General features: G+C 40.3%; 1 protein-coding gene across 1 annotated transcript; it reads left to right on the forward strand.

Moving 5' to 3' along the window:
• Positions 1-3,874: 3,874 nt before the first annotated feature.
• Positions 3,875-75,852, forward strand: LOC128657002 (gastrula zinc finger protein XlCGF57.1-like). The gene is made up of 6 exons (XM_053711217.1): positions 3,875-3,925; positions 17,334-17,483; positions 48,518-48,625; positions 50,051-50,155; positions 50,861-50,974; positions 74,456-75,852. The coding sequence occupies exons 2-6, from the start codon at positions 17,438-17,440 to the stop codon at positions 75,586-75,588; spliced, it is 1,506 nt and encodes a 501-aa protein (XP_053567192.1). The 5' UTR covers positions 3,875-3,925; positions 17,334-17,437; the 3' UTR covers positions 75,589-75,852.
• The last annotated feature ends 68,327 nt before the right edge of the window (positions 75,853-144,179 follow it).

Here is a 144,179-nt window from a genome sequence, read left to right on the forward strand (position 1 = left end):
TAGCGTGCATTTTTTTTCCTCTTATGAATAAACATACAACATATACACTAGACCGAAGTGGAGTGACAAAGTTCAATTTTAATTTGCCTGACGCTGCATCTCCCACTGTACATAGGATTCAGCACTAACAGCAATACAAGACAATAATCAGCATGTATGGGACCAAAGTGTTGCAGGACCTACAAAGCAGGATAGTATTTACAATGGGAGCTGCAGAGCCAGGCAATATTATTACTTTTTTTCCAGCTTTTTAAATGAAACAAAGAGAGTGCTTCACTGAAACACTGCACAGGTGCCACACAACAGTATATGAAGGCTCAGTTTGTAAAAGCATATTACCTGCAGCTCCCAGTGTACAGACGATCCTGCACTGTCAACTCTTTTAACATAGGGAGTCCAAGCCTTAGCAAGAAGCAATCTGGAAAAAAGGCAAAAATGTTATGAGGGACTGTAGCTGTGAACAAGCTTTTATTCAGCTCCTCACAGAGTTCACACTGACAATGACGTCATCATGGATTCCAGACATGTGCAGTGCATTCACAAACACAGAAGGCGACACAGGAGCGAGCAGATATGAGAAGGGAACGATCCTGCTATGTAGACGAACTGCATCTTTATTATATAAAAAAAAATATTTACAAGCTTGTACAAAGGGCAGATATTTTAAGTCAAACAAAACATAGCACAATAAGACAGATAGCTTTCAGGAAAACCGATTGTACAATGTCACTTTAAATAACATTTATAAATGACAGAAAAGAGTTTCCCCCCTTTTCCACACACGCACAGACCCCACTCTAGTACAATAGATACAGATATATATTATAGACAGTTTCCCTCTGTCCCACACACATCCGCTCCCCAGTATGTTATATACAGGTATATAACATTTTAAATAGCTTCACTAAGTATTAAAAAATAAAAAAACGCCCACATTAAGTATTAAAAAAAAAAAAAATAAGCGCCCGCAAAAACTATTTAACAAAATAAAATAACCGCCTGTACTAAGTATTAAGAAGAAATGAACTAACTGCCCACACAAAGTATTAAGAAAAAAAAAAAGAAAAAATAGCCACCTCGCACGAAGTATTAAGAAAAAAAAACCAACTAGTTAATAAAATTATTAACCCCCAAATCTGCAAACGCCAACATTGCAAACTACCTAATACATCTATTAACCCCTAATCTGCCAACCCCCCACAGCACATTAAACCTAATTTACCTATCAACTCGTACACCGTCAAACCCCAAAGCGCAGAAAACTAATTTAATTTAATGACTAAGCCTCCAAACCTAACACCCCATAAATTAACCCCTTAATTACAATAAAAAATTACTACATTACAATAGAAAATAAAAATATAATTACAGAAAATAAAAAACACTAACATTACAAAAAATAATAAACACTATCCAAAATAAAAAAGCCCCCTCAAAATAAACAAAAACCCTAATCTAATGTTAAACTACCAATAGCCCTTAAAAGGGCTTTTTATAGGGCATTGCCCTAAAGATATCAGCTCTTTTACATTAAAAATAAACCAAGTCCCCCCTAACAGTAAAACCCCCCACCCACCAAAATAAAATAAAAAAACTAACACTAATAAACCTAAACTACCCATTGCCCTCAAAGGGGCATTTGTATGGGAATTGCCCTTAAAAGGACATTTAGCTCTTTTGCAATTTGCCCAAAATAAACCCTAATCTAAAAAAACAAAACCCACAAAAATTAAAAAAAAACTAACACTAAAGCCCCAAATAGGTACTCACGGTTTCAGAAGTCCGGTGGAGAAGGTCTTCTTCCAGGCAGGTCCATCATCTTCATTCACAGCGAAGGAGGCGCGGAGTGGAGGTCCGGAGCGGTCTTCTCAGAAGTGGTGATCCTCTGCAAAGGCGTGGAGATTTCTCTTCATGCAATCGTCTGCCGCACACTGAAGATTAAATTCAAGGTACCCCATATTTATGGGGTACCTTGAATTCCTATTGGCTGAAAAAATTTAAAATCAGCCAATAGGATGAGAGCTACTGAAATCTTATTGGCTGATTTTAAAAGCCAATAGGATTTCAGTAAGTCTAATCCTATTGACTGTTTTGAAAAATTCAGCAGCCAATAGGATGAGAGCTACTGAAATCTTATTGGTTGATTTGAACAGCCAATAGGATTTTAGTAGCTCTAATCCTATTGGCTGTTTTGAAAAACTCAGCCAATAGGAATGCAAGGTACCCCAAATTGATTGCGGTACCTTGCATTCAATATTTAGTATACCACGGACATCGGATGAAGAGGAGCCTCCATGCCGCCGAGGACCGCCGATGCCGCAATAGATGAGGAAGACCACTCTGAACCTCTGCTCCGCCTTCGCTGTGGATGAAGATGATAGACCCTCCTGAAAGAAGACCTCTCTGCCGAACTGCTGAAACCGTGAGTACCTATTTGGGGCTTTAGTGTTAATTTGTTTTTGTTTTATTTTGGGGGGGGTTGCTTTTTTAGATTAGGGTTTTTTCTGGGCAAATTGCAAAAGAGCTGAATGCCCTTTTAAGGGCAATGAAAAAAAAACTGAATGCCCTTTTAAGGGCAATGCCCATACAAATGCCCCTTTAGGGGCAATGGGTAGTTTAGGATTATTAGTGTTAGGTTTTTTTGTTGGGGGGGTTTAGTGGATTTAGTGGAAAGTTTAGTTTATTTTTAATGTAAAAGAACTGATTTCTTTAGGGCAATGCCCTATAATAAGCCCTTTTAAGGGCTATTTGTAGTTTAGTATTAGATTAGTTTAGGTTTAATTTTATTATTTTGGATAGCTTTGTTTATTTTTTCTGTATTTTTGACTTTTTAATAGCTTGGGGGGTTTCATTTTTCACACACAGACTGCCCTCTAGTATATATATTTACATCATACATATATCATATTATAGAAAGGTTACATATGCCTCACAAACACATCCCCCACACCAGTACGCTATACAGCTATATACGATTATAGAGGTTACCTCTGTCCCAAACACATACCCCTCCCCAGTATGTTATATACAGATATAGAACATTATAAATAGGTTCCCTGTGCCTCATATGCACCGACCCCTCCCAGTACCCATATATGCAACTATAGATAAAATCTGAGTTTTTGTAGCCCTCATTTAAACCCCCATATCAATTTATTTAGTAATATAATGCTGTACGGCCAAATTTTTTTATTAAGAACGCTAAACTCACATTTTAACACAGATACATAATATTATAGATATAGAGGTTACCTATACCTTACAAACACATCTGCCACCCCAGCACCTTATATACAGATATATGTTATAGAGAGGTTCCTTCTACATACCTCAAACACACACAACACCTCCCAAGTACCGTATATACAGGTATATAATATTAGAGCGGTTCCAATCCTCTGCCTCTCGCACACTGCCTCTCGCACACATGCAGCACCCTCCCCAGTACATTATATACAGATATATATTATAGACAGGTTGCTTCTGCTTCACACACAGCTCCCTTAGTAACTTAGATACAGATATATAATATTATAGGCTGGTTCCCTCTGCCTCACACACATCTCTCTTCCCATTACGTTACATAGAGATAGTTAATATTAATGAGAGGTTAGATGTGAAACATACATCTCCCCAGTGCTTTATACACAGACACTCCACTAACTAGAAATCTACTTACATGAAACCACCGTATTTTGAAAGCTGATATGGCAGCAGCTTGTTCCGTAAAACAGCAACTACATGACTGCAGCGATCAAATAGCACAAACAGCTACAGTAATCAGTGCTGCATTATAGTTTTTCCCGCCCAGCTACTTCCTGTAGTTCTAGTTACCTTGTGGGTCACAACAGCAATGTGACTTGTGATGTCACATGTCTTTTTGCTGGAAGGGAACTAGCTGCTACAAAATGACAAATTCATAAAGGTAAACATGAGCGTTATTTACCCGCATATGATTTACTAAAGAAAGTGTGTGAGTGTGTCTATGAGGCATCATCTACCGGGAAGAGAGATGTGTATATGTGAGGTAGAGGGAGCCTCTTTGCGGTATTATATATCTTTGTATAAGGTACAGGGGCTGTGTGTAAGGCAGAGTTGACCCTCTCTGTGATATTTTTATATATATATATATATATATATATATATATATATATATATATATATATATATATATATATAGGTACTGGGAGGGAGCTGGTTGTGCGTGTGTGAGAGAGAGGGGGAGGAAATCTCTCTATAATGTTATATATCTATCTCTATATGGTACTGTGAGGGAGCTGAACTGATTGTGTGTGTGTGAGGCAGAGGGACCCCTCTATAATATATATCTGTATATAAGGAAGTGGGAGGGAGCTGGTTGTGTGTGTGACGTCAGAGAGATACTGAATGAATCTTTATAGTTTGTTTATATCATTCTCTATATAAGGTACTGACAGGGAGCTAATTGTATGCGAGAGAGAATCTCTATAATATTATATACATACAGTAGCTCTATATAAGGTACTGGTAGGGAGTTGATTGTGTGGGTGAGAAAGAGAGGGAATCTCTCTATAATATTATATATATATCTCTATATAAGGTACTGGATGGGCACTGATTGTGTGGGTGAGAAAGAGAGGGAATCTCTCTATATTATCATATATCTGTATATATAATTTACTGGGAGGGAGCTAATTGTGAGAGAGAATCTCTATAATATTATATACAATATCTCTATATAAGGTACTGGAAGGGAGCTGATTGTGTGGGTGAGAAAAAGGGAATCTCTCTATAATATATCTCTATATAAGGTACTGGGAGGGAGCTGATTGTGTGGATGAGAAAGAAAGGGAATCTATCTATATTATCATATATCTGTATATAAGGTACTGGGAGGGAGCTAATTGTATGTGAGAGAGAATATCTTTATAATATTATATACAGTATCTCTATATAAGATACTGTAAGGGAGCTGCTTGTGTGGTTGAGAAATAAAGGGAATCTCTCTATAATATTATATATCTGTATATAAGGTACTGGTAGGTAGCTGATTGTGTGTGTGAGGTAGAGGGAACCCCTCTATGATATATTTCTGTGTATAAGGTCAATGTTCACCACAGAAAATGTTGCCATCTTGGTGGCATTATGAAGTAGCTGGGTGGGAGCAGTACAATATTATCTAATATTATATAATTTTCAGCAACCCAAAGCACAAATTAATTGCATAATTTAACATAAATATATTTAATCATAATTTGTGTAATAACATTTTTTTAATTTTAATATTAGCTAATTTTAGCTTAATATTGGCTAAAATGTTAGCTGGGTGGTCAGTAAAATCAGCTGGGGGTTTACCTAGTAAAAAGATCCTGGGGAGAACACTGAAGGTACTAGGGTGTGTGATGTACAGGGAATCTATATTATATATCTGTATATAGGGTACTGGGAGGGGGCTGATTGTGTTTGAGTGAGGTAGAGGGAGCCTCTCTATAGTGTTGTACATCTTTGTAAAAGGTATTGGGTAGCTTACTGTGTGTGCTATTTATCTGTGTATAAGGTATTGGGAAGGGAGCTGTGTGTTTAAGGCAGATGGAACCTTTCTATAATATTATTTACTATATTTAAGGTACTGGGGAGGGAGATGTGTGTGTGAGGCTGAGAGAACCTCAATATAATATTGTATATCTGTTTTTAAGGTACTGTGGTGGGAGCTGGGTGAGAGCTTCTCTTTAATAATTTAGATTTGTATATAAGGTGCTGGGGATGGTAATGTGTGTTTCAGAGGTATCCTCACAATAATATTATATATCTGTTTAAGGTACTAGGGAGGAAGCTGGGTGAGTGCTTCTCTTTAAAAATATAAATCTGTATATAAGGTACTGAGGAGGGGTCTGTGTCACAGGTAGCCTCACTATAATATTATTTATCTGTATAAGGTACTGGGGAGAGAGCTGAGTAAGTGCTTCTCTTTAATAATATAAATCTGTATATAAGGTACTGAGGAGGGGTCTGTGTCACAGGTAGCCTCACTATAATATTATTTGTCTGTATAAGGTACTGGGGAGGGAGCTGGATGAGAGCTTTTCTTTAATAATATATATCTGTATATAAGGTACTGGGGAGGGAGCTGGATGAGAGCTTCTCTTTAATAATATAAATCTGTATATAAGGTACTGGGGAGGGAGCTGGATGAGAGCTTCTGTTTAATAATATAGATCTGTATATAAGGTACTGAGGAGAGAGCTGGGTGAGTGCTTTTCTTTAATAATATAGATCTGTATATAAGGTGCTGGGGAGGGGTCTGTGTGCATGTGTCAGAGGTAGCCTCACTATAATATACAAAATCCTTGTATGTATGCTAACAGACTCAATTATTGTTACAAAGAAAAAATATATATATATAAACCAATATAAATGTCATAATGGATGTCAGAGTACAAATCCATAGTAATAATATACTTATTTAAAGCTACCTAGAATGATTATGTATCTATTAAGTTCCATTTTAAATACATAGCATTGTGTATCTGCATATTTTAAATATTTATTAATAATATATATATAAATAACTATATGTGTATTAGACAAAAAGCTGGATTTGAACATTAATATTTAATTAAAAAAAAAAAAAATTTGGAAAAGGCTAATATGTGAAAAATAGGAAGTGATTGCATTAATCTATGAAATATGATATATCCCATTCTAAATTGATACCTTTTGGATGTCTGGTATCAAGTTTTAGAATCCAAAAGAGTTCCCTTTTGGTGAGAAGCTTATGTCTATCACCACTTCTGGTGGATTTATGAACCACTTCAATGATCTGCACTCCAAAACTGGGAACACCAGTAAGGTGCAGACCATTGAAGTGTTTGGCAACAGCTGAATCCTTGTTGAAATTTTCAACATCCCTTAGATGCTCTCTCACCCTGTCTCGAAATTCTCGAAGTTTGACCAACATACTGCTGTTGGCAATGATTGCAGTTGAGTAAATACACTACCCATTTGGTTCTGCAGGTAGCATAGAAATTAATTTAAAATGTTCTATGCGTAACGCTGGAATAAAAATTTCTTCCAACAGTAATTGATTTGCAAGCTTTGAAATTAAAGTTGTTGCATTTGAAATATACTCTACGGTTGCTGTGCAGCCATGTTATGGTGTTGGATTGTGTAGTTTGTATCATACTGGGGGCTAGTTTAGAACCCAAAGTGTCTGGTTTCCTCAACACAAATTTACAATTAATTAGTGACGATGATAATAAGGGGTCATTTTTAAGGAGTGGGATGTGTTTTTTTAAAATATTAACTACATCATTATACTGATTGGAATAGGGGGTGCTAAACACCCCTGATCCTTCTGAGAATTGTTTATGAGATATCTTTGGTTTAACTGTAAGGCCAGTCTTGGCTTCATACTGCGCTGTCTCCAAAAGACTGGAGTCATAACCTCTGGCAAGCAATCTATTTTTAAAGTCATCAGACTATCATAGACACAGTCACTGTTGGTGTTTCTTTTGAGTCCTAGAAATTGACTTTTACGAATAGACCTTAGAAGGTGTGGTGGATGCGCTGACTTGGTGTGTAAAATGGTGTTACCCGCAGTAGGTTTTCAGTATGTGCTGGAAATAATAGTACCATGTTCCACCACACCCTCCAGTGTGAGATCCAAAAAGTCAACTACTGTAGAATTAAATTCTCCTGTAAATTTCAGCTTGCTGCTATTGGTGTTAAGATATTCAAGGAAGTCAGAAATGGAGAAACCTTCACGATCTGTTTAATCCACAATGAATATCATATCGTTGATAAACCTGTTATAAAAAACAACTTTATCTATGTATACATTAAGATCAGAATAGATATGTTGGAGTTCCCACCAACCCAGATACAAATTGGCATAGGAGGGGGCAAATTTTGCCCCAATTGCCGTGCCACAAAGTTGGAGATAATACTCCTTATCAAAAACAAAATAGTTGTGGGTTAGTAGGAACTCCAAACAGTCACATAAGAATATCTTCTCTTCCTGATTATATGTAGTATCTCTATCCAAGAACCATTTAACGGCTCTAATTCCCAAATCATGGGGGATACACGAATACAGAGATTCAATATCTATAATGACCGAGCTGAACGTATTCTTCCATGAGATTTTCTTGAGATTTTCAAGTAGATGACTTGAGTCTCTAAGATAGCTATACAGGCTGACTACAAGAGGTTGAAGAATGGAGTCCAGCCATTTAGACATAGGCTCCAAAAGGGAGCCTATGCCGGAAACAATCGGCCTACCGGGTGGTGAGTGTAAGTTCTTAGGGATCTTGGGGACGTGGTGGAAGATGGGTATGACTGGGGACTTGGGTATCAAAAGTTCAATATCTTTTCTTTGTAAGATGCCCAGAGCCAAGCCATCCTCCAACAAGCCTGCAAGATCTTTCTTAAAAATATTAGTGGGATCTGAGGGCAGTTTGCGATAAGTAGATATATTTGCAAGCTGTCTATTTACCTCTGATAGATAAGTACTTTTATCCATGATGACTATTGCTCCTCCCTTGTCTGCATTTCTTATTACAAAATTCTTGTTAAGTTGCAGTTTTTTTAGGGCAATAGATTCTCTATGAGATAAGTTGTAGTGAGTGTGGTGGTGTTGATTCTTATCCTCTACCTTGCTAGCTAACTTTATCAGGTCCCTTTCGAAACTATGTTGAAAGTCATTGATGTATGGCCCTCTAACTTGTATGGGATAAAAATCCCTATTTTTTGTTATAGGAGGATTTATGGAATGCGTTACGGGACCATGGAATTGATCCCCACTGCAAGACAAATCTCTCATAACCTCCAGAGCACAACAATCTTTAAAGTCGTTTAATTCTTCTTGATGACTTGATTTTGTATGAATGATGGTATTTGTGCCTTCTCGTGTGTCCTGTTCTGGGGTGTCTTGTAGTAAGAATTTTTTAAGTGTCAACTTTCGGACAAACTTATTGACATCCAAGATGGTCTCAAAGACAGAAAATCTGTTAGTTGGGGCAAAGCCCAATCCTCTTGACAAGAGAGATTTTTCTTCATCAGTCAATATGTAGTCAGAAAGACTGACTATATTCATGCTGTTATCCATTATTTCTTGCTCTTGCGAGTGGATTTTTTAATAGTTCTGCCTTTTTGACCTTCTTGTCCTACGCCTAAAGGGACACTTTACTTTGGAGTGATAGATGCTGTGTTTGTCACCATTTCTTCTTCTGAGTCTTCTAATGAGGAGGCTGAAGTAGACCCACTGTTTGGTGCCGAGGAGCCTATTGAATTTGGTTCAGGGTCTGATGACTCTAAATCAGTTGAAGAAAAAGACACTTTCTTGTCTTTAGTTTTTTGTTTATTCTTCAATATAGATTTTGGAGTTTCTTTTTCTTTAGCTTCCTTTTTTGGTCCTGAATGCCGTCTATATCTTTTATTGCCATATTGAGGCCAAAAATAGACTTGGTTGTTTTCATAATCTTTGCGGTCCCGATCAAATTTATTTCTTTTAAACTCAGCCAGTTCAGCATCAAGTTTTTGAATATGCTCCTTCATTTGGACCTTTAGGGTGGTATATGCTTCATTGTCTTTATGACTTTTAAGCGCAATTTTGTCTGTTAGAATGGTGTCTTTAAGTTTGTCTCTTCTTCTCTGCTTATCTTTTATCAGGATTTTAATGAGAGAATTGGAGCAATGAGTTAAAGTATCATTCCACTCTTCTATGAGATCCTGATCTTCTAGCTGATAAGTAGGGAATTTGCTCAAGCGCAGACCTCTGGGAACTCTATTGGATTCAAGATAATGAACAAAAGTTACAATATCCCACATTAATCTCAAATCTGTGGATAACAATTTTTCGTGGGTGGTAAACTTTGATTTGATGTCTGGATGCAATTCAGTTCCATTATCTTGATTGTTGAAAACAGTATTGAAATACGCTCTTCTGTTTTCCAAATAAAAAAATTAGCCTGTTGAGCAAGATGGTTTGTCGTGCATATTTAGATAGGTGTAAAGATATGTAAAACACCTAAAAAAGTTATTTTTAGTAAATGTATCTTTAATGAATCCAAAAGCTGAATGTATGTAAGAATAAGAAATGCACCCTCCTAAAAAATAGACACTGCTGGTAATGTGAGTCTGAAATTAGTAAATTAATTTTCTTAGAAGCATATAATGAAATGCAGTTCTTAATAAACTCTCAGCCACTGTTAGCTGCTAACAAGAAAGTCAGTATTGAGTGTCCTCCTAACAAAATAATTAATAATATTTAACTAGTGTTTGAGAGGCGGGAGTGCGGCGGTTTAGGGGTTAATATGTTTATTATAGTGGCGGAGATGTCCGGAGCGGCAGATTAGGGGTTAAAAATGTTATTATAGTGTTTGTGATACGGGGGGCCCCGATTTAGGGGTTAATAGGTAGTTTATGGGTGTTAGTGTACTTTTTAGCACTTTAGTTATGAGTTTTATGCTACGGCATTGTAGTGTAAAACTCATAACTACTGACTTTAAAATGCGTTAGGAATCTTGACAGTAGAGGGTGTACCGCTCACTTTTTGGCCTCCCAGGACAGACTCATAATACCGGCGCTATGGAATTCCCATAGTAAAAGGCTTTACGAACTTTGCGTAAGTCGGTTTGCAGTAAGGCCAAAAAAGTGTGCGGTACACCTATACCTATTTACTAACTACCTAGTTAAAGGGACACTGAACCCAATTTTTTTATTCAGATAGAGCATGCAATTTTAAGCCACTTTCTAATTTATTCCTATTATCACTTTTTCTTCGTTCTCTTGCTATCTTTATTTTAAAAAGACGACATCTAAGCTTTTTTTTTTATTCAGAACTCTGGACAGCACTTTTTTATTGGTGGATGAGTTTATCCACCAATCAGCAAGAACAACCCAGGTTGATCACCAAAAATGGGCCTGCATCTAAACTTACTTTCTTGCATTTCAAATAAAGATACCAAGAGAATGAAGAAAATTTTATAACAGTTTTATGCTACGGCATTGTAGTGTAAAACTCATAACTACTGACTTTAAAATGCGTTAGGAATCTTGACAGTAGAGGGTGTACCGCTCACTTTTTGGCCTCCCAGGACAGACTCATAATACCGGCGCTATGGAATTCCCATAGTAAAAGGCTTTACGAACTTTGCGTAAGTCGGTTTGCAGTAAGGCCAAAAAAGTGTGCGGTACACCTATACCTATTTACTAACTACCTAGTTAAAGGGACACTGAACCCAATGAAAGTTGCTTAAAATGTCATGCTCTATCTGAATCACGAAAGAAAACATTTGGGTACAGTGTCCCTTTAAAATAAATACAAAGTTACCTGGAAAATAAAACCTAACCTGCCTTACAATAAAACCTAACATTACAATTAAATAAAATAAATTAAATTAATAAAATACAATCATGTAAATTACAAAAAAATAAACACTAAATTACACAAAATAAAAAATACAATTATCAAAAATAACTTACTCCTAATCTAATAGCCCTATCAAAATAAAAAAGACCCCCCCCCCCCCAAAATAAAAAAACCCTAACCTACACTAAACTACCAATGGACCTTAAAAGGGCCTTTTGCAGGGCATTGCCCCAAATAAATCAGTTCTTTTACCTGTAAAAACAAAATACAAACAACCCCCAACAGTAAAACCCACTACCCACACAACCAAACCCCCCAAATAAAAATAAAAAAATAAAATAAAAGGGCATTTGGATGGACATTGCCCTTAAAAGGGCATTTAGTTCTTTTACATTGCCCAAACCCTAAGCTAAAAATAAAACCCACCCAATAAACCCTTAAAAAAACCTAACACTAAACCCTAACGATCCACTTACAGTTTTCGAAGACCGGACTTCCATCCTCATCCAAGCGGGCAGAAGTCTTCATCCAAGTGGCAGAAGTCCTCATCGAAGCCGGCAGAAGTCCTCATCCAAGCCGGCAGAAGTCCTCATCGAAGCCGGCAGAAGTCTTCATCCAAGCGGGCAGAAGTCTTCATCCAAGCGGACAGAAGTCTTCTATCTTCATCCATCCGGTGCGGAGGGGGTCCATCTTCAAGACATCCGGCGCGGAGCATCCTCTTCTTCTGATGGTCGCTGAAGAATGAAGTTTCCCTTTAACTGACGTCATCCAAGATGGCGTCCCTTACATTCCGATTGGCTGATAGAATTCTATCAGCCAATAGGAATTAAATGGGAAAAATTATATTGGCTGTTGCAATCAGCCAATAGGATTGAGCTTTCATCCTATTGGCTGATCCAGTCAGCCAATAGGATTGAGCTCGCTTTCTATTGGCTATTCCAATCAGCCAATAGAATGCAAGCTCAATCCTATTGGCTAATTGCAACTTTTTCCCCTTTAATTCCTATTGGCTGATAGAATTCTATCAGCCAATCGGAATGTAAGGGACGCCATCTTGGAAGACGTCACTTAAAGTGAAACTTTATTCTTCAATGACCATCAGAAGAAGAAGATGTTCTGCGTCGGATGTCTTGAAGATGGACCCACTCCGCGCCGGATGGATGAAGATAGAAGATGCCGTCTGGATGAAGATTTCTGCCGCCTGGATGAGGATGGATGCCTAAACTTACTTTCTTGCATTTCAAATAAAGATACCAAGAGAATGAAGAAAATTTTATAACAGTTTTATGCTACGGCATTGTAGTGTAAAACTCATAACTACTGACTTTAAAATGCGTTAGGAATCTTGACAGTAGAGGGTGTACCGCTCACTTTTTGGCCTCCCAGGACAGACTCATAATACCGGCGCTATGGAATTCCCATAGTAAAAGGCTTTACGAACTTTGCGTAAGTCGGTTTGCAGTAAGGCCAAAAAAGTGTGCGGTACACCTATACCTATTTACTAACTACCTAGTTAAAGGGACACTGAACCCAATGAAAGTTGCTTAAAATGTCATGCTCTATCTGAATCACGAAAGAAAACATTTGGGTACAGTGTCCCTTTAAAATAAATACAAAGTTACCTGGAAAATAAAACCTAACCTGCCTTACAATAAAACCTAACATTACAATTAAATAAAATAAATTAAATTAATAAAATACAATCATGTAAATTACAAAAAAATAAACACTAAATTACACAAAATAAAAAATACAATTATCAAAAATAACTTACTCCTAATCTAATAGCCCTATCAAAATAAAAAAGACCCCCCCCCCCCAAAATAAAAAAACCCTAACCTACACTAAACTACCAATGGACCTTAAAAGGGCCTTTTGCAGGGCATTGCCCCAAATAAATCAGTTCTTTTACCTGTAAAAACAAAATACAAACAACCCCCAACAGTAAAACCCACTACCCACACAACCAAACCCCCCAAATAAAAATAAAAAAATAAAATAAAAGGGCATTTGGATGGACATTGCCCTTAAAAGGGCATTTAGTTCTTTTACATTGCCCAAACCCTAAGCTAAAAATAAAACCCACCCAATAAACCCTTAAAAAAACCTAACACTAAACCCTAACGATCCACTTACAGTTTTCGAAGACCGGACTTCCATCCTCATCCAAGCGGGCAGAAGTCTTCATCCAAGTGGCAGAAGTCCTCATCGAAGCCGGCAGAAGTCCTCATCCAAGCCGGCAGAAGTCCTCATCGAAGCCGGCAGAAGTCTTCATCCAAGCGGGCAGAAGTCTTCATCCAAGCGGACAGAAGTCTTCTATCTTCATCCATCCGGTGCGGAGGGGGTCCATCTTCAAGACATCCGGCGCGGAGCATCCTCTTCTTCTGATGGTCGCTGAAGAATGAAGTTTCCCTTTAACTGACGTCATCCAAGATGGCGTCCCTTACATTCCGATTGGCTGATAGAATTCTATCAGCCAATAGGAATTAAATGGGAAAAATTATATTGGCTGTTGCAATCAGCCAATAGGATTGAGCTTTCATCCTATTGGCTGATCCAGTCAGCCAATAGGATTGAGCTCGCTTTCTATTGGCTATTCCAATCAGCCAATAGAATGCAAGCTCAATCCTATTGGCTAATTGCAACTTTTTCCCCTTTAATTCCTATTGGCTGATAGAATTCTATCAGCCAATCGGAATGTAAGGGACGCCATCTTGGAAGACGTCACTTAAAGTGAAACTTTATTCTTCAATGACCATCAGAAGAAGAAGATGTTCTGCGTCGGATGTCTTGAAGATGGACCCGCTCCGCGCCGGATGGATGAAGATAGAAGATGCCGTCTGGATGAAGACTTCTGCCCGTCTGGATGAAGATTTCTGCCGCCTGGATGAGGATGGATGCCCGGTCTTCGAAAACTGTAAGTGGATCGTCTGGGGTTAGGGTTAGGTTTTTTAAGGGTTTATTGGGTGGGTTTCATTTTTAGCTTAGGGTTTGGGCAATGTAAAAGAGCTAAATGCCCTTTTAAGGGCAATGCCCATCCAAATGGTTAGCTTAGGTTTATTTAGATAGAATTTTATTTGGGGGGTTTGGTTGTGTGGGTGGTGGGTTTTACTGTTGGGGGGTTGTTTGTATATTTTTTTACAGGTAAAAGAGCTGATTTCTTTGGGGCAATGTCCCGCAAAAGGCCCTTTTAAGGACCATTGGTAGTTTAGTGTAGGCTAGGGGCTTTTTTATTTTGATAGGGCTATTAGATTAGGAGTAATTGGTTTTTATTTTTCATAATTTTGTATTTTATTTTGTGTAATTTAGTGTTTGTTTTTTTTGTAATGTAGATTATTGTATTTTATTAATTTATTTTATTTTATTGTAATGTTAGGTTTTAGTGTAAGGCAGGTTAGGTTTTATTTTACAGGTAACTTTGTATTTATTTTAGCTAGGTAGTTAGAAAATCGTTAATAACGATTTACTAACTAGCCTACCTAGTTAAAATAAATACAAACTTACCTGTGAAATAAAAATAAAACCTAAGCTAGCTACAATGTAACTATTAGATATTTTGTAGCTAGCTTAGGTTTTATTTTATTGGTAAGTATGTATTTAGTTTTACATAGGTTATTTAGGTAATAATTTTAAGTTTAATTTATATTTATTTTAATTATATTTAAGTTAGAGGGTGTTAGGGTTAGACTTAGGCTTAGGGTTACGTTAGGTTTAGGGGTTAATATATTTATGTAGTGATGTGGGAGGCCAGAGGTTTAGGGGCTAATAGTTTATTTTATTATGTTTCGTTGTGGGGGGCTTATTATTATTATTATCGGTTAGTTATAGAGCGCCAACAGATTCCGCAGCGTTATAAACAAATGCGGAGTACAACAAAACAATTATAGGTATCAAATGGGTAGAGGGCCCTGCCAAGAGTTGCACTGTTGTAGTCAGCAGTTTAGTGGTTAATAGGTTTATTATTGCGTCGGTGTGGGTGGACAGCAGATAAGGGGTTAATAATCTTTAAATAGTGTTTGCGATGCGGGAGGGCAGCATTTTAGGGGTTAATAGGTTTATTATAGTGGCGACAATGTCGGGGAGCGGCGGAATAGGGGTTAATACATTTTTGAAGTTGCGGCGATGTCCGGAAGCGGCAGATTAGGGGTTAATAAATTTATTATAGTGTTTGCGATGCGGGAGGGTCTCTGTTTAGGGGTTAATAGGTAGTTTATGTGTGTTAGTGTACTTTTTAACAGTTTAGTTATGAGTTTTATGCTACAGCTTTGTAGCGTAAAACTCATAACTGCTGACTTTAGATGGCGGTACAGATCTTGTAATTTTAGGCTGTACCGCTCACTTTTTGGCCTCACAGCAAAACTCGTAATACCGGCGCTGTGGGAGTCCCATTGAAAAAGGACTTTTTTAAAAGTGCGGTACTGACGTTGCATGGCGGCCAAAAAGGTGTGCGGTACACCTGTTCTGACAAGACTTGTAATAGCGGCGTTAGGGAAAAAGCAACGTTATGAAGCGTAACGATGCTTTTTCACTCATAACGCAAAACTCGTAATCTAGCTGTTTATTATTATGTACCTCTCTAAAATTTGTGTACAAATGAGTATCTAAGTTGCCCCTATCTATGCATGAGAGATGCTCTCTGATTCTCTCTCTCAGTGTCTTAGTAGTTTTTCCAATGTAGAATTTTTTACACGAACATTCATTTATGTATATATTACATATCTATCTTTGCATCTTATAGTTTCTTTGATATTTAATTTGAATTGATTTGTAGGTGACATAATGCTTTTAATCTTAATGCTATGTTTACATGATCTACATCCTATTCATGGAAAGAATCCTTTAAGGGGATTGCCAGTTAGATTACTTTCATTTCACTGGGAGCTAGCAGACTTTTTATATTTTTCGCTTTTTTATAAATTACATTATTATTCAAAGATTTGTTCTCCCCTATTATTGGATCAGTTTGAATAAGATGCCAATGTTTTTTGAGTATTTTAGTAACAATCACATTGTCTGTATTAAAGTATGTAACAGAGGGAATATTAAAAGTCTTTGTTTTTTATAGAATTTTCCTTTTTATCTTTATATATTAAAAGATTTTTTCTCTCTATTTTATCTACCTCTTTTTTTGCTTGTGACATGATTTCTGAACCATATCCGCTTTCTGTGAATCTTTTTTCTAAAATATCAATTTGTTTCTCATAGTCTCCAATTTTAGAACAATTTCTTTTTATTCTTATAAACTGGCCTTTTGGTATATTGTCCTTCCAACGGCCCAGGTGGCAACTGTCATAATGTAAGAAATTTTTATATACACATTATAACATATAAATTTATATGTATATAAGCATATACATATATATTTATAGAGAACAGCCCATAATGTAAAGGCACTTTTCACTGCCATTTTTTTTTCTAACACTCCACACCCGCCACTTTTAACCCTTAAAAACTGCTTTGTGCAGTTAAAAAATAAAATAAAAATGCTGATTTTTTTTTTATTTTACTAAACTACACCACATTTAGGGGCCGATTTACTAATGTCTGCCCGACATGATACGTTGCAGCGTATCATGTCTGACAGACATTACTGAATGCGGACAGCATATGGTGTCTGCATTCAGCATTGCACAAGCAGTTCTAGTGAACTGCTTGTGCAATGCCGCCCCCTGCAGATTCTCGTCTTAAGACCGCTTCTTCTTAACTGCTGTTTCCGATGAGCCCGCGGAAACAAGGGGAACAGGGGCCATTCGGCCCTTGTTAAATCGACCCCTTAATGTAGAGGCCAATTGGGGCACATTTTCTGAGCGCTAATTGCTACCGCAAGCTCGCTGTAGCAATAATCAGTCACTTGTAATAGCTGGTTATTTATCGCTCACCCGTAAACGGACAGGTGTTGGTCACACATAATTCACAGCTTTTCCCCTTATGACAATGTACTGTATGACTGTACATAGACTCATCTCTTTCTCTCTGTGTTTAGGCTCCTATTACAGTGAAGATCACGTACAATACACAACACTGTATTTGTCAGTAAAGGAGAAACATTATAAGAATATCTGACAAGTTCAGTTGCTGAACAAGACAATGTCGGACAAGAACCAAACCTCAGACCTTCCGGATGCACACCGAGGTAAGCAGGACGTCACGTGCATGTCACCTGGTTTTGTCATCACAATGGGATAATATTTACAGTAACAAACCAGAAACATCAGTGATTGCCTTAAAGTGATAGTAAATTTGCACAACATAGTAAAGCCGTGCTAGCTAAACAGCACTCAAAAAACAAACAAAACACTTCAGAGCTTGTTGAGTGCCGTATAGCGAGCACGGCTATTAGATACAAGGTGGAAACGTCACCTCTTGAAAAAAATAACTTTTGTGTTGTTCGGCAAGAGAAAGGTAATGTAATAAACAATGAAAATAATAAAATTAGGTTACAGTGCATATTCAATTAAAAATAATAAATGATTTGTTTAATTTAATGCATTGATTCTGTATAGCTTTACCAGATCGTGCAAATTTACTATCACTTCAAAGGGACATAAAGTCAGTAGTATGTTTGTGATATGCAGAAGTTTATATTAAGCCGCATTTAAATACCTTTTTCCTTGATAATAAAAGGATCAACATTCATGGTTCATAAAGAGCATGTGATTTGTTCTCTTGGTATCCTTTGATGAAAAGTATATGTACATACCCTAAGCAGCAGCAGTGCACTAATAGAAGCTAGCTTGTGATTGGTGGGTACACGCCTTAGGCTCTTGTCATTGACTCATGAGATGTGCTCAGCTAGCGCCCAGTAGTGCATTGCTGCTCTGAAGCTGACTTTAACTATGTGTTTAATATCTTTGTAGGAGTTAAAACATAGTTTTATGTAACCAACCATGCAATAATAAAATGCTGTAACATATAGAGCGTTTTCTTGTACTTTTATGTCCCTTTAAATGGGGTGGTGCTGATGTAATATTAAACATGGCTAATACATTGTATATTTTACAATGTCTTGCACTAGTGTGCTTTGTCTGTATAACACCAGCATATTACTGACGTATATATATCCCTTTAATTAACTCAGTATTTATTGGCACAGAGCTGTGTAGTTACTATAATGTGTATGTGATGTTGTTGGTCACATACAGTGAGGACTAACTCAGGGGTTTAATAAGGGTTATAGGCACAGAGATGTGTAGTTATTATAATGTGTATGTGATGTTGTTGGTCACATACAGAGAGCACTTAATCAGGGGTTTAATAAGGTTTATAGGCACAGAGCTGTGCAGTTACTATAATGTGTATGTGGTGTTGTTGGTCACATACAGGGAGCACTAAATCAGGGGTTTAATAAGGTTTATAGACACAGCGCTGTGCAGTTACTATAATATGTATGTGGTGCTGTTGGTCACATACAGGGAGCACTTAATCAGGGGTTTAATAAGGTTTATAGGCACAGAGCTGTGTAGTTACTATAATGTGTATGTGATGTTGTTGGTCACATACAGGGAGCACTTAATCAGGGGTTTAATAAGGTTTATAGGCACAGAGCTGTGTAGTTACTATAATGTGTATGTGGTGTTGTTAGTCACACACAGGGAGCACTAAATCAGGGGTTTAATAAGGTTTATAGGCACAGAGCTGTGTAGTTACTATATTGTGTATGTGGTGTTGTTGGTCACATACAGGGAGCACTAAATCAGGGGTTTAATAAGGTTTATAGGCACAGAGCTGTGTAGTTACTATAATGTGTATGTGGTGTTGTTGGTCACACACAGGGAGCACTAAATCAGGGGTTTAATAAGGTTTATAGGCACAGAGCTGTGTAGTTACTATAATATGTATGTGGTGTTGTTGGTCACATACAGGGAGCAGTAAATCAGGAGTTTAATAAGGTTTATAGGCACAGAGCTGTGTAGGTACTATAATGTGTATGTTGTGTTTTTTGTTTACATACAAGGAGTGCTAAATCAGGGGATTAATAAAGTTTATAGACACAGAGCTGAGTAGTTACTTTAATGTGTATGTGACGCTGTTGGTCACATACATGGAGCACTAAACCAGGGTTTTTACTTGGGTTCCGGGGGCGGTACTACCATTGGTGCGGCAGGTGCAGGGGCACCAGGGCCCAAGAGCTGGAGGGGGCCCATAACAGCATGCCTGTACATAGGTATATTCAGAATGTGTACAATTCTAATTCAAGGAAGCCTTGTATTAGGGCAAGTAGCAGGTCCATCTGTCTATCCTCAAAATCACTATATAGAGCAGAATGTATTTTATTTAAAAAAAAAAAAAATGTTGCACCAGTGCCTTCTGTTGAGTAGGTCCGCTACTGTTGGGTTCTAATGAAGTTTCCTACTGTGATGGTCCCACTGTGGTTTTATATTGTCATAGACATAGATCATTACAGATTTACTTCATATGAGACAATAAATGACCATCACTATTTAGCTTTAAAGGGACATTATACCGCTGAGTACAACTACAACACTTCGGTCACTACTCACCATATTTACTCATATTTCACCCTTTTTACAGGTGCTGAATGCTGTAGCTTTGCTTTTTAATACAGGGCAAAGCCATATTGGAGTTTTCTCACAGCAGTAAAGTGCGCTTCAGGTTATCACATAATACAGTGTGTGAGGCTTTATATTTTTGCAGCTTTTATACATATGGGCCAATTTATCAAATTCCATATAGAGCTTTTTCTTGTACTTTTATGTCCCTTTAAATGGGGTGGTGCTGATGTAATATTAAACATGGCTAATGAATTGTGTATTCTACAATGTCTTGCACTAGTGTGCTTTGTCTGTATAACACCATCATATTACTGACATATATATATCCCTTTAATTAACTCAGTATTTATTGGCACAGAGCTGTGTAGTTACTATCATGTGTATGTGATGTTGTTGGTCACATACAGTGAGGACTAACTCAGGGGTATAATAAGGATTATAGGCACAGAGCTGTGTAGTTACTATAATGTGTATGTGGTGTTGTTGGTCACATACAGGGAGCACTAAATCAGGGGTTTAATAAGGTTTATAGGCACAGAGCTGTGCAGTTACTATAATATGTATGTGGTGCTGTTGACCACATACAGGGAACACTTAATCAGGGGTTTAATAAGGTTTATAGGCACAGAGCTGTGTAGTACTATAATGTGTATGTGGTGTTGTTAGTCACATACAGGGAGCACTAAATCAGGGGTTTAATAAGGTTTGTAGACACAGAGCTGTGTAGTTACTATAATGTGTATGTGGTGTTGTTGGTCACATACAGGGAGCTGTAAATCAGGGGTTTAATACGTATTATAGGCACAGAACTGTGTAGTTACTATAATGTGTATGTGATGTTGTTGGTCACATACAGGGAGCACTTAATCAGGGGTTTAATAAGGTTTATAGGCAAAGAGCTGTGTAGTTACTATAATGTGTATGTGGTGTTGTTAGTCACATACAGGGAGCACTAAATCAGGGGTTTAATAAGGTTTATAGGCACAGAGCTGTGTAGTTACTATAATGTGTATGCGGTGTTGTTGGTCACATACAGGGAGCAGTAAATCAGGGGTTTAATAAGGTTTATAGGCACAGAGCTGTGTAGTTACTATAATGTGTATGTAGTGTTGTTGGTCACATACAGGGAGCACTAAATCAGGGGTTTAATAAGGTTCATAGACACAGAGCTGTGTAGTTACTTTAATGTGTATGTGAGGCTGTTGGTCACATACAGGGAGCACTAAACCAGGGTTTTTACTTGGGTTCCAGGGGCGGTACTACCATTGGTGCAGCAGGTGCAGGGGCACCAGGGCCCATAACAGCATGCCTGTACATAGGCATATATAGAATGTGAACAATTCTAATTCAAGGAAGCCTTGTATTAGGGCAAGTAGCAGGTCCATCTGTCTATCCTCAAAATCACTATAAAAAAATGTTGCACCAGTGCCTTCTGTTGAGTAAGTCCGCTACTGTTGGGTTCTAATGAAGTTTCCTACTGTGATGGTCCCACTGTGGTTTTATACTGTCATAGACATAGATCATTACAGATTTACTTCATATGAGACAATAAATAACCATCACTATTTAGCTTTAAAGGGACATTATACCGCTGAGTACAACTACAACACTTCGGTCTCTACTCACCATATTTACTCATATTTCACCCTTTTTACAGGTGCTGAATGCTGTAGCTTTGCTTTTTAATACAGGGAAAAGCCATATTGGAGTTTTCTCACAGCAGTTAAGTGCGCTTCAGGTTATCACATAATACAGTTTGTGAGGCTTTATATTTTTGCAGCTTTTATACACATGGGCCCATTGATCAAGTTCCGTATGGAGCTTGAAGGACCGTGTTTCTGGCGAGCCTTCAGACTCGCCAGAAACACCAGTAATGAAGCAGCGGTCTAAAGACCGCTGCTTCATAACCTGTCCGCCTGCTCTGAGGCAGCGGACAGACATCGCGTGAACTCAACCCGATTGAATACGATTGGGTTAATTGACACCCCCTGCTAGTGGCTGATTGGCCGCGAATCTGCAGGGGGGTGGCGTTCACAAGAGCTGCTGGTGCAATGCTGAATGCAGAGAGTGTATAGGCCCCACAGTGTAAAAGTTAAAGGGACAGTCTACAATAGAATTTTTATTATTTTTTTTATTACCAATTCCCCAGTTTTGCAGTTTATTAGCTATTTACTTGCATTTAGTACTGTGTTGTGCTAAATCTTAAAGGGACATTATACCCGAACATTTTCTTTCATGGTTCAGAAAGAGCATGCAATTTTAAACAACTTTCTAATTTACTTCTATTATCTAACTTGCTTCATTCTCTTGATCGTCTTTGCTGAAAAGCATATCGAGATAGGCTCAGTAGCTGCTGATTGGTCGCTGCACAAAGATGCCTTGTGTGATTGGCTCATGTGCATTTCTAGTTATTCAACAAAGGATATCTAAAGAATTAAGCAAATTAGATAATAGAAGTAAATGTGAATGTTGTTTAAAATTGTATTCTCTATCTGAATAAATAAAGAAAATGTTTGGGCTTAATATCCCTTTAAATAACTCCCTGGGCACGAACACAATGTTATCTATATTGCCCACATGAACTAGCAGTCTCCTGTTGTGAAAAGCTAATACCAAGGCATGTGATAAGAGGCTGTATTTAGTGGCTTAGTAACAGACAGAAATTTAGATGTTTAATGGGACAGTCAACACCAGAATTTTTGTTGTTTAAAAAGAAAGATAATCCCTTTATTACTCATTCCCCAGTTTTACATAACCAACACTGTGATAGAAATACACTTTTTACCTCTGTGATTACCTTGTATCTAAGCCTCTGCAAACTGCCCCCTTATTTCAGTTCTTTTGACAGACATCCATTTTAGCCAATCAGTGCTCACTCCTGGGTAATTTCACCTGCATGAGCTCAATGTTATCTATATGAAACTCATGAACTAATGCCCTCTAGTGGTCAAAATGCATTCAGATTAGAGGTAGTCTTCAAGGTCTAAGGAATTAGCATATGAACCTCCTAGTTTTAGCTTTCAACTAAGAATACCAAGATAACAAAGCAAAATTGGTGATAAAAGTAAATTGGAAAGTTGTTTAAAATTACATTCTCTATTTAAATCATGAAAGTTTTTTTTGGACTTGACTGTCCCTTTAAATGCTATAAAGCAGTGGTTCCCAAACTTTTTCGGTTCAAGGCGCATTTAATGTTTCAAGATTTTTCCAAGACATCCCAAGTCAAACCATAGTTAATTTTCAGATCTAGCTTGCTTATTTAATAAAACCTTGTCCATTTTTTAGGAAGATAAATAATATGCACTTGCAGTACAGTAATATAATTAACGTGATAACTGTAATAGTAACTTCTTCAAATACCAAAGATGGAAAGGAGTCTCTTTTTTTTCAAGAAACACTATTGTATCTGTAGGTAAGTAAGTAAATGGTCTGGGCTCACTTACAATTAAAATGTGGGATTGTAGGTAAACATGGGTAAGTACCAGACTGTCTCAAAAACTGCCAGTGATAGGTTCAATAATGCAGGATCCGGATGAGACCGAATATGCAGCTAAACAAACATAGTGGTTACAGTTCAATAACGCACAAAAACTGCCACAGCCACACAATATCAGGGCTAAACGGCTGCACTGCCACACAATATTAGGGCTAAACCGCATGTGTGTGTGTGTGTGTGTGTGTGTGTGTGTGTGTGTGTGTGTATATATATATATATATATATATATATATATATATATATATATATATATATATATATATATATATTCGTCCTGAACTGACATTACCTCTTGCGTAGTCGCATCTGGGTGAGTTCATTCTCTGGCGCCCAGTGGCGCTGCGCGGTGCATCATTCATGAACTAATGGGTGTGACCAATATATTTTGTGGTGCTCAGTTCGGGAACCACTGCTATAAAGTATATTCATATAACCATGTTGATTGTACAAAGCTGGGGAATGGGAAGTAAAGGCATTATCTTTCTAAACAATAACAATTTTAGTGTAGACTGTCCCTTTAAATAACATATATTTAGGGGGGCGGAGCCTGGAGCTCAAGAGAGATGGTGGGGAAATAGAGGAGCTCCGCTAACCACTGCTTATATAACTAATTGCAGAGGGCAAATATCTGAAAGCATCTATACCAAAAGCTTCATGGAGTGATTTTGACACTAGCGGTGATAGCCAAGAGGGTATTTGAGAGGAGGGGAGGACTGATAACCCGCTAAAGCAAAGTTGAAAAGACGGAGCTAGCCGCCATCTTGACCATGCGGTTTATGATCTGACGGAGCCGACAGTTCACAGCACACTGGCATGTCTCTGCAGCGAAAACAAAACTTGACAGCGCAATAGGGAACCGGATCCCAGAGAGACATACAAACAAGTAAGCAATCTTATGCAGGGGGAATAACGGTGGGAACAAGAGGTGAAGGGAGGAATCCCCATCTCCCCCAAACAAAGATTAAAAGCGAGAGAAGTGCATACAGAGTAGGCTCCGAGTCAAGGCTGCACAATTAGGAGAGCACTGAGATAGTCAGACGGTTTAGCAAAACAAACTAAAACAGCCTAAAAGTATGGGAATACGTAGCAACTAAAAAGTGATGTCTGCAGGCCCAATGCTCATTTGACCATACAGAGTAACATAAATGCACAATCAGAAAGACACCGGGTAACCTACTAGATGAAACTATACTCAATGCTCACTATTTAGCTGGACATGACGAAGGGCTGAGCTGTCTACAACACATATACACATAGCAAGCTGTGAAGCAGACGACTAGCGACGCCATACCTAAATAGCACAAAGAGGCTTCCCTATTGGGGGGACAAGAAGCATAATAACACAGTAATGAATGCAATGTGAGCCTTATTGCCGATAAGCTGGATACCTCAAGATCCAAATACATATCACTGTTGAGCATCACTGGCTGCTGAAATGTCCACATGAATATGTAAATATTAACAGAAAGAGAAAATAAAAGTCTATGCATGAGATGAAAAATTGAGAATTTGAATATCTTTATCTGCAACAGGGTCTAACACAAGCAACTGATTTCTGACTGACAATGTTTAACTTTTGTTTTGCTAAAGCCTGAAAGGAAAATAATTAAACCCTTAGGAACTGAGGGGACTGTGTTGGGCGAGAGGGAACATTACAGCTCTCTCTTTCTGTTAAGACAGCTTCTAATCCCTTAAGGCTGACTTTATATCGATACCATGGCAGCCAGAAAACAAAATAAACCCTCTCAAGGCATCAAAACCCCTACAGCTACTCTGTTTTTTAAACCCATAAAAGAGAAAACGCTGGATTTAGCAAATAATGATGCAGAGGAAGATGTAGATTCTGAAACAGACTCTCAAATCAACGAAGACGACTCTATCCCTGCAACAAGAGCAGATTTAAAAACCTTGGTATCTAAACAAGATATCAATAAAAACTTAGAAAAGTTGTGGGACAAGTTCGATGCATTCCAAAACACAGTGACTAACAGCCTTACGGAGATTAAACAAGATGTTGCAGACCTTGGCTCTAGAGTGGCGGCTTTGGAAGAAGCCGACACCACAGTATCGGAAGACCTCACCAATGTTACCCACCAACTAACTACACAGCAACAAGAGATCAACGATTTACAGGAAAAATTGGAAGATCTCGAAAATAGAAGTCGTAGATGCAATTTACGTTTAAAGGGAATCCCCGAATCTATTGCAACAGAGGAACTGCATATCTATCTATATCAGCTCTTTCAGGCCATCACAGGGGAAACGGAGGAAGGCAAATATCAACTGGAAAGGGCACACAGAGCACTCAGGGCCAAACCAAAGGGGGAGGCTCCACCAAGAGATGTGGTTGTGAAATTCTCCAGATTCCCAGAGAAAGAAGAGGTTTTGGCAGCAGCAAGGAAGAACCCCACGTTCAAATTTCAAGGATCAGTGATCCAATTTTATCAAGACCTCTGTGTCAAGACACTACAACGAAGAAGCCATCTAAGACCCCTCACTTCAATGTTGAGGAAACATCAGATCAGATACAGATGGGGGTTCCCTTTCTACCTACATATCTCACACAATGGAAGATCTCTGAGCCTCAGAGAACCGGCAGAAATTCCAATGATCTGCAGTAAGTTGAATTTGGAAACGCCGGAATTACCACAGCAGGACAAAGAGGTAAATATACCACAATCATCTACCGGTTCATCCCTTCCACAAAGACAAAAATGGACAAGGGTTGCTAAAAAAAAAACCAAGACATGAAGGCCTGATTCTACACAAAGGTATGAAATATGTTACATCTATTTTACACCAAGAATAAACATGAGGAAAAGTCACTAGACATAGAACTTTTATTCTTCCTCATTAACAAAGTCCTTCAGACTGAAATGCCATAGGACATAAGCCAATCTGGTTATCGGGACATTAAATGTATATAGGACATGACCTGATATATAGGCTTTGTACAAACTTCACTTAAAAATTTTTTGTGTGATATAGATAGTCTAAGATAACCGTGCAAACATGTTATGCCCAATGACTCTCTACTAGCAGTGGAAACACACTGTACTTACATTATAGTTACTGCAAAGGGGATGGGTGGAGTGGGAGGGGGAGTTATTGTTCTTTTCTGGGTTTTTCTTCTGCAGACAGTTAGGATCTGCAAAGGAAATTGTTTTTTTACTGTTTTTTCTGTCTTCATTCACTGGTGGGGAAATGTTGTTTTGAAATTAACCTGTAACTGGCAAAAGTATATGCTTGTTTCTGACTGTATATATCATTTGTTTGAGATATCTGTTGCCTCCAAGGGAAGGGAGGCTTGTATAACAAGACCATGGGAATATCATAGAGTCTGGAATAAAGGCGGGTCCAGAGGAGAGAGTCCCACACCTCACACCACAAACTGTAAGTAATGACTGGAGACATACATTTAATATCACATAATGTGAGAGGCCTTAATACAGACCTTAAACGTAGGACAGCAATGACCCAATATATGAGACTTAAAGCCAACATAATATTTCTTCAAGAGACTCACTTTACAAAGGATGTCATACCAAAGTACTGGACGAAAAGCTTCACACAGCATTACCATTCAGCAACAGACAAAAAGAAGAGAGGGGTTTCAATTCTGATTCATAGATCCTTGGGGTTTGTGGTAGAGGAGACGGTTAGTGATCCAGAAGGGAGGTTCTTAATAGTGCGGGGGAGATTAAGAGATAAGCAAATCACCCTATGTAACATATACGCGCCAAATGAGACACAAATCTCATTCTTTTCCCACATCTCATTTTTGCTGACTCAATGGTCACAATATAGGATTTTACTGGGTGGAGACTTCAATGTGGAGATGTATGCATACCAACCCACAATTAAAACTAAGTTGACTTCAAAACAACAAAGACATAATTCCATGATTAAAAAAATTAAAGAAGTTTTTCTAACACACAATATTATAGACTCGTGGGATACCTTGTATGGAAGGACTTTAGACTATACTTATTATTCACATGTACATAAAAGATATTCAAAACTAGATTATGTCTACATAAGTCAGGTGTGGATCCCAGATCTGCTTTCTACTATTATACATGCATGCGCATGGTCCGACCACTCTATAGTCCAAGTTAATATTAAGGATACATTTCATACAAGCTCAACACGCTCATGGAACTATGACCCGAATGTACTACAGAAACCAGGCACACTAAATTCTATCACACAAACTATGCAAGAATATTGGAGGTTAAATACGGGCTCCACAACTAATACAACTTACACGTGGGCGGCACACAAGCCATACCTAAGGGGATTACTCATTAAAGAAAAAGCGATCCTTTCCAAAGCAAATAGAAGCCAGATAGACTTATTACAGACCCAGATAGACACCCTCACCAGATTACACCAACAACAATTATCAAATACAATATTTCAGGAACTACAATCCAAGAGACTAGAACTATCCACGATTTTGAATAAAGCGTCTCTTAGAGCGGCCCATAGGTTGAGGTCACACTACTTTCTTTATTCCAACAAACCTGATAAATATTTAGCACACAAACTCAGAGAACAAACCAGATCCTTTTCAATCCCACTGCTACAAAGGGAGGATGGGGTGTGTACTTCAAATCCACAAGAGATAGCTAACGAATTTGCTAACTACTATGCCCATCTTTACGACGGGGAAAAAACACATCGAACCGAACAAAATAGACAGCTGCTGCATAGATTTCTAGAGGATGCCAACCTCACACCAATAGATGACCACATTAACGATGCACTAAACGCAGAGGTGTCGGCTCGGGAGGTCTTAACAGCCCTCAAGGAGCTTAAGCCGGGAAAGGCGGCAGGTCCGGATGGATTCCCAGGGGAATATTACAAACTTTTTAAGTCAACTCTTACCCCCCATATTATCAAATTCTGTAATGATATTTTACAAGGAAGGGATATCCCAAAGGAAATTTTGCAGGCTAAGATAGTCGTGATACCCAAACCTGGACGAAATCCAAAACTATGTAAAAATTATAGACCGATATCCCTGATTAATCAGGATATTAAAATCTTCACTAAAATCTTAGCAAATAGACTCAAAATACACTTACCCACCTTAATCCATCCGGACCAGGTAGGATTTATCTTAGATAGAGAAGCTCCAGACAACACCAGACGGGTGATCTCCCTGGTCGACTACCTAAACAAAACACGAACGCCTTCTCTGATCCTCTCTCTGGATGCGGAGAAGGCGTTCGACAGGATAGACTGGGGATTTATGCTGGAGGTCATGACCAAGATGGGATTCGAGGGACCGTTTGTCCAGGCAATAAAAAATATATACTCATATCCCACAGCACACATAAGAGCAGCGGGCTACCAATCCAAAGAGATAGATATCAGGAACGGTACAAGGCAGGGTTGCCCTTTGTCACCGCTTCTATTCGCTATCTGCATAGAACCTCTAGCGGCTAGGATTCGTCTTGCCCGTGAGGTTCATGGGGTCTCGGTGGGAGGGGCGGAATTTAAGATATCTCTGTTTGCAGATGATATTCTTCTTACTTTAACTAAACCCTTGACATCTTTGCCCCATCTGTATCAAATCTTACAAGACTACTCAAATGTTTCAGGGTACAAGATCAATCAAGATAAATGCGAGGCATTATCCATAGCCCTCCCAGCCCACACTAAAAAACTGATTGAAACTAATTTCTCATTCCTCTGGGCCAAAGAATCCATCAAATACTTGGGAATTCACCTCTCAGATGACAATGACCAATTATACAAATTGAATTATACCCCACTATACAAGAAAATTAGAAAGGAGATCAAAAATTGGAAAAAGGGAGGTTTTTCATGGTATGGCCGTTTTTCGGCTATTAAGATGAATGTACTCCCAAGATTATTATATCTTTTTAGGGCACTGCCAATAAAGATACCCCTACCAGAGCTAACTAAGCTCCAGACAGAATTAACCGGATTTCTGAGGGGGAACAAGAAGGCTAGGATACCCTCACAGATACTAATGCAGCATAGAAAATTGGGGGGGGTTGGAGTTCCAAATTTGATTAGATACTACCACTCAGCGAGACTAGCACAAAACACATTGTTGAGCCAAAAAAATAGTACACTGGTGTGGGTTAAAATGGAGACTCTTATGGCAGGTTACAGCCGTCCAGATGATATTTTATGGGATTATAGGAAACACAAGGTGAAACAGGTAAAGACCCCAAAGATATTAGATGACATGATGACACTATGGAACTCGTTGACCTCCAGCTTAAAGTTACTACCATCTGACTCTTTAATTCGACCACTAAGGACACTGTTGTGTCAGGACTTTCAAGGACAATTAGGCAAATGGGAAAACAAAGGGCTCTATAGAGTAGCAGACTTCATACACAATGACAGAATAGCTACATACCAACAGATACAAGAAAAAATACTGCCAGACAAATTACAATGGTTTTTATATCTGCAGGTAGCATCAGCTGTCACTAAGGTCTTGCCCCAGCCTGGTAGGAAGGGCTTGACCACAATTGAAAAACTCTGTAGTACTGACACTAGACACAAAAAACTAATATCTTCCATATATCTTACATTACTATCAACTAAATCTGAGGTAAAATCCTCCTTAATGGATAAATGGGAACTAGATACTAACACTACATATTCAAGAGAAGAATGGGAAGAGGTATTTTATAACTCTGGTAGAGGTATGGTCAGTGCAGACTACAAGGAAAACTGCGTTAAGACAGTATTTAGATGGTACCTTACACCGCTTATTACCTCACATTACACACAAAACGGAAGTAAAGATTGCTATAGGGGTTGCGGAGAAATAGGGACATACATCCATATGTGGTGGGAATGCCCTCAGATACAACAAATATGGTCCAATTTATCTAGATTGCTGAGTGATGTGTTGTCTGAAGATATAATTTTAACAAAGACACAGGCCCTACTTAACGATCGGGTGAGGCCCTTTAATTCGGCAATAAATACATTCATACGCACCTTATGCACAGCTACAAGGATAAGTATAGCTCGATATTGGAAGACAGGATCACCCTCTTGGGGGGAGGTAATAGAAAAAATCAAGCTTACATATAGGTTATCTGAGTCAGCATCATTTGTACAGGCAAATCATGAGCAGTTCCTTAAGATCTGGAACCATTGGATATTAAGCGGACATTGAGCCCTACATGACGACAAAGGGATTCTACGGAGACAAATCATAATCAAAAACATAACAGGGGAGGGGTAGACCCACGGTCCATTACAAGACAACAAGAGACTTATTTAGGAACACAATGGTTGGGGCTCTCTCCCTGGATTGACGACAGTTGCGGGATGAAGACAGACAAGTTATTGTTTGAAATTGAGTTTAAAGGGGGGGGGGGGGAGGGAATTTTATTGGTTAATGTTGAACTTGCTTAAGATAAAGATTAAGGGATGTTGAAAAGGAGAAGAGAAATGTATTATTTATTACTAAGAAATACAACTAAATGGGACAGAGAAAAGGAGGAAAATTGAGTAAGTCATTTATACTATTACCAACATATATCCTCTATTCTCAGTCACTATGGAAGATGGGTAGCTTCATATACCAAACAACAATACTTTCTAATCCCAATTGAACAAAGAATGAAGTTTAATGGGAATATTGACTTATTCTTCTGAATGGAACTGGTACCACAGGACTAACGTATTTGATCCCATTTGGAAGGAACTCTTACATAAGAGCAGGGGATGGGAAAGTTTTACACTGGCAATTGTTAAAGCTATGTTTCACTCTTTTTTTTATGTGTTGTACAATAAAAAATATTTTAACTAAATAACATATATTTAAAAAAACACACAAATAATATAGAGCAATGCAGGGGCTGCAAAAATGTAAAGCCCCAGGTTAGTCATACACACAAAGCCCAGGTGCACAGTACTAATGATTAAAAGCCGGCAACATCAATGTTCTGTGAATATGCACTGCTTCTGTCCCAAGGTGCCAGAATACCTACACTCCAAGATGGTGGCACCCAGTGTAAAAGTGCAGCAACTGGGACCTGTAAAGGGTTAAAGGGATATGAAAGATTTTTTCTTTCATGATTCAGATAGAGCGGAGTTCTTCAAACGTTTTTCCCCAAGACCCAGTGCCATTATACCACATACTTTCGCGATCCTACTTTCTCTTGTTAAGTGTATCCAGTCCACGGATCATCCATTACTTGTGGGATATTCTCCTTCCCAACAGGAGGTTGCAAGAGGATCACCCACAGCAGAGCTGCTATATAGCTCCTCCCCTCACTGCCATACCCAGTGATTCTCTTGCAACTCTCAACAAAGATGGAGGTCGTAAGAGGACTGTGGTGTTTTATACTTAGTTTATTTCTTCAATCAAAAGTTTGTTATTTTTAAATGGTACCGGAGTGTACTGTTTATCTCAGGCAGTATTTAGAAGAAGAATCTGCCTGCGTTTTCTATGATCTTAGCAGAAGTAACTAAGATCCTTTGCTGTTCTCACATATTCTGAGGAGTGAGGTAACTTCAGAGGGGGAATAGCGTGCAGGTTTTCCTGCAATAAGGTATGTGCAGTTAAAATATTTTTCTAGGGATGGAATTTGCTAGAAAATGCTGCTGATACCGAAGTAATGTAAGTAAAGCCTTAAATGCAGTGATAGCGACTGGTATCAGGCTTATTAATAGAGATACATACTCCTATAAAAGTGTATTTTAAAAATTTTGCTGGCATGTTTAATCGTTTTTTATATATGTTTGGTGATAAAACTTATTGGGGCCTAGTTTTTTCCACATGGCTGGCTTGAATTTTGCCTAGAAACAGTTCCCTGAGGCTTTCCACTGTTGTAATATGAGTGGGAGGGGCCTATTTTAGCGCTTTTTTGCGCAGCAAAAATTACAGACACAGACATCCAGCTTCTTCCTGCATGATCCAGGTCTTCTCTGAAGGTAGAGCTGTGGCAGTTGTTGTGACTGTTTAAAAAACGTTTTTGTCATTTGTTATTCCGTTTTTGGTATTAAGGGGTTAATCATCCACTTGCAAGTGGGTGCAATGCTCTGCTAACTTATTACATACACTGTAAAAATTTCGTTAGTGTAACTGCCTTTTTTCACTGTTATTTCAAATTTGGACAAAATTTGTGTTTCTTAAAGGCGCAGTAACGTTTTTTTATATTGCTTGTAAACTTGTTTAAAGTGTTTTCCAAGCTTGCTAGTCTCATTGCTAGTCTGTTTAAACATGTCTGACACAGAGGAACCTACTTGTTCATTATGTTTGAAAGCCATGGTGGAGCCCCATAGGAGAATGTGTACTAAATGTATTGATTTCACCTTAAACAGTAAAGATCAGTCTTTATCTATAAAAGAATTATCACCAGAGGGTTCTGTCGAGGGGGAAGTTATGCCGACTAACTCTCCCCACGTGTCAGACCCTTCGCCTCCCGCTCAGGGGACGCACGCTAATATGGCGCCAATTACATCAGGGACGCCCATAGCGATTACCTTGCAGGACATGGCTGCAATCATGAATAATACCCTGTCAGAGGTATTATCTAGATTGCCTGAATTAAGAGGCAAGCGCGATAGCTCTGGGGTTAGGAGAGATACAGAGCGCGCAAATGCTGTAAGAGCCATGTCTGATACTGCGTCACAGTATGCAGAACATGAGGACGGAGAGCTTCAGTTTGTGGGTGACATCTCTGACTCGGGGAAACCTAATTCAGAGATTTCTAATTTTAAATTTAAGCTTGAGAACCTCCGTGTATTGCTTGGGGAGGTATTAGCTGCTCTGAATGACTGTAACACAGTTGCAATTCCAGAGAAATTGTGTAGGCTGGATAGATACTATGCGGTGCCGGTGTGTACTGACGTTTTTCCTATACCTAAAAGGCTTACAGAAATTATTAGCAAGGAGTGGGATAGACCCGGTGTGCCCTTTTCCCCACCTCCTATATTTAGAAAAATGTTTCCAATAGACGCCACTACACGGGACTTATGGCAGACGGTCCCTAAAGTGGAGGGAGCAGTTTCTACTTTAGCAAAGCGTACCACTATCCCGGTTGAGGACAGTTGTGCTTTTTCAGATCCAATGGATAAAAAATTGGAGGGTTACCTTAAGAAAATGTTTATTCAACAAGGTTTTATTTTACAGCCCCTTGCATGCATTGCGCCTGTCACTGCTGCGGCGGCATTCTGGTTTGAGGCCCTGGAAGAGGCCATCCATACAGCTCCTTTGAATGAAATTATTGACAAGCTTAGAACGCTTAAGCTAGCTAACTCATTTGTTTCTGATGCCATTGTTCATTTGACTAAACTAACGGCTAAGAATTCCGGATTCGCCATCCAGGCGCGTAGGGCGCTATGGCTTAAATCCTGGTCAGCTGACGTGACTTCAAAGTCTAAATTACTCAACATTCCTTTCAAGGGGCAGACCTTATTCGGTCCTGGCTTGAAGGAAATTATTGCTGACATTACTGGAGGCAAGGGTCATACCCTTCCTCAGGACAGGGCCAAATCAAAGGCCAAACAGTCTAATTTTCGTGCCTTTCGAAATTTCAAGGCAGGAGCAGCATCAACTTCCTCCGCTTCAAAACAAGAGGGAACTGTTGCTCATTCCAGACAGGCCTGGAAACCTAACCAGTCCTGGAAAAAGGGCAAGCAGGCCAGAAAGCCTGCTGCTGCCCCCAAGACAGCATGAAGGAATGGCCCCCTATCCAGAAACGGATCTAGTGGGGGGCAGACTTTCTCTCTTCGCCCAGGCGTGGGCAAGAGATGTTCAGGATCCCTGGGCGTTGGAGATCATATCTCAGGGATATCTTCTGGACTTCAAAGCTTCTCCTCCACAAGGGAGATTTCATATTTCAAGGTTATCAGCAAACCAGATAAAGAAAGAGGCATTCCTAAGCTGTGTGCAAGACCTCCTAGTAATGGGAGTGATCCATCCAGTTCCGCGGACGGAACAAGGACAGGGGTTTTATTCAAATCTGTTTGTGGTTCCCAAGAAAGAGGGAACCTTCAGACCAATCTTGGATCTAAAGATCTTAAACAAATTCCTCAGAGTTCCATCATTCAAAATGGAAACTATTCGGACCATCCTACCCATGATCCAAGAGGGTCAGTACATGACCACAGTGGACTTAAAGGATGCCTACCTTCACATACCGATTCACAAAGATCATCATCGGTTCCTAAGGTTTGCCTTTCTAGACAGGCATTACCAATTTGTAGCTCTTCCCTTCGGGTTGGCCACAGCCCCGACAATTTTTACAAAGGTTCTGGGCTCACTTCTGGCGGTTCTAAGACCGCGAGGCATAGCGGTGGCTCCGTATCTAGACGACATCCTGATACAGGCGTCAAGCTTTCAAATTGCCAAGTCTCATACAGAGATAGTTCTGGCATTTCTGAGGTTGCATGGGTGGAAAGTGAACGTGGAAAAGAATTCTTTATCCCCACTCACAAGAGTCTCCTTCCTAGGGACTCTTATAGATTCTGTAGAGATGAAAATTTACCTGACGGAGTCCAGGTTATCAAAACTTCTAAATGCTTGCCGTGTCCTTCATTCCATTCCACGCCCGTCAGTGGCTCAGTGCATGGAAGTAATCGGCTTAATGGTAGCGGCAATGGACATAGTGCCATTTGCGCGCCTGCATCTCAGACCGCTGCAATTATGCATGCTAAGTCAGTGGAATGGGGATTACTCACATTTGTCCCCTCTACTAAATCTGGATCAAGAGACCAGAGATTCTCTTCTCTGGTGGCTTTCTCGGGTCCATCTGTCCAAGGGTATGACCTTTCGCAGGCCAGATTGGACGATTGTAACAACAGATGCCAGCCTTCTAGGTTGGGGCGCAGTCTGGAACTCCCTGAAGGCTCAGGGATCGTGGACTCAGGAGGAGAAACTCCTCCCAATAAATATTCTGGAGTTAAGAGCAATATTCAATGCTCTTCTAGCTTGGCCTCAGTTAGCAACCCTGAGGTTCATCAGATTTCAGTCGGACAACATCACGACTGTGGCTTACATCAACCATCAAGGGGGAACCAGGAGTTCCCTAGCGATGTTAGAAGTCTCAAAGATAATTCGCTGGCCAGAGTCTCACTCTTGCCACCTGTCAGCGATCCACATCCCAGGAGTAGAGAACTGGGAGGCGGATTTTCTAAGTCGTCAGACTTTTCATCCGGGGGAGTGGGAACTCCATCCGGAGGTGTTTGCTCAACTGGTCCATCGTTGGGGCAAACCAGAACTGGATCTCATGGCGTCTCGCCAGAACGCCAAGCTTCCTTGTTACGGATCCAGGTCCAGGGACCCGGGAGCGACGCTGATAGATGCTCTAGCAGCTCCTTGGTTCTTCAACCTGGCTTATGTGTTTCCACCGTTTCCTCTGCTCCCTCGACTGATTGCCAAAATCAAGCAGGAGAGAGCATCGGTGATTCTGATAGCGCCTGCGTGGCCACGCAGGACCTGGTATGCAGACCTAGTGGACATGTCATCTCTTCCACCATGGACTCTGCCTCTGAGGCAGGACCTTCTAATACAAGGTCCTTTCAATCATCCAAATCTAATTTCTCTGAGACTGACTGCATGGAGATTGAACGCTTGATTCTATCAAGGCGTGGCTTCTCCGAGTCAGTCATTGATACCTTAATACAGGCACGGAAGCCTGTCACCAGGAAAATCTACCATAAGATATGGCGTAAATATCTTTATTGGTGTGAATCCAAGAATTACTCATGAAGTAAGGTTAGGATTCCTAGGATATTGTCCTTTCTCCAAGAGGGTTTGGACAAAGGCTTATCAGCTAGTTCTTTAAAAGGACAGATCTCTGCTCTGTCTATTCTTTTGCACAAGCGTCTGGCAGAAGTTCCAGACGTCCAGGCATTCTGTCAGGCTTTGGTTAGGATTAAGCCTGTGTTTAAAACTGTTGCTCCCCCGTGGAGCTTAAACTTGGTTCTTAAAGTTCTTCAGGGAGTTCCGTTTGAATCTCTTCATTCCATTGATATTAAACTTTTATCTTGGAAAGTTCTGTTTTTAATGGCTATTTCCTCGGCTCGAAGAGTCTCTGAGTTATCTGCCTTACATTGTGATTCTCCTTATCTGATTTTTCATTCAGACAAGGTAGTTCTGCGTACCAAACCTGGGTTTTTACCTAAGGTGGTTTCTAACAGGAATATCAATCAAGAGATTGTTGTTCCATCATTGTGTCCTAATCCCTTCTTCAAAGAAGGAACGTCTTTTGCATAATCTGGACGTAGTCCGTGCCTTGAAGTTTTACTTACAGGCTACTAAAGATTTTCGTCAAACATCTGCCCTGTTTGTCGTTTACTCTGGACAGAGGAGAGGTCAAAAAGCTTCGGCAACCTCTCTCTCCTTTTGGCTTCGGAGTATAATACGCTTAGCCTATGAGACTGCTGGACAGCAGCCCCCTGAAAGGATTACAGCTCATTCTAGTAGAGCTGTGGCTTCCACCTGGGCCTTTAAAAATGAGACCTCTGTTGAACAGATTTGCAAGGCTGCGACTTGGTCTTGGCTTCACACCTTTTCAAAATTTTACAAATTTTATACTTTTGCTTCTTCGGAGGCTGTTTTTGGGAGAAAGGTTCTACAGGCAGTGGTTCCTTCCGTTTTCCTGCCTTGTCCCTCCCATCATCCGTGTACTTTAGCTTTGGTATTGGTATCCCACAAGTAATGGATGATCCGTGGACTGGATACACTTAACAAGAGAAAACATAATTTATGCTTACCTGATAAATTTATTTCTCTTGTAGTGTATCCAGTCCACGGCTCGCCCTGTCCTTTTAAGGCAGGTCTAAATTTTAATAAACTACAGTCACCACTGCACCCTATGGTTTCTCCTTTCTCGTCTTGTTTCGGTCGAATGACTGGATATGGCAGTGAGGGGAGAAGCTATATAGCAGCTCTGCTGTGGGTGATCCTCTTGCAACTTCCTGTTGGGAAGGAGAATATCCCACAAGTAATGGATGATCCGTGGACTGGATACACTACAAGAGAAATAAATTTATCAGGTAAGCATAAATTATGTTATAATGCTTGGTCTGAAAATTTCTTAAGTAATATTCAACAAGATAGCTGCAATTGTAGGCAAAGTGACAACAATGTGTGTGTACTGTATTCCTGAATGTAGCCAAACATTTAGAGTGTTATTAAAGGTAATCGCACGCACAAACACACATTCATCCTGCACACACACGCACCACACTCACTCTCATACACACTCTCATACAGCAAACACACACACTGCACACTTTCATACAACAAACACACCACACACTTACATTCAGCACACACACCACACACTCACATACACCACACACGCACATACAGCACACACACCGCACCCTCACATACAGCACACACATCACACACTCACATACAGCACACACACCATGCTCACTCTCATACAGCACGCATACACACACCACACATTCTCTCATATAACAAACACAAACTCTCATACAACACACACCACACCGCACACTCTCATACAGCACACACACCACACACTCACTTATATTTCACGCACACACACTTTCATACTGCACATACACCACGCTCACTCTCATACAGCGAGCATACACACACCACACATTCTCTCATATAACAAACACAAACTCTCATACAACACACACACCACAGCACACACACCACACACTCACTTATATTACACGCACACACACTTTTATACTGCACACTCGCACACCATGCTCACTCTCATACAGCGCGCATACACACATAACACAGTCTCTCATATAACAAACACACACAAGCCACACTCGCTCTCATACAACACACACACACTGCATACTCATACAGCACACACACTCATTTATATAACACGCACATACACTTTCATACTGCACATGCACACACCATGCTCACTCTCATAAAACTCTCATACAGCACGCATACACACACCACACATTCTCTCATATAACAAACACACACACACCACGCTTACTCTCATACAACTCTCATACAGCACGCATACAGGCATCATACATTCTGTAATATAACAAACACACACTGTCCTACAACATACACACAAAAGTTGCGACCCAGTAAACATAATGTGGCGACCCAGTAATGGGTCCCGACCCGTGGTTTGAAGAACTCTGATATAGAGCATGTGATATTAAACAACTTTCTAATTTACTTCTATTATCAAATTGTCTTCATTTTTATGGTGTCTTTTGTTGAAAAGCATGGATGTAAGCTGAGCTGACCTATTTCTTGAACACTATATGGCAGCAGTTTTGTAAGAATGTTATCCATTTGCAAGAGCACTAGATGGCAGCAGTTTTGTAAGAATGTTATCCATTTGCAAGAGCACTAGATGGCAGCAGTTTTGTAAGAATGTTATACATTTGCAAGAGCACTAGATGGCAGCAGTTTTGTAAGAATGTTATCCATTTGCAAGAGCACTAGATGGCAGCAGTTTTGTAAGAATGTTATCCATTTGCAAGAGCACTAGATGGCAGCAGTTTTGTAATAATGTTATACATTTGCAAGAGCATTAGATGGCAGCACTATTTCCTGCCATGTAACGCTCCAGATGCCTACCTAGTTGTTTCTTCAGTACAGAATATCATAGGAACTAAGCAAATTTGATTATAGAAGTAAATTGGAAACACTTAAAAAAATTGTATTCTCTGTCTGAATCAGAAAAAAATGTGTTTCATCTCTATTTAAAATAAGAGCTCAGCTCTGAAGAGGGCAGCAGACACAGCAGGATGGCAACAATTAAAAACAAAAATACTAGTAAATGTTAGATGCACCTATTTACATGTGATCCTGTGTCTACTATTCAAATGATAAACACTAAGGGCTAGATTTATTAAAGCTGAGGTGTACACGAGCGCAATTTTGCACTTGCGTGCAATCCCGCCCCCTGCCCGCGCACAGCCAATCAAGCGCGAGCAGGAGCTGTCTATCTCCTCGGTCTGACCTTAGAGGTGGCGAAGAGGTTAGGGAAGCGGCGGTCTGGTGACCGCTGCTTGATAAATTACGGCGAGCAAGTTCTTATGAGAACTTGCAGCCGTAGGGCTTTAATAAATCTAGCCCTAAGTGATGTTGTGATATAGGCTAATATCACCCCAATGATAAGTGTAAAATGCAAAAATTGCAAGTGCTTGCAAAAATCTACAACTGTTCTCTAGTTAGTGGAACAGTGAACTACAATAAATAAGTTTAAATGTGTAGAATATAAACGTCTGCTCTTGTAGCTTCCATAAACAATCAATAACAAAACAATACAGATAATATAATGTGATTCCTTATACTTGTGAGTACCAGTGTCCATGATATGTCCCAAAAAGTCGTTTCCCAAATAAAGTCCTTTGTATGTAGCTTGAATGAACAAAAAGGAACGCGAGAGACCGGCGGCTGAAAACTTCTTCCACAAACTTGTTGGCGATGCAAGAGTAGTGAATCTGTATAGAGGTAGAACAGAAGAGTGCGCCACAATAGTGCACAATCAGTGTGACTTGGTCTCAATACACACAATATAAGTTATACTTACAAAGTATAAAGCACTTGAGAAGTGCCACAAATGCCTGCTGGATCTTTATTAGCTGTCCAGAAAGCTATCCTCTCGATATGTTGTTGCGTAACCCAATCGAATCGGTGCTCTCATAGGGTCTGTAGAAGACACCCGTAAGACAATTACTCCAGATTCTGTTAGATACAGTAAGGAATTCTCCTTGATGCGCTTTGTTTTGTAATTTGAAACAGCTGCTGTTGGATGTGGAGTCTCCCACCTATACGAACAAACACAGGGACATAGTATATACGTTAGAAAGAAGGCAGAGGTCCATTGAGTTGAACCTATACAGATCCCACCCTATTTACAATAAGTAAGCTAAAATATCAATATTTTTTTTTTTAAGAAGAACTGTATGCTGTGTTAGGTAAGCATATGATTTCCATTTGATGTGCTAGAACCCCTAATAAATAGTTTCTAAGTCCCACTTGACTAAAAGTTATCATATAGGCATTGGTGCATTCAGCCAGTAAAAGTGTTGGCTCTAGAGACACAGAGCAGTGCTTCTTCCCAGAAATCGATAAGGTCAATAAAGGGACATGGGTACAATGTAGATATGTGTTTAAAACATGTTATGACATTAGATGAAGGGAAATATGGCAACCATGTCATATTTGGTATTAAACTGAATCTCACAATGTAAATAAGAGATTGCCTTTCTGTCTATATGAAAATGGATGTATCTAGCAGAAATTATAATGTGTTCTCTGATTTCAGCCAAAGGTACTAAGTTTATCGACTGGTGTAAAAGATAGGGGGTTTCCCAGCCAGCCCCTGCAAAGGGGGGGGGGGGGGGTAAGGTCAGGCATCCTGATCTAGTAAAAAAATGTAAAAGGGTCTTGTGTTTTAACACTGAAATTGTCATTCTTACAAGGGAAGCTGTTACTAATGGAGTAAGGACCCATTGCTTCATGCCATTTTCCTGACACATATATTAATACTAGTAAAGTATAAAATCTGCTTTTTTCTCTTTTTTTATTTTAAAAACTGTTTGCTTGTGTGTAATTTTACTTGTAACAACTTTTTATTAGTAATGCCTTGTGCATAATATTTTTGGCATAATAAATAATTCATTTATTAAGCTTTGGCCTTTGTCTAATATTTGAACCACGTTACTGAAAGAGACTGGTAGTATTAGTACTGTGATTATATGTAATTTTTTTGCTAAATTGTAATCTTGGTTTTCCTTAAGATGTCATGAGAGCCTACTGAGGTAGGCACAGGAGCGTGATGTATATATTGCAGCAGTGCTTGTTATGCGAGCATACTGAAGTAGGCACAGGAGCACTGTCAATATATGGGAGAAGTGTTTGTCATGAGATCATACTGAGTAAGGCTCAGGAGCGCTCTATATATGACAGCAGTGTTTGTCATGAGAGCAAACTGAGGTAGGCACAGGAGCGTGATGTATATATTGCAGCAGTGCTTGTTATGCGAGCATACTGAGGTAGGCACAGGAGTATGCTTTATATATGGCAGCAGTGCTTGTCACAAGAGCATACTGATGTCGGCACAGTAGTGTGCTGTATATATGGCAGCAGTGCATGTCATGACAGCATACTGAGGTAGGCACAGAAGTCTGCTGTGTATATGGCAGAAGTGTTTGTCATAGAGCATACTGAGGTAGGCACAGAAGTGTGCTGTATATGTGACAGCAGTGCTTTTCATGAGAGCATACTGAGGTAGGCACAGGAACATGCTGTATATATGGGAGTAGTGCTTGTCATTAGAGCATACTGAGGTAGGCACAGGAACATGCTGTATATATGGCAGTAGTGCTTGTCATTAGAGCATACTGAGTTAGACTCAGGAGCATGCTTATATATTGATGCAGTGCTTGTCAAAACAATATACTGAGGTAGGTTGAGAAACAAGCTTTGTATGTGGTAGCTGTGCTTGTCACGAATGCATCAAGCAGTGACATGACTAAGGACCTAATGTAGGTCCGAAATGTTGTTGTTTTATTTGTACTATGAGGACCATGTGAACCAATAATGATCCCTTTTTATATATTTTAAATATATTTGGGCTGGTGTACCTTCTTCCTTTTCTGCTTGTCACAAGTGCATACTGAGAAAGGCACAGGGGATGTTTATCATGAGAGTACGTTTCTGAGCATACTTAGGAATTTTGTCATGGGAAGGAGCTAACTTTGAACAAAGGATACCAAGAGATAAAGGTAAATGTAATAACATAAGAAGCATTGTTTGTTTCTACCCTAGCTGTGTGTGTCTACAGACAAGGTCACTGTGTGTAACACTGAGGCATCTAAACTTATTTCATCTAAACTTATTATATACAATATGGTAGGGGTGCGCATCTTCACTGGTCTCGTGATTCGATTCAATTACAACTCAAACAATATATCCACTACGCGTTTCTGGGTCACGCCCCTTCATCAATCCACACACACCTGATGAAGGGGCTTGACCCAGAAACGCATTGTGAGTATATTATTTGAGTTGTCTGGCTAGACCAGTAGATTGCGACTTGCTGTTAACTTTTACTCATTTTTATTGAGATATTTTTATAACATTATGAACAGTTCCTTTGTACTGTATTGATAATAGATATCACTATACTGCCAGCAGGCATTGATGTATTAAGATACAATTCACTTGTAAAACATTCTCAAGTGTTTAAATTGCTACTAAAACTGTGACCATTCACTTTGTATAGAGGTTGCAACTATTTTTGCATATTTTGCATACAGTTTTATATATTTAAATAAACATTAGTATCTACACTATAAGGTTGTTATGCACTGTTATTTGCAGCACTGTTACCACTTGTTATTTATTTTTTGTTTATCCTTTATAACAGCTGCTTATACACAAATTTACACAAATTTATACACATTTATACACAATTATTGTATATAGTATCAGTGGCTCTCTCTATTTTTTTCATATATATATATATATATATATATATATATATATATATATATATATATATATATATATATATATATATATATAAAAAACAATGTCCCAATGAGATAGGCACAGTCCTTCTTGTAGGTAATTGCCAGGGTGCTCATCAAACAAGTAGCATAATGTTAGAGAAAAAGATAAGCACTCTCTGGACTTATAAAAATATAATCTTTATTACATCAATTTAAAATGGCATAACGTTTCGGGATCTTTACAATCCCTTTGTCAAATGCCCCTACGATCCACCGCAGTGAATCTAAAAACATGTGTTTACCTGAACAACCCGTCCAGCTTAAAAGCCCCTCAGGGAACCGCAAACTCCATTAGCATCCCATACGTGTGATGTCATCACGTGATGCCCCTTATGCACGTACCCACATGGAGGACGGTAGCCATAGTGATGCCTCAAGTGGAACGGACGCACTACCTCACGCTTACGTGCCGATGCGCACGTTTCCTCCCTGTGTAGAGAAAATAACTCATTGTGTAAACTATTTACAAATCTAGACAAGTCAGAAGACTTGCTTTTACCACAGAAACTCTCTGATTACATTGTTTCCAATTCAGCAAAGGATTCTGGGTGAAATATGCAAATGAGGTTCACAATGACTCACTTTTTTACTTCTAGCCTGCTTTTTAAGGCAGACTTCCCTTTACGCCATAGCATCGCCACATTACACAGCTTTTAAGTGTAGCTAGGGGTAGTACGGTGATTCAGACCAATCCCAGAATGCTTTGCTGGGACTGGAATTAAAAAAGTGAGTCGTGGACCTCATTTGCATATCTCACCCAGAATCCTTTGCTGCATTGGAAACAATGTAATCAGAGAGTTTCTGTGGTAAAAGCAAGTCTTCTGACTTGTCTAGATTTGTAAATAGTTTACACAATGAGTTATTTTCTCTACATTTTGTATTTAGTGGAGGATTTTAAACTCACTTTTCGCCTCCCCATATTTTAAATTGCTGTTATATATATTAATATTTATATATATATAAATATATAAATGTTTATTCTGCACACAAGTTCACTTGTAAAACTGTGCTATGTTTTATATCATAATTATATACAGTAATACAGTATATATATATATATATATATATATATATATATATATATATATATATATATATATATATATCACAGACTTGGAGAAAAATGTTTTAAATCTTACATACACACAGAGAGCTCTCTGTGTGTTTAGTATCCCTATGGGAAAAAAGGGGAAACCAGACGTGGACTCCTTGCTCAGTGTGCTTAGAGGAATATGGCTACACCTCAATGACGAGGCCCAATGAAGGCCGAAACGATCGTTTGGGGTTGCTGTGTTCCTTGTTCAGAGGGGAATTGCCTGGTATTTCGGTGCTGGACTGACCGTAGTAGTCGGGATCAGACTGATATGCTACATGAAAGTTCTACTCTGTGAAAAGCATTGCTGGGCTAAAAGAATCTGCACCCAGGTGGTAAATCGCCATAGAACAGGCTAACAATGGTATTGAGCCGGTTGTTCGTTCCTGTGAGTGTGGTTCTCTGTGTGTGTGTATATATACTGTGTATATATATATATATATATATATATATATTTATTTATTTTTTTATTTTTTTCTTGTGCTACATTGTTTTCTTGTTACCCCTGCAGAAAACTCCTCTATTGAAAATTATATATATTTCACTTGGACAAATCCTGCTTTCTATGCAGTGGTTAACAGAAATGAATACAAGACTAGAAGGCACTAATTTACAACTTGTCTTTGCCTTTGAATGAAAATACAGCTGTAACTAAAGCTAAAAATCCTGAAAATACAAAGCAACACTTTCACTTTTTTTTTTAGTACAAATTATTAGAGCACACTTATCTGAATATTTGCTTTGCAGTTTGTGCTCTATATCAAACTCCTGAGCCTTACAGCATCAAAACGTCTTATGTAGGAAGGGTTAACTGGTGGACAAAATAAAGCCACAGAAAATAAATTTGAAACAAAACAGAACTCTCACCGCTGTTGCTGAAATCAGCGTTGCAAACCAGCCCCCGCTACACTTCACTGACAGGCTGGAGACATAAAAGCACACGGCAAGGGAGATAGTGGGCAGAAGTAACTTTCAGAACTGACAAAAGTGTGGCTATAACTCACACCTCTCCCACTTGCAGGACATTAATCGATTCGGCTCTTCACTGCATCGATGCAGCATCGTTGAAGGCGGCATTGTGGTGGAGATTATTTTCAACACCCCTACAATATGGTCTTCAGTGTGTAGCTGTGGGCAGAACTAAGTGCAGAGCGGGAGGTGCTGATAATATTGTGATGGTGTATAGCTGGGACTTCCTGTCACTAGTGTTTTGTGGTATTTTCAAGATGTATACATATATCATATATCACTTAGAGCAAAGGAAATTAATGACAAGTCACACAGGTTTTTGCAATGCTTACAATAACAATAATAGATTTATTTGACAATATAATAACAATAACATAATACCACATAACTTTACTATTCTTACAACATCTATGCAGTTACTCTCTCTGTGCAAAGAAAATCACGAAGACAAGGGCGCCTCCTCGTGTGATACAGTTTGGACAAATGTCAAAAAATTAATATTAGATAAATAGATATTAATATCTATGCAGTTATAATTACTGATAGCATATTGGCGTAGTCAGTGGCAGGATACGTAATTGTTTATTATTTGAGCAAAGAAACTGACAATTGCTGACTGAATGTGCTGTGTGTATGAACGGAGCTGATAGACGCACCTGTGCCCTTTGCTAGCCGAAAGGCCGTGACTGAAGGGAGGCAGAAAGCCAGTGTCAGCTTCAGAGCAAAAGCGAAAGTACAAGTGACTGATTAATGTCAGCAATAACTGAACGTATTACAGAAATGTTTAGAAAGAAAACACATGAACGGCTTCCCCCTCCAAACCACAGAACCCTGTTGTTTGGAGCGGGACGTCATACCAAGAATTAGCAGGGAAAGTGTTGTCTGGAACTGACCTCCCAGATAACACTTAAATCTTTGACAAAATAGAACATTGTGAAGTGCTAAATAAATTGCAGAATTTAAAGGTTGCATAAGAAATTATGGGTGTTATTACAGGCAAACAGAAAGACACATGAGCAGTTAGAAGAAGTTTCAGAACAGTCTGTGTGCTTGCAGAGTCAGAATAAATTGCTATTGAAAAAGAGCCAGTGTTATGAAGACGTAACTCAAAAGGATGTCGTTAACGAAGCAAGGGCCAATTGGGACCCCGAAAGGTGGAATGGTAACATCTGGGATAGTAGTGATCCCAAGGATGAGTGGGGAGATAGGAATCCCCACAATGTAAAAACTTACCCCGTGATGCGACGAAAGATGTATCATGGGCCTGAACGTACCGACAGATTAGACACTGTAGAAGATTATACACAGCAAGAAATAATAGATATAGTATGTCAATATCAACAGAAACAGGGAGAAGACCTCTTGACTTGGCTCGTGCGGATGTACGACCAAGGGGGCAACAACGTAGATAGCTAAGATGCAGGGAAATTTATGCAGATCGCTAGTGACCATGCCATACAACAGGTCCTACGATTTAGACCTGGCATGGCTGCTGATGGTATGCTTAATCAGGCATCATTGTTGCTCCTATGTGCCTTTGGTACCAGGGAAAAATATCCAAGTGAGGGAGATGCCATGAGAAACAATTTGATACGCAGGGCTCCCCCCGCATATAAATCAGTAATCATGACTTTACTGATAAATCAGACAGGAAATCCCATCCATGAGGTGATAGATGCGATAAAGCACGTAGGGGAGTTAGGAGAATGGGATACCCCAGCGTGACCTTATAAAGGCAGCAGGCCCACTACCAGAGCAAATGCTCCTCCCCGACTGTCAAGGAAAGAGATGTTCACTTAACTCCTCAAAGCAGGGGTAAAGAAAGAACAAATAGACGGGACAGAAATTAAGGAAATGTAGAAGCTATAGCAGCAGCATGTGGGCAAAAGGGTGAATGTACAAAAGGGAAAGTCTGGCGACCTGGCAACAGGTACAGGGGTGGTCCCTTCTGCCCCCATGCTAGATGATAAACAAATGTCTACCACAAGTGAAAAGAAAGAGACTAAGGATATTCTACAGCTGATCTGTGATCAGCTGGAGAGTATTAATAAGGATAGCAAGGAAGCAGCAGATAAAGCCCAACTATATCCCAGACTGCCTCTGGGATATGGTTACCAAGGAGGGATAAAAAGGACTAAGGTCCCCCTGGGCCCGACCAATACCCCGGAGGCCCTAGGACCCAAATTGTATGTGCTTTCCTTGGAAGACCTGGAAGAACTTTTCCAGGACCCATAGGAAACAGGACAAACTCCCAGTATCAAGGCGGCCCACTTTGATCATCGCCCATGTGGAACTAGAGATCCACTGGAGCAGAAACAATGTGCAATATGAGTGGCTTTGATTGATACAGCAGCGAAGGCCAATTTAATGCAGGGAAATCCTCAGGCCTTTAAAGGGGAAAAGACAGTAATTACAGGGCTGGGAGGGAAAACTATAGAGGCAAAACAGGCATGGGTGGAATTGAAAATAGGACATCTTCCTAAACGGCGATGTTCAGTTTTAATCGTACCCATCCCGGAGTACATAATTGGCATTTATGTACTAAAGGGAATGACCTTACAGTTAGAAGATGGAACGTTCAGCTTTGGAGTAAAACCGTTTCCATAAAAGCAGTAACTTTAGGAAGATTGTTGATACCCCCTATTCAAGACCCATTGGCCTTGAAGAGGGTACACATTCAACAATATCGAATGCCAGGAGGGCATAAAGAGATAGGTTACACCATTAATTTCCCTAATACCACAAAACAACTAGTATCCTGCTTGTCTGTCTGATCTTTCTGGTGCGCACAACACACTGCTTCCTATTTGTCACTTTTATGTAGTTCTGAGTCGGCCTTTCTTCCTTTTTGAATGGCACTAATTTTGACTAATTCTCATACAGTGTTATTAGCTATCCAGCCTCTCAGGTTTATTGCATGCTGACTCCTCTATTAGGATCACCTGCTTAGCCCTGTATTGTGTATATTACAAATCACAACTGTTACATGTGTACAGATACAAAAGTAAAACAGACAGCAAGCTCTTCCTTTAGGTTTATTTGTGTAGCTTTTATTATATCAGTCATGTAAAACCTCACAGTGCTCTGGTATGGACTCTCTCATGCAGGGCCATTTACATACAAGTTAATACATACAAAATAACTACATTTTCCAAGATCATGGTTACTATTAACCTTTAAAGGGATATATTAAACGGTTTCTTTTGCAATATAGAGAATACAATTTTAAAAAGGTTTCCAATTTATTTCTATTTTCAAATTTGTTTTGTTCTCATGATAGTCTTTGTTGAAGAAATACCTAGGTAGATGTCTGGAGCACTATATGGCAGGAAATAGTACCGCCATCTAGTGCTCTTGCAAATGGATAAACTGCTGCCGTATAGTGCTCCAGACACAAACACACTCCTGCTTTTTTATTTTTGTTTTGTGTTACTATTAGCTAAATGATTAGGCTTTCACTAATTGTGTAATAAACTAAATCATAAAGTACAAACGTCTGTTATATAAGTTTATGCTACACGCTGTACTGTGCTATCTATCAATCTATCTATCTATCAGGTAACTTCCTGCTGTAATTACAGGGCGTCTAGAGGAAAACCCGGGCACTGGGCTATTAAATGTGAAGGAAGAAGATGAGACAGATGACATGAATAGTCATCAGACTGAAATACATTGCTCCCTCCCTGCTGGTGAGTAATAATACGTGAGAGTCTGCCGGGGCTGTGCACACAGTTACTTACTGCTCTCCCTCCCTGCCGATGAGTAGTAATACGTGAGAGTCTGCCGGGGCTGTGCACACAGTTACTTACTGCTCTCCCTCCCTGCCGGTGAGTAGTAATACGTGAGAGTCTGCCGGGGCTGTGCACACAGTTACTTACTGCTCTCCCTCCCTGCCGGTGAGTAGTAATACGTGAGAGTCTGCCGGGGCTGTGCACACAGTTACTTACTGCTCTCCCTCCCTGCCGGTGAGTAGTAATACGTGAGAGTCTGCCGGGGCTGTGCACACAGTTACTTACTGCTCTCCCTCCCTGCCGGTGAGTAGTAATACGTGAGAGTCTGCCGGGGCTGTGCACCCAGTTACTTACTGCTCTCCCTCCCTGCCGGTGAGTAGTAATACGTGAGAGTCTGCCGGGGCTGTGCACACAGTTACTTACTGCTCTCCCTCCCTGCCGGTGAGTAGTAATACGTGAGAGTCTGCCGGGGCTGTGCACACAGTTACTTACTGCTCTCCCTCCCTGCCGGTGAGTAGTAATACGTGAGAGTCTGCCGGGGCTGTGCACACAGTTACTTACTGCTCTCCCTCCCTGCCGGTGAGTAGTAATACGTGAGAGTCTGCCGGGGCTGTGCACACAGTTACTTACTGCTCTCCCTCCCTGCCGGGGAGTAGTAATACGTGAGAGTCTGCCGGGGCTGTGCACACAGTTACTTACTGCTCTCCCTCCCTGCCGGGGAGTAGTAATACGTGAGAGTCTGCTGGGGCTGTGCACACAGTTACTTACTGCTCTCCCTCCCTGCCGGTGAGTAGTAATACGTGAGAGTCTGTCGGGGCTGTGCACACAGTTACTTACTGCTCTCCCTCCCTGCCGGTGAGTAGTAATACGTGAGAATCTGCCGGGGCTGTGCACACAGTTACTTACTGCTCTCCCTCCCTGCCAGGGAGTAGTAATACGTGAGAGTCTGCCGGGGCTGTGCACACAGTTACTTACTGCTCTCCCTCCCTGCCGGTGAGTAGTAATACGTGAGAATCTGCCGGGGCTGTGCACACAGTTACTTACTGCTCTCCCTCCCTGCCGATGAGTAGTAATACGTGAGAATCTGCCGGGGCTGTGCACACAGTTACTTTCTGCTCTCCCTTGTAGTTTACTGTCTGCTTTATAAGCGCAGATAACACAATGAGTTTAACCCTTGTTTAGTTCATGGTGTAGTTTTATACTGGGATATAGAGGCTCACTTTCCAGAAAAGAAAGCTTTAAGCTAAAAAGTAAAAGAATAGAGAGGAAGTACCACAGTGTGTGTGTATTTCCCAGACAACAACAAATACAAACTGTTATATGGTAAAGTTATACAAAACTAGATCATGTGATATAAAAACTGAATCTGCTTTATTTGTACAGATGAAGATAACGCTGATATAGTGAAAGTTGAGATAACAGAAGATCTGTGGTTGAGGCATCAGCTGGAAGCACCAGATGAGGAAACCAGTGACAGTATCAGCCCAGGTGAGTGTGCACGTGTGTTGTGCCTGAGGGACACAGGATACACATGCACATCTTGTGTGTGAGAGAGGCAGGTTACAGGTGAGTGTGCATGTGTGTGGTCTCAAGAACCCAGGTTTATAGGTGAGTGTGCGTGTATGTTGTCTCTGCGGGATGAAGGTAGAATTTGTGTTTTGTGTGAGGTATGTGGTTTACAGGTGAGCGTGCACATATATTGTCTGTGAGGTATGTGGGTTACAGCTGAGGGTGCATGTATATGAGTGTGAGGTAAATGTCTTACAGGTGAGTGTGAACATGTATTGTGTGTGAGGTACCTGGATTACAGCTGAGTTGGGACATATATTGTGTGTGTGAGGTATGTGGCTTACAGGTGAGTGTGCACATATATTGTGTGTGAGGTACATAGGTCACAGGTGAGTGTGCACCTATATTGTGTGTGAGGTATGTGAGTTACAGGTGAGTGTGCATATATTGTGTTTGAGGTACTTGGGTTCCTTGTGAGTGTGCATATATTGTGTGTGAGGCATGTGAGTTACAGGTGAGTGTGCATAGTAAGTGTGATAGTCTACTAAATAATTCTCTTGTGTGCACAAAGTAATTTACGGGTCATCACATGATTTATATTTATATATAATGAGAGAGAAATTGATACTTCCCACGAGCACTGCAAACAACTTACACATATGCATGTATATTCTTACTGTACAGGCCGTATGGATGTGATGCCTTCAGATGGCTCAGCGGTTGAGCACGGAGGAGAACCTTATGTGTGTAATTACGTGAAGACTGAGGAGGATGAAGTTCCTATAAATACGGCTACAGGTGATTAGCGCTAATTAACACATTACCCTCAAACATCTGCCGGATAAAGCACAGGTCTTGCCTCAGGCATGCAGTCCTAGCACAACTTTACGACTGTCGGTGAAGTTGCGCTAGTTAAACCCAAAACGACCACAGATGTACAGAGTATGTCTGTCATTAAGGGGTTAAGTAAAGGGAATATTCTGTGATGGTGTCATTTTGTCTCATGTAAATAAGTTATATTTTCTCACATGGTTACACAGCAGACACAAGTCAGCGAGCAACTCATGTATGAATAACTAAGGGCTAGATTACAAATGAAGCAGAAAAATATAAACAGTACTGAGTGCTAACTCCACTCAAGTTATATCTATAGTGCTCCTATTCTTGTACTTGTATTACAAGTCGAAAGTAAAATGTTATCGCAAGAGCCAAAGCCTCCTGTGCGCTGACATCTGGAAGTCGGATAGCGTGACCTTGCTAAGTCCCTTTCTGCATAGACTCCTGTATATTTATACACATATATAAATAAAAACACATACATATACACCTTTGTCCATCAGATCAAAGACCATATCACTTTTAATCACTGTTAGAACATTTATTTCAATAACAAACATTCAGAAAAATTACAAGTTTTGCGGTATGGCTATACCGCTGAAAAATTGGCCATTGCGCACGGAATATGCAGGTCTCCCTTATTACAAGTCGCTGCAGTACAGCTATACGCTAGCGTTTTAGCAGTACACTAACACCCATAAACTACACTATTAACCCATAAACCGCCACACACCCCCGCATCGCAAATACTATATTACATTTTTTAACCCCTAATCCACCGCCCACCCACATAGCCAACACTAAATAAACCTATTAACCCCTAAACCGCCACCCCCCCCCCACATCGCCAACACTAAACTAAACCTATTAACCCCTAAACATAACACCCCCCCTAACTTTAAATTACAATATAACTATCTTAAAATAAATAGAAACTTACCTGTGAAAAAATAAACCTAAGATTAAACTATAAATTAACCTAACATTACTATTTTAAAAAATAAAATAAAAAAAACACTACAAAAATTTTTTTTTTAAAAAACTAACATTACAAAAAAAACAAACACTAAAATTAAGAAAATTAAAAATAAACTAACATTACAAAAAAAAAACACGTTATGAAAAATAAAAAAACGCTAAGATTAAAAAAATAATAAACAAAATTATCCAAAATAATAAAAATTAAACCTAATCTAATAGCCCTATAAAAACAAAAAAGCCACCAAAAAATAAAAACACCCCCTAAACTAACAATAAACTACCCATAGCCCTTAAAAGGGCCTTTTGTAGGGCATTGCCTAAGTTAAACAGCTCTTGTTTACCCATTGCCCCTAAAGGGGCAGTTGTATGGGCATTGCCCTTAAAGTGAAGGTCAATTTTTAAAAAAAACGATTAAAAACTTTCGTTCATGAAAATTGACATAGCACAGTATTTTAAAAATACTAACTTTGTTCTTCTGAAACGCCGGATCGCCGTTCTGAAACGATGCCCCGTCTGCTTCTTCCTGGTTTACTTACCCAGCAATGACGAAACCGGCTTCCTTCAATCACGGCATTGCCTCAGGCAATGATTACCCCGGGGGGGAAGCCGTAATTGGAGGATGCCAGAATAGTCATTGCTGATGTATGAAGAGGCTTGCGACGGGCTGGTGAAGCACTGGAGCGGCTTCAAGAAGAAAAGGTAAGTATATATTTTTTTTTTTAAACGGCTGAAATGTCAATTTTCATGATTGAAAGTGCCCTTATTTTTAATAGTTTTTTTAAAAACGGGCACTTTCACATGAAAATTGACCTTCACTTTAAAAGGGCAATCAGTTTTTTTGTGCCCATTAAAATAAAAAAAACCCTAATCTAAAAAAAAAAACACCCCAAAAAAAACCTAACACTAACCCCAGAAAATCTACTCACCGTTCCTGATGTCCAGAAGTCCAGGCGGAAGTCTTTATCCAGGCTGTAAAGATCTTCTTCCAGGGCGGCACCATCTTCTATCTTCTTCCCGAAGGTGCGGAGTGGTCTTCAGCGATGCGTGGATCCGGAGCGCTGATTCTTATCTGGGGCGCTGGTCCTCTTCAGCGGCGCCGGTCTTCAGCGAAGTGGATCCTCCTCTTCATGCAATAGTCTGCCGCACACTCAAGCATCAATGCAAGGTACCCCTTTTATAATGGGGTACCGTTGAATTCCTATTGGCTGAAATATTCAAATCACCCAATAGGATGAGAGCTGCTTAAATATTCAAATCAGCTAATAGGTATTTAAGCAGCTCTCATCCTATTGGCTGATTTGAAATTGTTAGGTTTTTTTTAAAAAAAATTGTAGTGTTAGGATTTTTTAATATTGTAATTTAGGTTTTTTTATTTTTATTTTTTTAAAATAGTAATGTTAGGTTAATTTATAGTTTAATCTTAGGTTTATTTTTTTCACAGCTAAGTTTTAATTTATTTTAAGATAGTTATATTGTAAGTTAAAGTTAGGGGGGGTGTTAGGTTTAGGGGTTAATAGGTTTAGTTTAGTGTTGGTGATGTGGGGGGCCGGCGGTTTAGGGGTTAATAGTTCAATTTAGTGTTTTGCGATATGGGGGGCGGTTTAGGGGTTAGTAGGTTTAGTTTGGTGTTGGTGATGTGGGGGCTGGCAGTTTAGGGGTTAAAAGGTTTAGTTTAGTGTTGGCAATATGGGGGGCCAGTGGCTTATGGGTCAATTGGTTTAGTTTAGTAGTTGCGATGTGGGGGGCGGCGGTTTAGGGGTTAATAACTTTATTTTATAAGTAGCGATGTGGGGGCCTGTGGTTTAGGGGTTAATATGTTTAGTGTCTCCGATGTCAGAGGGCGGCGGTTTAGGGGTTAATAACTTTAATTAGTTTCAGGGGCGGAGGATTATGGGTATTTAGACTAGGGGTTTATGTTAGGGTGTTAGATTTATATATAACTTTATTTTCCCCATAAACATCAATGGGGTTGCGTTATAGCGATCGCCATTCCACAATTGCAGGTGCTAGTTTTTTTCTAACACTTTGTCTCCATTGATGTCTATGGGGGGAAAAGTGCACGAGCACATCAAGTCTGGCCTTGGCTTTTGTGCAGTATGAAGCTTATCGCACTATATCGCACAGCAAAAGAAGGTTTTTCATGGCAGCGCTAGGTAGAGTGCTATACTACTATTTTTTTGCGTTATTTACGCACCAGATTTAGCGCATAACTTGTAATCTTGCTGATTGGTTTTGTATTAACTATGTCTAACTATGAGTGAAACACTTTATTTCAATATATTATACATGTGTTTTGTTGTGCATATAATCAAGTGTTAATGACACAGTAAAGTAAAAATTAAACTTTTGTGATTCAGATAGAAGATACAATTTTAAACAACTTTCCAATTTACTTATATTATCTAATTTTCTGTGTTATCTTGGTATCCTTTGCTGAAAAGTATACCTAGGTAGGCTCAGTGGCAGCAGTGCACTACTAGCTAACTGATGTTTGGTGTCTGCACATATATGTCTCCAGTCATTTTCTCGCTAGATGTGTACAGCTAGCTTTCAGTAATGCACTGGTTTTCAAACCTGTTCGCAGGCCTCCCTAACAGGCCAGATTTTCATGATTATCTTGGGTCAGAGCAGGTAAACTAACCGTGTGAGATTACATATGCGGCACAGGCTTCAGCGCAACTGCTGAAACCCGCGTCGCCTGTAATTTCACCCTGCACATTGCGGAATCACATAAACCTCACCAGCAGTCCATAAACTGCCGTAAGTCGGATAAACTAGCGATGTCCAGAAATGTGAGTAAATACACATTTCTGGAGTTGCCAGCGACTTACAGCAGTTTATAAACTGCCGACGCATAAGAACATTTAAAAAAATAAGTTAAATCTCCAGTAAAAGTCTAACCTGCCTCCCAAAAATAATACTGATATGTCAAAACCCCTTTATCCGCCATCACCCCACATTGCAACTAATAATAAAAGCATTAACCCCTAAACCGCCAACCCTCACAACGCACTATACCTAATTAAACTATTAACCCCTAATTCGCCATTCACCCACATCGCAATCTAACTGATAAATGTATTAACCCATAATCCGCCATCCCCCCCCACATCGCAATAAACCTAATTAAGCTATTAACTCCTAAACCACCATTCCCCCACAACGCATTAAACTTAATTACACTATTAACCCCTAAATCACAAACCCCCCACAACGCAAATAACTAATTTAATTACTAAGCCCCCTAACCTAACACCCTCTAAATTAACCCCAATTACATTCAATAAAAAAATATTAAGTTACAATTAAAATTAAAAAAACTAACATAACTTTTAAAAAAAAACTAAGATTAAATTAATCTAAAACTACAAAAAATACACTTTATCAAAAATAAAAAAATTAAACCTTATCTAATACCCCTATGAAAATAAAAAAGCCCCCCTAATCTAAACTAAACTACCAATAGCCATTAAAAGGGCCTTTTGAGGGGGCATGTCTAAGCAGCGACTCTGCATGGTCGCACTCTTCAAAGCTCAGCCTGAAACCTTCATTAATCTGCCGATTACTAGAGACACTTTACAGCAAACACCCTTAAAGGGACACTGTACCCAAAAAATTTCTTTCGTGATTCAGATTGAGCATGAAATTTTAAGCAACTTTCTAATTTACTCCTATTATCACATTTTCTTCATTCTCTTGTTATCTTTATTTGAAATGCAAGAATGTAAGTTTAGATGCCGGCCCATTTTTGGTGGGGTTGTCCTTGCTGATTGGTGGATAAATTCATCCACCAATAAAAAAGTGCTGTCCAGACTACAGAAACCAAAAAAAAGCTTAGATGCCTTCTTTTTCAAATAATGATAGCAAGAGAACGAAGAAAAATTGATAATAGGAGTAAATTAGAAAGTTGCTTAAAATTGCATGCTCTTTCTGAATTACATAAGAAAAGATTTGGGTTCAGTGTCCCTTTAATTTGACCACTACTGTGCTCACTTACATAGTAGTGCTCCACATTGCATATATCAGGCTGTATTTTTTAATCTGGAGCCCGGGATTAGACAACAGAGGCCTAGAGTGGCGGCTCACGGAAGCCAACATCACCCCTCTCGGGACACCAAGATATTCTGCCACTCCTGAACCCATTAGCAAATCTGTACTTTATAATTCTTACTCTCCGGTAAAAGAGGATACAAGCGAACGAAAGAGGACAACAAATCTACAAAAGGCCTCCAACACATCTCACCTAAAATGGCCGCCGCAAGCGCAGCCGATCTAGCCTTCAGCTTAAATATTACCATGGCCAGGATGGAAGCCAAGATAGAGGAACTCTTCCAACAACTCCTTGATAAAGCTCCAATGGATTACCTAATGAAATACTGCGCTGCCACGAGCTCAGCAGCTGCAGTCATAAACAGAACACCAGACTTACAAAATCATGTCACTAACAGCTACCAGCGGGAGTCTCAGCCCTTAAAAAATACCACTTCGCTAACACCAGAGTTTCTACACGGAGGAGGGTTACCTGAGCCACTGCACAATTATTATATAGGAAACCAGGAAGAAAAAAGTAAACTGCATACAACACTTCCCAGGGTGGATTCGTCTGTCACGATATGCAAGATCCTGCAGTCGGGAGGAAATTTACCACCTAGCGAAGCCTTGTGGGAGTTTGTGGGGGGCTCCCCGAAGGCCGAAAATGATCGCAGACGAGCTTCTCGCCAACTGCCAATATTCCAATCGGCTTCCTCAATGAAAGTGGATCTCAGCCCAAGGATTTTTATAAGATGCGTAGAAATGGACAGACTTCAAACCCTCTAACAGAGACATCAGTTCACTTAAGACCAATACCTCGTAAGAGCTGCTTCACTAACCTCTCACAAAGTAAATTCTGCACTTATAATAAGACGCTGCCTTGCTTGCAAATAGACTCATGGGGCTGACAAAAATTAAATAATCCGCCCTTATTACCACCTGCTCCCTAGAGTTATCGTTACTGTTATTAGGTCATTCATCTGTGTTTTGAAACCATTAAGATTTGTTTTTCATAAGTTAATGTTATAGAATATGTTCTACAAACATATATCTGTTTCTTATATACTCGTCTGCAATGTCGCTGCTTATACTTTATTTAGCTCTGCTCTACATTAGTTAATTTCTATAATACGTACTGCAAACAGTATTTGCCTGCACTTTAACCGTTGACACAATATTAAAGATTGCCATGCCCCACATAAATTAATTTATACAACATGTTCCACAAACACGCATTTGACTTAAGTGTATTAGCTCGCATTATAGCTGCTGACATCTTATTAAGGCTAGCTCTGTCTTTTCCAAGTTAATATAGCCTGACAAACATATATCTGATCTTTGTACTTTTGTTAGTAATGTAGCTTCTGATCCCTTACTAAGGCAGAAGATATGACGATGCTCCCAAAGTATATTACATGGCACCAGTGGTCTCATACATTGTGCAGCCCATGATGTATGAGAGATATGCATGAATCTTAACGCATATCTTTTCTGGGAGACGCTGGCATTCATCTCGTGGCTTGCGGCCGGAGCTGGGGGAGAAGCAAAAGAGATACTACCTGAGGTCAAATGTCTTTATAAGATGGAAAATATTGGTACATTGTTTTTCCCATGCAGAACATTAAATAGACTAAGCTTACATACAGGGAGTGCAGAATTATTAGGCAAATTAGTATTTTGACTACATCATCCTCTTTATGCATGTTGTCTTACTCCAAGCTGTATAGGCTCGAAAGCCTACTACCAATTAAGCATATTAGGTGATGTGCATCTCTGTAATGAGAAGGGGTGTGGTCTAATGACATCAACAGCCTATATGAGGTGTGCATAATTATTAGGCAACTTCCTTTCCTTTGGCAAAATGGGTCAAAAGAAGGACTTGACAGGCTCAGAAAAGTCAAAAATAGTGAGATATCTTGCAGAGGGATGCAGCACTCTTAAAATTGCAAAGCTTCTGAAGCGTGATCATCGAACAATCAAGCGTTTCATTCAAAATAGTCAACAGGGTCTCAAGAAGCGTGTGGAAAAACCAAGGCGCAAAATAACTGCCCATGAACTGAGAAAAGTCAAGCGTGCAGCTGCCAAGATGCCACTTGCCACCAGTTTGGCCATATTTCAGAGCTGCAACATCACTGGAGTGCCCAAAAGCACAAGGTGTGCAATACTCAGAGACATGGCCAAGGTAAGAAAGGCTGAAAGACGACCACCACTGAACAAGACACACAAGCTGAAACATCAAGACTGGGCCAAGAAATATCTCAAGACTGATTTTTCTAAGGTTTTATGGACTGATGAAATGAGAGTGAGTCTTGATGGGCCAGATGGATGGGCCCGTGGCTGTATTGGTAAAGGGCAGAGAGCTCCAGTCCGACTCAGACGCCAGCAAGGTGGAGGTGGAGTACTGGTTTGGGCTGGTATCATCAAAGATGAGCTTGTGGGGTGTTTTCGGGTTGAGGATGGAGTCAAGCTCAACTCCCAGTCCTACTGCCAGTTTCTGGAAGACACCTTCTTCAAGCAGTGGTACAGGAAGAAGTCTGCATCCTTCAAGAAAAACATGATTTTCATGCAGGACAATGCTCCATCACACGCGTCCAAGTACTCCACAGCGTGGCTGGCAAGCAAGGGTATAAAAGAAGAAAATCTAATGACATGGCCTCCTTGTTCACCTGATCTGAACCCCATTGAGAACCTGTGGTCCATCATCAAATGTGAGATTTACAAGGAGGGAAAACAGTACACCTCCTGAACAGTGTTTGGGAGGCTGTGGTTGCTGCTGCACGCAATGTTGATGGTGAACAGATCAAAACACTGACAGAATCCATGGATGGCAGGCTTTTGAGTGTCCTTGCAAAGAAAGGTGGCTATATTGGTCACTGATTTGTTTTTGTTTTGTTTTTGAATGTCAGAAATGTATATTTGTGAATGTTGAGATGTTATATTGGTTTCACTAGTAAAAATAAATAATTGAAATGGGTACATATTTGTTTTTTGTTAAGTTGCCTAATAATTATGCACAGTAATAGTCACCTGCACACACAGATATCCCCCTAAAATAGCTAAAACTAAAAACAAACTAAAAACTACTTCCAAAAATATTCAGCTTTTATATTAATGAGTTTTTTGGGTTCATTGAGAACATGGTTGTTGTTCAATAATAAAATTAATCCTCAAAAATACAACTTGCCTAATAATTCTGCACTCCCTGTATGTATAACTTCATTGTTCAGGCTGCTAGATTCCCCTGATATGCCCGGTATTTTAGGGGGGATCCCCAAAACTTAATTGATACACATTATCACTACGCCATTCTTAATGTAGTTTATTTCTTTTACAAGATATGACGAGTCCACAGATTTCATCCTTACTTATGGGATATCGCCTCCTGGTCAGCAGGAGGAGGCAAAGAGCACCACAGCAGAGCTATATATATTGCTCCTCCCTTCCCTCCCCCTCCAGTCATTCTCTTTGCCTGTGTTAGTGATAGGAAGAGGCAGAGTGAGGTGTTAGTTATAGATTCTTCAATCAAGTGTTTATTATTTTTTAAGTAGTGCCACAGTGCGCTATTTTGTTCTGGGGTGTAGCCTAGACCAGATCAGTCTCTTCAATACAAAAAGAGAAGCATCTGGTGGCTTTAAAGTAATGGGAACTTGTGGGACATAAATCTCACTGCGACTCCCATACTGATGCTGCCCTGCTTGTAAAAGTCGGAGGGAATATATGCTCAGCACTTTTTGTTTTCCACAGGCTAATGTGAAGGGGAGGAAAGAACTTCACAAGCCGGGTGAGATGCACTACTGCCGGGCAGCCTTCTAAGGTAAGTGCTCAACTTTATTTTCTGGATTACAATGGAGAAAAAATTATATGTACACAGAAAGGATTTGGCACTTTATTGATGAAAACATATCCATGTTATGGGGGTTAGTTTTTCATGGGCAGCTCTGTGTTCAGAGGCAACTTGTCATCCCTTCCCTACAAACTCCAGCGGCTTCTAGTTTGTTTATCAGCCGACAGGGAGGGTCTTCCTATTTCACTCTTGGGTGTTATGTAGGACTTATGTGAGGGCTGTTAGGTTTGACATATTGCGTGCCCCTGCATCTTACGGCTTCTACTCTTGACAGGGAGCTGGCAGGCTGGGTATTTATATTACATGTTATAAATGCTTCCAATAATATTACTTGGGAACTGTCAGTAGAGGTTATCATGTGTTTTACAACAAGGGGTTGAAAAATGAGTGTAAATGATTTCATGACAGGTACCCCTGCTCGTTACGGCATATGTCTGCAGTAAAGCCAACAGGGAGTTTTATATTGCCTTGTTTCACATGATGCTACGTCTATTTCAGTAGGGAACGTTCCTTCTACTGTGTTGCACTGATTTTCCCGAAGGCTTTATTTTTGTTAAGGATATTGTTAGCCGCATGGGAGCTTGAGAATGATACGCCCACGATGGGCGGAGTTTCAATACGCGCCATTGTGTGTGCGCCTTTTGACTTTGTGTTGTTTTCTCTGCGATCCTGTTTATCTACGCCCACGATGGGCGGAGCTTCGTGGTCTGCCGTTGAGCGCCATTTATCTAGCATATCTCCGATGGCGCGCTGGATGCCTCCTCAGCTGTGTTTCAATCAGCATACAGCTGAGAGGTTGCACGCCGTCCGGGAAGTCTTTGGTGCTTGAAAGCTCTTCCCCTGTGTGTGTCCGTTAGCGTTGAAATGCGCTCCGGATTTGGTTAAGTGGGAGTTTTGTAACCAGGTGAAAAGGGTTCAAGGCACTCTGTTTCTCAAACTAATATAACAAAGCACTGGAAAACAGTAACGTTTGTGTCCACAACTGCTTAGGATACGTGGGGACTAAGTTTTTAGGATACCTCTGCAGGCTTCTCTGAGGTTAACTAAAACTCACATTTGATCTTACAGAATATGGTTCCCTCAAGTGTCATTCATATAGCATGGGAGTTGCTTATAAAACACTAAAGAGAATGTTACTTTAAACTTTAAAGACACAGTAACGTTTTTGTGGTGTGTTGATTTTTTATTACTAAATGCTCCTTCTACTATAGATTGTTGTTAAGGAGTCTGTTGACACTTGTCAATACTTGCTACAGACTTGTCTTGTCCCACATGCAGTACTCTTTCTCCTGTTAAGTGTGGTCAGTCCACGGGTCATCATTACTTGTGGGATATTTGCTCCTCCCCAACAGGAAGTGCAAGAGGATCACCCAGCAGAGCTGCTATATAGCTCCTCCCCTCTACGTCACACCCAGTCATTCTCTTGCACCCAACTAATAGATAGGATGTGTGAGAGGACTGTGGTGATTATACTTAGTTTTTATAACTTCAATCAAAAGTTTGTTATTTTAAAACAGCACCGGAGTGTGTTGTTCCTTCTCAGGGAGAATTTGAAGAAGAATCTACCTGAGTTTTTGTATGATTTTAGCCGGAGTAGTTAAGATCATTTTGCTGTTCTCGGCCATCTGAGGAGTGAGGTAAACTTCAGATCAGGGGACAGCGGGCAGGTTCACCTGCAAAGAGGTATGTAGCAGCATATTATTTTCTGAGGAATGGAATTGACTGAGAAAATACTGCCAATACCTATATAATGTAAGTTCAGCCTTAAATGCAGTAGTAGCAACTGGTATCAGGCTGTCATGTATGTATATTTACACTTCAGTATTCTGGGGAATGGCACTTCACTGGGATAATACTGTATGCATAAAACTTTAGCCTATCTTGCAGTGAGAACGACTAGCAGCAGGCTTTCTATGACAATTCATTTATTTGATGTTAAACGTTTTGCTGGCATGTTAAATCGTTTAATTTTCTGAGGTACTGGGTGAAAAATTGTTTTGGGCACTGTTTTTATCCACTTGGCGGGCATTTTATTTAATTTAAGACAGTTTACTGATCTCCCTCACTGTTGTGTGTGAGGGGGAGGGGCTTAATTTGGCGCTTTTACTACGCATCAGAAATTCAGTCACAAGTCTGTTTTCTTCCCTGCATGATCCGGTTCGTCTCTACAGAGCTCAAGGGTCTTCAAAAATTATTTTGAGGGAGGTAATCACTCACAGCAGACCTGTGAGATTGTGCTTTGACTGTGATAAAAAACGTTATATTCTGTACATTTTTTCTGCTATTAAAGGGTTAGTTATCCATTGCTAATGGGGGCAATCCTTTGCTAAAATTGTGTTTTTACCGGAAAGAATTTGATTTTATAGTTTCTCCGGTTTATTGTTACTCAACTGTCATAACTTTTTCTGTGCTTCTTAAAGGCACAGTACGTTTTTTCATATTATTTGTAAATTGAATTGAAAAGTATTTCCAAGTTTGCTGGTTTAATTGCTAGTGTGTTAAACATGTCTGACTCAGAGGAATATCTCTGTGCTATATGTGCTAAAGCCAAAGTGGAGCCCAATAGAAATTTATGTACTAATTGCATTGATGCTACTTTAAATAAAAGTCAATCTGTACAAATTGAACATCATTCACCAAACAACGAGAGGAAAGTTATGCCGACTAACTCTCCTCACGTGTCAGTACCTGCATCTTCCGCTCGGGAGGTGCGTGATATTGTAACGCCGGGTACTTCAGGGCGGCCATTACAAATCACATTACAGGACATGGCTAATGTTATGACTGAAGTTTTGTCTAAATTGCCAGAACTTAGAGGGAAGCGTGATCACTCTGGGGTGAGAACAGAGTGCGCTGATAATAATAGGGCCATGTCAGATACTGCGTCACAGTATGCGGAACATGAGGACGGAGAGCTTCAATCTGCAGGTGACGGTTCTGATCCCAATAGAGTGGATTCAGACATTTCTAATTTTAAGTTTAAGCTTGAAAACCTCCGCGTACTGCTAGGGGAGGTATTAGCGGCTCTGAATGATTGTAACACCGTTGCAATCCAAGAGAAATTATGTAGGCTGGATAGATACTATGCGGTACCGGCGAGTACTGACGTATTTCCTATACCTAGAAGGCTTACAGAGATAATTACTAAGGAGTGGGATAGGCCCGGTGTACCCTTTTCCCCCCCTCCTGTATTTAGAAAAATGTTTCCAATAGATGCCACCACACGGGACTTATGGCAGACGGTCCCTAAGGTGGAGGGAGCGGTTTCTACTCTGGCTAAGCGTACCACTATCCCGGTGGAGGATAGCTGTGCCTTTTCAGATCCAATGGATAAAAAATTAGAGGGTTACCTTAAGAAAATGTTTGTTCAACAAGGTTTTATATTGCAACCCCTTGCATGTATTGCGTCTGTCACGGCCGCGGCCGCTTTTTGGTCCGAGTCCCTGGAAGAGACTCTTGACTCAATAACTATAGATGAGATTTCAAACAAGCTTAAAACACTTAAGCTAGCTAATTCATTTGTTTCAGATGCCGTAGTACATTTAACTAAACTTACGGCTAAGAATTCCGGATTCGCCATTCAGGCAAGCAGAGCCCTGTGGCTAAAATCCTGGTCAGCTGACGTTACTTCTAAATCTAAATTACTTAACATACCTTTCAAAGGGCAGACCTTATTCGGGCCCGGTTTGAAAGAAATTATCGCTGATATTACAGGAGGTAAAGGCCATGCCCTGCCTCAAGACAGAGCCAAACCTAGGGCTAGACAGTCTAATTTTCGTTCCTTTCGTAATTTCAAGGCAGGAGCAGCATCAACTTCCTCTGCACCAAAACAGGAAGGAGCTGTTGCTCGCTACAGACAAGGCTGGAGACCTAACCAGTCCTGGAACAAGGGCAAGCAGGCCAGAAAACCTGCTGCTGCCCCTAAGACAGCATGAATTGAGGGCCCCCGATCCGGGAACGGATCTAGTGGGGGGCAGACTTTCTCTCTTCGCCCAGGCTTGGGCAAGAGATGTCCAGGATCCCTGGGCGTTAGAGATCATATCTCAGGGATATCTTCTGGACTTCAAATCCTCTCCCCCAAAAGGGAGATTTCATCTGTCAAGGTTGTCGACAAACCAAATAAAGAAAGAGGCGTTTCTACGCTGTGTACAAGATCTTTTACTAATGGGAGTGATCCATCCGGTTCCGCGGTCGGAACACGGACAGGGGTTTTACTCAAATCTGTTTGTGGTTCCCAAGAAAGAAGGAACCTTCAGACCAATCTTGGATTTAAAGATCCTAAACAAATTCCTAAGAGTTCCATCGTTCAAAATGGAAACTATTCGGACAATCCTACCCATGATCCAAAAGGGTCAGTACATGACCACAGTGGATTTAAAGGATGGTTACCTTCACATACCGATTCACAGAGATCATTACCGGTATCTAAGGTTTGCCTTCCTAGACAGGCATTACCAGTTTGTAGCTCTTCCATTCGGATTGGCTACGGCTCCAAGAATCTTCACAAAGGTTCTGGGTGCTCTTCTGGCGGTGTTAAGACCACGAGGAATTTCGGTAGCTCCGTACCTAGACGACATTCTGATACAAGCTTCAAGCTTTCAAACTGCCAAGTCTCATACAGAGTTAGTACTGGCATTTCTAAGGTCGCATGGGTGGAAGGTGAACGAAAAGAAGAGTTCTCTCTTTCCACTCACAAGAGTTCCCTTCTTGGGGACTCTTATAGGTTCTGTAGAAATGAAGATCTACCTGACAGAAGACAGGTTAACAAAGCTTCAAAATGCTTGCCGTGTCCTTCATTCCATTCAACACCCGTCAGTGGCTCAATGCATGGAGGTGATCGGCTTAATGGTAGCGGCAATGGACATAGTACCCTTTGCACGCCTACATCTCAGACCGCTGCAATTGTGCATGCTAAGTCAGTGGAATGGGGATTACTCAGATTTGTCCCTTACTCTGAATCTGGATCAAGAGACCAGAAATTCTCTTCTATGGTGGCTTTCTCGGCCACATCTGTCCAGGGGGATGCCATTCAGCAGGCCAGATTGGACAATTGTAACAACAGACGCCAGCCTACTAGGTTGGGGCGCTGTCTGGAATTCTCTGAAGGCTCAGGGATCATGGACTCAGGAGGAGAGTCTCCTGCCAATAAACATTCTGGAATTGAGAGCAGTTCTCAATGCCCTTCTGGCTTGGCCCCAGTTAACAACTCGGGGGTTCATCAGGACAACATCACGACTGTAGCTTACATCAACCATCAAGGAGGGACAAGAAGCTCCCTAGCGATGATGGAAGTATCAAAGATAATTCGCTGGGCAGAGTCTCACTCTTGCCACCTATCAGCAATCCACATCCCGGGAGTGGCGGATTTCCTAAGTCGTCAGACTTTTCATCCGGGGGAGTGGGAACTTCATCCGGAGGTCTTTGCCCAAATACTTCGACGTTGGGGCAAACCAGAAATAGATCTCATGGCGTCTCGACAGAACGCCAAGCTTCCTTGTTACGGGTCCAGATCCAGGGATCCGGGAGCGGTCCTGGTAGATGCTTTGACAGCACCTTGGACCTTCGGGAGGGCTTATGTGTTTCCACCCTTCCCGATGCTTCCTCGATTGATTGCCAGGATCAAACAGGAGAGAGCATCGGTGATTCTAATAGCGCCTGCGTGGCCACGCAGGACCTGGTATGCAGATCTAGTGGACATGTCATCCTGTCCACCTTGGTCTCTGCCTCTGAGACAGGACCTTCTGATACAGGGTCCCTTCAAACATCAAAATCTAATTTCTCTGAAGCTGACTGCCTGGAAATTGAACGCTTGATTTTATCAAAACGTGGATTTTCTGAGTCAGTAATTGATACCTTAATACAGGCTAGGAAGCCTGTTACCAGAAGGATTTACCATAAAATATGGCGTAAATACCTATATTGGTCCGAATCCAAAGGTTACTCTTGGAGTAAGGTTAGGATTCCTAGGATATTGTCTTTTCTACAAGAAGGTTTAGAAAAGGGTTTATCCGCTAGTTCCTTAAAGGGACAGATCTCAGCTCTGTCCATTCTGTTACACAAACGTCTGTCAGAAGTTCCAGACGTTCAGGCTTTTTGTCAGGCTTTGGCCAGGATTAAGCCTGTGTTTAAAACTGTTGCTCCGCCATGGAGTTTAAACCTAGTTCTTAACGTTTTACAGGGTGTTCCGTTTGAACCCCTTCATTCCATTGATATAAAATTGTTATCTTGGAAAGTTCTGTTTTTAATGGCTATTTCCTCGGCTCGAAGAGTCTCTGAGTTATCAGCCTTACATTGTGATTCTCCTTATCTGATTTTTCATTCAGACAAGGTAGTTCTGCGTACTAAACCTGGGTTCTTACCTAAGGTGGTCACTAACAGGAATATCAATCAAGAGATTGTTGTTCCATCCTTGTGTCCAAATCCTTCTTCGAAGAAGGAACGACTTCTACACAATCTGGATATAGTTCGTGCCCTGAAATTTTATTTACAGGCAACTAAAGATTTTCGACAAACGTCTTCCCTGTTTGTCGTTTATTCTGGTCAGAGGAGAGGTCAAAAAGCTTCTGCTACCTCTCTCTCTTTTTGGCTTCGTAGCATAATACGTTTAGCTTATGAGACTGCTGGACAGCAGCCTCCTGAAAGAATTACAGCTCATTCTACTAGAGCTGTGGCTTCCACTTGGGCCTTTAAGAATGAGGCCTCTGTTGAACAGATTTGCAAGGCTGCAACTTGGTCTTCGCTTCATACTTTTTCCAAATTTTACAAATTTGACACTTTTGCTTCTTCGGAGGCTGTTTTTGGGAGAAAGGTTCTTCAGGCAGTGGTTCCTTCGTATAAAGATCCTGCCTGTCCCTCCCGTCATCCGTGTACTTTAGCTTTGGTATTGGTATCCCACAAGTAATGATGACCCGTGGACTGACCACACTTAACAGGAGAAAACATAATTTATGCTTACCTGATAAATTCCTTTCTCCTGTAGTGTGGTCAGTCCATGGCCCGCCCTGTTTTTTATGGCAGGTCTAAATTTTTAAATTATACTCCAGTCACCACTGCACCCTTTAGCTTCTCCTTTCTCGTTGGTTCTCGGTCGAATGACTGGGTGTGACGTAGAGGGGAGGAGCTATATAGCAGCTCTGCTGGGTGATCCTCTTGCACTTCCTGTTGGGGAGGAGCAAATATCCCACAAGTAATGATGACCCGTGGACTGACCACACTACAGGAGAAAGGAATTTATCAGGTAAGCATAAATTATGTTTTTTTCCTCAAGTGTCCTACATATGCACAGTGATTGCTTATAAAACACGAGGGAGAATGTTACTTTAAGATTAAAGAAACAGTAACGTTTGTGTGGTGTGTTAATTTTTGTTATAAATGATCCTTTACAGGTGTCCATTAACACTGGTCATTACATAGACCTTTCATACCCCACATGCAGTGCTCTGCAGTTCCTTACAAGGGAATTGTTGCTCTTTGTACATAGCAATGTCTGTTAGTAGCAAGTTTAACAGATGCTTAAGTAGCATGCTCTCACTTTGCAGATATTAAGGCAGATAACTACTGACGGCTCCTCTCAGCAGTCTTATCTGACATTCTTGTTACTTGTGTGCTGATGTGTTTCTTTTTGCAGACGAGAAAATAAGCTCTTGCAGTTTTATTTTTAAACAGACAGTAGCACAGATAAAATAACGTTTCTTCTTTTTTAAGAGATAGTAACGTGTTTATTTCATGCTTTTCAGCTGGTTAATCTATAATTCAGCTTTGTACTTATATGGTGTACCCATAAAAAATTGCGGCACTTAAGACTCTTTTCGTCTTTTACGCCTATTGTCAGTATCCCATTCAGGGATAGACAGACATTTTCATGAAAACCTTCATCTGGTTTTTCCTGAGTGATGTATTGGGGTTTCAATCAAACCGTGGTTAAAGTGACAGTAAAGAGTTTATCTAATTTTTCTTCTTTCAGTCGCATAAAGCAGTGCATTTGTTTTTGACAACTGTCCTACAAATTTGTTGCTTTTCTGTTCTGTCTCGATTCTAATATGGATCGTTCAGATTGTTCTGTCCCCAATGCTTTCATGGAAGATTATTTAAAATAAGACATGGCGCACAAGAGGGACTTTTGGTATTGTACACTCTAACTAATAGCTGGTCTTGAAACTAAACTTTTGTTAACTTAAAGGGACAGTCTACCATAGAATTGTTATTGTTTTAAAAGATAGATAATCCCTTTATTACCCATTCCCCAGTTTTGCATAACCAACACAGTTATATTAATATACTTTTTACCTCTGTGATTACCTTGTATCTAGGAACCTTCTTCCAGCCCCCTGATCACATGACTGTGACTGTTTATTATCTATTGTCTTAAATTTAGCATTGTTTTGTGCTAAATCTTAAATAACTCCCTGTGCCTGAACACAGTGTTATCTATATGGCCCACGTGTACTTTCTGTCTTTTTGTGTTGAAAAGAGATTTAAAAAACATGTTATAAGAGGCAGCCCTCAAGGGCTTAGAAATTAGCATATGAGCCTACCTATGTTTAGTTTAAACTAAGAATACCAAGAGAAAAAAGCAAATTTGATAATAAAATTAAATTGGAAAGTTGATTAAAATTAAAAGTCCTATCTGAATAATGAAAGTTTAATTTATACTAGACTGTCCCTTTTAAGTTTTTTTCTGCGCTGTGGAATATCTAGTTACTGTTTTTTAAGATTAAAAGAGTCAGTAACACTTTTTGGTCAAATGTCCCACAATGGGTACCCCTTTCTCTGACGACGTGCCTACATCCCTAGATTGGCAGGCACTCAAATTTCCATGTACTTTTCTGACGTTTGTCTACGTTATGCAAGACTGTACACGCATATCCTTTGTTTTGGACTATTAAGTAAATAGTCTCAGTCAAAGTGGCAGTACGGGTCCTTTTATTAGGACATTACGTATGCTTCTTGGTGTGCTTTCCTCCTTTGTGACTTAGGATGGAACAGAAGCACACCTCTATGGAGTTCCTTTAGGATATAAGGAATTATAGTTCTGGCTTTAGCCAGTTCGGTTATAGACTTTCTTGCAGATTACAAAGTTGGCGGCTAAGAGTTCGGGATTTCCGTCTTAGCACGCAGAGCCTTCGGGTTGAAATCTTGGTATGTGAATGTGTCTTCTTCCTCTAAGATTTTGGTTTCCAGACCCAGGAGGGTCCATTTATGGATTCCGTGGATTACAGAATATATATATTCATGTCTTATCCACAGAGATCATCACAAGTTCATGTGGTTTGCCTTTCTGGACAAACATTTTCAGTTCGTGACTCTGTCTTTTGGTCTGGCCACGGCACCCTGGATTTTCACAAAGGTTCTATGGTCTCTGCTGGCGGTTCTAAGACCGCGGGGCATTGCAGTGACGCCTTAGCTGGATGACATTCTGATCCAGGCGTCGTCTTTTCAGCTGACAAAGTCTCATTCCTACATTGTTCTACTCTACCTGGGGACTCATAGGTGGGGAACTCTAATCGAGTCTCTAACCAGAAGAGTTTTTTTGACAGGGGTCAGAATATTTAAGATTCTGAGCTCCTTCAGGACTTTTCAACTGCACATCCTCAGACAGTGGAATGGAGATTGTACAAATTTATCTTTTCTAATATTAGGATCAGAAGATGAACTCCCTGGGGACCCAGGGTGTATGGACTCGACTGGAGTCTCTCCTTCCCATCAATGTTCTACAGCTGTGAGCACTATTCAAAGCACTTCAGACTTGGCCTCAGTTGGCTTCGGCCGCTTTTATTAGATTCCAATCGGAACATTGCGACAGTAGTTTACGTCATTCCTCAGGGAGGAACAAGGAGTTCCTTGGTGATGATTTAGTGGACAGAGTCTCACTATTATTATCCATCGGCGAGCCACATCCCAGGTGCAGAAACCCGGGAGGCGGATTTTCTGAACAGTCAGACTTTTCATCTGGGAATGGGAACTTCGTTGGAGGTTTTTGCCTGTTTCTCAGCTGGGACAGGCCGACATTGGATCTTATGGAGTCTCGTCGGAATGCCTAGCATACAAGATGCGGATCCAGTTCCAGTGATCCACCAGTACAACTGGTATATGCCTTGGCAGTGACTTGTTCATTCAGCCCAGTTTCTGTGTTCCCGCAATTTGCTCTCCTTCCCAGGGTGACTGCTCGAGTCAAACAAGAGAAGGTTTCGGGATTCTCGTCGCTCCGGCGTGGTCTCGCAGGTCTTGGTATGCAGATTTGGTGGACATGTAATCTCTGCCACCATAGCCGATTTCGTTGAGGAAGATCTCATTCAGGGACCCTTCCATCATCCAAATCTAATTTCTCTGCAGCTGACTGCTTGGAGAATTGAACGCTTGATTTTATCTAAGCGAGGGTTCTCTGATTCGGTATTTGATACTTTGATCCAGGCACGTAAGCCTGTTACTAGAAAGATTTACCATAAGATATGGTGTAAATATCTTTATTTGTGCTAATCCAAGGGCTACTCATGGAGTAAGTTTAGGATTCCTAGGATTTTGTCCTTTCTCCAAGAAGGATTGGAGAAAGGGTTTTCAGCAAGTTCCTTAAAGGGACATATTTCTGATTTATCTATTTTGCTACACAAACGTCTGGCAGATATTCCGGATGTTCTTTTTTTTTTCAGGCTCTGACTAGGATCAGGCCTGTGTTTAGACCTATTGCTCCTCCTTGGAGTTGGAATTTAGTTCTTAAGGTTCTTAAAGGGGTTCCGTTTGAACCTATGCATTCCATAGATATTAAGTTGTTATCTTGGAAAGTTTTATTTTTGGTTGCTATTTCTTCTGCTCGCAGAGTTTCTGAGCTTTCGGCTCTACTATGTGACTCTCCTTACCTTATTTTCCATGCTGATAAGGTAGTGGTACATACCAAATCTGGTTTTTCTTCCTAAGATTGTTTCCAACAAAAATATTACTCAGGAAATTATTGTTCCTTCATTGTGTCCCAATCCTTCTTCTAAGAAGGAGCGTCTGTTACATAACTTGGACGTGGTCCATGCCCTGAAGTTTTACTTGCAGGCGACTAAAGAATTTCGTCAATCATCTTAATTATTTGTTGTTTCTGGAATCGTAGGGGCCAGAAAGCTACGACTACCTCCCTTTCTTTTTGGCTGAAGAGTATCATCCGTTTTGCATATGAGACTGCTGGACAGCAGCCTCCTGAAAGAATTACGGCTCATTCTACTATGGCTGTGGCTTCCTCTTGGGCATTTAAAAATTATGTTTCTGTTGACGGATTTGCAAGGCTATAACTTGGTCGTCTCTTAACGCTTTTTCCAAATTTTCCAAATTTGATACTTTTGCCTCGTCCAAGGCTGTTTTTTGGGAGAAAGGTTCTTCAAGCAGTGGTGCCTTCCATTTAGGTTCCTGTCTTGTCCCGCCCTCTCATCCGTGTCCTATAGCTTTGGTATTGTATCCCATAAGTAAGGATGAAATCCGTGGACTCGTCATATCTTGTAAAAGAAAAGGAAATTTATGCTTACCTGATAAATTTATTTCTTTTACGATATGACGAGTCCACGGCCCACCCTGTCATTTTCTAAGACAGGTCTTTATTTTTGTTAAACTTCAGTCACCTCTGCACCTTGGCTTTTCCTTTCTCTTCCTAACTTCGGTTGAATGACTGGAGGGGGAGGAAAGGGAGGAGCTATATATACAGCTCTGCTGTGGTGCTCTTTGCCTCCTCCTGCTGACCAGGAGGCGATATCCCATAAGTAAGGATGAAATCCGTGGACTCGTCATATCGTAAAATAAATACATTTATCAGGTAAGCATAAATTTCCTTTTTTATGCTTAAAAACACTCAGACGCCATCTTTTATTTCTAGTAAGCCCCTTCATCATGTCCTAATTATATTTCTGCAGGATGTATTATTTCATGTTTTAAGATAATACTAAAAGGTTAGGATTTGGCCTAACCCTGTATATTTTTATTTCATAATATTTTGTTTATATAACTTGACTCAGCTCCATAATATCCCAATATCTTTTGGATGTATGTTAATTAAAGGCCCATGAGTGGCCTAGAATGCTATTAATTGGGTCAAAAATGAGGACTGTTGTCACAGATTTATGTATAATTGCATGCATAATCATTTGTATTCTTGCCACTTGTATTCTCATTTATGCCACTTTTGTGTATGTTATGTGTAACTGCTCCATAATAAAAAAAAAGTCCTAAGTTAAATAGCGCTTTTACATTTAAAACAAATAACCACCCCCCCACTCACCAAATCCCCCAAAATAAAAAACCTAACGCTAAAAAAACTAAACTACCCATTGCCCCTAAAGGGGCATTTGTATGGGCATTGCCCTTAAAAGGGCAATCAGTTCTTTTACAAGCCAAAAAATCCATAATCTAAAAAAGTCACCCCAAAAAAAAAAAATCCTAAATCTAAGCTCCAAATAGGTACTCACTGTTCCTGAAGTCCAGCGGAGAAGGTCTTCTTCCAGGCGGTGACATCTTCTAGAGCGGGGACCTCTTCTAATCTTCATCCAGGACCAAAGGCGACGCGGAGATAACCACGTAACAGGACTGACAACCGCAGAGCCATCCAGCGTGTAGATCCTCTTTGTACGATCACCACCACGCACTTGATTGAATGCAATATACCCGTTTTATATTTGGGCTACCTTGCATTCCTATTGGCTGAAATTTTCAAATCAAACAATAGGATGTGAGCTACTGAAATTGTATTCGCTGTTCAAATCAGCCAATAGGATTTCAGTAGCTCACATTCTATTGGCTGATTTGAAAATTTCAGCCAATAGGAATGCAAGGTACCCCAAATATAAAATGGGTACCTTGCATTCAATCTTCCATGTGCAACGGTTATCGTACAAAGAGGATCTCCACGTTGGATGGCTCCGCGGTCACTGGTCCTGTTCCGTGAAAACTGGTCCAGAGGAAACTACCCTTTGATAAAAAGAACACTCAGAATGGAACCAAGCACTGCAATAAAGCTCTCTGCAAATTATGTCAACACATTTGTGAAAGCAGCACAGCAAATCACAAGAGTAAATTCTATAACATTAAAGGGGCATATTCATGTATATCTGCAAATGTGGTATACATGATACATTGCACTGCCTGTGAAGTGGGATATTATATTGGAGAAACAAGCCAAAAACTGCACTTTCAGATGAACTTACACAGACACTCAATCAAAAATCACTGTGAAACAAAAACCTGACCACTCCATCCAAAACCTCAAAATCAAGATTCTCAGAGCCAACTTCAAAAATACCATGGAAAGAAAGACCTTTGAGATGAAAATGATAATGCACTTCAACTTGCTAAATTCTGGACTAAATGTGGACTCAACATATTATCAACATTTTTTGTAATGTACTTTCATATAGTCAATTACAGTGTATATTCCACACTTTCTATGCATAGGTACACAGGTAAGCCTATGTCCACACTTTTGTCATTATTATTATTCCTTCTTTTTTTTTCTCATTTTTTTGACTATCTTATATTCCCTCTATATACATAATTTCACATCTTTATACATATTGATTCCATGTTGATATATAACTTTATGTCAGTATATGCTCTATGGAAAACCATATATTTCCCTTGTCTACTACACTGGACACTGTCTGCCTCTGTCACCTAAACCCCCCTCATCATTTTTACGACACCTCCTCCTCTCCCTGCACTCAGACCTCGGTAGCACTTTCTGTTCTTTTTAGCCATCCTGTGTATTAAGATATAATCTCTAAATTCCATTGAATTGGTCAGAATTGCTTCAGACTTGAGAAAGCAAGGCATTCTTCCGAAAGCTTATCAACTTATAAATGTATAGTTAATCCAATAAAAATGTATCATTGCTCAATGCAATACTCTTGTTATTTTGATATATATATATATATATATATATACATACATACATACATACATATACAGGGCTTGAAAAACTCAGTGGTCCTGGACAACTTAGATATTTTACTTTCCTATCTTTATCATTGAGTAGATTACTAGTACCTTTCAACCCCTGACTAGTAAACCATAGTGCTATTTTTCCACCCGTATGTGTGTGTGTGTGTGTATAAGTTTAGTTGTCCGGGACCACTGGGTTTTTCAAGCCATATATATATATATCATGCAGTGAACAAGTGCATTGTGCACGAAACATGTCTGCTGAGGGGCACGGCTTTACTTTGTATACCTTGCATCTATGCAATGTGTAAGGTTCAACTCACTCTATGCTTTCAATCTTTTTTGGAATAAAAAGTTTTTCTATTTTTTACACCTTTGCCGGGATTAGTGCTTTGGACATATTTGTGTATTTATATATATATATATATATATATATATATATATATATATATATATATATATATATATATATATATATAGTATTGTATTCTCAATCTGAATAACAAAAGAAATTTAGGTTTCATGTCACTTTAAGCATTAGCATGAATCTAGGGAAAGGTGTAGGAATTATAGCCTGCCCCTTACTCTTATGCTAGACACTTATAACAGTTGAAATGTCCTCAAAATATAATAATGATGTCACTAATAACTAACATTAATCCCATTGTGTTTCTTATCAACAGGTGAATTTACAAACTGCAGTAATCCTAGTCCTAGCCATGGTGAAAATACAGAAACTTGTTTCAGTCTTCTTCAAAATCAAAGTAGCAACGTGGGGAATTTATGTTCTGAATATGAGAAATTTTATACAAGGAAATCAAATCTTTTAAGACATCAGAAAATGTATACAGGAGACAAAGCATTTTCGTGTGCTGAATGTGGGAAATGTTTTGCTCTGAGATCACATCTCATTAGACATCAGAAAATTCACACAGGAGAGAAAGCATTTTCATGCTCTGATTGTGGGAAGAGTTTTACTCAGAAATCACATCTTATTGGTCATCAGAAAATTCATACAGGCGAAAAAGCATTTTCATGTTCAGAATGTGGAAAATGGTTTGCTCTGAAATCACATCTTACTATACATCAAAAAATTCATACAGGAGAGAAAGCATTTTCATGTGCTGAATGTGGGAAATGTTTTGCTCTGAAATCCCATCTTATTAGACATCAGAAAATTCATACAGGAGAGAAAGCATTTTCATGTTCTGAATGTGGGAAAAGTTTTATTCAGAAATCACATCTTATTGGCCATCAGAAATATCATATAGGAGAGAAAGCATTTTCATGTGCTGAATGTCGGAAGTGTTTTACTGACAAATCAACTCTTAGTAGACATCAGAAAATTCATACAGGAGAGAAACCATTTTCATGTGCTGAATGTGGGAAATGTTTTGCTCTGAAATCACATCTTATTAGACATGAGAAAATTCATACAGGAGAGAAAGCATTTTCATGCTCTGAATGTGGGAAAAGTTTTATTCAGAAATCACATCTTATTGGCCATCAGAAAAATCATATAGGAGAGAAAGCATTTTCATGTTCTGAATGTCGGAAGTGTTTTACTGACAAATCAACTCTTAGAAGACATCAGAAAATTCATACAGGAGAGAAAGCATTTTCATGTTCTGACTGTGGGAAAAGTTTTATTCAGAAATCACATCTTATTAGACATCAGAAAATTCATAAAGGAGAGAAAGCATTTTCATGTTCTGAATGTGGAAAATGTTTTACCAGCATAAGAAATGTTGTTACTCATCAAAATCTTCATATGAGAGTGAGAGGTTGTTCGTGTTCTGAATATGGGAAAAGTTAAGCTCAGAAATTAAAACTTATTGTGCATCCGAAAATTCATATGGGAGAGAAAGCATTATGTTTTGCACAGCAAACCCCTATGCTAACATCAAAAGTGCAAAAGCCTTTCCCCTAGTTGCATAAAAAGCATTGTATTGAATCATAACAAAAATATATTTTTTATTCTTTTGATTTCCAATGACTAATTTTTATGCAAAAATACTGAAATATTGTCCATTTCTGTTTATTTTATAAAGTTTACCTAATATATTTATAAATCCATAAATGTTTTGACTATATTTGAGAAAAAAAACCTCAATAATCTTGTGAATTGAAATAGTAATATAAATATGATTTCTTTCATACAGTTGGTTAGAGTCCATGATCCATTTTGATTCTTCAGTGAGAGGGGTTCTTAGACCTAGTTGTGCTCCATTTTCCCCTCAGAGTACAGTGATTTTTGGAGGTATGTATTTGGAGTATAGGTAGTATTATCTATTTTTTTAATTTATTGATTATAATGCTTTCTTTTCCTCTCTGTCTCACCCCTCTCTGTATGTCTCTCCCCTTTTGTATGGTTTGCTTTGACAATGGTGCAGGGATCATACTCAGCTATCTTAAATGACTCATCTAGATTTCAGAACAAGCCCGTCTCTGTTTTGATGGCTAAATTATCAGATTTTTACGCAGGGGGCTTCTTTTGTTTGTCCTTCTTGGTCTGTGATCACTACAGATGCACGTCTTTCAGGTTGGTAGGCTGTCTAGGTATCTTAGAGAGCACAAGGGTTTTGGTCTCCTCGCAAGGTGAGGTTACCTAAATATGTTTTTGAACTGTGTAATTTACAGAGCCCTTCAGAGTTGGCCTACTTTGAAAAGGGATATATCTCCGATTGCATACAGACAATGTTACAGCAGTAGCATATGCCAATTATCAAGGGGAACTCACAGTTCCCTAGCCACAAGAGAAGTATCACAAATTATTTACTGGGCAGAAATCAATTGTTGTAAATCTTCTGCTGTTCATATTCCTGGAGTGGACAACTGGGAAGCATATTTTCACAGTAGTTAGTCCTTGAATCAAGGGGAATGGTCTCTTCATCTGGATGTTTTCAATTAGATAGTGGATCTTTGGAGCCTCCCAGAAATAGATCTGATGGCCTCAGTTCAATCACAATTTTCCCAGTTATTGTGTGAGTTCCAGGGATCCTCAAGCAGTTGTGTTGCTCTGTTAGTTCCATGGTCATTTTGGCTATCTTATGTATTTCCACCTCTGTTTTCCCATGGTGATTTCTAGAATCAGAAAAGAGGAAGCATCAGAAATTTTAATTTCTCCAGCTTAGTTTTGCAGTGTTTGGTATGCAGATTTGGTTCAGATGTCCAGTTGTCTTCCTTGGCCACATCCTCTGCGTCTAGACCTTCTGTCTTAAGGTCAATTTTTCCACCCGAATCTCAAATCTAAGTTGATGGCGTGTAGATTGATGGAATCGTTTTTAAGCAGAGAAGGTTCTCTCAATATGTCATTGAGACTCTGATAGAGGCTTGTAAGCCTCTGACCAGGAAGATTTATTATAAGATTTTGAGGACTATTTCTTGGTGTATGAATCATGGTTTTTCCTGGTATTCTTTTAGAATTTTTAGGGTTTTGCTGTTTTTGCAAGATGGTTTGGATAAGGGTTTATCCACCAGTTCTTTGAAGGGTCAGATTTCATCCCTTTCAGTTCTGTTCCACAAGAAGATTGCTAATCTTCCAGACATTTAAGGTTTTTTTCAAGCTTTGGCTAGAATTAAGCCTGTAGTTAAACCAAGTTCTCCTCCTTGGAGTCTTAACTTGGTTTTGAAGATTTTGCAGGCTCCGCATTTTTGAAGCTTTGCATAAGGCTTTAAAGATTATTTCTTGGAAGGATTGGTTTATTTTGGCTATTTCTTCTGCTAGAAGACTCTGACTTATCTGCTCTTTCATGTGATTCTTCTTATATTATTATATATTTTCCTTCAAGATAATGCATTTTTTAGGTTGAGATGTAATTTCTTGCCTAAGGTTGTGTCTTTGGACAATTTTGGCCTCGCTTCCATTGAGTCGTTAAAAATGGAGCCGTAAGCTACCGAAGCGGCCGACAGCTAAAAGTAATTTACGGCTCCATTTTAGTACCAGGTTTCCATAGTTGCTAAGGTAACCCGACCTTACGCTATAGAATTTACGTTTAACGTCCATGCTCCTTACCGGTGATCACCTCTCAAGAAAAATAAAGATACACTTATCCATATTTTTAATAATCAAATACTATTTTTTTAATATAATTATATTTACCACTTCATAAATATAAGTAATATGTATTGCTGCCCTAGGCATAGGTCTAGTTTGCATTCTGTAGATATGTTCTTGCATATATTATTATATTTAAATATATACTGATATTTCTATTAGAATATAAGTTCAACTATTTCTATACATGAGACAACAATAAATATTGCTTATAACAATTTATTTCTACATTAAAACACTTGCATTATTTGCAAGTTTTATAATTTCAATAGAAAATAGGTCTCAAAAAGCACAATTTTCCTCTTTTACACCTAGTTGAGCTGGGTGTAATATTTCTCAATGTATCGACAGCCTCCGACAGTATATTAACGGTTTGCGCTTTCATTGGAAACCTGGTATAATTTATCGATTAACGGCTTTTATTACTTTCTATGGGACGCAAAGATTTTTTCGGCAGCCAGAGTCCAGCTGCCGATATTGAGGTATAACGCGCCATTGGAAACAGTCGATAAACAATATTGCTTTCGACAGCATATTTAACAGTTTGCGAGTGCTCGCAAACTGAATTACGACTCAATGGAAGCGAGGCCTAAGTTGGGAAATTGTTGTACCTTCTTTATGTTCTAATCCTAAAAATCTTCAGAGAGATCTTTGCATAATTTGGATGTTGTTAGAGCATTAAAGTATTATGTTGACACTACAAAAGATTTCAGACAAACTTCTAGTTTATTTGTTCACTTTTCTGGTTCCAGGAAACGGTCGAATGCTTCTGCCATTTCTTTGGCTTCTTGGTTGAAACTTCTGATTCATAAGGCTTACTTGGAAGCAACTCAGCCTCCACCTAAACGGATTACTGCTACTTCTACTAGACCAGTCACCACTTCTTGGGCTTTTAAGAATGAAACTTCAATTGACCAGATTTTCAAAGCAGCCACTAGGTATTCTTTGCATAATTTTACTAACTTCCATCATTTTTATGTTTTTCCTTCTTCTTTAGCAGCCTTTGCTTGGAAAGTCAGTTGTCTAAGGTTGATTCATTTTAATTACATTTAAAAATGTTGTTTTTGGTTCTTTTGGGGTTATGGATTTAGTTTTTCAGTGAAAAAAGATGTTTCTTAAATACTACCCTTTATGTTTTATTACTCATGGACTTCACAGCTTGGGTATTAGTTCCCAGGAGTAATGGCATGTGGACTCTCACTACCTTATGGAAGAAAACATAATTTATGCTTATCTTTTAATTTCATTACTTTCTTGGTGGTGAGAGTCCATGAGACCTCACCCTTTGTTTTTCTGGTGTTGGTTTATTCTTGCGCACAACTTTTTTTCTTTTCTTCATTTTTTTCTTATTTATTTTCCTATCTTATTTGCTTGGCTAAATGTTAGTGTGAGGTATGGTTTTTATAGAGCTTTCTCCAACATAGGTGTGTCCGGTCCACGGCGTCATCCTTACTTGTGGGATATTCTCTTCCCCAACAGGAAATGGCAAAGAGCCCAGCAAAGCTGGTCACATGATCCCTCCTAGGCTCCGCCTACCCCAGTCATTCTCTTTGCCGTTGTACAGGCAACATCTCCACGGAGATGGCTTAGAGTTTTTTAGTGTTTAACTGTAGTTTTTTTATTCAATCAAGAGTTTGTTATTTTAAAATAGTGCTGGTATGTACTATTTACTCTGAAACAGAAAAGAGATGAAGATTTCTGTTTGTAAGAGGAAAATGATTTTAGCAACCGTTACTAAAATCCATGGCTGTTCCACACAGGACTGTTGAGAGGAATTAACTTCAGTTGGGGGAACAGTGAGCAGTCTTTTGCTGCTTGAGGTATGACACATTCTAACAAGACGATGTAATGCTGGAAGCTGTCATTTTCCCTATGGGATCCGGTAAGCCATTTTTATTCAGACAGTAAATAAGGGCTTCACAAGGGCTTATTAAGACTGTAGACATTTTCTGGGCTAAATCGATTCATATATACACATATTTAGCCTTGAGGAATCATTTAATCTGGGTATTTTTGTAAAATAATATCGGCAGGCATTCGCGCCGGTATTGCGCACTTGTTTTTGAGAAGCATGACATGCAGTCGCATGTGTGAGGAGCTCTGATACATAGAAAAGACTTTCTGAAGGCGTCATTTGGTATCGTATTCCCCTTTGGGCTTGGTTGGGTCTCAGCAAAGCAGATACCAGGGACTGTAAAGGGGTTAAAGATAAAAACGGCTCCGGTTCCGTTATTTTAAGGGTTAAAGCTTCCAAATTTGGTGTGCAATACTTTTAAGGCTTTAAGACACTGTGGTGAAATTTTGGTGAATTTTGAACAATTCCTTCATACTTTTTCGCAATTGCAGTAATAAAGTGTGTTCAGTTTAAAATTTAAAGTGACAGTAACGGTTTTATTTTAAAACGTTTTTTGTACTTTGTTATCAAGTTTATGCCTGTTTAACATGTCTGAACTACCAGATAGACTGTGTTCTGAATGTGGGGAAGCCAAGGTTCCTTCTCATTTAAATAGATGTGATTTATGTGACACTGAAAATGATGCCCAAGATGATTCCTCAAGTGAGGGGAGTAAGCATGGTACTGCATCATTCCCTCCTTCGTCTACACCAGTCTTGCCCACTCAGGAGGCCCCTAGTACATCTAGCGCGCCAATACTCCTTACTATGCAACAATTAACGGCTGTAATGGATAATTCTATCAAAAACATTTTAGCCAAAATGCCCACTTATCAGCGCAAGCGCGACTGCTCTGTTTTAGATACTGAAGAGCATGGGGACGCTGATGATAATGGTTCTGAAATGCCCCTACACCAGTCTGAGGGGGCCAGGGAGGTTTTGTCTGAGGGAGAAATTTCAGATTCAGGGAAAATTTCTCAACAAACTGAACCCGATGTGATTACATTTAAATTTAAGTTGGAACATCTCCGCGCTCTGCTTAAGGAGGTATTATCCACTCTGGATGATTGTGAGAATTTGATCATCCCAGAGAAACTATGTAAAATGGACAAGTTCCTAGAGGTCCCGGGGCTCCCAGAAGCCTTTCCTATACCCAAGCGGGTGGCGGACATTGTAAATAAAGAATGGGAAAGGCCCGGTATACCTTTCGTCCCTCCCCCCATATTTAAAAAATTGTTTCCTATGGTCGACCCCAGAAAGGACTTATGGCAGACAGTCCCCAAGGTCGAGGGAGCGGTTTCTACTTTAAACAAACGCACCACTATACCCATAGAAGATAGTTGTGCTTTCAAAGATCCTATGGATAAAAAATTAGAAGGTTTGCTTAAAAAGATGTTTGTTCAGCAAGGTTACCTTCTACAACCAATTTCATGCATTGTCCCTGTCACTACAGCCGCGTGTTTCTGGTTCGATGAGCTAGTAAAGGCGATCGATAGTGATTCTCCTCCTTATGAGGAGATTATGGACAGAATCCGTGCTCTCAAATTGGCCAATTCTTTCACCCTAGACGCCACTTTGCAATTGGCTAGGTTAGCGGCGAAAAATTCTGGGTTTGCTATTGTGGCGCGCAGAGCGCTTTGGTTGAAATCTTGGTCAGCGGATGCGTCTTCCAAGAACAAACTACTTAACATTCCTTTCAAGGGGAAAACGCTGTTTGGCCCTGACTTGAAAGAGATTATCTCTGATATCACTGGGGGTAAGGGCCACGCCCTTCCTCAGGATAGGTCTTTCAAGGCCAAAAATAAACCTAATTTTCGTCCCTTTCGTAGAAACGGACCAGCCCCAAGTGCTACGTCCTCTAAGCAAGAGGGTAATACTTCTCAAGCCAAGCCAGCCTGGAGACCAATGCAAGGCTGGAACAAGGGAAAGCAGGCCAAGAAACCTGCCACTGCTACCAAGACAGCATGAAATGTTGGCCCCCGATCCGGGACCGGATCTGGTGGGGGGCAGACTCTCTCTCTTTGCTCAGGCTTGGGCAAGAGATGTTCTGGATCCTTGGGCACTAGAAATAGTCTCCCAAGGTTATCTTCTGGAATTCAAGGGGCTTCCCCCAAGGGGGAGGTTCCACAGGTCTCAATTGTCTTCAGACCATATAAAGAGACAGGCATTCTTACATTGTGTAGAAGACCTGTTAAAAATGGGAGTGATTCATCCTGTTCCATTAGGAGAACAAGGGATGGGGTTCTACTCCAATCTGTTCATAGTTCCCAAAAAAGAGGGAACGTTCAGACCAATCTTAGATCTCAAGATCTTAAACAAGTTTCTCAAGGTTCCATCGTTCAAAATGGAAACCATTCGAACAATTCTTCCTTCCATCCAGGAAGGTCAATTCATGACCACGGTGGATTTAAAGGATGCGTATCTACATATTCCTATCCACAAGGAACATCATCGGTTCCTAAGGTTCGCATTCCTGGACAAGCATTACCAGTTCGTGGCGCTTCCTTTCGGATTAGCCACTGCTCCAAGGATTTTCACAAAGGTACTAGGGTCCCTTCTAGCGGTACTAAGACCAAGGGGCATTGCAGTAGTTCCTTACTTGGACGACATTCTGATTCAAGCGTCGTCCCTTCCTCAAGCAAAGGCTCACACGGACATAGTCCTGGCCTTTCTCAGATCTCACGGATGGAAAGTGAACGTGGAAAAGAGTTCTCTATCTCCGTCGACAAGGGTTCCCTTCTTGGGAACAATAATAGACTCCTTAGAAATGAGGATTTTTCTGACAGAGGCCAGAAAAACAAAACTTCTAAACTCTTGTCAAACACTTCATTCCGTTCCTCTTCCTTCCATAGCGCAGTGCATGGAAGTAATAGGTTTGATGGTAGCGGCAATGGACATAGTTCCTTTTGCGCGCATTCATCTAAGACCATTACAACTGTGCATGCTCAGTCAGTGGAATGGGGACTATACAGACTTGTCTCCGAAGATAAAAGTAAATCAGAGGACCAGAGACTCACTCCGTTGGTGGCTGTCCCTGGACAACCTGTCACAAGGGATGACCTTCCGCAGACCAGAGTGGGTCATTGTCACGACCGACGCCAGTCTGATGGGCTGGGGCGCGGTCTGGGGACCCCTGAAAGCTCAGGGTCTTTGGTCTCGGGAAGAATCTCTTCTACCGATAAATATTCTGGAACTGAGAGCGATATTCAATGCTCTCAAGGCTTGGCCTCAGCTAGCAAAGGCCAAGTTCATACGGTTTCAATCAGACAACATGACGACTGTTGCGTACATCAACCATCAGGGGGGAACAAGGAGTTCCCTGGCGATGGAAGAAGTGACCAAAATCATTCAATGGGCGGAGACTCACTCCTGCCACCTATCTGCAATCCACATCCCAGGAGTGGAAAATTGGGAAGCGGATTTTCTGAGTCGTCAGACATTACATCCGGGGGAGTGGGAACTCCATCCGGAAATCTTTGCCCAAATTACTCAACTGTGGGGCATTCCAGACATGGATCTGATGGCCTCTCGTCAGAACTTCAAGGTTCCTTGCTACGGGTCCAGATCCAGGGATCCCAAGGCGACTCTAGTAGATGCACTAGTAGCACCTTGGACCTTCAAACTAGCTTATGTATTCCCGCCGTTTCCTCTCATCCCCAGGCTGGTAGCCAGGATCAATCAAGAGAGGGCGTCGGTGATCTTGATAGCTCCTGCGTGGCCACGCAGGACTTGGTATGCAGATCTGGTGAATATGTCATCGGCTCCACCATGGAAGCTACCTTTGAGACGAGACCTTCTTGTTCAAGGTCCGTTCGAACATCCGAATCTGATCTCACTCCAGCTGACTGCTTGGAGATTGAACGCTTGATCTTATCAAAACGAGGGTTCTCAGATTCTGTTATTGATACTCTTGTTCAGGCCAGAAAGCCTGTAACTAGAAAAATTTACCACAAAATATGGAAAAAATATATCTGTTGGTGTGAATCTAAAGGATTCCCTTGGGACAAGGTAAAGATTCCTAAGATTCTATCCTTTCTTCAAGAAGGATTGGAGAAAGGATTATCTGCAAGTTCCTTGAAGGGACAGATTTCTGCCTTGTCTGTGTTACTTCACAAAAAGCTGGCAGCTGTGCCAGATGTTCAAGCCTTTGTTCAGGCTCTGGTTAGAATCAAGCCTGTTTACAAACCTTTGACTCCTCCTTGGAGTCTCAACTTAGTTCTTTCAGTTCTTCAGGGGGTTCCGTTTGAACCCTTACATTCCGTTGATATTAAGTTATTATCTTGGAAAGTTTTGTTTTTGGTTGCAATTTCTTCTGCTAGAAGAGTTTCAGAATTATCTGCTCTGCAGTGTTCTCCTCCTTATCTGGTGTTCCATGCAGATAAGGTGGTTTTACGTACTAAACCTGGTTTTCTTCCAAAAGTTGTTTCTAACAAAAACATTAACCAGGAGATAGTCGTACCTTCTTTGTGTCCGAAACGAGTTTCGAAGAAGGAACGTTTGTTGCACAATTTGGATGTTGTTCGCGCTCTAAAATTCTATTTAGATGCTACAAAGGATTTTAGACAAACATCTTCCTTGTTTGTTGTTTATTCTGGTAAAAGGAGAGGTCAAAAAGCAACTTCTACCTCTCTCTCTTTTTGGATTAAAAGCATCATCAGATTGGCTTATGTGACTGCCGGACGGCAGCCTCCTGAAAGAATCACAGCTCATTCCACTAGGGCTGTGGCTTCCACATGGGCCTTCAAGAACGAGGCTTCTGTTGATCAGATATGTAGGGCAGCGACTTGGTCTTCACTGCACACTTTTACCAAATTTTACAAGTTTGATACTTTTGCTTCTTCTGAGGCTATTTTTGGGAGAAAGGTTTTGCAAGCCGTGGTGCCTTCCATTTAGGTGACCTGATTTGCTCCCTCCCTTCATCCGTGTCCTAAAGCTTTGGTATTGGTTCCCACAAGTAAGGATGACGCCGTGGACCGGACACACCTATGTTGGAGAAAACAGAATTTATGTTTACCTGATAAATTACTTTCTCCAACGGTGTGTCCGGTCCACGGCCCGCCCTGGTTTTTTAATCAGGTCTGATCATTTATTTTCTTTAACTACAGTCACCACGGTATCATATGGTTTCTCCTATGCAAATATTCCTCCTTAACGTCGGTCGAATGACTGGGGTAGGCGGAGCCTAGGAGGGATCATGTGACCAGCTTTGCTGGGCTCTTTGCCATTTCCTGTTGGGGAAGAGAATATCCCACAAGTAAGGATGACGCCGTGGACCGGACACACCGTTGGAGAAAGTAATTTATCAGGTAAACATAAATTCTGTTTTTGAGCTTTGGGAATCTTTGCCTTCTAGTGGCAGGGAAGAGTAGTTCCCAGGAGTAATGGATCACAACCATGAAGTAAATTATGTTGTTGTTTTTTCCAGTAGAGCTTAAATGTGAGTAGCATCTAGAAGCTTGAAACAGCTCAGTACAAGGTGTGAAATGGTTCAGTAAGTAAGGGGTTAAATGGGCATTAAACACTGAGTATATAGTATAAAATGCTTAATTATGTGTATTAAAATTATTTTGCCATTTAATTTATTTATTTTGTCCTCTTTTATTGTAATGCAACTGTTCAATTGCTTTGTTTATTGAGCATAATATTGTAAATAAGTGAGATTGAGGAACTGCCTGCTGCAATTTTTTGTATTTAATATCAGACCAGCAATCTAATGAGCCCCTTGGTTATTAACATAATGTCTTACTTGAAGATATGTAAACTAATCAGCTCTTGGAAGATTAAATTGCTGTATAATATCGGGAAACAACCATCTTCATGATTGATTAATACATTTAAGTTCTTTTTTTCTGCCCAAAGTACATAAACTTTCTGAGAGTTTCCTGGGGTAAAGAGTGGATTACCAATTATGGAAAGGTATTCAGAATATCTAAAGTCAACTACTAGAATGGAGCAGAGTTTTTGCCAAGCACTAATTGTGTTTTTGAAAGAAATTTGGCATTGTATATTTAGAGGTAATTCATTATAGGGGCAATGTAAGATAGCCTTTACAGAGAATAGAGCGATAAAGTGACTTTCTAGGTCAAATGCAGTAAACACCTCAGTTTTGGCAAGCCAATCAATGGCAATTTTAACTAGGGCGGCTATATTATATAGCTTAATGTCTGGTAAAGAAAGTCCCGCTGTCCCTGGTTTTTTAATCAGTTTGTTCAGAGAAATACAAGATCTGTTTCCCTTCCAAATAAAATTTGACATCCAAGAATATAACTTACAACAATCAGTATTGGTTATAAACAACGGTAAATTCTGAAGTAGAAATAATAAACAAGGAAAGATCATTGTTTCTCCAACATAGGTGTGTCCGGTCCACGGCGTCATCCTTACTTGTGGGATATTCTCTTCCCCAACAGGAAATGGCAAAGAGCCCAGCAAAGCTGGTCACATGATCCCTCCTAGGCTCCGCCTACCCCAGTCATTCTCTTTGCCGTTGTACAGGCAACATCTCCACGGAGATGGCTTAGAGTTTTTTAGTGTTTAACTGTAGTTTTTATTATTCAATCAAGAGTTTGTTATTTTGAAATAGTGCTGGTATGTACTATTTACTCAGAAACAGAAAAGAGATGAAGATTTCTGTTTGTATGAGGAAAATGATTTTAGCAACCGTAACTAAAATCCATGGCTGTTCCACACAGGACTGTTGAGAGCAATTAACTTCAGTTGGGGGAACAGTGTGCAGTCTCTTGCTGCTTGAGGTATGACACATTCTAACAAGACGATGTAATGCTGGAAGCTGTCATTTTCCCTATGGGATCCGGTAAGCCATGTTTATTACGTTCGTAAATAAGGGCTTCACAAGGGCTTATTAAGACTGTAGACTGTTTCTGGGCTAAATCGATTCATTATTAACACATATTTAGCCTTGAGGAATCATTTTATCTGGGTATTTTGATATAATAATATCGGCAGGCACTGTATTAGACACCTTATTCCTTAGGGGCTTTCCCAAAGCTTAAGCAGAGCCTCATTTTCGCGCCGGTGTGGCGCACTTGTTTTTGAGAGGCATGGCATGCAGTCGCATGTGAGAGGAGCTCTGATACTTAGAAAGGACTTTCTGAAGGCGTCATTTGGTATCGTATTCCCCTTTGGGCTTGGTTGGGTCTCAGCAAAGCAGATACCAGGGACTGTAAAGGGGTTAAAGTTTAAAACGGCTCCGGTTCCGTTATTTTAAGGGTTAAAGCTTCCAAATTTGGTGTGCAATACTTTTAAGGCTTTAAGACACTGTGGTGAAAATTTGGTGAATTTTGAACAATTCCTTCATGTTTTTTCGCAATTGCAGTAATAAAGTGTGTTCAGTTTAAAATTTAAAGTGACAGTAACGGTTTTATTTTAAAACGTTTTTGTACTTTGTTATCAAGTTTATGCCTGTTTAACATGTCTGAACTACCAGATAGACTGTGTTCTGAATGTGGGGAAGCCAGAATTCCTATTCATTTAAATAAATGTGATTTATGTGATAATGACAATGATGCCCAAGATGATTCCTCAAGTGAGGGGAGTAAGCATGGTACTGCATCATTCCCTCCTTCGTCTACACGAGTCTTGCCCACTCAGGAGGCCCCTAGTACATCTAGCGCGCCAATACTCCTTACTATGCAACAATTAACGGCTGTAATGGATAATTCTGTCAAAAACATTTTAGCCAAAATGAACCCTTGTCAGCGTAAGCGTGGCTGCTCTGTTTTAGATACTGAAGAGCATGACGACGCTGATATTAATATCTCTGAAGGGCCCCTAACCCAGTCTGATGGGGCCAGGGAGGTTTTGTCTGAGGGAGAAATTACTGATTCAGGGAACATTTCTCAACAGGCTGAACCTGATGTGATTGCATTTAAATTTAAGTTGGAACATCTCCGCATTCTGCTTAAGGAGGTATTATCCACTCTGGATGATTGTGAAAAGTTGGTCATCCCAGAGAAACTATGTAAAATGGACAAGTTCCTAGAGGTGCCGGGGCTCCCAGAAGCTTTTCCTATACCCAAGCGGGTGGCGGACATTGTTAATAAAGAATGGGAAAGGCCCGGTATTCCTTTCGTCCCTCCCCCCATATTTAAAAAATTGTTTCCTATGGTCGACCCCAGAAAGGACTTATGGCAGACAGTCCCCAAGGTCGAGGGAGCGGTTTCCACTTTAAACAAACGCACCACTATACCCATAGAGGATAGTTGTGCTTTCAAAGATCCTATGGATAAAAAATTAGAAGGTTTGCTTAAAAAGATGTTTGTTCAGCAGGGTTACCTTCTACAACCAATTTCATGCATTGTCCCTGTCGCTACAGCCGCATGTTTCTGGTTCGATGAGCTGATAAAGACGCTCGATAGTGATTCTCCTCCTTATGAGGAGATTATGGACAGAATCAATGCTCTCAAATTGGCTATTCTTTCACCCTAGACGCCACTTTGCAATTGGCTAGGTTAGCGGCTAAGAATTCTGGGTTTGCTATTGTGGCGCGCAGAGCGCTTTGGTTGAAATCTTGGTCGGCTGATGCGTCTTCCAAGAACAAGCTACTAAACATTCCTTTCAAGGGGAAAACGCTGTTTGGCCCTGACTTGAAAGAGATTATCTCTGATATCACTGGGGGTAAGGGCCACGCCCTTCCTCAGGATCGGCCTTTCAAGGCAAAAAATAGACCTAATTTTCGTCCCTTTCGCAAAAACGGACCAGCCCAAAGTGCTACGTCCTCTAAGCAAGAGGGTAATACTTCTCAAGCCAAGCCAGCTTGGAGACCAATGCAAGGCTGGAACAAGGGAAAGCAGGCCAAGAAACCTGCCACTGCTACCAAGACAGCATGAAATGTTGGCCCCCGATCCGGGACCGGATCTGGTGGGGGGCAGACTATCTCTCTTCGCTCAGGCTTGGGCAAGAGATGTTCTGGATCCTTGGGCGCTAGAAATAGTCTCCCAAGGTTATCTTCTGGAATTCAAGGGACTTCCCCCAAGGGGGAGGTTCCACAGGTCTCAGTTGTCTTCAGACCACATAAAAAGACAGGCGTTCTTACATTGTGTAGAAGACCTGTTAAAAATGGGAGTGATTCATCCTGTTCCATTAAGAGAACAAGGGATGGGGTTCTACTCCAATCTGTTCATAGTTCCCAAAAAAGAGGGAACGTTCAGACCAATCTTAGATCTCAAGATCTTAAACAAGTTTCTCAAGGTCCCATCGTTCAAGATGGAAACCATTCGAACTATTCTTCCTTCCATCCAGGAAGGTCAATTCATGACCACGGTGGATTTAAAGGATGCGTATCTACATATTCCTATCCACAAGGAACATCATCGGTTCCTAAGGTTCGCATTCCTGGACAAACATTACCAGTTCGTGGCGCTTCCTTTCGGATTAGCCACTGCTCCAAGGATTTTCACAAAGGTACTAGGGTCCCTTCTAGCTGTGCTAAGACCAAGGGGCGTTGCGGTAGTACCTTACTTGGACGACATTCTGATTCAAGCGTCGTCCCTTCCTCAAGCAAAGGCTCACACGGACATCGTCCTGGCCTTTCTCAGATCTCACGGATGGAAAGTGAACGTGGAAAAGAGTTCTCTATCCCCGTCAACAAGGGTTCCCTTCTTGGGAACAATTATAGACTCCTTAGAAATGAGGATTTTTCTAACAGAGGCCAGAAAAACGAAACTTCTAGACTCTTGTCGGATACTTCATTCCGTTCCTCTTCCTTCCATAGCTCAGTGCATGGAAGTGATCGGGTTGATGGTAGCGGCAATGGACATAGTTCCTTTTGCGCGCATTCATCTAAGACCATTACAACTGTGCATGCTCAGTCAGTGGAATGGGGACTATACAGACTTGTCTCCGAAGATACAAGTAAATCAGAGGACCAGAGACTCACTCCGTTGGTGGCTGTCCCTGGACAACCTGTCACAAGGGATGACATTCCGCAGACCAGAGTGGGTCATTGTCACGACCGACGCCAGTCTGATGGGCTGGGGCGCGGTCTGGGGATCCCTGAAAGCTCAGGGTCTTTGGTCTCGGGAAGAATCTCTTCTACCGATAAATATTCTGGAACTGAGAGCGATATTCAATGCTCTCAAGGCTTGGCCTCAGCTAGCGAGGACCAAGTTCATACGGTTTCAATCAGACAACATGACAACTGTTGCGTACATCAACCATCAGGGGGGAACAAGGAGTTCCCTAGCGATGGAAGAAGTGACCAAAATCATTCTATGGGCGGAGTCTCACTCCTGCCACCTGTCTGCTATCCACATCCCAGGAGTGGAAAATTGGGAAGCGGATTTTCTGAGTCGTCAGACATTGCATCCGGGGGAGTGGGAACTCCATCCGGAAATCTTTGCCCAAGTCACTCAGCTGTGGGGCATTCCAGACATGGATCTGATGGCCTCTCGTCAGAACTTCAAGGTTCCTTGCTACGGGTCCAGATCCAGGGATCCCAAGGCGGCTCTAGTGGATGCACTAGTAGCACCTTGGACCTTCAAACTAGCTTATGTGTTCCCGCCGTTTCCTCTCATCCCCAGGCTGGTAGCCAGGATCAATCAGGAGAGGGCGTCGGTGATCTTGATAGCTCCTGCGTGGCCACGCAGGACTTGGTATGCAGATCTGGTGAATATGTCATCGGCTCCACCTTGGAAGCTACCTTTGAGACGAGACCTTCTTGTTCAGGGTCCGTTCGAACATCCGAATCTGGTTTCACTCCAGCTGACTGCTTGGAGATTGAACGCTTGATTTTATCGAAGCGAGGATTCTCAGATTCGGTTATCGATACTCTTGTTCAGGCCAGAAAGCCTGTAACGAGAAAGATTTACCACAAAATTTGGAAAAAATATATCTGTTGGTGTGAATCTAAAGGATTCCCTTGGGACAAGGTTAAGATTCCTAGGATTCTATCCTTCCTTCAAGAAGGATTGGAAAAAGGGTTATCTGCAAGTTCCCTGAAGGGACAGATTTCTGCCTTGTCGGTGTTACTTCACAAAAAGCTGGCAGCTGTGCCAGATGTTCAAGCCTTTGTTCAGGCTCTGGTTAGAATCAAGCCTGTTTACAAACCTTTGACTCCTCCTTGGAGTCTCAATTTAGTTCTTTCAGTTCTTCAGGGGGTTCCGTTTGAACCCTTACATTCCGTTGATATTAAGTTATTATCTTGGAAAGTTTTGTTTTTAGTTGCAATTTCTTCTGCTAGAAGAGTTTCAGAATTATCTGCTCTGCAGTGTTCTCCTCCTTATCTGGTGTTCCATGCAGATAAGGTGGTTTTACGTACTAAACCTGGTTTTCTTCCAAAAGTTGTTTCTAACAAAAACATTAACCAGGAGATTATCGTACCTTCTCTGTGTCCGAAACCAGTTTCAAAGAAGGAACGTTTGTTGCACAATTTGGATGTTGTTCGCGCTCTAAAATTCTATTTAGATGCTACAAAGGATTTTAGACAAACATCTTCCTTGTTTGTTGTTTATTCCGGTAAAAGGAGAGGTCAAAAAGCAACTTCTACCTCTCTCTCTTTTTGGATTAAAAGCATCATCAGATTGGCTTACGAGACTGCCGGACGGCAGCCTCCCGAAAGAATCACAGCTCATTCCACTAGGGCTGTGGCTTCCACATGGGCCTTCAAGAACGAGGCTTCTGTTGATCAGATATGTAGGGCAGCGACTTGGTCTTCACTGCACACTTTTACCAAATTTTACAAGTTTGATACTTTTGCTTCTTCTGAGGCTATTTTTGGGAGAAAGGTTTTGCAAGCCGTGGTGCCTTCCATTTAGGTGACCTGATTTGCTCCCTCCCTTCATCCGTGTCCTAAAGCTTTGGTATTGGTTCCCACAAGTAAGGATGACGCCGTGGACCGGACACACCTATGTTGGAGAAAACAGAATTTATGTTTACCTGATAAATTACTTTCTCCAACGGTGTGTCCGGTCCACGGCCCGCCCTGGTTTTTTAATCAGGTCTGATAATTTATTTTCTTTAACTACAGTCACCACGGTACCATATGGTTTCTCCTATGCAAATATTCCTCCTTAACGTCGGTCGAATGACTGGGGTAGGCGGAGCCTAGGAGGGATCATGTGACCAGCTTTGCTGGGCTCTTTGCCATTTCCTGTTGGGGAAGAGAATATCCCACAAGTAAGGATGACGCCGTGGACCGGACACACCGTTGGAGAAAGTAATTTATCAGGTAAACATAAATTCTGTTTTTTATAAGATTAACTCGAGCAGAGATAGATAAGGGAAAGGCTATCCAGACTTCTAAATCGGACTTCATTTTTTGCAACAAAGGGAGGTAATTTAATTTATACCAGTTTCTTGGGTCCCTATGTAAATAAATGCCATGGTATCTAAAAGAATCTGCCGTTTTAAATGGATGTCCTTGATAGCTAGAAATGGTCTTATTGACCCATAAAAGTTCACTCTTCTCATAATTTATCTTATATCCTGAAAATAAACTGAATAGAGTAAGTAGTTGAAGGACTGAGGAATGGTGTGGGATGTATTATGTAAAAAGAGAAGTAGATCATAGGCATACAAAAGAATTTTCAGGGAGTGATTACCAAACCGAATTCCTTCTAAAGTATCCCTTAAACAAATAGCCGTTTGCAGCGCAATATTGAACAGAAGTGGGGATAGCGGACAACCCTGCATCGTACCTCTTTTGAGGTAAATTTTAGGGGAAAGTGTCCCATTAATAAGGAGGTATGATATAGGGTTGTTATAGATATTGTGGATAAACTGTGTGATCTGACTATTAAATCCAAAGTTATCTAATGCCTTAAAAAGGTGTCCCCAGGTGGCCGACTCAAAGGCCTTTTCAGCATCAAGTGTAAGTATTGCTGTATCTTTGATCTTTCCATTCCAGGAATTATCTAAAAAGGTTACTACTTTACGGAAGTTCTTAGTTAGGTTTCTCCCTTTCATAAAACCAGTTTGATATGAATGAATAATTTTATCAAGACAAGGATTCAATATATCCGTAATAATAGCAGTTAAAATTTTGTAATCTACGTTAAGGACCGATATGGGCCTGTATGAAGTTAAATCTTCAGGGTTTTTACCTTTTTTGAGTATCAGAGAGATATTAGCAGCTGTAAAATAGCTAGACATAGGAAAATTAGATGAATAGTAACTATTATATAATTTTACAAGAATATCTTTAACCTCTTCGTGACCAGACCACTTTTCTTTTTCTTACCCTTAAGGACCAAGGCTATTTTTACATTTCTGCGGTGTTTGTGTTTAGCTGTAATTTTCCTCTTACTCATTTACTGTACCCACACATATTGTATACAGTTTTTCTCTCCATTAAATGGACTTTCTAAAGATACCATTATTTTCATCATATCTTATAAGTTACTATAAAAAATTATAAAATATGATGAAAAAATGGAAAAAAACACACTTTTTCTTACTTTGACCCCCAAAATCTCTTACACATCTACAAGCACCAAAAAACACCCATGCTAAAAGTTTCTAAATTTTGTCCTGAGTTTAGAAATACCCAATGTTTACATGTTGTTTGCTTTTTTTGAAAGTTATATGACAATAAAGTAGCACTTTGCTATTTCCAAACCATTTTGTTTCAAAATTAGTGATATTTACATTGGAACACTGATATCTGTCAGGAATCCCTGAATATCCCTTGACATGTTTATATATTTTTTTAGTAGATAACCCAAAGTATTGATCTAGGCCTATTTTGGTATATTTCATGCCACTATTTCACCGCCAAATTCGATCAAATAAAAAAAATTGTTTACTTTTTCACAAACTTTAGGTTTCTCACTGAAATTATTTACAAACAGATTGTGCAATTATGGCACAAATGGTTGTAAATGCTTCTCTGGGATCCCCTTTTGTTCAGAAATAGCAGACATATATGGCTTTGGTGTTGTTTTTTGGTAAGGGGTTAATTAGGGAGCTTGTAGGGTTCATTTTAGCTTTAATGTAGTGTAGTAGACAACCCAAAGTATTGATCTAGGCCCATTTTGGTATATTTCATGCCACCATTTCACCGCCAAATGCCATAAAATAAAAAAAATGTTCTCTTTTTCACAAACTTTAGGTTTCACACTGAAATTATTTACAAACAGTTTATGCAATCATGGCACAAATGGTTGTAAATGCTTCTCTGGGATCCCCTTTGTTCAGAAATAGCAGACATATATGGCTTTAGCATTGCTTTTTGGTAATTAGAAGGCCGCTAAATGCCGCTGCGCACCACACTTGTATTATGCCCAGCAGTGATGGGGTTAATTAGGTAGCTTGAAGGGTTAATTTTAGCTTTAGTGTAGAGATCAGCCTGCCACCTGACACATCCCACCCCCTGATCCCTCCTAAACAGCTCCCTTCCCTCCCCCACCCCACAATTGTCCCCGCCATCTTAAGTACTGGCAGAAAGTCTGCTAGTATAAAAAAAAAGTTTGTGTTTTTTGTTGTTTTTTTAATTATCTATTTTCTGCAGTGTAGGATTCCCCCTTACCTCCCAACCTCCCTGAGCCCCCCCAAACAGCTTTCTAACCCTCCCACCTCTCACTATTTGGTGCTATTTTGGGTACTGGCAGCTGTCTGCCTGTACCCACTTTTCAAAATAATGTGTCCATTCAATAAATAAATATTTTTTTTCTGTAGTGTAGTTGCCCCCCTCAATACCCCCTCCCAGATCCCTTTTTTAAAACATAATTTCCCCCCTCCCTTTCCCAACACCCGCTCCCACCAAGACTTCATATGCACATAAGTGCAGATCGCAGGCACGCGCGTGCACTCACACACGTGTGCAATGCTCCCGCATGCATTGGGGACTGATCCGACACTGCTGGCCGGAAGTTAGCCAGCGCTGGGTCGCCCACCCGCCTCCCTGCAGATGCTCCCACCAACGATCGGCACCATCACTGGCTGATGCAGAGAGGCCAAAGAGTGGCTCTCTCTGCATTGGTGTGCCAAAAAAGGTATTGCATTGATGCCTCAATATCGAGGCATCACAGCAATACCTTGAAAGCTGCTGGAAGTGATCAGGATCGCTTCCAGCCGCTTGAAACCCCTGAGGACGTGCCAGGAACGTCCTTGGTCGTTAAGGGTATTTTTTGTAGGACGTTCCTGGGACATCCTCGGTCGTGAAGGGGTTAATCTCATCTGATAAAATTCTATAACATTCGACCGGAAAAAATCCGGGCTGGATGCTTTATTTAATTTAGTCTTTTTATAGCAAGATCAATCTCATCGGCCGAGATAGGACGGTTTAGAATAGACAATTCCTCATTAGTAATTTTCGGGGTCTTAATTTTGGACCAAAACAATTCTTGATTATTAAGATTGGAAACAGTCTCTGAATATAATTGTTGATAGAGAGGAATGCGTTATTAACATCCTTAGCATCAGTATATCTATTGTTATCAGATTTGATAGCATAGATATCATTTTTAGTCTGTTTTTTGTAAGTTTGGATAAATGTCTTTTGATTACTGATTTTTAATTCTTGTGCCTGAGATTTTTGTTTTAAAAATATCTCTCTCTCCTTTCTGGCTTTAGCATATTTGTTCCAGTTAAACCTAGAAGGGGACAACTGGAATACCCTATAGGCATTTTTAACCCGATTGGCTATTATTTTCTTATTCCTAAAACTAAGATATGATTTGATCTCACCGCGTAAGCCTTGGAAGCTTTCCAGAAAGTTTCTATCATATTATAAGAAGAGATATTAAAAGTACAGAAATCCTTCTATTTTTGTTTCAGCCAATTCGTAAATCTAGGATTATTCAAGAGAAAATGTGGAAAGGAGAAATATTGATTTTTATCTTTAGCATTAGAAGAAGAAAAGAGGGATAGGGACACGATTGCGTGGTCCGATATTACTATCTCACTTATTTCTGCTTTCATTCTTAAAATAGAATTTTTTTCTGAAACAAAAATAAAATCGATCCTGGAAAAGGTCTTAAAAGACTTAGATTCACATGAATATACACAATTATCCAGGTTTTTGACCCTCCAGATATCGATTAATTTGAGTTTGTGACAGAATTTATAAAAAAAAAATTGCAGCCTTATTATTCTCTTTAATCTAATACGTGATAAAATCACAGTGGAGGGGACACAGAATGGTATACAATTCAGATGGTAGTTATTGATAACCCTTAAAGACAATTTAAAACTTAAACAAACTAATGTTATCTTATGAGGTGAAAAATATATCAATATAAGGTTATATAAATCCCTTTTGGAGTATACAAGAAAGAAAATGTCTCTTTTTACAAATAAGTTGATAGCTGAGCGGTGGCTGCCTCCTCTCAACCGGATGATCCAGGCAAGAACTAGGAGAAATAAAAAACAGAGGGGCGCCTCATGTGTGGTATAGTCTGATTGAAGACATAAGAAAAAGCAACAGAATAGCCAAATGAGTACTCACATACTCCACGAGCACACTCATGTGCTGGTAGGGGCAGGCTGTAGATTTAGATGGGTGTGGCAGCTCACCCATTCAAGGATACTTCCAATACTGTAGTTATACTCCCAAAGCACACCAATGTGCTGGTAGATACAGGCTGCAGATTCAGGCAGGTGTGGCAGCTCACCCAAACAAACGATCTTTTGGTATTGATGCAGTGAAAACAAAGGCAGGTTTAATGCTTCTCAGTAGCTGTGCACTTAGTAGTGATTGCAGGCAGACGGTAGGAAATGAGATCCACTCCAAAAGTAAAAATTTGCAAATATTTATTAAAAACAAAAATTTAAAAACAACACCAGGGTTGCTATACAAAGTGGATTAAAGGGTCACCCAGTTGGCCCCAATGATTGCAACGCGTTTCTCGGTTGGCAAACCGTTTCATCAGGCATATCATAATCATTCCTACCTCTGCCTTTTATACCCTACAAACAAACGATTGTGTCCATTCTAAGGGATGTGTTCCTAATTGATTCTCACCTGTGTGAGCTATCAGGTGTCTCTGAGGCTAATTGGTTGTTCACTAGAAAAAATATACTTTGCAACTAAAAAATTGACTTTGCAAAATAGAAAATTGAAATATTCACCCTTTTGTGTATACCAAGTTGTGCATTCATGTGTTACATGTAGAAGAAAAGAAAGAAAGAAAAAATGTGTAGTAAAATAATAAATATATTCCAGTTATGTTACCAATCAATAATATGGCAATCCCTTTTCTGCTAATGCACACAAAAAAATTGCAAAAGGCAGCTGCATAAAAGGCTGCTGTCTATGTGTGTGTTTTTGGCATTTTTATTTCAATAACAAACTGAATATAAACTTCTTAGTATGTTATAATATTCACCCTTTTGTGTATACCAAGTTGTGCATTCATGTGTTACATGTAGAAGAAAAGAAAGAAAGAAAGAATGTGTAATAAAATAATAAATATATTCCAGTTGTGTTACCAATCAATAATATGGCAGTCCCTTTTCTGCTAATGCACACAGAAAAATCGCAAAGGGCAGCTGCATAAAAGGCTGCTGTCTATATGTGTTTTTTTGGCATTTTTATTTCAATAACAAACTGAATATAAACTTCTTAGTATGTTATAATATTTTTAGTAGGTTGGACAGCAAATGCGCGATCTTGTCCTATTGTGGGATATAGAACGTGAGCAGTTTAGTCAGAAGTCTTTAAATAGTCACTTGTGCAGCAGTGTGAAAGAAGAAAAAAAAAAAAAGAAAGTGGAAGTGGAACTGTGATAATACTGTAAGTAGTGTCTTCTGTAGAGTCAGTGCCCTAAAAAGGTGACATTAATATTAATATATGACCATTGATATGGGCCTAAAAGAAATAAGAGCAAATCCTACGTGTGTGTGTGTGTGTCTATGTGCTTAACAAAGCCAATTTTGCTCAGAACTGCAAAAAAAGACACAGTTCTACACTACACTACATTCTTTTGAAGATTATATGATGTAGTGTAATGTAAGTTATGATTACAAAGGCCCTAATGGAGGGTCACTATTATATTAAGACTAATTGAAGGATAAAGAATAGTGCTATTTGGATCTATGGGTGGATAATGTTACGCCCCATACTCTTAGGGATAAGATAAGGGGGATGATATATGACCGGATAGCTGAATAATAGAAGATGGAGGTGCCTTCTAAAAGGCCGCCAAATCTAATACTTCGTTAAGGCCAGAGGGAAACAAAGACTGGAACTTGAAGATCCAGTATGTATCCCTCTGGCGCAAACGAGTATATCTATCGGTTCCCATTTTGGAAGGGATGAATTCCAGTGGAGTGATGCAATTATTATTTCTCCTACATTGGTGTATCCGGTCCACGGCTTCATCCTTACTTGTGGGATATTCTCTTCCCCTACAGGAAGTGGCAAAGAGAGCACACAGCAGAGCTGTCTATATAGCTCCCCTCAGGCTCCGCCCCCCCAGTCATTCTCTTTGCCGCTCTGAACAAGTAGCATCTCCACGGGGGTGGTAAAGAGTATGTGGTGTTAGTTATAGTTTTTTATTTCTTCTATCAAGAGTTTGTTATTTTAAAATAGTGCCGGTTTGTACTATTTACTCTACAGCAGAAAGTGATGAAGATTTCTGTTGAGAGGAGTATGATTTTAGCACCAGTAACTAAAATCCATTGCTGTTCCCACGCGGGACTGTTGAAATCAGAGAACATCAGTTGGGGGGAACAGTTTGCAGGCTTAACTGCTTCAGGTATGATCAGGCATTTTTCTAACAAGACCATGTAATGCTAGAAGTCTGTCAGAAATTCCCTCTGGGATTGGTAAGCCATTTTTTTCTAATAGACTCTGTATAAAATGATGGCTTATATTTAGGGCTCTATGCTGGTTGACACTATTGTGGGCTTTAAAATCGATTGCTTTTTAGCATGTTTTTCACTATAAATAAGGTGTTTTTTCAGACTTTAAAACACTTTTGGGGTTTAATTTGGACACCTAAATCTAGTCAGAAAGGCCCCTCCACTCTAGAATGAAGAGGGAGGAGGCCTAATTTTTAGGCCTCAATTGTGCAGTTGTTTTTGCCTAGGCAATCCATGCAGCTTCATGTGGGGAGTCAAGAGGCATCATAAAAGACTCCAGGGAGGCTTATTTCCTGCTAAAATAATCCCTAATGAAGGTAAAAGGCTACAGTGAAAGCTGTAGCTAGTACTGTAGTGTGTTAACTGGTTAATAACTGTTATTAGCTCTGGTTTGGGCATTAAGGGGTTAATTGATCTGAAAATTTGTGTGCAATCTTTTCAAAGCATTAAGACTCTGTGGAGAAAATTTCATTAAAATCGGATGTTTATTTCATGGTTTTTTTTTATGTTTCAGTAAAAAAGTGTGCATTAAGGGGTTAATTGATCTGAAAATTTGTGTGCAATCTTTTCAAAGCATTAAGACTCTGTGGTGAAAATTTCATTAAAATCGGATGTTTATTTCATGGGTTTTTAATATTTCAGTAAAAAAGTGTGCTTTTTTATTATTTAAAGAGACAGTAACGTTTTTGTCAAAAATAATTTTTATTGCATTGTAGTTCTGTTTAAGTCTGTTAAACATGTCTGAGTCTTCAGATAGCCTATGTTCTGTATGTCCAAAGGCCAAGGTGGTTCCCCCATTAAATGTATGTGTGAAGTGTGCCATAGCGTCCAAACAGCTTAAGGACAGTACAATAACACTTAAAAATATAGCCCAAGATGATTCTTTAGCTGAAGGTAGTGAAAATAGCTTGCTTTCCTCTCCTTCTGTGTCAACACCAGCTATGCCCGCGCAGGCGATGCCCAGTACATCTAGCGCACCAATTGCGATTACTATGCAACAGTTAGCAGCAGTAATGGATAATTCTATCGCAGCATTTTTATCCAAACTGCCAGCTTTCCTAGGAAGCGTGATTGCTCAGTTTTAAATACAGAAAATGAGCAAGTAGACGCAGAGGATAATTTATCTGTAGTGCCCTCACATCAATCTGACTTGGCGGTGAGGGAGGGCCTGTCTGAGGGAGAAATTTCTGACACAGGAAAAGTTTCTCAGCAGGCAGAGCCTAATACCATAGCATTTAAATTTAAGCTAGAACACCTCCGCGCTCTACTTAAGGAGGTCCTGGCTACTCTTGATGATTGTGACCCTTTGGTGGTCCCAGAAAAATTGTGTAAAATGGATAAATTCTTAGAGGTCCCAGTACACACTGATGCGTTTCCGATACCTAAGAGGGTGGCGGATATAGTGAATAAGGAGTGGGAGAAACCAGGTGTACCTTTTGTTCCCCCTCCTATATTTAAGAAAATGTTCCCCATTGTTGACCCCAGAAGGGACGCGTGGCAGACGGTCCCTAAGGTAGAGGGGGCAGTTTTCAAAGTAAAGGTTTATTTAAGAAAATTTTTGTTCAACAAGGTTTTCTTCTTCAACCAATTTCTTGCATTATTCCTGTAACCACTGCAGCTGCTTTTTTGGTTTGAGGAATTAGAAAACTCGCTCCAGAAGGAGACTTCTTAGGATGAAGTCATGGATAGAATTCACGCCCTGAAGTTGGCTAATTCTTTCATTACAGATGCCGCTTTTCAGTTAGCTAAATTAGCGGCGAAAAATTCTGGTTTCGCAATAGTGGCGCGTAGAGCGCTTTGACTAAAATCGTGGTCGGCGGATGTGTCGTCCAAAACAAAATTGTTTAATATTCCTTTCAAGGGTAAGACCCTATTCGGGCCAGAGTTGAAAGAAATTATTTCAGATATCACTGGGGGAAAGGGCCATGCCCTTCCACAGGATAGACCTTTCAAAGTTAAAAATAAGTCTAATTTTCATTCCTTTCGCAGTTTCAGGAACGGACCGGCTTCTACCTCTACAGCCACTAGGCAAGAGGGTAATGCACCCCAGCCCAAACCAGCATGGAAACCATTGCAAGGCTGGAACAAGGGTAAACAGGCCAAAAAACCTGCTGCTGCTACCAAGACAGCATGAAGGGGTAGCCCCCGATCCGGGACCGGATCTAGTAGGGGGCAGATTTTCTCTCTTTGCTCAGGCCTGGGCAAGAGATGTAGTTCCCAAAAAGGAAGGAACTTTCAGGCCAATTCTGGATTTAAAGATCCTAAACCAATTACTCAGAGTTCCATCATTCCAAATGGAAACCATTCGGATTACCAGTTCGTGGCTCTTCTCTTCGGATTGGCCACTGCTCCGAGAATTTTCACAAAGGTGCTAGGGTCCCTTCTAGCGGTGCTAAGGCCAAGGGGCATTGCAGTAGCACCTTAACTAGACGACATTTAATACAGGCGTCGTCTTTTCACAAAGCAAGGGCTCATACGGACATTGTTCTAGCCTTTCTAAGGTCTCACGGGTGGAAGGTGAACATAGAAAAAAGTTCTCTGTCCCCGTTCACAAGGGTTCCCTTCCTGGGAACAATAATAGACTCGGTAGAAATGAAAATCTTTCTGACATAGGTCAGGAAATTAAAACTTTTGAACACTTGTCGAGTTCTTCAATCCATTCCTCAACCCTCCATAGCTCAGTGCATGGAGGTAACAGGACTAATGGTTGCGGAAATGGACGTGGTTCCTTTTGCTCGAATTAATTTAAGACCATTGCAACTGTGCATGCTCAAACAATGAAATGGGGATTATGCAGATATTTCTCCCCAGATTCAGATGGACCAGCAAACCAGAGACTCACTCCTCTGGTGGTTGTCTCAGAACAAAGATCTAATTACCTGGAATTCCAAAAATGTAGTGTATTTATTAGAATGCCCATGTGGCCTAAAATATGTAGGTCACACTACAAGAACTTTGTTAACTTGTGTTGGAAAACATATTAGAAATATAAAAAATGGATTTAAGAAGCACTCTGTATCAGAAAACAACCAAAATAAAAAATATTTAAAATTTATGGGGATCATGAGAGTAAAAAAACATTCGAAAGGCAACACTGAATAATGAGTTGAGCAAACAAGAAATAAGGTGGATGTATGAGTTAAATACTCTAATAGCCCATTGTTTAAACAGAGACTTTGAATTGTGCCACTTCTTAATGTAACAAATGTTGTTGTAATTAACATTGATGTAAATACATGACAGGACATGATTCCCTATTTGTTCTTATTTTTAGAAGAGCCAATTTTTGTATCAAAAAAATCTTTTTATATGTTCACACCACGATTTTTAACATTTACATTTTAGAGGATAAGAGGGAGTCATGTGGCTGCATTTAACAATAGAACCAAAATAGCTCAATATTAAAGACATGGGCCCCTAGTTATCAAGCCGTCAACCTCAAATACGCTGGAATTCCGCAGAGTATTTGTGGTGAGGCTGATTCGCCTTAGTTATCAAGCCCTAGACACCAGCAAAAGTAGAATCTAGTGACGTAAGCTTCGATCCGCCGGACTCAGTCCGACACAGATCGATTCTTACGTCACTCCAGATGTTCCGCACACAAGTTCGGCACTATCTGACTACTTTTGCTAGTTATCAAAAAACTAGCAGGTATGCTCGGCACTTTTCCGGCCCAGCGTAACTGGTTTTCAAACTGCCGCCCTGGAGGCGGCGGATCCCATAGGAATCAATGGGAGTCTGACCATAGCGAAAGTTCATGTTCGCTGCTGCCAGACATCCCATTGATTCCTATGGGAGCTGTCTACACCTAACACCCTAACATGTACCCCGAGTCTAAACACCCCTAATCTGCCCCCCTACACCGCTGCAACTAAATAAATGTATTACCCCCTATACCGGCACCCCCGGAACCTGCCGCAACTATAATAAACTTATTACCCCTAAACCGCCGCTCCCGGAGCCCACCGCCACGCTAATAAACTGATTAACCCCTAAACCGCCGCTCCCGGAGCCCACCGCCACTATAATAAATATGTTAACCCCTAAACCGCCTCTCCCGGTCCCTGCAGCAACTATAATAAATGTATTAACCCCTAAACCGCCGCACCTATAATAAAATTATTAAACCTAAGTCTAACACTAACCCTAACAATAACCCTAAAATAAATCCTAACCTAAGTTACAATTAAACCTAACACTACACTATCATTAAATGAATTAAATAAATTAGCTACAAATAACTACAATTAAATTCAATTAAATAAACTAACTAAAGTACAAAAAATAAAAAAAGCTAAGTTACAAAAAATAAAAATAAATTTTTACAAATATTTCAAAAATATTACAACAATTTTAAGCTACTTACACCTAATCTAAGCCCCCTAATAAAATAACAAAGCCCCCCAAAATTAAAAAAATGCCCTACCCTATTCTACATTAAAAAGTTACCAGCTCTTATTACCTTACCAGCCCTTAAAAGGGCCTTTTGCGGGGCATACCCCAAAGAAAACAGCTCTTTTGCCTGTAAAATAAAAATACAACCCCCCCAACATTAAAACCCACCACCCACATACCCCCTACTCTAACCCAAACCCCCGTTAAATAAACCTAACACTACCCCCATGAAGATCATCCTACCTTGAGCCGTCTTCAGCCAGCTGACCACCGATGGAACTGAAGAGGAGATCCGGAGCGGCAGAAGTCATCATCCAAGGGGCGCTGAAGAAGTCTTCCATCCGATTGAAGTCTTCATCCAAGCGGCGTCTTCAATCTTCATCCATCCGGAGCGGAGCCATCTTCAGACGAGCCGACGCGGAGCCATCCTCTTCTTCCCGACGACTAACGACGAATGAAGGTTCCTTTAAGGGACGTCATCCAAGATGGCGTCCCTTCAATTCCGATTGGCTTAAAAATTGTTGTAATATTTTTGAAATGTTTGTAAAAAAAAAAAAATTATTTTTTGTAACAGCTTTTTTTATGTACTTTAGTTAGTTTATTTAATTGAATTTAATTGTAGTTATTTGTAGGTAATTTCTTTAATTAATTTAATGATAGTGTAGTGTTAGGTTTAATTGTAACTTAGGTTAGGATTTATTTTACAGGTAATTTTGTATTTCTTTTAGCTAGGTAGTTATTAAATAGTTAATAACTATTTAATAACTATTCTAACTAGCTAAAATAAATACAAAGTTACCTGTAAAATAAATATAAATCCTAAAATAGCTACAATGTAATTATTAATTACATTGTAGCTAGCTTAGGGTTTATTTTACAGGTAAGTATTTAGTTTTAAATAGGAATAATTTATTTAATGATAGTGTAGTGTTAGGTGTAATTGAAACTTAGGTTAGTTTTTATTTTACAGGTAAATTTCTCTTTATTTTAACTAGATAGCTATTAAATAGTTAATAACTATTTAATAGCTATTGTACCTAGTTAAAATAAATTGAAAGTTGCCTGTAAAATAAAAATAAATCCTAAAATAGCTACAATATAATTATTATTTATATTGTAGCTATATTAGGGTTTATTTTAAAGGTAAGTATTTAGTTTTAAATAGGATTAATTTAGTTAATAAGAGAAATATTATTTAGATTTATTTAATTAATATTTAAGTTAGGGGGTTGTTAGGGTTAGTGTTAGACTTAGGTTTAGGGGTTAATAATTTTATTATAGTGGCGGCGGTGTAGGGGGGGCAGGATAGGGGTTAATAAATTTATTACAGTGGCGGCGGTGTAGGGGGGGCAGGATAGGGGTTAATAAATTTATTATAGGTGGCGACGGTGTAGGGGGGCAGATTAGGGGTTAATAAGTTTAATATAGGTTGCGGCGGGGTCCGGGAGCGGCGGTTTTACGGGTTAAACTATTTATTTAGTTGCGGCGGGGTCCAGGATCGGCAGGATAGGAGTTAATAAATTTATTATAGGTGGCGGCGGTATAGGGGGGGCAGGATAGGGGTTACTAGATATAATGTAGGTGGCGGTGGGCTCCGGGAGCAGCGGTTTAGGGGTTAATACATTTATTATAGTTGCGGCGGTTTAGGGGTTACTAACTTTATTTAGTTGCAGGGGGCTCCGGGGCTGCCGGTATAGGGGGTAGAACAGTGTAGTTAGTGTGGGTGCTTAGTGACAGCTTGTCAATAAAGCTGTCAAAAAGCTGAAGAGCAGCGAGATTGGATGAGTGATAACTATCACAGTCCGCTGCTCATCGCCTCGTACTTGGTGCGCGGCTTTTTGACAGCTTTTTTGATAACTTTGGCGAACGTATTCAGGTCCGCGACGGCGAGCTTAGGCGGGCATATTGGGCCGGCGAAGGCAGGTAAAGTAGACGCGTTGATAACTAGAGGCCATGAACTTTTAGCAATGACTTTTGGGGTCAACTCCCTAAGGTGCTAAAATCTTTTGGAACGTTTTTCAACATTTGTGTTTATGTTTAAATTTCTCCTTAAAACGCCTACTAAAAGATTATCAAATATGGCACTTGATGAAAAAAGACAGTGAAAACGTGAAAGACACCAGTTGCATGTGTGAGTCTTTGAGTTGGAAAGCCCTATTGTGCAATTAAAGTAACAATATTTTTTCTAAAAAATTTTTTATATGTGTTTACTATAAGATACTTTTTTAAACTAATTTTAAAGTTTTTTCCTGTACCTTGTTTTTACACAAAATCAAAAATGTTTCAGTGTCATGTATAAAATATATAAATGCAAAAGGTTCCACACACTGGAAAAGAACTTATGTGACTCTGTGAGTCGACTTACCGCATCCGGTCCTAGGGGGTGATCTGTGGTCGGCCTGGCTCTTGACACTGGATGGTGGTGGTCCGTGATCACCGGGGATTTTATCTCTCTCCCTGTCCTGCGGTGCCTTGTTGCCCGGGGTGCCTTGGAGCTCCTCGACTCCGCCAGTTGCCGCAACTCAATACAGACCACGCCCTCCTCAGATGCGTGCGGCTCTCCCAATAGGTCAGTGGCTCTGGACGTCACCACCCGGTAAGTGGTGGTGCCTCACTGTTTCACTGTACGGCAAACCTCATCCATGCTCACTGTGGAGGGATCCGCTGGTCACAGGATAAATAAAGATGACAGGAGCACCGGTAGATGAAAGAAACAGCTTTTATTTCAGAACAACGCTGAATGTAAAAAGCACTCAAAAACAAAATCTTTTCCAATTGCTAAGACTACGGCTTCACGGCCGAAACGCGTCAGCTGTTCTGTGACATTCTAACCTATTTGGCAATCAGCTGCCGTCAGTGTTCAGTGAGCACTACCTTATCAAGAACAGTTACGTTGTTGCAATTGGAAAATATTTTGTTTTTGAGTGCTTTTTACATTCAGCGTTGTTCTGAAATAAACGCTGTTTCTTTCATCTACCGGTGCTCCTGTCATCTTTATCCTATGTATAAAATAAATCACACATTTGTATTAACATAAATACACTTTTTTTATATAGTCAAAATGAAGATGAAGCTCTAAAAGTGCTTAAGAAAAGCTCCTCCGGGTCTTGCACATCTCTTCAACACATCTGCTTAAGCATTCCTCTGTATATGAGAGAGAGAGGGAGAGATGACCAGAACCCCCAATCAGATTATATGAACTATCATATTTACCCACTATACTCCTACATTATAAATTGTTATTGATCTGTTTTATTGTAACATATTACTTTGGCAACACATGTAATAATGTCATGCTAATAAAGTATTCTTGACTTGAGAGAGAAACACAGAGGGGAGAGAGAGAGGGAGGCAGAGGGAGAGAGACACACTGAGGAGAAACAGATACAGGGATACACAGCCACACACATATAGAGAGATACACAGCCACACACATATACAGGGATACACAGCCACACACACATATATACAGGGAAACAGCCACACGCACACATATAAAGAGATACACAGCCACACACACACATATACAGGGATACACAGCAACATGCACACATATACAGGGATATACAGCCACACACATATACAGGGAAACACAGCCACACACACATATACAGGGATACACAGCAACACACACATATACAGGGATACACAGCCATATACAGGGATACACAGCCACACACACACACACACATATACAGGGATACACATAACAGGGATACTCAGCCACATGTACACACATAAAGGGAAACAACCACACGCACACATATACAGGGATACACAGCCACACACACACATATAAAGGGAAACACAGCCACACACACACATATACAGGGATACACAGCCACACACACACATATACAGGGATACACAGCCACACACACATATATAAAGGGAAACACAGCCACACACACACATATATACAGGGATACGCAGCCACACGCACACATATACAGGGATACACAGTCACACGCACACATATACAGGGATACACAGTCACGCACACATATACAGGGATACACAGTCACACACACAAGGACAAGCTTTAGGGAGGGACACTATTATGGTATATAAAAAACAAGAAGCAACTGTGACCATAATAAAGAGAAAGTACAAGGAAGAAGCGGTACTAACTTTAACATGCAGCTATCCCAATATAATAACCTCTCTAATTCCAGGGATCAGTTTAACAATTTATTTTATTTTTTAAATTAGGTATTTATTTTGCAGATTTTTAAAATATGGAAACCAGCTAAATACTTAGTGCCCTGTATAATAGCACATTCAATATATATTTATGTCATGGTTACCTGGGGGGGAAACCCACATACATATACATTTTTGAGGTTTGCTGAACAGCAGCTTATATTACATAATATCATCTGCATAAATGTAATGCAAGTCATGAAACTGAGCCATCACCTCTAATAAAAAAGACTGACAGTTTATCAGCATTTACAATGAATAAATAAAAAATACAATTTTAAACCATGAATTATACAAACCCAGTTGAGCAACCCTTCATACTAACCAGATTCACTTTGTATAGATTACATCTCACTATCTGTATCAACTTTCACTTCATAATTAGCAGCTGCCAAGTATAAATAAAATTATGAATAGTAACTTCCCATGGATTTACTGAAGGGAATGGGGGAGAACATGCAAAATTGTTATATAAAGATTTTGTATAAGATGTGCTGTACGCATATGCAGTTCTACTACATACATAGCCGAGTACATGTCTGTGAAGAAGGTACAAATCTATGCTGCAGCTGAAAGTGTTTCTCACAGAGCACAAACGCGCACAACAGCACTAACATCAAAGACCGTAAAATAAGCTGCCGATATAGAACAGGAGTTAGCATTCACCAGAATGGTAGTTGCTGCTTGGTTAGGCTGGGGATTTGGATTCTGCGATCCTTGCTGGGTTAGTGAATTCCTCACATGGCTGGATCACAGCCATTTTAGCTCCACCACTTAGCACTGCCGATGAAAAGGTAGATTCTCAAAGAGCTCAAACGCGCATAAACAGAAATAACAAACTGCTGATATAGAACAGGAGTTAGCAGTCACCAGAATGGTAGTTGCTTCTTGATTAGGCTGAGGATTTGCATTATGCCATCCTTGCTAATTTGGTGAAGCCCTCACATGGCTGGATCACAGCCATTTTAGTTCCACTGCTTAGCGCTCCCATTGCACGTCACCAGCCGGTCACTGATGATGAAGCATGTATAAAATGGTGTGCCATTTTCTTCCTAAATGGAAAGATTCATTGCATTCATTACTTTTGGGAAAAAAGAACCTGGCCACCAGGAGGAGACAAAGACACCCCAGCCAAAGGCTTAAATACTCCTCCCACTTCCCTCATCCCCCAGCCATTCTTTGCCTTTCATCCCAGGAGGTTGGCAGAGAAGTGTCAGAAGTTTTGTCTCTTATGGAGGGTAGTACTCTTCGACATGGGACGAGAGTTTTAAGTGATCCTATCAGTCTCTCAGTGAGGGCCTGGATGAAAGTTAGAGTCCGGAGATGCAGGGAGAGTCTTTCTGCGAAACCATCCCAACTAATATTAACAGCTCCACAAGCAATCGGCGTTGTCGAACTTTGCTTTGCTGCCTGCTTTCTTCTCTCAAGTCCTGTTCCACGGTGTAGATTCCGGTATGATCGTTTCATTTTACTTCATCAGAATGTACTGTAACTTATAATGTTTCCCATAAGGAACTATCTTGCGGGACTTATTAAGTATTTTATAGGGCCTCAGTGAGGCTCCTTTGGTATCTTGGAATCGAGGGTAAATATCTCCTGAGTGGGATTATTGAACAGGGGGGGGTTTAATCATTTTTGTTATGTGATTCAATCTGCTTATGTGTAGTGTTAACTGGGCTCTTGGCTTAGAACATAAGGGCCTTGGGAAGTGACGTGACCTTATGGTTGGGCGCGCTTTTTTTTTTTTTATTGTACGGTTCACCTTGTGACTGTACATGTTTACATTCTGGTCTTCCATTTCCGCATTACTGACCGTGTGGCGACTGAAAAATAAGAGTCTGCTGTGTCTGGTTCTAGGAGGTGGTGAGTGCCCCAGCCATTGTGGGTGTCAGGTGCCCTTTAAGTTTTTTCTTAGTCCATATTAGTATATTCTCTATCTAGTTAAGGAGGATTTCAGATTCTTCGACTTCTGAGGAATGCGAATTGGCCCCGTTGACACAGGTCAATCAGTTATGTTCGATATGCCGTAATAGAGCGCCCTGTTCCTCGGGCTCAGGGAATCAGGGGTCTGCTGAGCCAGCCACCTCTGGGGGTTCTGTCCTCCAAGAGGCGAGTTCCCTACCGCTCCCTACTACTACACATGCGGGTAACCCAGATTATGTTTATCCCTCCTTACAGGGCAGCTTGTTCACCCCGGAGGTTGCAGCTTGTTTTCGCTTTCACATTTTTGATGATTATGCGTCTGCAAAGTCCAGACGATTATTTGCGTTTGTGCTCGTGCCCGGTCTCCCAGGTCTACCGGCCTTGGGTGGGCCTATACAGTTCCCTGCGGGTGTAGCTGTCCCAGAGTGTTGCGCCTTTCGTTACAGAATAGCGCGTCTTCGCATTTTACTCAGACACGTTTTTGAGTTATTGGAGGATCCTATCCTTAACGGATACGGAAATCCGCAGTATTCTACTTTGAATGGCTCACCTCATTAGACATGAGGGGATGACGTATTTTCCAAATTTTCTGCTTATTGAGATCTTTCCCAGTTTTTTGTTGGAAGATTAGGGTTCCGTTTGGCTGGTCCTGCGGGTATGCCTGTTTTCTTCCTGGGCGTTAACCTACGGGTTGCCTTATGTTTTCTTTTATCCGTTTAGGATGTCTTTTACTTTCGATTATGTGTTTCCTTCAGGAACTTCTAGGATCGATTCTCTCTGGTTGCTTCTTTGGAAGCTTGTTAAGGGACACGTTAGTCCTAGGTTTGTCTGTTTTACCTTCCCCTCTGAGGGAGGATTTAGCCAACTTGACAGTTATGACCCCAGCTGCGGCTGGTCCTGCTGGGATTCAGATCATCTGTCCTGTGGTTTGTTCAGACACGTGGCGCCTGTTCTGCCTGGCTGGTCCGGTGGGGCGCTGAGTGCTCACATTATTATTTGTGCGTCTTCTTGTTTTTCTTTACAAGTTCAGCTAAACACTCTAAAAGGATCCGTATGGCTGGAAGGATTGTGTCAGTCCTTATTTAGCACTCAATCTGATGCGTCACTCTCTTTGCTCCGATTTCCTCAGGGCCTAGAGTTTCTTTCCTCTCTGGGGAGGATTGGGGGCATAGCGCCTCCTTACCGCTGTTTGAGCAGTTTGGCCTTCTGAGGCTCTGGAATTGTCCTTGGACTTGTTCCTGCTGTGGTCCTCTTCTTGAGACCTTATGGACTTTGTCGGTTCCTTAGGGGGACCTGGTTCCCTTCGGGAGTTGGTTCCTTTGTAGGGACAGGGACAGTGTGGTCTTCATGAGCTCTGTTTCGGGTTTCTCCCTGGAGCTGGGGGATGCTCCGCATCCTTCTTCTTCTTCTCCTCTGATTTTTAGGGGTGATGTGGAAGCTAGCCTTTGTTCAAGTGACTTTGTCCTCAAGGTATCCCCTTGCTATTGGTCGTAGGTGGCTGTTGCGCCTAGGGTTCTAGTGACCTTGTTTCGGTCTTTGTTTCCTTAGCTCCTTAGAGCGTTGGACAAGGGGTGGTCTCATCTTCTGGTCCATTTTACTTTAGACATTGTATGGTATCTCTCGGGGGTCTGGTTTTATATCAGATGGGGGATTTCAGTTTCCGGGTTCTTGTTTATTTGGGGGGCTCTGACCTCTCCTCACTCTGGCTCTTCCGGTGGATGAGTTTTTCACTCAGCATTTCCTTTGTGGATCCTGTTGCGGGTTGTACCGGACTGTGTCCTTTGGTTGGGCTAGTTGATCTGGTTCAGTAGACCAGGTTTTTCTGGGCGCCGATGCCCCCCTGGGCTTGCCTTTGGCCTATGGTCGGTTTCCCTTGGTTGGCTTGCTGAAATAGTGGGATGACTTCACTGCTCTGCAAGCAAAGGGGTTTGCTGTGGAACCACTGCAGCTATGGCACCTTGTCTGTGTGCTAGCCAGTTAGATCTTCAGGAGATTCCTTCCAGGTCAGGGCATTGGAGTTTTGTTTCTCTCGGTTCAGCCTACGACTGTGTCCTAGGGGCAGGTGCTCTGTCCTTCCGGCCCATTTGCCAGCCGTCCTTTGTCTTGGGGGGGGCTTATATCCTTCTTTCGGAAGTGTGGTCCCTATCTTAGGGCTTCTCCTGGCTTCAGGAGGTTAGGGCAGATGGGTTAACCTATTCGGAGAGAGGTATGCTCTCTGGATTGTTCTGTCCATTTGGAGAGTTGCTGTCTCTGCTTTAAATCTATGTTGGGCCTTTTTTGCTAGACCTCTAGGTCTACGGCCTTGTCGACGGTCTCCATGTGGTACTTCGGGTTGGCACCCGAGCTCTATTGTAATGTAATGTGCCATTTTTTCCAATCCTTGTTTGAGCCTGGGGTTTTTCTGGTCCCCTGGTTTCAGACCTGCCGATGCTTGGGCTGGCCCGGCTGTTCTCGGATCTTGGGGGCACATTGGTCCTTGTTGAGGTTCTGGGCTCTCCTTTTTATTTTGAGACCTATGTGTAGGTCTGGCAGTTTCGGTTGCCTAAAATGTGCCTTCTGTAATGGAGGTTTAGCACTCAACATGTTGGTAGCTGCTTCTACCAAGCATTTCTTCTGTGTCATCCTGAGGATGGCTGCATGTTCTTGACTCAGCTGTTTACCTCGTCTGGGTCTGCTACATGTAATTTTGCCAGAACTCCTCAGGGTTCTGAGCTCAGATGATGTTTGGTCTCCGTTTTCAATTGTTCCTAGGCACTGGTTGACTTGCTGCCTGGCAAGTGAAGGTTTGCTCTTTGAAACCAGCTACAGCTGTTTGCGCCTTGACCGAGTGCTAGCTAGCTGCTCCAATCCTTTGCAGGATGTTGGGAGAACTTTTCTCTGTTCTGCTACCGGTTCTAAACTGTGTGGTTTCTCTTTGGGTTGGGCATTGCCTCCCCTTGTTGTCAGGACCCTTTTAGGTCTTGTGAGCTTGGTTTGATTGGGGGTTTTTCCTTTTATGTAGTTTGTGGTACCTTTCGTTTCCCATTTGGTTCTTCTGTGCCTTATTCCTTTGGGAGTTTCGGGGGCTGTTCCCTTCGCTAGTAAATGTTGTGTGGTGGGGGACCGACTGTTGGGCGACAGTGTCTTCCGGAGGACTGTTGGCTCAGTTGTGTCTGATGTTGCGGTCTCTACCTAGGTTTCTGGGCTATCTGCTGGTCAGTGTCCTTGGGGCCTTTTCCCTTTCTGTTTTTCTCGGCTTTGGACGAAGCAGGTTTTTTTTGTTGGGTAGTGGTTTTCAGGCCTGGTGCCCTCAGAATGGGCCACCTATTGTACCCTCCCTTTTTGGCATTCAGTGTCCTCTATAGCTTGGGTATTGTTTTCCAAAAGTAATTATGCTTACCTGATAATTTTCTTTTCTTCCGATGGAAAGAGTCCACACCTTCCCACCCGTCTTTTTTATGTGGGGCGTCTTCGTTTTTTATTCTTCTAGCACCTTTTCACCCAGATATTTCTTCTACTGTTCCTTGTTCCTCGGCAGAATGACTGGGGAATGAGGGAAGTGGGAGGAGTATTTAAGCCTTTGGCTGGGGTGTCTTTGCCTCCTTCTGGTGGCGAGGTTCTTTTTTCCCAAAAGTAATGAATGCAGCTGTGGACTCTTTCCATTTAGGAAGAAAATAAAATTATCAGGTAAGCATAATTTATGTTTTTTCTGAGTCGTCCCAAGGAAATTGAAAGTCATCCCAGACCACTGGACGAGTGGGTTTTTCAACCCCATGATATATATATTTATGCAAATTTGTATATGGGATTTTGGGAGCTGTGCCACGTTTTTGGAGATACCAATTCCTTCCATGACAATACTGTCTAATTTGGTAGATATATTGATGATTTGCTGTTGGTGTGGGATGGGGACGGTTCTCTTGTTCACCGGTTCCTTGACTACGCCAATAGCAATGATTTCAACTTAAAATTCACTATGATGGATAGTGTGGACAGTCTTAACTTTTTGGACGTCACACTCAAATCACACACTGATACACACTCTTTGGAGATTGAACCTCATAGAAAAAGTACAGCAGGGAACACTATTTTTCACTCTTCTTCTTCTTATCACCCCAAACACACAATAAATTCCATACCATATGGCCAAATGATTAGAAATAAAAGAAAAAAATTGGAGTGTTTACCAAATTCTTTAAAAATCCAATCCACAAGGCCTGTGGTAGTGATGTTTCTGTGTTTGTGAGTGTTAGAAGGACATCGTCCGCATACATTTCCATTTAATGTTTTGTGTGGTCTAATGTGATACCCATTATCTGTGCGCAGCCACGAATTTTGAGGGCCAGGATCTCTATGGAAATTGCAAATAAAATTGGGGAGAAAGGGCAGCCCTGTCTCGTTCCATTCGTGATTGAGAAGCTTTGCGACAGCCAGCCATTTACTTTTACTTTCGCGGTCGGTGTAGTATATAGTGCAAAAATCATCTCTATAAAGAGTTGGCTAAAGCCCATTTTTGACAGGGTGACCCTTAAAAAGGACCAATTTACCCTGTCGAAAGCCTTCTCGGCGTCTGTGGAGGTGAGCGTTAAGGGTATCCCATTTTTTTGTGCATGGGAGACAAGCTGTAATACTTTAAGGGTGTTGTCCGTCGCCTCTCAACTTATGTTGTCTATGCGCTTAAGTGTCCCTGTGGGCTCCTATACGTTGGGGAGACCACCCAAAAGATAAGGGACCGCATATGCCAACATAAGTCGACCATACGTAATATTAAAATGTGGCACTTGCCAGTTCCTGCACACTTTGCAGAAATGGGACACCAGGCTAATCAGCTTAGGTATTTAATAATAGACAGTGCCCCCAAAAGACTTAGAGGGGGGGATAGACAGAGGGACCTACTGAATCGAGAAGCTAAATGGATTTGGCTCCTCAATACTCTACACCCCAAGGGGTTAAACAGGGAGTTCGACCTTTTACCATTGATATAATTCCCATATAACACAAAAATTAGACACCACTATTAGATATAGTGGACTTAATGTGTCTTCAGGTATTTGTGCTTGATGCAACAATGTTTATATGGTTGGTGACTTGCTGCAATTGTTTTTAATAGGTTGTCCAATTCTTGTTTTCAGGGGTGTAAAGGGTTAAAATGATGTGTTGACTTTTTTTCTTTTTCCACAGGATATGTGATGATGTGAAGTACCTGTTAGACACTCCCCTGCTCTGTAATTGGTCACCTGTTTTATGTTGGACCCTTTAAAAAGGGTGTGTGTGTCAGTTGTAAATTAGCTTGAGAAAGGGGCAGGAGCCCCGAAACGTTGCTCTAATAAAAGGTTCAGCCTTTTGAATACGTGTGCTACCTTTATTCTCTATATCATATATATGAGCAATATGTGATTGAAATTGTTTCCGTTTGAGAGTTTTATTACCAAATTCAAAATATTGTTGTCGCAGGTGTAATGACTTCAGCTGTGTCTCCTTTAGTTGGAGATTATGAAGTTCCTCTCTAGCTTGTGTAAGTGAGTTGAGGATAGTGACCGACGCCATGTTCTTTTTATGTTCGGTTTCCCAATATGCTATTTGTACTTTTAGTGAGTTGCAATATTGTCTACACTGTTTGCGCTGCTGGTTTTTTATTTTTATCATGACCCCTCTTATGACTGCTTTGTGGACCTCTCAAACCAGTGGTACTTTGGTCTGACCTATGTTGTTAAGTTTGAAATAATCTTTTAGCTCTCTGCCTATTTCCAATTTGTGCAAGGGGTTTTGTAGGAGATAGTCATCTAGTCGCCAAATGTAGGGGAGTATTGGCTTCTCAGGCCATATGAAATCGCGAAGAACCGGCGAGTGGTCCGACCATGTTCATGGCAGTATCTCTGAGTGAGAAACCTGGGATAGTGTGGCGGGGTCTGTCATAATATAATCTATTCTAGAGTATGACTGATGTGGGTGTGAATAGAATGTAAAATCTTTATCTCTGGGATGTGATGTTCTCCATGTGTCATGGACCATAAGTTGTTGCAATTGGTAGTTAATAGATTTAATTACTCTCCTGGGCATGCTGGAGGTGCCCGCTAGTTGTGTCCATGGTAGGGTCTAGTGGCTCGTTGAAGTCCCCACCCAAAATTACCGTCCCCTTGCTTAGTTCTAATATTTTTTGTGCAACTACCCTCAATGCTTTGTGTTGCTGCTGATTAGGCATATAAACGTTTACTAGCATTATTAATCTATTATATAACAGGCCTGTTACAAGTATATACCTTCCCTCTTTATCTTTTTCCACATGTGTTGGTTGAAATTGAAGTGTGTTTTTAATCAAAATGTCCACTCCTCCTGTCTTGGTCGACCCTGAGGACAAATATGCCCTCTGGTATCTAGCATGTATTAGTTTAGGTTCTCTACCTTTCTTAAAATGCGTCTCCTGGACGAAAATTATATCCCCCTCCTGTCTATGTAAATCCTTAAATGCTATGGAGCATTTCTCCGGGCTATTAAGGCCCTTGGCGTTGATGGTTATAAGACGTATCTTATGCAAGCGGAATGTAGCGCCCTGGCCAGGCATTGTAGATAACAATGCTTTTGTAAATTCGTACAAACCTGTTTACTTGGGTATTTAGGTCAATGGGGAAGGGGAGGGTAAGAGGGGGAAGTAGGTGTGCGGTGATATAGGTTATCTGTGATTGCTAAGGCAGTTATATTTAGAGTTGGTGTGGCGGCAACCCACGTCTGTACACTCCCACTAGTGTACCTATATAGCAAGTAGTCTAATGTCCCCAACTTTCTGAAGAAGTGTACAGAAGTCGAATACAATAATTGAGGGTAGTATCCCTTACCCCCAGCCCGATGCATTTGTAGTAAATATTCATTAGGTGACGGGTGTGTATTTTAGTTTATAATATTTCCCCATGCGTCATAGTGTGGTAACTTATCTGTTAGCATGTGGTTTGATGATAAACTGCTATTCCCCCTATATTTGTGCCAGTAGTATTTGCACTAATGTCGTGAGGCGTTATGTGTTGTCTATAAAAGGTAGAGTATGCCTTAGAGTGTTGTGCTATCCAAGTTGTCATGTGTATCTGCAGGCGAGATTAGTCAGTAGTTGTGGGTGGTCTTGTAAATTAGTTCCCTGGCCCATCTTCCTGATGTCTATTTAATTTTTAACGTCTCAGCGTGTGTCAGTGTATATATCCAGTTGATCGTGTTTTATAAATCTGTTTGTGCCCCTCTTTGGGGGGTGGAGTAGTTATGAGGTCTTTATTTGCAGTGGTAAGCTGCATTATTTTAGTGTGCGTGCCCGTGCATGTTGTAGGTATCATTTTGTTTAACACATGATGCAAAACATACCAAAGTGAGTCTCTCATATAATTGTTTCTATACATGCAATAGTGCAAACAGTGCCACATATTAATATTGAACGCAGAGTACTCTCCTCTCGTGGCAGTTATGCTGACTTGGAAACCCCATCTATAGGGTATTTTTTCCAACCGTAGCACTGAAGTGACAAATTGTAGTTCTCTTCTCTTTTGAAGTGTCGTGGAGCTGAGATCTGCAAATATTTTTATTGGTATTTCCGCATGGGTAAGCTGGGATTTTTGTTGAGATTGCCGCAGTATCTCCTCCTTGTCCTGTTGGTTCAAGAACTTCACTATAACATCTCTCGGTGGTGCTTTGGACGAAGGTTTAGCTCTTAAGGCTCTGTGCGCCCTTTCCATAACAATGTCCGGAGAAGTGTTGTTTCCTTTGATTGTCCTGTATAGGTCTTGCAGATATCCTGAAAGCGCATTTGGTAAAATGCTCTCTGGGACTCCTCTGATGCGGAGATTGTTTCTGCGACCTCTGTTGTCGAGGTCTTCTATTTTTTCAAGGAGGTTCTGAATAGTTTCCTCTTGGTTATACATAAGCTGTGACAGATGATGTACATCTTGAGTAGTTGTGTTGTGGCTCTCCTCCAGCGTACCTACTTTCTGATCTATACGCCTTGTGTCTCTTTTCATTTCCTGGAACATGTTTTTCATATCTGCCATGGCCGTGTTTATGTCCTCTTTTGAAGCCAAGAGCTTTAAATCCTCTCTTGTAATTTCTAAAGATTGTATAGGGGGTATGGGGACAGAGGGTGAGTTGGTAACTGTCTCTGTTGTGGTTGATATGTCTCGTGTAGTATCTCCTTTTGCGTGCATTGGCCCCTCTGTTGTTTTTAGATACTGGCTTAACATTGTTGGTTTAGGCTGCGCATCCACTTTTTGAGATTTTTTAGCTGGCATTCCTCTCAGGAGGGCTGCTTTTCTCTTTTGCTTCTACCCTGTATGTTGAGGTGCGTAGTATCTTTTTTCTGCATGCATGCCTGCTGTGCAGCTATATGCAGTATATGGAGGTTAATTTCTCCCACGCTTCTCAAAACCAGTGCTTTTTTTTTGTCCCTTTTTTTATGTGCGCCAGAGGCGCTTGGCTTGTGAAGGTGGCTTTGTATTTTTTATTATTCTTTCCCCCCCCCTCTGACGCAGTATGTGTGTCTTGTAATTCGGCCCCGTTATTTGGGACTGCAATGTTTCTTTGGCCTAGTTGTTATGCCTGTGGAAGCTTTATAAGCAGCTCCCCTGTGCCAGGATCTATCTGTACTGTGCTTATTGTGATTTACTTTCGTGGCCGGTTCACTTTTTCCCCCTGTCTCCCTTTGCGTGCTTTGGCTGATTTTCCTCACCCTTCTACTCTTTTATGGTGGCTTGTCTTTACCTCTCTAAGCTGTGATGGAGTGTGAGACGTCCTTGACTGCCCGCTTAGCTCTGTCTATTGCTCCGGCGCAGTGGCCATTATCTGGAATCTCCTCCGTTTGTTCCCCCTACTTGCTCTGCAGTCAAGTGCCGCCTCTGCTCAGTAGGCGATCTCGCGGGTTAGGCTGTCTTCCGTGCCAGGCCTATTGGCAATGTGATAGAGGCTCCGGATCTGTTTCTTTGTGTGCCCTCTCGCCTGCTGTGCTTATTAGCACTTTTATCTGTATTTATTCCCCCGTTCTGTGCTAGTGTATCATTGGGCTGGGAGATCAGGGCCTAGGAGCTATTCTATGTGGCGGCCATCTCACTGCGTGGCCAAGCTCCGCCCCTTGTTGGATAAACATTTTAAGGTTAAATAATTAGACTGTTAGAAATATTTGATGGTGGGGCTGCATTCCTGGATGTCGGCTGCCATCTATAGATCAAAAAGGTATTACAGCCAAAAGGCATTTGGATGCTCAGAGAGGCGTTTCCCAAAATAACCTATGAGATGTTGAGATCCAAGAGTGAATCAGGGACAAGCTCCGCAAGTGCAAATCACAGATAAGCTTCCGAAGGGCCTATCATATTGTTTTACTGATGATTAAAAGAAGATGGAATGCAAAAGGATAGGACTGGCTGGCTGGCTGGCTGACTATTTGTGAATTTTTTACTGATAACTTGCTGCGTTGGAATCCAGTCACTATAAGCAAAACTGGGCTACCTTTTTATTATCCATATTGCAATACCCATATTTCATATGAGGTGAAATAAGAAATTCTGGAAGCTGAATTTTTTATTTGGTTATTTTGGTGAAGTATACACGATTGATAAATATATATATATATATATATATATATATATATATATAATATTTAAATCAAAGGTATTTGGTAACTATAACTAAATTGCAGTTAGAAATTTTAAAAGGGCACTTTGTATTTTAGCTTGCATTCATAGTCCTGTGTAGTCTTAACTAGTCACTCTTGTATGCTAAGTAATTAATTTATTTGCTAGATAAATATCCTTTGTGTTGCATATTTCTTAGTCAGGCCCATTATTGTAAGTAAATCTGTCAACTGTGCATTAAGTTATTGGTAACTATATTATATTTTAGAACTTGCCTTAATTGTAGCTAAAAAGAGTTTATTTCAGCTCAGAGAAATTGGCTGCTAAAGCATCTTGTTATATCGTTTAACTAGGCACTCTTAAGTTGGTGACTCATATTGTGGTATTTCATAGTGGTAATGTAATGCAATTCAATTGTCAATAAGGTTAATTCTAAAGATATATTTGTATAGTTTGATTCATAATCTGGTTCCTATAGATATAATTCTATAGAAAATAATGTGTCTATAAATTTTAACTAATATAAAGAATTTAGGAATTTACATTAATAAATTGTTTTGTATATGCATTTTATTGGGGGTTTGTTTTAAAGAATAATTATTAAATATATTGTATTATAACCCTGCCATATACTGACAAATATCAATTGAAATCGTATTATGATACATAAGAGTTTACATTTCTAAACATTTAAAACTCAGGGTAGCATACAATTTTTATTCTACTTCAATTACAGTATTTATATCAATTTTGAAAGTTGTATTTTATATTTTTCTAGCCATAACATGGTATAAAAAAGAAATATTTGCCTTGACCAAAGTCAAGGTCAGGGGTTAAATTATGTAACAGGTGCATGTAATTATCAATTAACTTTGCTTTTAAATAGAGCTCTCAGGTACAACACAAGTTATGCCAGTGAACAAGGGCAGACATTAGGCCCAAAACATGTTTGGCTGTTGTTGTTTGTACTTGGTTACAGGCTTGTAACTGAATTTTTCATGTTTTTACATGCAAAAGATTTTAACGCTTTTTCCAAAATAAAGTTTGTGATATTTTTTTAACTTTTTTTCCTTTCTTCTTTATTGGTCCGGAGATGTGGATATGCAGAGTGTGTGTATATATATATATATATATATATATATATATATATATATATATATATATATATATACACATATATACAGATGGAGCAATCAATTTAAACCAAGGAGTCAAATAGAGAGAGGAAAGCAGGACCCACAGCCAGCAGGACCCACCACAGGCCACAGCAGGACCCACAGCCAGCAGAACCCACCACAGGCAACAGCAGGACCCACAGCCAGCAGAACCCAACACAGGCCACAGCAGGACCCACAGCCAGCAGGACCCACCACAGGCCACTGCAGGACTCACAGCAGGTCACAGCCAGCAGAACCCACAGCAGAACCCACCACAGGACATAGCTAGCAGGAATCAGACCTACCACAGGACAGTGCTGAGGGACATTTTGCAGTTACTAGAAGTAAAAGTGAAAAGTTGTTTATAACTGTATGTTGTATTTGAAACCTGAATTAAACATTTTGGGTTTTATGTCCCTTTAAAGGGGCATAAAACACCTTCAGTGTCAGGGTGTTTTCCCTGTTTTGTTTGCCATGTGCTGCTGGCAGCCATTTTACTCACCTCTCTTGCTGACTATGGTGCATTGTGGGGGGATGCTGCTCATTTCCTGCACTTCCTTTCATGGCCAGACTGGTGTGCATCATCCGTGTGAGACAGGATGCAGTCTCAGAATTGTGATGTCATCACTTATTATTTAAAGGGCCTCTGTTCAGTATGTTTTGCCTCTGCGTTGTCTCAAACCTGTTTGTGAGAGTTCCTGTGTATTACCTGGCTGCCTGACGTCCTTCCTGGTTCCTGATCCCTGACTTGTTCCTGACTCTGCTGTTTTCTTTGTTCCTGATTCCGGCTCGTCTGACTATTCACTTTGGCTCCTGACTCGGCTCGTCTGACTACCAGCTCTGGTTTTGACTCCTGGCTTGTTATTTGACTTGTGGACTTTTTATTATGTTTTGCTATTAATAAAGGTGTGATTATTTTTGCACTTCTCGTCTCAGTCTGATTCCTGGCACCCTGACATTAAGCAAAGGCCATGAATCCTGATGGTGCTAATAATCCACCTTTACCTGCCATAATTTCCAGGATGGATGTACAGGATCACCGCTAGGATCAATTTGCACTACCCCTGCAAACCCTGCTGACTCGCACTGTACATTTGGACCAAAGTGTCCCGCAAGTTATGGCTGCTCCTGTTTCCGCTGCTGCACCTATGCCTACCAGGAGCATGTCCGGTTCTGCACCTCTACCTCAGCAATATGGAGGCGATCCTATTCAGTGCAGAGGGTTTTTAAACCAGGTGGGCATTTACTTTGAGATGTTACCTCAGGCGTTTCCCTCTGACAGAGCTAAGGTGGGATTTCTCATCTCGTTACTCTCTGACACAGCTCTTGCCTGGGCTAATCCCTTGTGGGAGACTAATAAACCTGTGATTTCAAATTACCCTGAATTTGTGGCCTCCTTTCGAAGGGTATTTGATGTTCCGGCTCGCTCCTCCTCTGCTGCTAAACGACTCATGTCCATTCAGCAAGGTACAAGATCTGTTGCTCAGTATGCTATTGAGTTCCGTACGCTTGCTGCAGAGGTAGGTTGGAACAATGAAGCCCTTGTTGCCACCTTCTTTCATGGGCTCTCTGATGTGATTAAAGACGAAGTTGCTGCCAGAGATTTACCTGAGGATCTCAAGGTATTGGTGTCTTTTTTTATCCTAATTGACATCAGACTCAGAGAGAGGCCCTCTTTCAAGGAGCGCTTGCGGAAGCCTCCTATTCCATTGTCTCCTACATGTTCATTCCCACCCATGCCTCCCTCTCCTCCCATGCCTCCTGGTCCCGAGTCACCAGGTACTGCTGAGCCGATGCAGTTGGGATTCACGCGTCTCTCCACAGCGGAGAGGGCCTTTAGGAGGAGGGAGGGGCTCTGCCTCTATTGTGGGTTACAGGGCCACCTTTTGAAGTCTTGTCCTACATGGCCGGGAAATGCTCACACCTAAGGTCCTGTTGGGGGCAGACCTTGGGTGGTTTATCCTCGTCCCCGGAACCGCTTAAGGAGAAACCTTTGGTCACGGTTGTCCTTTCCTGGGTGGACTCCTCCATAGTCACTCAGGCTCTTGTTGACTCCGGTGCTGCGGGCTATTTCATTGACAGTGCTTTTGTATCGAAGCACTCCATTCCTGTTTTGCCTCGGTCCGTTCCGCTTGCTATTGAGGCCATTGATGGCAGGCCCCTTCAGCCCGCACTCGTTACTCACAAAACTGCTCCGTTGTCCATGGCTGTTGGGGCTCTCTATTTTGAAACCCTCCAGTTCCAGGTGATAAGCTCTCCGCATTTTCCAGTTGTTCTGGGTTATCCCTGGCTCCAAAAGTACAATCCCAGTCTCGACTGGCGCAGGTCCGAAATTTTGTTGTGGTCCCCGCAATGTATTTCCACTTGTCTTTGGAAACCAGTTAAAGTCTTGTGAACTTCTTCGGTATTTCAATTGCCAGAGGAGTACCGAGAGTTCCTAGACGTTTTTGACAAGGTGCGTGCCGGTACGTTGCCTCCCCACCAGTCTTACGATTGTGCCATAGACTTGCAACTCGGAGCCATTCCTCCTCGGGGCCGGGTGTACCCTCTGTCTGTTGCAGAGAATTGTGCTATGGAGGAGTATGTTGCCGATGCTCTGTCGCAGGAGATCATCCGCAAATCCTGCTCTCCTGCAGGGGCTGGCTTCTTCTTTGTGAAGAAAAAAGGTGGCCAGTTAAGACCATGCATCGATTATAGGGGTCTTAATCGTCTTACCATTAAGAATGCTTACCCTATTCCGCTCATTACGGAACTCTTTGACCACCTCAAGGGAGCTACGGTCTTTACTAAACTTGATTTGAGAGGAGCGTACAATCTCGTTAGGATTAAGGAGGGCCACAAATGGAAAACAGCATTTAACACCAGGAGCGGGCATTATGAGTATCTTTGGCCTATGTAATGCTCCTGCTGTTTTTCAGGAATTTATTAATGATGTCCTACGAGATATGTTGCAACAGTGTGTTGTGGTGTACTTAGACGACATCCTCATACACTCACCCACACTTGAGGCTCATTGTTCTGATGTTACACGGGTTCTTCAGAGACTAAGTGAGAACGGCCTGTTTTGTAAACTCAAGAAATGTGAGTTCCATCAGACTCAAGTAACCTTCCTAGGTTATGTTATCTCCGTTGCAGGGTTCTCCATTCATCCTGACAAGTTATCTGCAGTTCTGCAGTGGCCTCGCCCAGTTGGTCTTCAGTCTATTCAACGTTTTTTGGGGTTCGCCAATTACTATAGAAAGTTTATTAAAAACTTTTCTTCCTTGGTCAAACCTATCACAGACATGACCCGTAAAGAGAATGATCCACTCCATTGGTCACCTACTGCCATTAAGGCATTTGATAGTCTTAAGACTGCCTTTGCTGCCGCTCCAGTTCTGGCTCATTCTAACCCTGTCCTTCCTTTCGTTCTTGAGGTCGATGCATCTGAGACTGGAGTAGGTGCCCTCTTGTCTCAACGCCCTACGCCTGATGGTTCCTTGCATCCATGTGGTTTCTTCTCTAAGAAATTGTCTCCAGCGGAGTGCAATTATGAAATTGGCGACAGGGAATTACTGGCCATAATTTTGGCACTCAAGGAATGGAGGCATCTTCTCAAGGGTACTAGCGTGCCAGTGCTCATTCTTACTGAGCACAAGAATTTAACTTATCTATCTGAAGCAAAACGTTTGTTGCCCCGACAGGCCAGATGGGCGCTATTTTTGTCTCGGTTTAATTATGTGGTCTCCTACCTGCCTGGTAGTAAGAATGTTAGGGCTGATGCCCTCTCTTGACAATTTACACCTCTGTCCAAGGAGGAGTCTGTACCTACTCCTGTTATACCTCCTGACCATATTTTGGCTACCATACGTCCTAATTTGACTTCTCCCTTGGGGGAGGAGATCTTGGCTGCACAAACCAATGCACCTCCTGAGAAACCTAGTGGTAAGTGTTTTGTTCCTGAGAATCTTCGAACTAAACTTTTGCACACTTACCACTATCCTAAAGCCTCAGGTCACCCAGGCAAGAACCAAATGATTTGGTCTGTCACTCGACAATTCTGGTGGCCAGGTCTTCGTTCTGATGTTGCTGCGTATGTTGCCTTCTGCTCATTTTGTGCACAGAATAAGATTTCTCGACGTCTTCCTGTGGGTCTTCTTCAACCTATTGCTAATGGTGAGCGTGCTTGGACACATCTTTCCATGGACTTCATTGTCGAGCTCCCTGTTTCCAATGGCAATACTGTTATCCTTATGGTGGTTGACCGTTTTTCTAAAATGTCACATTGCATTCCCTTGATGAAGCTGCCTACCGCTCAGGAGCTTGCTTCAATTTTTGCCCGGGAGGTCTTCCGTTTACATGGGTTACCCAAGGAGATAGTGTCGGACCGGGGTAGCCAGTTTGTCTCCAGATTTTGGCGTTCCTTTTGTGCTCAAATGGGGATCCAGCTTTCCTTCTCCTCGGCATATAACCCTCAATCCAATGGGGCTGCGGAACAGTCTAATCAAGCTCTGGAACAGTTCCTCCGTTGCTATGTCTCAGATCACCACAATAATTGGTCTGAACTGTTACCTTGGGCAGAGTTTGCTCGTAATAGTGCTATTAATGCTTTCTCCAAGTTATCCCCGTTCATGGCGAATTATGGGTTTCAACCATCCTTGTTGCCCAATTCATTCATGTCTCAGGGTATTCCGGCTTTGGAGGAGCATCTCCGGCAACTCCGTTCCACGTGGGTGCAGATTCAGGATTGCCTTCATCTTTCTATGCAGCGCCAAAAGTTCCAGGCTGATCGTAGGCGTCTGCCCGCACCTTCCTACCAGGTTGGTGAGAGAGTTTGGCTGTCCTCCCGCAACTTGAACCTTCATGTGCCTTCCAATAAATTGGCTCCCCATTATGTTGGTCCTTTTCGAATACTCCGACGGGTTAATCCTGTGGCCTACGCTCTTGACCTTCCTCCTGCTATGCGCATCTCCAATGTTTTTCATGTCTCCCTCTTGAAACCATTGGTTTGTAGTCGGTTTACCACTGTGCTGCCTCGTCCCCGTCCTATCTTTGTTGACAACCATGAGGAGTATGAGGTCAGCAGCATTATTGACTCTCGTATGTCCATGGGCCGTGTACAGTATTTGGTTCACTGGAGGGGCTATGGTCCAGAGGAGCGTTCTTGGGTTCCCTCCTCTGATGTTCATGCTCCCGCCCTCCTCCATGCCTTCCATGCCCATTTCCCCAATAAGCCTTTTGTCCTCCCGCGGGGGAGGGGTCGTTGAGGGGAGGGTACTGTCATGGTTTTTTCCCTCTTTTGTTTGCCATGTGCTGCTGGCAGTCATTTTACTCACCTCTCTTGCTGACTATGGTGCATTGTGGGGGATGCTGCTCATTTCCTGCACTTCCTTTTATGGCCAGACTGGTGTGCATCATCCGTGTGAGACAGGATGCAGTCTCAGAATTGTGATGTCATCACTTATTATTTAAAGGGCCTCTGTTCAGTAAGCTTTGCCTTTGCGTTGTCTCAGACCTGTTTGTGAGAGTTCCTGTGTATTACCTGGCTGCCTGACGTCCTTCCTGGTTCCTGATCCCTGGCTTGTTCCTGACTCTGCTGTTTTCCTTGTTCTTGATTCCGGCTCGTCTGACTATTCGCTTTGGCTCCTGACTCAGCTCGTCTGACTACCAGCTCTGGTTTTTACTCCTGGCTTGTTATTTGACTTGTGGAATTTTTATTATTTTTTGCTATTAATAAAGGTGTGATTATTTTTGCACTTCTCATCTCAGTCTGATTCCTGGCACCCTGACATTCAGCTAAATTACAAGTCTGTGCGTTCATCTTTTAATGCTGAAAATATGGTATTTTCATCCTTAAAACAGCAATGCAGCCATTACAAGTCTTGTCGGTATAGGTGTACCGCAAGCCTTTTAGCCTGTAACGCAACGTCAGAACCGCACTCTTAAAAAATGACTTTTTTAATGGGATTCCCATAGCGCTGGTATTACGAGTTTTGCGTTCTGGCTAAAAAAACGGCGTTACAGCCTAAAGTGACAAGATCCGTAACGCCATCTAAAAGCAGTAGTTATGAGTTTTACGCTACAAATCTGTAAAATAAAACTCATAACTAAACTACTACAAAGTACACTAACACCCATAAACTACCTATTAACCCCTAAACCGAGGCCCTCCCGCATCGCAAACACTATATTAAACTTATTAAACCCCAATCTGCCGCTCCTGACATCGCCGTCACTAAAAATGTTTACTAACCCCTATTCCGCCGCTCCCTGACATTGTCACCACGATAATAAACGTATAAACCCCTAATCTGCCGTCCTCCCACATCGCCCCCACTATACTAAAGTTATTAAGCCCTACACCACTGCCACTATAATAAACCTATTAACCCCTAAACAGCAAGCCACCCACAACAAAATATACTAAAGTAAATTATTGACCCCTAAACCAAAAGCCCCCCACATAGCAATAAATTAACTTAAACTAGTAACCCCTAAACCTAACGCCCCCCTAACTTTAGATAAAAATTACAATTTACCTAGCTTAAATTAAATTAAAAAAACTAAGTTTAAACTAACAATTAAACTAATATAACTGTTAAACTAAAATTAAACTAACTACCAATTAAATTAAACTAAACTACACATAAAAAAAAATCCTAACACTACTCTAAAAATTACAAATGATCTAAATACAAAAAATAAAAAAGACTAAATTACAAAAAATAACAAACACTAAAGTATGAAAAATAACAAACAAAATTATCAAAAATAAAAAAGAATTACACCTAATCTAATAGCCCTATCAAAATAAAAAGCCCACCCAAAATAAAAAAAAACCCTAGCCTACATTAAACTACCAATAGCCATTAAAAGGGCCTTTTGTAGGGCATTGCCCTAAGTTAAACAGCTCTTTTACCTGTAAAAAAAAATACAAAACCCCCCAACAGTAAAACCCACCACCCAACCAACCCCCCAAAATAAAAAACCTAACTCTAACAAAAAGCTAAGCTGAAAAGGTAATTTGGATGGGCGTTGCCCTTAAAAGGTCATTTAGCACTTTTACATGCCCAAACCCTAATCTAAAATAAAAACCCACCCAAAAAAACCTTAAACCCCCCCCCCCAAAGATCCACTTACAGTTTTTGAAGTCCCACTTGAACGATCTTCATTCAGGTGGCAGGAAGTCTTCATCCAGGTGGCCTCTTCAATCTTCATCCCGGCGGAAAAGTCCTCATCTAAACGGCGAGAAGTCTTCATCCAGGCGGCCTCTTCAATCTTCATCCAGGCGGCATCTTCTATTGATTCCACCGGAGCGGGTCCATCCTGAAGACATCCGGCATGGAGCATCCTCTTCATACAGTCGCCGCCGTACACTGAATCTTCAATACAAGGTATGCGATTCAAGATGGCGTCCCTTGCATTCCTATTGGCTGAACATTTTGAATCAGCCAATAGGAATTAGAGCTGCTAAAAACCTATTGGCTGTTCAAATCAGCCAATAGGATTTAAACAGCTCTCATTCTATTGGATGATTTGTTTGTTATTTTGTGTAATGTATTTTTTCGTTTTGGGGTGGGTTTTTATTTTTAGATTAGGGCTTGGGTAGCAAAAGAGCTAAATGTCCTTTTAAGGGCAATGCCCATACAAATGCCCTTTTCAGGGCAATTGGTAAATTAGGTTTTACTTTCTTTTTATTTTGTGGGTTTGGGGGGTGGGGGTTTGTATACTGTTAGGGGTGTGTGTTTTTGTAGCAAAAGAGCTGTTAACTTTAGGGCAATGCCCTACAAAAGGCCCTTTTAAGGGCCCTTGGTAGTTTGGGGGGTGGGTGTTTGTAGCCCCCCACATAGCAATAAATTAACTTAAACTAGTAACCCCTAAACCTAACGCCCCCCCTAACTTTAGATAAAAATTACAATTATCTAGCTTAAATTAAATTAAAAAAACTAAGTTTAAACTAACAATTAAACTAATATAACTGTTAAACTAAAATTAAACTAACTACCAATTAAATGAAACTAAACTACACATAAAAAAAAATCCTAACACTACTCTAAAAATTACAAATGATCTAAATACAAAAAATAAAAAAGACTAAATTACAAAAAATAACAAACACTAAAGTATGAAAAATAACAAACAAAATTATCAAAAATGAAAAAGAATTACACCTAATCTAATAGCTCTATCAAAATAAAAAGCCCACCCAAAATAAAAAAAAACCCTAGCCTACATTAAACTACCAATAGCCATTAAAAGGGCCTTTTGTAGGGCATTGCCCTAAGTTAAACAGCTCTTTTACCTGTAAAAAAAATACAAAACCTCCCAACAGTAAAACCCACCACCCAACCAACCCCCCAAAATAAAAAACCTAACTCTAACAAAAAGCTAAGCTGAAAAGGTAATTTGGATGGGCGTTGCCCTTAAAAGGTCATTTAGCACTTTTACATGCCCAAACCCTAATCTAAAATAAAAACCCACCCAAAAAAACCTTAACCCCCCCCCCCAAAGATCCACTTACAGTTTTTGAAGTCCCGCTTGAACGATCTTCATTCAGGTGGCGGGAATCTAAACGGCGAGAAGTCTTCATCCAGGCGGCCTCTTCAATCTTTATCCAGGCGGCATCTTCTATTGATTCCACCGGAGCGGGTCCATCCTGAAGACATCCGGCACAGAGCATCCTCCTCATACAGTCGCCGCCATACACTGAATCTTCAATGCAAGGTATGCGATTCAAGATGGCGTCCTTTGCATTCCTATTGGCTGAACATTTTGAATCAGCCAATAGGAATTAGAGCTGCTAAAAACCTATTGGCTGTTCAAATCAACCAATAGGATTTAAACAGCTCTCATTCTATTGGATGATTTGTTTGTTATTTTGTGTAATGTATTTTTTCGTTTTGGGGTGGGTTTTTATTTTTAGATTAGGGCTTGGGTAGCAAAAGAGCTAAATGTCCTTTTAAGGGCAATGCCCATACAAATGCCCTTTTCAGGGCAATGGGTAGATTAGGTTTTACTTTCTTTTTATTTTGTGGGTTAGGGGGGTGGGGGTTTGTATACTGTTAGGGGTGTGTGTTTTTGTAGCAAAAGAGCTGTTAACTTTAGGGCAATGCCCTACAAACGGCCCTTTTAAGGGCCCTTGGTAGTTTGGGGGGTGGGTGTTTGTAACTGTTAGGGGATGTTTTATTTTCTTTTGTAGCAAAGGAGCTGTTTAACTTAGGGCAATGCCTAGGTATTATTTAGTTAATAATTGTAACTTTAATTTAGCTCTATTTAAATTATGTTAAATTTAGGGGGTGTTAGGGTTAGTTTCGGTTTAGGGGTTAATATAGCTTAATTTTAGTTGTTGCGATGTGGGGGGCTGGCAGTTTAGGGGTTAATAGGTTTATTTAGTGATAGTGATGTGGGAGGCCAGAGGTTTAGGGCTTAAAAACCTTATTTAGTTGCGGCGATGTTGGGGAGCGGCAAAATAGGTGATAATAACTTTAATATAGTGGCAGCAATGTTGGGGTGCAGCGGAATAGGGCTTAATAACTTTATTTAGTTGCAGCGATGTTGGGGAGCGGCAGAATAGGTGTTAATAACTTTAATATAGTGGTGGCAATGTTGGGATGCGGCGGAATAGGGGTTAATAACTTTATTTAGGTGGCGGCGATATCGGGAGCAGCAGATTAGGGGTTAATAGCTTTATTTAGGTGGCGGCGATATCGGGAGCGGGAGATTAGGGGTTAATATCTTTATTTAGGTTATGGCAATATCGGGAGCGGCAGATTAGGGGTTAATAACATTAAGTAGGTGTTGGCGATGTCAGGGGCAGCAGATTAGGGGTGTTTAGACGTGGGGTTTATGTTAGGGTGTTAGGTTTAAACGTAACTTTTCTTTTCCCCATAGACTTCAATGAGGCTGCGTTACAGAGCTTTTCTTTCCGCGATCGCAGGTGTTAGTCTTTTTTCTGACCTCCCTATTGATGTCTATGGGGAAAGCGTGCACAAGCACATCAAAACAGCGCTTGTTTTGTGTGCGGTATGGAGCTTAAAAACCCCATATCGCACGCACAAGCTGGGTATTCAAAAACTTGTAATGGCTGCACTATAGGGGGTTAAATAACGCAACTTTTGTTGCGTTTATTAATTTACCTATAGCTCGCATAACTCGTAATCTAGGTGCTTGTAATTACAAGCCTTTTCTGTCCCTTTATTATAGATGAAGATATCAGCACAGTGTACAGTACATATTTTACAATTGTCTTATTTGGAGAAGACAATCTGAACTTGTTACAGGAGTAGAAAAAGCTAAACACTGTCATTCTGTTAACAATGACTGTTTTGCAGTTCATTATTTAATAACCGTTACTGAAGCCAACTGGGAACAGATAGTGCATGTTCACTTTCAATTCTTGGAATTAGAAAAAAACTTCAAAGTCTAATTACAGAAAAGGGTGCAAAATAATGAAAGTTTATTGCAAAGGTGTTTTACTAGACTTTATTTAAAATGTTGTATTGTAATCTCAAACGGCTAAATTACGAGTTTTGCGTTAGAGGCTATGCGGTGCTAATGAGCAGTTTTTTCTCACCGCTCACTTACATGCAGCGCTGGTATTACGAGTTTTCAGAAACCCGTCGTTAAAAGACAAGAAGTGAGCGCTGAGCAAAATTTTGCTCCAAATCTCACTTTAATACCAGCGCTGCTTAAGTCAGTGGTGAGCTGGTGTAACGTGCTTGTGCACGATTTCCCCATAGGAATCAACGGGGAGAGCCGGCTGAAAAAAAGTCTAACACCTGCAAAAAAGCAGCGTAAATCTCAGTAACGCAGCCCCATTGATTCCTATGGGGAAATACATTTTATGTTTACACCTAACACCCTAACATGAACCCCGAGTCTAAACACCCTTAATCTTACACTTATTAGCCCCTAATCTGCCGCCCCCGACATCGCCGACACCTACATTATATTATTAACCCCTAATCTGCCGCTCCGGACACCGCCGACACCTACATTATACTTATGAACCCCTAATCTGCTGCGCCCAACATCGCCGCCACTTACATTATATTTATTAACCCCTAATCTGCCGCCCCCAATGTTGCCGCAACCTACCTACATTTATTAACCCCTAATCTGCCGCCCCCAACGTCACCGCCACTATATTAAAGTTATTAACACCTAAACCTAAGTCTAACCCTAAACCTAACACCCACTGACATAAATATAATTTCAATAAATCTAAATAAATATTCCTATCATTAACTACATTATTCCTATTTAAAACTAAATACTTACCTATAAAATAAACCCTAAGCTAGCTACAATATAACTAATAGTTACATTGTAGCTATCTTAGGGTTTATTTTTATTTTACAGGCAAGTTTGTATTTATTTTAACTAGGTAGAATAGTTATTAACTATTTAATAACTACCTAGCTAAAATAAATACAAAAGTACCTGTAAAATAAAACCTAACCTAAGTTACACTAACACCTAACACTACAATATAATTAAATAAACTAAATTAAATACAATTACCTAAATTAAATTAAATTAGCTAAAGTACAAAACCCCCCACTAAATTACAGAAAATAATAAACAAATTACAGATATTTAAACTAATTACACCTAATCTAATAGCCCTATTAAAATTAAAAAGCCCCCCCAAAATAAAAAAAAACCCTAGCCTAAACTAAACTACCAATAGCCCTTAAAAGGGCCTTTTTGCGGGGCATTGCCCCAAAGTAATCAGCTCTTTTACCTGTAAAAAAAAATACAAACAACCCCCCCAACAGTAAAACCTACCACCCACACAACCAACCCCCCAAATAAAATACTATCTAAAAAAACCTAAGCTCCCCATTGCCCTGAAAAGGGCATTTGGATGGGCATTGCCCTTAAAAGGGCAGTTAGCTCTTTTGCCGCCCAAACCCTAACCTACAAATAAAACCCACCCAATACACCCTTAAAAAAACCTAACACTAACCCCCAGACGGGCAGAAGTCTTTATCCAGGCGGCATCTTCTATCTTCATCCATCCGGCGTGGAGCGGGTCCATCTTCAAGACATCTGACGTGGAGCATACTCTTCATCCGACGACTAAAGCTGAATGAAGGTACCTTTAAGTGACGTCATCCAAGATGGCGTCCCTTAGATTCGGAATTAAATTAGAAAAAGTAAATTTATGCTTACCTGTTAAATTAATTTCTTTTACGATATGACGAGTCCACGGATTTCATCCTTACTTGTGTGATATTAACCTCCTACTAACAGGAAGTGGCGAAGTGCACTACAGCAGAGCTGTATATATAGCCCCTCCCTTCCCCTCCACCCTCAGTCATTCGGCCGAAGGTATAGGAAGAGAAAGGAAAAGCTAAAAGGTGCAGAGGTGACTGAAGTTTACAAAAAATATAAAGAAAAACTGTCTTAAAAGAACAGGGTGGGCCGTGGACTCGTCATATCGTAAAATAAAGTAATTTATCAGGTAAGCATAAATTTACTTTTCTTTTACAAAGATATGACGAGTCCACGGATTTCATCCTTACTTGTGGGAAACCAATACCAAAGCAACAGGAAACGGATGAAAGGGAGGGACAACACAGAACCTAAACAGAAGGCACCACTGCTTGAAGAACCTTTCTCCCAAAAATAGCCTCAGAAGAAGCAAAAGTATCAAATTTGTAAAATTTGGAAAAAGTGTGAAGGGACGACCAAGTCGCAGCCTTACAAATCTGTTCAACAGAAGCATAGTTTTTTAAAGGCCCATGTGGAAGCCACAGCCCTAGTAGAATGAGCCGTAATTCTTTCAGGAGGCTGCTGTCCAGCAGTCTCATATGCCAGGAGGATGATACTTCTCAGCCAAAAAGAAAGAGAGGTAGCCGTAGCTTTCTGACCCCTACGCTTTCCAGAATAAACAATGAACAAAGAAGATGATTGAAGGAAATCCTTAGTTGCCTGTAAGTAAAACTTTAAGGCACGGACCACGTCCAAGTTATGTAACAGACGCTCCTTCTTAGAAAAAGGAAAACAATATACAGAGGTGCAAGATGGAAAAAAACACACAATATTCTGTACAAATGAACTAAGAACTGATACTCTCCTTTAGGTCAGACCGCAGCCTTCTTGCAGTCTCTCCCTTGTGACTGTGTATAGATAGTAGTAGTAGATGGCGCTGGTCTATTGAATGATTTTCTCTAGTAAGTGAAGAGTAAAAAAGGCTTAATGCATATATTGAAGCCAATTAATATGGGTGCAGTATACTCACTCCATAAGATGAATCTTTACAGCTGAAAGGGAACGTAGCGTCAGATGGCAAGAGTCCACAGGTTCCTGGAATCAAATACTGAATTTTCAGGTTTATCCAAAAGTGGACTATAAATGAATAGAGACCCAAATGACAAAAGTATCCAGTGTATAATTGAAAAAAATGTAGTAACTTACTCCATAAATAAGGAGATTCCAGCTCAGCACAGCAAAACAAGATCTTGACAATCTTTCAACAAAGGATAAAAGGTTTTATTTTCTCAACGCGTTTCAACGTATTACACGTCTTTATCAAGAGCATACATTAAAATAAGTAAAACAGGTAAGTAAAACCAAGTATTGAGTGTGTTTGCTGTGGCTACAAGGCTGGTTTATATACAGGTGAACAATTAGTTCCAATTTCCTGTTGAGCACAGGAAATTGGACTCACAGAACTTCATAAAATGTTTAATACTATATATATGCATCAATAGTAAACTATTCCTGAAAATAAAAGATGAAGAAAAATATATTTTAAAGAAAATCATTAAAAAACCATCAAACTTTAAAAATAGAGGCTTAGTTTAGTATTGATACGTTATTAACCAATCAAAACACTTCTTGGATATTTAGACCAATGAACAGACAGTAGTATAAAGTCCTCAATCGAGTAGTCCATTGTGTAACAGTTCATTTTCAGGTCTGGTCTGCGGTCATGTGCTTTTCTTGTCCAATCAGAGGACGGCTGTAATCCAAGGGTGAAAGCATCAATCCAGAAGAGTCAAAGTTCTGTGTACTAATAGAGGGAGTGTCCCGAATATATATATAGAGGTATTATACGTCTAGATTACATTCATTGTGGGACCATATAAAGATGAATACCTGATTTGGGAAAAAACAATATATATAGTCAGTGGCACTAACTATAATAATGTGAAAAAATTACAACTTATATGTCTCCTAATTAAAGGGTCAATACATAAAAACAAAATATCAAAAGATTAAGATGGTTGTGCCTACCCAAACAAATGAAATAGCCATATGTAACTTCCATAGCAGGAAAGAATACATTTATGTGCATTTATATGAATCATGGTGAGAGCCCACAAATCTAGTAGCATGATTATAAATAAATATTTTGTTTAAGGAAATTTCATGGTGAGAGCCCACAAATCTAGTAACATGATTATAAATAAATATTTTGTTTAAGGAAATTTCAAAAATTGTCTCTAACATAAGAAATAATAAAAATAAATAGATATGTGCAACATTTGAATAGTGAAAATGTAATTGTGCTTATTTACTATAGAAAGTCCCTATACTAATACATTATTATTAATAATGAAATGAATAAAAAGAAATGAATAAAAAATAAAAGTGTGATATCTTAAATGTGAATGTGATGTCTTAAATATTAGTTTAATCCTAAAATATAACATAAGTGTGAATGGTATGTGTGAAGTGTTGATGAGATACCTAAATGTACCTAATAGTTTATAAGTGTAGCATTAATTTAATAATGTGTCAAAAATAGTGTATTAAATTAATAGTGATATAATTGATATATTAGATAAAAGCTGCTATCCTAATGTCCTTGTTTAGACCCCATTGGTTGTAGGTTCTCATAGTGTAAATCCACCAAAGTTCCCTTCTGTCTAGTTCTTTTTCCAGCTTCCCCCCCCCCCCTCCAGTGGGTAGACACTCTTTCTATACCCAACCAGAGGAAATTATTTTTGTTGAAATCTTGACAGGAATTACAATGTAGGGGTACACCGTGATCTTCATGCTTTTTCTCTATTTTATTGAGATGTTTTAAGGTTACAGATTCAGATTTAGTTAAATTATGAAACTTAGGTTGTTGTTTTATATTTTCTATGTCCTTAAGGATTAACTTACCAAAAACATCTATGCTAGATCCCTTACAATGACTAGGATAAAAGTTAGATGGATTTTTAAATTTGGATCTGGGTTCTGGTGAAATATAGCTAATAGTATCTTTTTGATAGATAGTAGTAGTAGTGATGAAGTATTAGATAAAATTATTCCCTCCAAACCACAAATTACATTTCGAAAAGGCCACAATTTTAAACAGAAATTAGCACCTTCATTAATTAAAGGGATGACCCCAAAAATTCCTTTATCCATCGCGAACCTACAAGGCTTCTACACCTGTGGTCGGTGTAAGGGTTGTAACTACACAAAAAGGGTAATTTACTCCATCCACTACAGGACAAACATTTATTATTAAACATTTCATAACATGCAAAACTACTAACGTCATTTACCTTCTACAGTGCAATTGTAAGATCCAATATTTAGGCCAAACAACCAGGTTTTTAAAAACAATCAGCCAATAGGATTTTTCCTACCTTAATTCCGATTGGCTGATAGAATCCTATCAGCCAATCGGAATTCGAGGGACGCCATCTTGGATGACGTCATTTAAAGGAACCTTCATTCAGTGTTAGGACATCGGAAGAAGAGGATGGCTCCGCGTCGGCTGGATTCAAGATGGCTCCGCTCCGGTTGATTGAAGATAGAAGATGCCGCTTGGATGAGGACATCTGCCGCTTGGAGGACCTCTTCTGCCCGGATTCGATGAAGACTTCTGGACGGATCGGATGACCGCTTGTGCCCGGCTGGGTGAAGATGGCTCAAGGTAGGGTGATCTTCAAGGGGGTAGTGTTAGGTTTTTTTAAGGGGGGGTCGGGTGGGTTTTATAGTAGGGGTGTGTGGGTGGTGGGTTTTAATGTTGGGGGGGTGGTTGTATTTCTTTTTTTTACAGGTAAAAGAGCTGATTACTTTGGGGCAATGCCCCACAAAAAGCCCTTTTAAAGGCTATTTGTTATTTAGTTTAGGGTAGGGAATTTTATTATTTTGGGGGGCTTTTTTAATTTATTAGGGGGCTTAGATTAGGTGTAATTAGTTTAAAATTATTTTAATTTGTTTTTATTTTCTGTAATTTGGAGGTTGTTTTTTTTTGTACTTTAGTTATTTTTAGTTAATTTTATTTAATGTTAGGTAATTGTAGTTAATTAATTTTATTTATTTAATGATAGTGTAGTGTTAGGTGTAATTGTAACTTAGGTTAGGATTTATTTTACAGGTATATTTGTAGTTATTTTAGCTAGGTAGCTATTAAATAGTTAATAACTATTTAATAGCTATTGTACCTAGTTAAAATAAATACAAAGTTGCCTGTAAAATAAAAATAAACCCTAAAATAGCTATAATGTAATTATTAATTATATTGTAGCTATCTTAGGGTTTATTTTATAGGTAAGTATTTAGTTTTAAATAGGATTAATTTATTTAATTATAGGAATATTTATTTAGATTCATTTAAATAATATTTAAGTTAGGGGGGTGTTAGGGTTAGACTTAGGTTTAGGGTTTAATTCATTTAATAAAGTGGCGGTGGTGTAGGGGGGTAGATTAGGGGTTAATCAATGTAATGTAGGTGGCAGCGGTGTAGGGGGCAGGATAGGGGTTAATAAATGTAATGTAGGTGGCAGAGGGCTCCGGGTGCGGCGGTTTAGGGGATAAACAATTAATTTATTTGAGGCGTGGTCCGGAATCGGCAGGATAAGGGTTAATAACTTTATGTAGGTGGCTGCGGTATAGGGGGCGGCAGATTAGGGGTTAATAGGTATAATGTAGGTGGCAGAGGGGTCCGGGAGCGGCGGTTTAGGGGTTCATATATTTATTATAGTGGCGGCGGTGTCGGGGTTAATAAGTATAAAGTAGGCGGCGGCGGTGTAGGGGGGACAGATTAGGGGTGTTTAGACTCGGGGTACATGTTAGGGTGTTAGGTGCAGACACTTCCCATAGGAATCAATGGGATATCGGGCAGCAGCGAACATGAGCTTTTTCTGCTGTCAGACTCCCATTGATTCCTATGGGATCCGCCGCCTCCAGGGCGGCGGATTGAAAACCAGGTACGCTGGCCCGGAATAGTGCCGAACTTGCATTCGGAACATCTGTAGTGACGTAACCATCGATCTGTGTCGGACTGAGTCCGGCGGATCGTATGTTACATCACTATATTCTACTTTTGCCGGGCTGTAGGGCTTGATAACTACAGCGAATCAGCCTCGCAACAAATACGCTGCGGAGTTCCAGCATATTTGCGGTTGACGGCTTGATAACTAGAGGCCCATGCGTCAGTCTTCATTGTGTTTTAATGGCCCTCAGTATTTTAGGCTAAACAAACATGACTCGGTTGCCGCCTGCACAACCTGGTTAGCTCAAAAAGCAGTTATTAGGGTAACTTTAATTAAACAAAAAGCTACAATTAAATGCCAGATTACAGCCAAATATAAGACCTTACTTGAAAACTTACAAAGAGATGAACTAGCACATAAACAGCACCCACAAAGAACAGACTTATATAAAGCTCTAATTAGATCAAGAGAGTTACTTAAAACATATCTCCACTCAGAAGCTTGCAAAAAAGCACTATATCTTAAAATGTGTGGAAATAAAGCAGGTACATTACTTGCTAGAGCTCTGAAACGCAAGAACTTTCAAAATTACATTCTTAACATAAACAACAAACCGGGAGATACTATCCTAGAATCTAGGGCAATAGCAAATGAGTTCAGAGAATACTATAACAACCTTTATAATCTACCTAGAACCACACATCCAGACCATTTGAAAACACTAACAGATTATATCCAAAATACAGAACTAGCCAGAATAGCAGATTAAGATATTGAGGCCCTAGAAGAACCAATAAATCTACAAGAAGTATTACAGGTAATAGAAAATTTACCCTTGAACAAAAGCCCAGGTCCAGACGGTTACTCCAATAAAAACTATAAATTATACAAAGACATATTGGCTCCTCATCTTTGGGCATTATTCAATCAAATAGACATTTCTGGACGATTCCTGACAGAATGTCTAGAGGCACATGTTTCGGTTATCCCAAAGCCCGGAAAATCACCACTATTTACAAGTAATTATAGACCCATTTCTTTATTAAATACTGATTTGAAAATATATACAAAAATTTTAGCGAATAGGATTAATCGAGTACTCCCCCAAATCATTAATTCGGATCAGGCAGGATTTGTCCCTGGCAGGGAGGCTAGGGACAATACAATCAGGACACTACAATTAATTCAGTATGCAAAACATACAAAAACAGAAATTGTAGTGATATCCACAGATGCCGAGAAGGTGTTTGACCGCCTGGACTGGGAATTTCTCTTTACAGTAATTACACAAGATAGGGTTAGGGGAGATAATGCTAAGTAGAATCCAAAGTATATATAAATCCCCTACAGTGAAGTTTGGAGTTAACAATCTCTTATCAGACCCCTTTTCAATACACAACGGGACACGTCGGGGATGTCCGCTTTGCCCTATATTATTTATTATAAGTATGGAAGTACTAGCTCAAAGAATTAGAGCCAACCCCAAAATAGCAGGAATTAAAGTAGGACCCCTCGAATTCAAACAATCATTATATGCAGATGACATACTTTTCACACTCTCCCACCCTCAGGTCTATGTGCCAGAAGTTCTGGAAGAGATTAGAAAATTTGGTTCTTGTCAAACTTTGCAGTAAACGCACAAAAATCCAAAATAATGAATATCTCGCTTCCCTCTCACACATTTTAAACAATACTACAATCCTGTTCCTTCAAACATCAACCCAGAGCATTAAAATATTTAAGAAATACACTTGTTCTCAAACCAAAACACACCTTTGGAACTTCACCAAATTATTCAATACAATTCAAAAGGATCTTTGCTCATGGAAAGATCGCCCATTTTCATGGTGGGGTAGACTGTAGGTTCTAAAGATGAATGTCCTTCCTAGATTGTTATATATGATACAAGCAGCCCCCTTGCCTCTTCCACAAAACCTTATTTTGCAGATGCAAAAAAACTTGAACTCTTTTGTATTTGGAAACATACAAAGAATTATAGATTGTGACAGAAATAGTGACTTAAAAGCTTGGATTCCAATGGATTCCCAGATCTTACACTCCCCATCACCAGGAGCTTTATATTGGTTACCAAGACAAAGCCACACACAATGGTTAACTGCATATCCACTTTTACAATATGTCTTCGATGTTTGGGACTTGGTCATAAAACACCACCCAAGGATTTCTACATTGAGGTCTTCTCTATCTCCCATTTCACCTAACGCTGAATTATTGGGGGGTTTGGAATTCAAGAGGAAAACTACAGATAGCTGGGAGATGGGATACACAGTTCCTATACACAAATTATTTATAGATGGTAAACTTAAAAATAGACAAGACCTTGTGGACATAATGGGAGGGGCCTTTACACATTGGCTTAAACACAGACAAATACAGCATTTTCTATTTACTTATCAACATAAAGAAGATTTAGTTAGACCATTGACTCCTTTTGAGCAGTTTTGGCCCATAGAAACTCCAACACGTAACAAACTATCATGGGCCAGGAAACTTTGGCTGGCAGCTCAGAATTCCCAATTACCAGTGTATACGTAAAGATGGCATATAGATTTAGGTAGAACACTCTCTGATATAGAATGGAACCGTATAATACAAAACACAAAAAAATCTTTCTCATCTACCAAATTTCTAGACAAATTTCTAGAAATAAATTACAAGGTTCTATCCAGGTGGTATCTTAGTCCAGTTAGGTTGAAAAACCTCTTTCCAACATCTTCAAAACTGTGCTGGAGGGGATGCGGACAGAGAGGTACCTTACATTAAAAAAATTATTAAATTACTATTGGGGACTCACGCACAGCTGACCTTTGGGCCGGCTTTGGCCCTTCTTAGTTTGCTACCCCAATGTACATGTAAAATTAGATTAAGATTTATACAACTAGCTCTTAATTCAGCTTGATCTTTAATTGCAAAATTGTGGAAGTCACAGTGTAGCCAAACTTTGGAAAGCTGGGTGTCTCATATGGAGGACACATTGACCCTTGAAGAGTATGGTTACTACAAAATGAATAATTTAGATTTCCTGTGGGATGTGAAATTCTTATGGGATATCAGTAGGAGAGAGTTAATATCTGAAACATAATGCTAGGATGGGTGGGCTCTCGGGCTCGGAGTTAAGGATAGAAAGTAAAGAAAAGCTATATACCAGGGGGGCCCTGGACTCATCCTTAATGTTCTCCTTCATGTAAATCTCTTATGCAAGAAAATTGATTACTGAATCTAAGTTTACTACTTTACTTAAAAACTCAAGGTGTGTGAAAGGTATATAATTCAGAATTTAGGAGATGAGAAATTATTGAATAACTGTGGAACTAAAATCAGAACTGGATCCAGAAAGTTAATGTTTTTTTTGTTTGTTTGTTTTTATAATAATTTTTTATTGAGGTTTTTCCAGGAAACAACAAAAAGTTTACAAGCTTGAAAAAACACAATTTATATGTACACAATGTTTTCATTCCTTCTCATAAGTAAGAACTGACTGAAATACAGCTAAGCATATTGAGAATACACGTATCCAAACAAAAGCAAGAGGCTATGGACAGAGTTCACACTACAACACATTCTTAAAAGGTAATAACTGTCTGAGATTCATACAAACAAATTGTGTATACATATATTAAAATAGAAGAGGGAATCTATGCTCAGTGATTGCACAATAATACGTTCTTAAAGGCAATATCTGTCTGGAAAACAAATAATCAAGTTGTATAATATAAAACCTCAGTTTTCTTTTAAGGGTAGATCACTAGAGTAACTACATCACCGGCCACTTTTGGACCGACCAAAACATAAAGAATAAATTAGATGGTAGTTACATATTGACCACTCTTGGGTCACTAGAAAAATAGAGGCCTCCTAACTGATATATGGAAGTATATTTTACATCGCTGGAGGTAATAGGACTAGAATGATAAACAAATGGTATGGCGTAAAACATTAAATATATGCAAAACAACAACAGATTATGTAGAAAGTTTCAACACTAAAGGATAAAATGGGTAATAGAGTTGCTATTTAAGTGCCAGATTAGTATGCAATAATGTAGTGTGATGGAGGAGGTCTGTAATACAATTTAACCCTTTAAATATCTAGCTACTTGTACATAAGTATCTTACTTACACACATGGATATTTTGCAAAACATAATGTGTCTCACAGTACAATCTTATGCTGATAATATAGATGACCTAAGGCTATGAGCTGCAGGAAGAGATAGTAGTTGGAATGGACAAAAACATAATGAATAACAACTACAGAAAATAGTCTATGACGTGGGGGAGACGCTTGTAGTAAACATGTTGTGGGCATTAACTTCTAACTTTCTCCCTAGGGTCAGTTTGGTCATCTAGATCTTATGTGGCTTTTTTATGAATAGACAAAGCTATGGTATATGGGATAACCTGTTGGAGTTTCTGATTAAAAGTCTCTTCTTGGCATTTAAGCTCGAGGGAGCATATATGCTGGGAATTAAAGCTTGGTGAATACATATCTTTTGCGGAGAATAGCTATACGAGCAGTGACCAAGCTGATCTATCCATAATGTGTGCAGCAAGTAAAAACATTATGCTCTATATACCTTGGAATAACTAAACGTCCTAGCAATGTTATGGAATTATCGTAGAAGTTATTAAGTGATTACATGAGATAACTAACTATCTTAAACAACATATGCTACAGCTATGATTTCTGAATGTGACTGATAAGATACAGATATGTATGCCTAGAGTCATAAATATATTAAAACTTGCTGGAAGTTCCTTATAGGTGAAATTGATAACAGTCTGTAAGGCAAACACTCATAAAATATATAAAAAAACACGAGGGAGGGTATCGCTGTAATCAGATGAACATCTTGTTATATAGTACTTCAGAAAAGACAATGCCTCCATACAGGAAAGTTCCCTAGTCCCTGGGGTATATTATGATAAGAAAGTCAGGCAGGGCTGCACGCTCTCATCTCACACTGGAAACAGTAGGGTAAATTATCCGATGCCAAGTCTGCGAGATAATATCCCCCACAGTGCTGCACATGGGACCTCCATATATATGTCACTCTCTCTCAGAGCCTGTGGTGCAACCGGAGAAGTATATCGCTGCAATGTATAGGTGGCGGCCGATACTATGTACCTGCGGTCTAGCTGTATTCTCAGCATTTTCTCCTCTAGCTCAATCTCCCATCCACAACATGAGGGCACATCTCCTGGCCGGGAAATGTGCGCTGCAGGGTCCGGATATACTACAGCAGGCGACAAAGTCACTATCAAGTAGGAATCAGACACCGGGAGCGGCTGTCTCTCAAGGGTAAGTCCGGATCTCTCAGCTGCTGCATTATTGAACTGGCTACTCTGACTCTCCAGTATGCAGCTTGCGTTCTGTAGTTGCCACAACACAGCCCCCGATTCTGTCATTCCGGTTCCAGGTTTTAGGATACAGCAATGCTGGGTCTCGACATTGCGACGCTCAGGTCCTTCACCCTTAGTGCTAGTCAGGTTGCCGGGGTCCTGCTGTTCAGGGGAAGTGACTACTTTCATGGACTGGATGTCCGTTTCGTTAGCAACCCAGTTAGCTACTTTCCATGCTGTTGGGGGGTCTGATTTGTCAGCCGAGTCTCCTTCTACACCAGGGACCAAGGTGTCCGCCTTTTGCCGGTCTTGCGGAGCAGAGGAGCAGAGGGGAAGGTAATCTCTCCTCTAGCTTCTGTGCATGTTCCTGCAATAGTAATTGCAGTTGTAGGATCAGTTAGGTGTCATCCATGTTCAGAGCCATCGTTTGCATGTAGAGATTGATGCGGATACGGAGTATCAAGGCTCAGGTCTATGCGTGAATTTAGCCCACTAAATAGCAGGTGTAGTACCTCATAGAAAAATACTGCAGAGTTGACTGGTGTGGGTAACACAGATTCAGGAGTGCTCCTCAAATTTTAGAACTGCGCACTTAAGGCACAGCGAGTTGTGGGGACAGGCTGAGGCTTCTATTGTAGGGGAAGGCCTCAAAATGAAAAGTCCGGTAATGAGGGCTGTAAGGTCCAGTCGCCATCCAAAACCCTATATCCTGAATGTTGACCTCTTCAGACAAGCCTCCCCACTATTTTTAAGCAGGGTATTGAGAGGAATGGAATAGTAAACAAGGTAATAATGGAGAAAGCTTGAGGAGCTGAAGCTCAGTGCGACCTGTAAGATGGCCGCCGCCCGGATGTCCCAAGTTAATGTTTTTATTGAAACTTAAGTTAATGTTAAAATTTAAGGTTTTAAATATCATTCTATTGAAAAATTAACCACCAAGTCTAGACCGATAAGCCATGGACTACTAACTATACTTGTAATCCAACAGGTATAAGGTTAAGTTTAGAGTTACTCATTTCGAAAATGTCTGTATTGTAAAATTTTCTTCAATAAAAAGAAATATACAAAAAAAAAACATCTAAAATGTATTCTAAACTAAATAAGCCTACAGTTATAGCGATCACGCGTTACCTATTATTTGTCATACTGCATGGAGTGTGTGCAGCCCTCATGTACACCTAAAGCCATGTTGCTTTCCTATTTAAATGACTGATCTCTCGTATTAACAACTTGAACGCTACAATCACCGGATGCCAATGAGACACAAAGAGGAGCCCCACATGTATTGTAACCTAATAAACAGTAAATAATATAATATATGAATGTACAAAGTACTCACTGCATCCCACACCAGTGCTGCCACCCCGAGGTTGGCGCCATAGTGCTGGGTAATACGCAGGGTCGTCAAAAACATTTTTAAGCCTGCCACCATGTCAAGGTAGATTCTAGCAAAGGGAAAAAAAAGACTTTTTTCTTTACATATAGTAAACAAGATTCCTTTAGTTTAACCTTAATACACTGAAAGGGACATGAAACCCAATTTTTTTCTTTCACAATTCAGATAGAGTTTACAATTTTAAACAACTTTGCAATTTACTTATGCAATCAAAAGCTCCACAATGTATGCACATGTTTCATAACTTAAAGGGACATGACAACCACATTTTTCCTTTTAAGATTCAGATATACTCTTATTATCAATGTTGCTTCATTTTCTTGGTATCCTTTATTGAAGGAGCAGACCAGGAGCTAGCTGAACACGTTATTGAGCCAATGACAATAGATATATATTTGCAGCCACCTATAAGCAGCTAGCTCCCAGATCCTACTCTTACCTAGGTATCTTTTTCAGCAAAGGATACCAGGAGAATTAAGCAAATTAGATAATAAAAGTAAATTGGGAAGTTGTTTAAAATTGTGTGCTCTATCT

This window comes from Bombina bombina, chromosome 4, assembly GCF_027579735.1.
Source record: "Bombina bombina isolate aBomBom1 chromosome 4, aBomBom1.pri, whole genome shotgun sequence".
Taxonomy (NCBI): domain Eukaryota; kingdom Metazoa; phylum Chordata; class Amphibia; order Anura; family Bombinatoridae; genus Bombina; species Bombina bombina.

Excerpts from the sequence above, each read along its gene's own strand:
- LOC128657002 (XM_053711217.1), top strand. The coding sequence starts at position 17,438 with ATGTCGGACAAGAACCAAACCTCAGACCTTCCGGATGCACACCGAG. Across the intron at positions 48,626-50,050 it reads ACATTGCTCCCTCCCTGCTG|ATGAAGATAACGCTGATATA; the intron begins GTGAGTAATAAT and ends TTATTTGTACAG. Across the intron at positions 50,975-74,455 it reads TCCTATAAATACGGCTACAG|GTGAATTTACAAACTGCAGT; the intron begins GTGATTAGCGCT and ends TCTTATCAACAG.